This window comes from Agelaius phoeniceus, chromosome 3 (genome assembly GCF_051311805.1).
Source record: "Agelaius phoeniceus isolate bAgePho1 chromosome 3, bAgePho1.hap1, whole genome shotgun sequence".
Lineage (NCBI taxonomy): Eukaryota > Metazoa > Chordata > Aves > Passeriformes > Icteridae > Agelaius > Agelaius phoeniceus.
This window is the reverse complement of record NC_135267.1, coordinates 34964762-35108940: the sequence shown is the minus strand read 5'-3', so window position 1 is coordinate 35108940 and position 144179 is coordinate 34964762. Positions and strand designations below refer to the sequence as shown.

Below are 144179 nucleotides of genomic sequence, written 5' to 3'. Positions count from 1 at the left end.
TCTAAACCAAATTATTCTTTACAAGATCCTGTAAATAAATGATTCCAGTACTAGGAGTCCATTCCTGACTCTATTTTTTTAGCTCTATAGGCAGAATCTGTGAATACAACCATTTTGGAGATTAATTCAAGTAATTTATCTGGGTGGCCAATGGCAAAACTCTTTCTTTCATGATAAAAGTTATCTGGAGAAACATGATGGCAGAATTTGAATTTCTAAAGACAAAGCAGTCTGTTCTGGTTGTTTTTGCACCTTTGCATGGCAATCATCAAAAAGCAAATATTTAAGATAAATATTTCAAAAAACGATATGCATATTTTATTGATAAGTTTTCTTGCACATACACGTGTATGTAGCTGGTGTCACTGTTCTATGCACATTGAGAATATTCTAGCAGAATAAAAGGGTTTTGCAGTGGATATACAAAAAAATATATTACAGATAGCATACTTCAAAAATGCGGCATAATTCAGTGTCTCTCCAGAAGTCATTTGTTCAGAAAGCTTGAAGCAATAAAACCTTATAAAAGTAAAGACTATTGCTACAAATTATCCCAGTGTCTCTTGTTAAGTTTGACATGGTTTCAGGCCAGCTGATTCTGATAATGCCTAACCAGATTTTCTAAGAATTTTATCGCATTTTTCTAGGTTTGCTTTGTTGCTGATGTTTTTCCTTCAGTGACGAGATAGTGCCATGCAAAAGTTCTGGTCATTGAAATGAGAGAAGACCTTCAGATTATTTCAAAATGACATTTCATCCTTATCCAGCATTTTTGTTCAACATTCACAAATATCTCTCCTTTGACCAGAAGTATCCTGCAAGTTCATCTTCTAGACAGCCATGCCAGGTGTAAAAGAAAACCCTAAAGAGCTTTAAATGAGACTTCTGCCTTTATGGAGGATACCTAGATCATGAAACTATATATCCTTTATTAAAACTATTTTCTGTTCCCATAGGGAAGAGCTTGTCTTCTCTGGGCATGGGGGAATGGTGGAGAATTGAACATTTGTTGAGCCATGCTGAAAGCCTGGGTAGCCCTTGGTCTTTCAAAGAATTGTCAACATCTTTGCCCAGAATGGAGAAACAAAATCACACACAAAACCAAAAAACAAACACATAAAAACAAACACCACCACCCCCCCACCCCCAGGCAAAAAACCCAACCAAAGCCAAAACCAACCAACGACAACAAAAAAACCCCTGACAACAAGCCCCCCAAAAAACAAATAAAAAACAGCAACAAAAACCCAAACCAAATAATTAAAAAAAAAATCCAAAAAAACCCCCAAAAATTTAAAACTACACTGCAAAAAAACAAAGCAAGGCAAAATAATCCAAACAAAAAAACCCCAAAAGAAACCAAAACCACACCAAAACCCAACAACCATTGCTTGGAACACAGCTTAATGGATCCTACATGTGGTTAAATAATACATCCTCAAGGCCAATATTCCAACAGGGCTACACAGCAGTGCTCACAGTTTGATGTGCTCTTAGGCCACTTCAGAAATTACTGTGGATCAGGAATTCAGTCAGACATTTCCCTGGCCATCCTGTGGTATATCAGGTCTAGACATTGACAGAGAGGCCAGGTCTGCAGAATAAATTCTGGCTTACCATAGTTAGGTAGGTGTTGTAACGAAGTGTGACTGTCAGAAGTATGGCAGTACAAACTGCTAGCATAGACATGATTTTCTAGCAAAGCTTTTCATGTGCCTAAACAGTGTCTTTAATTTAGAAAAGAGGGCACAAACTCAGCCAGCAAAATCATAGTTTTGCCAGTCTAAAATATATGGCTTCACATTCTTTCTGAGGATATATATCAGGTGGGATGGTAGGAAGCTTTCCAAAAGCAGACCTTTACTTCATTTGTAAACATTTTTATTAGAAAATGAATATGTCTCAAAGATTTGGTTTGTGTCATTTCTCCAAAGTCAGGAAAATTCATTAGATCAACATTTGTTTGAAATTTGACTTTCCACCTCCTTCTACTTCATATATTATCTGTGAAATGTGGATTAGAGTATTCTCCTTCTTGACAGGAGTGTTGTATATATGTTTATTGAAAAAAAGGAGTTTTTCAGGTACCTTAAGCTCACAGAGCTTTTTTTGGAAATAGAAACACTCTTTTTTTTTTTGTTCAAGTTCTATGGGAAAATACACTTTTTTAACAAGTATTTTTCAACTCAGAGGCTTCCAAATTTCCAGCCATTTTAAGACAAGAGAAGGACAGTGGGTTCAGGAATCTAACATGTCAAGATGATGTATAATGTTTTACTTATTATAAACAATGTAGAAAAGAAAAATCTGTTCCAAACTTGGATAAAGATTCAAAGAACACAATGTTACCTTCATTTAGCTACCATCCCAGGGAAAATCTGAAACTCCATTACTTTCTGACTACAGCCTGACTAAATATTAGCAGAAGAAAGTACACCTAGAAGAGTTTGAAAAGTTTCTATAATTTATCAGTAAGACATATCAAAATCAGGAAAACAGATATTTGGAAAGCACAGCACATTAAAAAAGAATGTGCTTGCACCCTAAAATAAGAGAAGAGAAATAGTAAATCAAGGCTTGGTCTTGCCTCTGCCAAACACCAGATTTTCTGAAATCCAGACCAGGTCCTGGGCTTTAGGTGGCTTTAGGTGGTTACACAGGAAGCAGCATCACTATGCTCCTGCCATGCAAAAGGTTGTGCAACTGAGACATTAGAGATGCAGTTGACCACTTAAGTACTTTTCTGAGTCCTGTTTTATTGCTGTTTTAATCTGAAAACACTGAACAGATTAGGTCTTGATAGAGAAACACCCCACCACTAAGCAATGAATACCTTGCCTGCTGCAGGGCAGGTACCAGTCACTGCTGCTCAGCCCCAGCCAGCTGCAGTAGTTATGGCCCATCCCTGAGCCATGGCATTGCTGCAGTGAGTGTTCTCACCCTGACCCTTTTATGGGGCAAAATATGCTTGCTTATTCTTGGTTTAAGCTGTACAAACTGGCCATACTCCAACTCAACTAAAAAGCATATGCAGTAAGATTTAGGGTGACTGAGCTAATCAACATTACTTAGTAAGACACTGAATTTGCTCAGGGACTCATGCTTTATTTCTGTTATATTGGTTTCTGCATTCACAAAATTTCCACCTGGCATTCTGTAGACTGGTGGGTAGGACACTTGTGTTTACTGTGGTTTAAGAGTTAGACACGAGAATACAAAGAAAGAGCCTAAGTCCAGCTAAGGCAATTCTGTTCCCTTCAGAAGCTGTTTTTCATGAACATCTAGAAAGGATAAGACACCAGGGCACGGGCTGAATTATTTATAAGCATTGACATAATATTCAGCATATAAAATTCTCAAGTCAGATTTTCTGTTTCAGACATATTATTTCCTGACCATTATCAGAATGAATTTGTCTCTTTAGGTACTTATTCACATTTTTGGTCTCTTATAGTGTTAAAGTACACAAAAAGGTATTTCCATTTGCATCAATTTAATTTACAGATGTTGCCATATAGCAGCATTTAGTGTCCCTCTTTTGTGTAATATCAAAAATCATGGGGTTTCACACTCAGAGAATCAAGCATTCCTTGTGAATCTAACTTCCCAGTCCTTTCATGAAAATGAAATAGTGAAAATGGTGATTGAGGAGAACAGATTCAAGACCATGTTACAAACTGTCACGTTCTATTTCCTGAACTATGTTTCATTGGATGACCTTCAGGACGATTAGCAAAGTGATTTCAAAAGTTTTCAGATTGCTTTAGTGGATATGCCATTCAACTGATGTTAACATTTTAATATATTGAATTTATTGTGATGTAAACACCCTAGAGTTTTTCTCTCATGAAAAAAACTAAAGAACAGATAATCAAATTATGTTGGCCTGCTGCCACTTTCAGTACCATGACCATGTTATGTCAAGGCATTTGGATGATGGTAGATCTTTTTATGGAAGGTAGCTTTCTGTTTATAGTTACAGTAAAAAATGTGCATTGAGGGAAGAAGGAACAAAGTTCTGTAGCACTTTTGCCAAAGCCAGACCACTGACATTAGTGTGCCTTTGGATATGCTGTGGATTATCCTTGGCTAAGGGCCAAACACCCATCCAGCCTCTCCCTCACTCCCCTTCCTTAGCAGAACAGGAACAAAAATAGGATGAAAAAGCTTATGGTTTGAGATAGTCAGGGACACCCCTTACCCATTATTTTGGTGGACAAAACAAAGCCTTCCATGAGAAATTTATTTTATTTATTACTAACTACAGGTGAATCGGGTAGTAAATAACAAAACCCTCAAAATTTAGAAAACTGCCTTTCCTCCCCCCTTTTCTAGGCTCATCTCTACTTCACTAGTATTTTACTTCCCTTTAATTTTTTTCTATTTGTTATCTTTTCCTTCTGCTTTATTTTTAAATGACATATTTTTCTTTCTTGCTTCTTACCCTACAGTTATTATATTTTTAAATAGACGGCAGTGCAACCTTACTTCAGCAATTGTTTTAGACAAAATTATTTTCTACCATTCTTATTTTCCCTCAGGCATCAAAAATACTATAACAGAGAAAAGAGAAAAGTGTTTGTTCTGTGGAACTTTCTGATGTTATTTCTAGAGCTGCTCTAAAAATAGAAATAATTTTAAGTGAAAAATATTTCTGAACAGTATTCTGCTTTTTAAAGCTTCAAACCCTTCTCCAAAACACCATAAAAGTGATAAAAATAGCAAATAAATTCAATGCAAAATGTAACAGATTAGTGCTGTTAAAATTCAGTGAAACCTCTCTGACATGCAGAAGTAATCTCTGTGAAACACCGCTGTGAAGTACTGCTTCCAAAGCTATTCTGAATGCATTTGATATCTACTGCAGAATTTAAATTGTATCCCCAAAACATTGCTAAGTTCAGCAGGATTGTTCTTATTCCACAGCAATTTCAGTTTCAGTAAAGAATAGATATATGTTTTAGTTTGATGAACTTACCTATGTGAGCTTGCATCACTTGATAATTGATGATATTTAAAAGGAGCTTTGTAACACTATGGACAATTGTCCATAGAAATGGGTTAATTTACTTTTGGAGTATCCTATCAATGGTATATTACAGTGAAAGTTTTATTATCTATAACTTTGCTTCCAAAGTTATGCCAGCTACTTCATTTTTTCCATTGCTACCCTATATCTAGAATTATTTTCTTATATTTAATGGCAAATCCTGCTTTGTTAACCAGTTTTGGGAAATATTTTGAGGTTTTTCTATCACTGCAGTGACACCTGGTGTTGAAAGCAAAGTTGTTAATAGCTCAAAGGTATAGGAGAATCCATTTCATAGCAAGTATTGTCTTAAACCCACCAAAGTCTCTGACTTTTCAGCACCTTCTAACTTGAAAGAGAAGGAAAGGGAGAAGGGGTAGGAGAAGAAAATCAAGGGGGAAGGAAGGAAGGAAGGAAGGAAGGAAGGAAGGAAGGAAGGAAGGAAGGAAGGAAGGAAGGAAGGAAGGAAGGAAGGAAGGAAGGAAGGAAGGAAGGAAGGAAGGAAGGAAGGAAGGAAGGAAGGAAGGAAGGAAGGAAGGAAGGAAGGAAGGAAAGATAACATTTTCACAAGGAATAAAAGATACTTATCAGTTGCTGCACGGATAAGATTTCTCCCCAACAAATGATAAAAAGAATTTGTTTTAACTCTGGTGTCCCTTGGCCATGGTCTAATATAGAAAAATATTGTCAAATAACTCTACTACACTGAAGACTGATTCAGACATTAGCACAGTTGCCAGGGTTAATTTTTCAACCTCACAATAGCAACTTCTCAAATTCACTGGATTTAGAAAAGCCCGAGGTGTCTGTGACAATAAATCAAACAGAGAAGTGAAATATTCCTGTATACATTTTTTTTCTCCTGAGGAGAAACACTGACTTTAAAAAAAAAATTATGGGAAATTAAAGCATTCCTTTACATGCCTGTGTATGTTGTATATACATATGTTTCTGTTTCAACTGAAGAAATGTAGTTCTGCAATTGAATTTAGAGAAAAGCTTCAATAAAGTCTAAGTGGAATATACAATCAATGGATTTAAATCCATATATACAGTTTTCTCTGTAACAGAATTCCTGTGTGCTAGCATACATAAAATATGAGCATCTCTAATAAACAGCAGCTGGAGTATATAGCAAGCTGGATCTTTGTGTGGAATATCTTTAAGGTGTTTTTGGCACAACTTCCAGGACTGTCTTGACCAACACTTTCCCAGATGTGTAGGATTATGGGATATATCTTCTGGAATCTCTCAGGAAAGCACTTTAATTCACAGCCACACCTGGGCTGGATATTGCAATCAGCTCCCATTTTCCACTTACAATTTTCCTTCCTCGTTCATTTTAATTTCTCTGTTTTCTCCCTTATCACTTAATATATTTTCCTCATTATTGGCATCTGGGCTGTGTGTTCTAACACAAACACCGAAAGACCAAATCAAGATTAAAAAAAAAAGAGCAAAAATATTCCCATTTCAGATGGAAGAGCAGATGGAGCTCTTGGCACTTCAGAGGATTCAAATTGACCCTCTGCACCAAGCTCAGGGAAGACAGACTGTCACTGCTGACTGGAAAACACTAAAGAGACCTATTTTCCCATTGAATATACAGTAGCATTTTCTAATTCTTTAGCTCTAAGCTGTGCATGGCCATGAAAGAGCAGCTGAGGGTTTTTTGTTTTTTTTTGTTAGATTAGACTCTTTCACATCTCTTGGATGCTCTCTCTTCATTTTATGTTGAAATGATTGTCCTGAAATTTGAGATAAAAATGCGATTCTACATCTTTTTAACAAGTGCCTGAGAGAGGCTGTGATTTGATTCTACATCTTTTTATCAAGTGCCTGAGAGAGGTGTGGTGACTACACCCTGCTCTTCCCCATCCAAGGATTAAAACATTCTGAACAGAAAGGGCTAAAAACTCAGGTGGTGCAAAAGAATTCAGATCTGCACAGAGCAGTTCACGATCTGCCTGAATTCTCAAAGCTGGCCTATGAACACTCAGGGAATAATTATCTCTTCCAGGTACTACATACTATGATGGTTACCTATTGTCAATATTAACACACTGAGCCTTTAATGAGCTTTTTTGAATACTTTATGCATTGTTTATAGCGATGTTTCATTAGACTGATGCAAAATACTCAGTATAAAATGTAATCATTTATTTCTAAATAATATAACTGCAATTTGAAATTTTTTTCCCCTGAAGAGAAGAACAGAGTTACACTTTGGTTAAATTTTTTCTGAAGAAATAGGGCAGACACATGCAGTATAAATCTTAATGTAATATATATCCACTTAAAAGGCATCGAAGTCTCAGCTAAATTTAGAAGCTGAAAAACAGACACAAATCAGATCCTTGAAAAATGCTCAGGTAACTCAGATTCTGACCGAGCCTGAGACTTCTTGGAGATATATCCTACTTTGGTCTCTTCACCTTATTCCTTATTCCTTATTCTGATCAAATTGGGTCCATTATATCAAAAATGCCTGTACCTGAAGGGAACTTACAGGAAAGATGGGGCAAGACTATTTACAAGGGCATCTAGTGACAAGACAAGGGGGGGATGGCTTCAAACTGAAAGAGAATAGGTTTAGATGAGATACTAGGAAAAAAATTATTTACTGTGAGGATGTGAGACACTGGGACAGGTTGCCCAGGGATGCCCCATCCCTCGAGGAGTTCAAGGCCATGTTGGATGGGGCTCTGAGCAACCTGGGCTAGTGGAAGGTGTCCCAGACCATGGCAAGGGAATTGGAACTAGGTATCTCCATGTTTCCCTTCCAACCCAAGCCATTCTATGATTCTATGATTATTTTTGTGCTGTCACATTCAGGAAAAAAATCTGTCTGAGAAGTAAACAGGTGTTTTGAAATTATTTTTTTATGTGAACAGAATGGTATCTTTGGTGCTTGACCAGCCTGCCTTTGTTTCCCGAAACCAGAGGAATGAGCAGGGGAGTAAGCATTTCTACAAGTTCAGAAAAAGTAACATGTTGTCAATATTTTAGAAAGGGTATTCCATAATTTGAGCTAGATCCTGAACTGGGTGCAAGTTGCTGTATTCAAGATATGTACTTTTCTGAGAAATTTTTATGAACAATTCTAAGGAGAAGGTAGGCTCTGGAAGATATAATAAGGCTCCTCTCCTCTATCCATGGAAGAGAACTCTACCTAGGAGATGCCAAGAATTCTCTTTCCAGACACAGATCATAGAACTTTTCATTTTGTCCACTTTCTTTGTTTTCTGCAATGAAAGTCTAAATAATCACTGAGTTAATTTTAAACAGTACTCTGAGAAAAAGCTACCAACTCCACCCTCTCTGCCATTTTTCCTTAAGCCATTGTGGATGTATTGCAAAGGGGACTTTTTTGTGATGGCAGTACTTCATCTGGCAGGAGCTGCAGAGCCACATCATACAGAGCCTCCACCATGAAAGATGCAGATATAACCTAAAATGTGCTGAGATCTCTCATGATTTATTTAAATCCAAAATTAAAAGTTGGAGCTGTGCAGAAATATTTCTCATCATATTTTGCTGAAACTAGGATAATAAAGAAAAATCCTTCACTCCAGTTTTAGCTGTCCCACTCTACCTCAATTTTTAAATTAATTCATTTTTTTCATGTACCCTTATTTTCTCTATAAAACTGGCAAAAACAGATTAGCTTCAAAAAACATTTCCCTTTTAAATAGTTGTTTTTCATTTTTAAGGGAAAATAGAAGCATCTGAAATTATGAACATCATTCGCCACTCAAATACAGCTTTGTGCCAAATTTTGGTAGAAAGAAAATTTTCAGCTGAGTGACAAACCAATAAATATGTAGGCTTAGAGTAGCTCTTCTGAGAAACTGAACTTCAAATAGTAACTTTATAATACTAACAAAAATGTGCTAATTTTTATGCTTATTTTTCTTACTTAGTTTGTTCCTGATGGTTAGGAAGTTGATTGTTCATTTTTCTGCTGCCATTCACACCAGCTGCTATAAAGCAGCTATAAAAATACTCCCAGTGCAGATCTTGACCGTAGATCACTGTACCTAGACCCAGCTGCAGATGGATGGAGCAGCTGGTCCAGAGAGGTGCTGTTCCTGACTCCCACACACACTTGGTCATGATGCATGAACAGCACAGTTGCTCCCCAGCCACAATTCCCATTCAGTCACAGATTTATGAAGTAATGAGCCGCCTACCAGAAAAAAACAAAACCAGCAGCTCTCCAGCACACTTTAAACAAACACCCAAGAATATTCCATAATTATAAATAACTGCAACTCAGCCATCAGATGAATTGCTGAAACTTTTTTACAAAACTTGTTAAATGGGAAGCAAATAGAGTAGAGCAAGGAAAGAAGGAAATATGCCTATGTTGGGAGATAGCAGCATAAAAATTGGTAATTATTTTTCAGGATACTTTATTTTTTTTAGCATCAGTGTGATGGTTGATGGGGCTGTTTTGCAATGATTTATTAATATTTCATGCAGCCTGCCTATTTAATAAATATAATGTGAATATGCCAGCTTACCCTGACTTGAGCTACAAGAGAAGCAGGAAGAATAGTGTGAGATAAGGTATGGATTCTGTAGTAAATGCCAATATACTGTGAAGGGACAATAGGCAGCCTATATCTTGTGAGGATGCAAAGTCTTGGCTCCAAAGCAATTAACATTGTTTTTCACCAGCTTGGGAATAAGGGGCCATCAAGGATTAGTGGCCAAATAGAAATAGTCTCTCCAGAAGGGAGGTGTTTCTACACGGTCCCTTTCTGTGGCATGTGTGCAAAACAGACCTGTGCAATCCACCGCTGGAGATGATGGAGATTTTGGTAAGGAGGGCATGGAGAGGGCTTGCTGTTCTAAAATTATTTTCCTCTTGCTGTTTTGCTTCCAGTTTTAAACTATTAATTCAAGAAAATTGTTACTGCAGCTGCCAAAGCTGTGAAGTTTTTAAGTTCTCGGGCAGAGTATCTCCCAGCTGTATACTGATACTGAATAAACAAATCATGCTGGTGGAGGATACACTTCTCTCCCCATGCCTAATTCTAGGGTTTCCATGTAAAAAACCTGCAGGAACAGACAGAAGAAACCCAGTGTATAATCTGAGCAACAGTGCTCAGCCTTGACCTGGACACTGCAGTTCCCAGAGGTGTGCTGTGCTGCAGACACTGCTTGCTTTCATCAGCCACCACAGCCTCCAGTAGACAAGAGCTACACTTGCCCATTCACTTTGATCTGATGGATGAGTGCAGAGAATCTGTAGAAAATAACTGTATATTACACATTAGACAAAGACTAGAAATAAGGGCCCAAGAGTTAAAGTTTTAAAGCACTTATTGTAAAAAGAATTATATAACAATTATGTAGCCTGCAGTACACCTTTCAGAAACCTAATATTGCTTGACTTTGCTTAGTATTATTTAGTGCTGCTAAGAAATATACTCACAGCTCTAAAGAACCCCACCTCCTGTATACTATTTGCTCCTGCAGAAGCAATACTGAGCTGTATTATTTATTTTGTTTTCCACCAATTTTTCTTGAAAAAACCACCACTGATCTTAAGGCTTAAAAACAACACAATAACAGTGGCTGATTTTATTTGACATCAATTACCTTTGAAAGGGCAGGTTCGATCCTTTATGTGTCTGTTCTTCAATGAGCATAAGTAATTCAATGACTGGTCCTGTATCAGCAGGGAAATGGCTACATTATCTAATAGTCCTCTTCCATCTCTAACTTGTAAGATCCTATCAATGTCAATAGCTGAAGTATGTAACAAGGCTAATGTATTTACAGAAAACCAATATAGTGGAAATAATAAAATCTAGACTGAGGAACTTTCCAATTTTAATAAGATAATATGTTGATTTTTTTTTTTACCAGGCAAAGATTTTCTTTTTTTCTTCTCAATAGCTCTCCTCTTTGACTTTGTCCTCTTTTTATTTTTTTTTTTTTTTGAGACCTCTTAAATGAATGGAGTCCCAGAAGAAATTAACCATAGCCATATACAAACTGATTAGTTAAGCAATGCATGACAGCAAGGGCTTGTATGCACAGAGACTGAAGGGAATTTGGGACAGAAGTCCAAACTGTGACCTTCCCAGGTACTAACATTTAGGAAATGAGAGTATGCACTACCCTAGAGAAACCTGGAATGAAGTTCTTCTCTGACCTTTGCCTTCTCACACAGAATTAATTGTCCTTGCTCCTTCCATTAACACTTTATTTCACTGAGGTCCAGCCAATGCAGTAGCAGAGGAAACATAAGGGTTTTAAAACTGGGGCTTATAGGCAGCCTGGGCTACCTATACCTAGGCAGAAGACAGCTAATTTCATAAGGTGATTCCATTCTCCAATTTCTCACAATAGAGTTGTAACCAGCACGTTCATTTTAGAAGTAACAGTTGGAAAAGTCTACTTCTTGTAGCACTCATGTTAAGTGTACTCTTTGATATAAAGGAAGTCCCATCAATAATTTAACATGATCATTCAGAACTGTAAAACACAAGCAAATACAGAGATCCCTTCTTTGCTTGCTGGGAAGCCTAATTTTATTTCTAACAAGAATGGTTGCTGAACAAAAAGTGCATTTCTGAAGTCTACTTCCAATATCAAGATGTGAATGAAATCTAAAATATGATCAAAAATTCAGTTTGCTGTCCTGTGGCCTTTCTGTCTCAAGCACAGTGAAACATATCTGTCCACAAACATAACATACTTCATTTGTTTGTTTTCTGAAGTGTTAGCTCAAACTCTGTGACTTTTTCTGTAGTTTTGCGTGCTGCTCTGAGTGCTAAAATGAACCTCAGCATAATTTTCTGTGAAGTTCTTTTGGAGTTTATTTTAGAGGCATGAATTTCAGAGGCATTTATTGCAGAGGCATTTCCTCTGGAGCCATTTGCTCCACAGCTCCCACAGCTCCTGAGCAGTGTGTGTGCTGTGCTTTTTGGGGTGCAGTGTCATTTTCCACTGCCTCTGAAGAATGCCTTTTTGTGCTGTAGTGGCTCACCTGCATAATAATAGGAAATTGCTATACAATCATTAACCGATCAATATCTGGTAAAGTAAACCTGAAATAAGGAAAAACAGATGTTGTTTTCTGTGTTTAATGAAAAAGGCTTATGCATCCTCATGCTGTATTGTCTGATCTTTCTTGGGTTTGGACCTTATGTACCAGACAGAGGTATTTGCCACATAATCCATGTATTTGAATGCTGTTTACAGATTACCCAGAATACCTCTGGAAAAGCAAAACAGCAGCCCCTGGCAAATGTGCTGATGAGCATAACCTTTGAGGAAAGGGAAGCAGGACACCTGAGAGCTGCAGGTCCTAGAATGCAGCTGCTCACATGCCCTGTCATCCCCTGGAGGCATATGAAACCTTCCACCCTTAACAAGAAGCCAGAACATTTCGCTTTTTCAAAATTTCACAACTAGGTGAAGAGGAATAAATATCACCCCATCACCAATGCACTTAAATTATTTCATTCTGCTGTGGGAACAAAAACGCATCATTAAAAGTTTTCCAGACAGAAACAGTTTCTGACACATCCAGAGTGAATGGCAGCTCTTCATGGTTGAATACAGTAAGTACTTAACCCAAAGGGCTGATAGTAAATGTAAAATGGTGGGATGATTTCTGCATAAATGGGGAGCACAAGCTAAAACTTTTTTCACAGAGGGCAAATCACCTTAGAGATAGCATTGACATGACCATAAATCAAGATGCAAAGATATCTTTAGAGGTATTTGACCCCATTTTACTGGTATAACTCAGGTGATTTCCCTCTTAAGGTAGATTTTATAGCCTCATTGAAATAATTCTCCTATGGAAATCAAGGCTTCAACAGGGCCATTATTCTCTGTGTGTGACCCAGTCACCTCTGGAGGGAGAGTATTACCCCAAAGAGGCAGGAATAGCAGCAAGGATAGAAGCTGCCACACCCTGACTTGAGCACTGAGGGTGTTACTCTAGTGCAGGAGGGCACGAGGGACTCAATCCACTGCTATGATTTCCAGTATTAAGCTGCAAAGTCATATAGATATGCTAAAATTAGTGCCTTTGCTATCAGAACTGTATTGAAAACCACACCTCCACCCTCTCCCTTATTGTCCTATAGGAAACCAACACCTTTCCTCTCAGGGGAAGTCTATCTACATGACTTTGACCCTCCTTATGTTGAGTCAGATCAAAGGTTCATCCAGTTTAGTAACTTGACTTACAGTGAGGAGCCATGGATGCTCAGGAAAGAATAAAAGGAAGTCACATGTAGAGGGATCCTTGCCCTGCTATGCCCCTCTAGTTTCTGATAATCTAGATGTATTGACTTTCACTGAATGAAAAACATAACTTCTTTCTGTTGTAATGCAAAGTAATAGTTTTTATTTTCAGCTTTTTGTTCACAGGCTTGTTTTTAATCTGCTGACAGAAAATTTCACTGTTTTCCCTCATTGTTCTTTGTCTTACCATTGTTATATATGATAGAGATAATTCATGCTGTAGAAATAGATACATGTATGTATAAAATATTAGGAGAAAATCAAACCTATGTTTGTAACCACTCTGGCCAGGAACAGCATTCTATTCACATTATAACCAATTCCCGGATGGTGTTAAGATAATATCAAACCTGTTACCCTTTAAGATAATATCAAACCTGTTACTGTATGAATGGGGAAGCCCTGGGCCATGAGCTACGTTTGCAGTCGCTCTGACCGGGAACAGAGTTATGCACATTGTAACTGATTCCCGGACAACACAGAGACAATACCAGATCGGAATAGGACAGACTGGAGCTAGCTGAGGGGTTTCCTCTGGCACCAGCATTTGGAAGATATCATCTGGACCTTCCTGGAGATAATTAATGGAATGTCTCAAGAAGCTCACAAGACCATGCACCTGGACTAATTAAATCTACAGTACTCAAGGAGCTGGCATCACCTACTCCATGTGAATACATCTTCTGCCTGGGTACTCAGACACTTGTCTGGGTCTTGGACACCGTCTTTGTCTGTTTCTGCACATGTATGGATTCAACTTTACATGCAAGGAGACAAAGAAATATGTGGTCATCTCTGCCTCAGGCAGAATAAACTGTATATAAGCTGGCTGTGAAGAGCACTCGGGGTGAACCTCAGGGGGAACGCTGTCACTCTCTCAGCAGGAACCCAAGGTCACCCAGCGCCCGCACCCGGGGCTGACGCTGTCTTGGCTGTGGTGGGATTTCAAAATTCTCTATTTATTTTTTTTTTTTTACGATCTAATAAATCTCTGTTAAATTTTTATAAATTCAGCTACAGATTTGATCATTTATAACACCATGGTCCACAGGTACAAGTGTGACAATTTTCCAACTATGCCAGTTGCTCTAATTAAAGAGACAGTGTCTCTTCCTGGAAAATTTGTTTTGCCGGTGGCTGCTTCCTAGTTCTTTTATTCTAAGATATAATTATTCAATGTATTATGAATATGTATCATTAAAAAATCCATGGTTTTATACACCTTATCATGTTTTCTTCCAACTGCTCTTCTGTGGATGAAGAGTCCAGGTCTAGCCTCAATTGTAATGGAAATAAGAAGGATTTACTGGTATAGCAGCTGAGACTCTTTGTCAAGCTAGTCAAGAACACTTCAACAAAGTACTTATTCTTGGAAAATGTCAGTTTGTAGAAACTTAGTATTTTTCCAGGAACATTCCAGTCTTGAAAAATCTTTAGCAAGGGTTTTCTCTAGTCAGGTAGGTTTTCTGGCCAAACTGAAAGCAGAAATGAGGGAATAACTGCACAACCATTAGTTGCTGAGATGTAATAAGATGGAAATGGAAATGTCATTCAACCTATCTTCAGAACCACAGTGCTTATACAAAGTTAAAGAAATGATCCCTGGATTAAGTAATTTGCAATTAATCCAGGTCAAAGAAGGAACCAGTAGGATGGTATAATGAACCAACAAATTTTCACACTTCTGGTATTACTCCAAGCACTTTGACACAATGCACTCCATTCTCCTTCACCCTACAGCTCTTTTACCAAAACTGGCAACATAAAGAGCCTCAAATTGCAAAGTAAAAATAAATTATTATCCATTTTAATGTAGTTCTACACAAATTGTGTGTTGCTGCCCAAGAAACACAAAATTGCTCTGAAATTATAGCAGAAAAGAAAATCATTCACCAGAATTGTGGAACTTGCCTTTGCCACTGAATAGTGGCTTAAGCTGCATATGGACACCAGGCTCCATCTTTGGTGAAACTTGCTCCAATATTTTGCTTTTAAAGAGGGCAGGGTAGGAACAAATCCATCATTTCTCAATTGGGAAGCTAAAGATGGAGGCATCTAAGGGTCATTTCTGGTGAAAGGCAGTTTTTGGATTGTATACCACAGTTCTCAGATACTCAGCATGTTGCTGCTTGTTTTGCATGAAGTCAACAGTAGTGCTAGTGAGCATCAAGAATGTCATAGCCAGCATTTCATTTCTTGGCTCGGTTAACAATTGCAGAGTAGATGCTGCTGACTGTGAAAAGTAGGGAATGAAGTATTTGTGCATGGAACTCAGTCATGAGTAGATGTTTTACTTAATTTAAAAAAAGTTTAAGATTTTCTTCTTTTGCCAACTTTAATACTGATATTATTTCCAAAGTAACAACCAAGGCTGATCCTTCCAAGTGCTCAATTTCCTCAGCAGCAGCTGAATTCCACATTAAGCTGGTGTGTGCATGTAGTGCCGACCAGAGCAATGCAAAGATACCACCTAGAGTTGTACAGCAATATTAACAGTGCTGCAGTTTCCTAACAGCAAGGCAGGCTGATACATCTCTTTCAGCCCTGGATGTGATGTGGGTAACTCCAGAGCTATAGGCAATTTCTTTAACCCACGAGTCGGAATGTATAGTGAAAAAGAAGTATGTTTGGAAAAGCATCTCTTTTCTTTTTTGGCTCCATGTAGTTCTCTTTCAGATTGGAATAGCTTTCCTTCCCATTCTACTGCTAGAAAGCAAGTGAGCTTTCAGTGAGGCTGAACAAAAGTGGAAAAAAATCAGTGAAGAATCAGTATTCTTTACTATTTAAGCACCATGTATGAATACAGCTCGCAACAAATGTACCTCTGCTGACAGGTGGAAGAGATAGACTTATGCTGATATAGCTGTATGAGAAAGGAGCTAAATTATCACTTTTCCCTACCATTCAGTATCCATGCTGGGAAGAGAGCTTATTATCTCTATGACAATTACTCTCCTGTGCATTGCAATATGGAGAGTAGTTCAGCTAAAGCATGTTGTCTCTGCTGAACTAAAAATGACAAATTTCACAAACTCATATTCAATGTCAGCTTCTCCTTTGTTCTTCAGTGTTTGTGATCCACAAGATTAATCTCCTGGTTAAATCACTTAACAGCTATGGTACTTACAGCTTTATTGTTTTCATATTATCCAGCATATCAAAATCCAAGCCAAAACACAACCACCCAGGCCAAATCTTTGAATGGGTGTGTCTAGGAACAAGTTTTCCTTTGTTAATAAGGAAGCGTTTATATAAGGTTTTGATTAGAGAGAATACTGTATAACCAGTGACAAAAATATTAATTTTGTAGTGATTCTTTGAGCAAAATGTTTCCTGCTCTGTGCTGTATTGTTGACTAAAGTGGGGAAATGTGGTTTGTACTCTTATTTTATCTACACCATGTTTTGGTGTCCATAGTTATTCGTGTTGCAATGAGTTGACAAAAATCCATGGTCAGAGGAAGAAAGCTCCAGAATGATGGATGTTAAAAATATACCCTGAAGAACTGTCAAAGATAAAAAATTAATGATACATACAATAAAAAATCCTAAACCCCCCCAGAAAACAAATGAGGGAACAAGAAAACAAAAAAATGTAAGGAAGGAACTGTGTAAAATTATTTTTTTATCAGAGCTTTGTAAAATATACTTATATCACTAAAAATATTTCTTCAACATGCTGAAAAGACCCCGTTCTTCAAGACCCAGAGATTTAAGGGTTTTTTTGAGGATAATACAACTGATTTTCATTATGACATACATAAACCACTTATAATTCCAGCCTTAATTCAATTTTCTCAATCTAATTAAAAATTTTGTATCTGTATTCTGAAATCAGATGTTTCCATAGAATTAGAGGATTTGCAGAAAACCAGATAGACTCCCCAGATTTTTTTTGTCTCAAAAATCAGATATCTTCTCAAATCAAGTGAACAAGCTAGTACATAAAAATTACCTTAAACTGACTTTTTGTTCAGTTTTTAGTTGCATTTTGCTGCCTTTTCTTTGGAAGTTTGTCCTACAATCTCACTTGCATTTAAGAAATCGGCAGCCCCAGCACTGCCTGCAGCTGCCAGAGGGAGGGAAGTGCTGGCCCAAGCCCTCTCTCTGCCCTGGACTTCTGCAGAGATCTTGCATTATTTTATGTCTGTGACTCCAGTGGTTATCTCTGAAAAGGAGCTGCCCTTCCTTTAAACAAGCTGTGAGGAGATTTCCAGCAGTGGTCAGGGGCACCCTCGAGCTGCCGCCCAGGAATTGCTGGAATTTACATGCACACGCCCAGCCTCTTCCCCATGGGCACCCTGCAGCTTTCCAACACCAGAGCACCAGGCAGCCTTCCTTCTCCTTCCCAGGCATCTTTGTGTGAGTGCTCATGAGGCCCCTACACACACCTAATCGGGTACCAACCCATCTGAGGAAAGTTCTGGATGGCCCCTTGGGAAGGAAACACGGCTGGCAAAAGGTTTCTTCCAGTTCTGCAGAAGAGCAGGCTGATGCCTCCTGATTGCACGCATTGCCTTTGCAAAAGAAGGTAAAATGTGAAATTCAAGGCACTTCTGCGTTAGGAGAGACACAAAAGAAGCAGAAGGAATAAATGTGGCGAATGTAGCTGTAGGGGATAAAGCTATCCTCCTTCCACTAAACATGTCTGCAGAAAAACACTTGAGATAAGCTTCATTATCTTTCTATAGACACCTTGCTAACACAGGTGGGAGGCACTTAGGTAACTAGCAGATGAAGGGTTTGCTCAAGGTCAAGCAGTCTGTCAAAATCACTGTTTAACCCAGTGAAAGAACATATACTGAAAGCTTCCCACAGATAAAAAAGCTCTTTTTCTCTTTTCAAAATGCAAATTTTCTCAGAGAGTGGGTTTTTTTTTTTCTTTTTTGTTCAGTTTTTCCATACAAGTCACCAACAAATGTTTGATTTTTTAATTGTGATTTTTTAAGACCCTGCATTTTTCATGTCTTTCCAGTGTTTTGTGTGGACAATATTGCATCCCTCTTAGCTGTAGTTGGTGCCAGTTGTAGAATCTGGAAGTACTGATTTCCAGACCCTTGCACTTAAATATTCCATTTTATGTTTCAATATTTCAGAAATACTATGGCTAAAAAAAAAATAAAAAAAATAAAGAAAGGAAAGGAAAAAAAGAGAAAAGAAAAGAAAGAAAACTCCCAAAATATAGCTACAAGTGAACTGCATAAAGCAAACAGAAATGTAGATGCTGGATTGTGTCCAGAACTCCTGGTTTCCTGCGACACTTACAAGACAAAAGTTAGGGCAGCATGCTGCAAAAAGATACCACGCTTTTCCAGCACTGATAGGCTTTCCACATCTGCAATGCCACAGCTATAGAATTCATTTTCAGACCAAAATTATCTCTTTTGCAGGCTGTACTGCCTGGGTTTGCAGGGCCATAAATCAAGGCTGTAGTCTGGCAATCGGGAGAGAAAGAGCTTTTGAATAAATATTTTTAAAAATCTATTTATTTTTTTTAAGTAATTCCAATTAACTTTTTGATCTTTCTGATATTTTGTTGATAGTTTGGAGGTTTTTCCCCCCCTTCCCCTATTACTATTTTGTAGCAAGCAGTGAGTTCATTCCATGAGAGCTGCTGGAATAGGGATTATAGGGGAAGGCAAGCATGCCTTCAGAGATGATATTTTTAATTAATAGTTGAGGATAGTCTAGGAACAAAGATAGGCTAGAATGAAAATCTGGATTTAAATCTTGCTGAACTGGGACGAGGTCATGCAAAAACTTCAGGTACAGAACCTTCAGGAGGAAGTCAACCAAAACAGCAGAACTGAATTCAAATCTGGTTTGACACAGGTCAAAAATAAGCAGGTTGATCTTACATCTCATTCTTTGATCCTTGTCTTTCTTATCCCCATGTTAATGGTCAGACAGTATTTCTGCTCTTTTTCTCTGATTTTAAATATTTCTTGTGTAAAAAAATTGAAGGGTTTCTCAGTAGGACAATAAAATATGTGCCTTTTAGGTCAGGGGCTCCTGCTTTTCTGAGGAATCACAGTGAAAAAGAAAATTTTTGTCAGAGTTGGAAACCTGAACATGAATGCCAGCAGGACTGCAGCTGAAGTGCTACAGCACCATCTCCTGGAAGTCAGACATTTCTGAATTTCTAGACCTGATTTAATGTACAGTCACACAGAGAGATGAAATTTACCTTGGGGTTAATTTAATATATTTCTCTTCACAAAAATGTTTTAACAAAATGTGGAGCTAATAAAAATGATTCCCATGACCTATAATATTTTTAGGTAAATTTTTATATATAGGAGTTTTTACTGCCATCAGGCAGTACTTAGTCCTTAAATTCAAACATTTGAGGCTAAATCACGAGAAAAGGGAGTCATAAAATTTGACAGTAAATTTGGTTAGACATCAACTAAAAATTAATAGGTTAGATTCTAGTAATTTATTGAGAGAAAATAATAAAAATATCAACCTAATTCTGCAAAAAATAATAGAAGTATCTAATTCTGGAAAAAACCACTAAAAGTAGTATTTAAAAGTTTGAGAATTTACATTATCAATTTCTGTTGTCCTAGAATCAGCTTTATAACTCAGTAGCATAGTCTTCAAAAAAAAGTGACAGTCAGTATGAAAGTATGTATTTCAAAAAAAAATACAAGTGTTATATCCTTTTGCCATGAGGATTCTTGATGATTTCCTCCTAAATATCTACTGAAATTTTTTAGCTGATCATAGACTGTCTAGGCAAGTTTTCTCCCAAACCCAGAGGTTTTCCTCCATATTAAGAGAGCAATTTCCCAGTCCTGCTGAGGATATGACTCCTGCTTATTCCCTGTTCTGGCCTGGAAGTGTCCCCAGTGTGGATGGCCAGGGGCTTATCCCAGTTTCTGGCCAACACCTCCCTGAGCTCCTGCTGGCTCTAAGGGCCAGGGATGGTGCAGAGCAGAAGCTGCAGTCTAAGGAGCCCTGACTGAGGCAATTCACAAACAGGGTTTGGCAGGTCAGCTCTGTTTTCCAGTTCAGATGTTTTGTGTTGGGGCTAAATCTTCTCTTACCCTGTTTTTGCTCCATATGCATTCTCCTCTGCAGGGGGGTAGACCCCACTTTTAAAAAAGTGATGTCCAGCAATAATAACTCAGCCCTGGAAAGTGGTTTCCTTTGCTACAACTCAGTTCAGCAATGTTGATAAGCATAACAGGCACTCAACAGAGCTCAATGGGCTTCAAGACAATTTGCACCACTCATGCACCACTGCTGAGACATATTTTGGCTTTTTTTACACTGAATTTTTCCCTCTTTTCTGCCTGCTCTCTGCAAGAAGCCGTGTCTTGTTGAGACACATCCAGAAACAGCTTATGTTTTTGCCGTATTCACATTTCTGTTTTAAATTTACAGTGCGAAAAGTCTCAGCCGAGTTTGGCAGCCGGGGCAGCTCCTCCACCCCGCGGAGCTCCGCTCCTGGCAGCAGCGCCTCCGGGCTCCCCGGGGCGGCCCCAGCCCCAGCTCCGGGCACCGCACACGGCACAGAGCCCCCAGCTCCGGGCACCGCACATGGCACAGACCCCAGCTCCGGGCACCGCACACGGCACAGAGTCCCCAGCTCCGGGCACCGCACACGGCACAGAGCCCCCAGCTCCGGGCACCGCACATGGCACAGAGCCCCCAGCGCTGGGCACCGCACATGGCACGGAGCCCCAGTCCCGGGCACCGCACACGGCACAGAGCCCCAGTCCCGGGCACCGCACATGGCACAGAGCCCCAGTCCCGGGCACCGCACATGGCACAGAGCCCCCAGTGCCGGGCACCGCACATGGCACAGAGCCCCCAGCGCTGGGCACCGCACATGGCACAGAGCCGCAGCCTAGAGCACCGCACATGGCACAGAGCCCCCAGCTCCGGGCACCGCACATGGCACAGACCCGCAGCGCTGGGCACCGCACATGGCACAGAGCCGCAGCGGCTGCCAGAGCTGGGACAGCCCGCCCGCTCCTCGGTGCCATCGGCAGCTCGCCTGCACCGCCGCCCGTTCCCGCTGCAGAGCGAGGAGCGCAGCGCCTTCCCTCTCGGAGCGCGTCCTCGCTGCCCTGGCTCGCTTCCTTGTGCCAAATTGCAACATGGTCTGCATGCACCCCCTCGGAACCAGGGAACAGTGCCCTCAATGACGTGAAAGAGACCCCCTCAGGGTGTCTCAGGAGGAAAGGCTTCAAATTCTGCTCCCCTGGGCATCGCAGGTCCCATCTACTATAACCAAGAGAGGAGCTCAAACGGGGAACACAAAAGGATAATGCAACAGTGCTTTCAACATGGAAAGTAAACTCCTGTACAGACAAATCATGAAAAAATCACGTTTAAAGATAGCATGTAATGTTGGGCTTTTCCAAAATTATTTCAGTCATAAGTGAATCATGGCTAAACACTGAACTGGTTCATATTAAAAAAAAATCCAGAACCATAAAAAAAATAGGATTTGAAGGAATTTCAAAACCCTACTGCTGTGAGATCAGTTATACTTTCTAATTATACCCTAACTATGCCTTGAAAGTATAAATATATAATACATATATATATATACTAAATCTCCTAATCATCAATCAACAGGTTCACTAACTTCTACTTTTCTTTTTTTTTTTAAATTCAGTAAGCTTCCACAGTGCCTGAACTGAATGTATCCCTACTGGATGTGAAAAACAGATTATCCTTTTGCTCTCTGCATTAGCTCTTTACATTCTTGAAGCTTTTGTTGTTCTGTCTTCTTTCAGGTTTCTCTTCTTCAGGTTGCCCTGCCCTCCTCTCCCCTTTAGCTATATATGACAGCATTTCCTCATTACTCATACTCTTCAGACCTCTAATTCAGCTTCCAGACTGTCCAGAAGGTGCACTTAATTCTTGCAGTACGGTACTCAGAGCTGTGCTACTCAGCAATAGTTGTAGTGGTCCAAATAAGCCCTTAGCAGCAAGCAGGACACTATGGTTAGCAGTAGTTCTGCCTTGTTTTTTGTGGTTTTGGTTAGGTTTTCTTTTTAGATATAAAGATATCTCCTTCCTTTTATGTTCTTGTGGTATTTTGTCATCAAGCGTAAATTGTATTTTATTAAATTGTTCAAAATTCCAAAATGGATAAAAGCACACCCTCCACTTGGATGTCCAGTCTTTTTTGAATGTGAGCTCTTCAAAGTCAAAATGCTCTCATCCTTGAAACACAGATGGGGGTCATGTCAAATGTACTCAAGATTGACTTGGCCATGAATGTTACGGTCCAACAAGAAGACAGAAACCAAATGGGCTGAGAATTTGGTTCCATTTGGAACAACGGTAAAACACAGTTGGCTTGAGCTTCAATCCATCACACCTGGCTCAGAGGACTTCTAAGCTAAAGAGTCGGCATCAGCTGTAGATTACATTTTTTTTATTATTTTTGTGAAATTCCAGGAGAAAGAATGTTGAAACACTGCATATGTTACATATCAAAACCACCTGGACATATGTTGCTTCAACTACTAACATTACATCATGACAACTGAAAGAGCATTGCATAAATCTCTCTAATGCCCTTCATGAGGGCCATCAATAATTTTTAAGTGTTCACAATCCTAAAGTGTAAGATGGAAAAGATAGTGTTGTTCCTTTGGATGTAGGCATGCATTGCACTTAACCACAGAATTTTTAATAAACTCTCCATAATGAGAAAATACATAGTGGCATGGTGATGGTCTTAATTTATACCTCAGTTACCTCTGACAATTTAAATATCTTATCTTTAAGCAACTTTACTTGTACTGCTTCTCATTCTCTACTTTCTCCCAGTTGTAAAATGGACTTACTTCAAGATACAGTTTGAAAATTGCTTCTGGATCAGAAATATATGAGAAACATGGAAACATATTGCTTTTATTTTCACATCTGTGTAATCAAGATTGCAAAGATTAAAGTCTTCTCTTAAACAAATAGTTTTATGAACTTTACCACCCACTATTTGCCTGTTTCTGAAATAGCAGAAAAGGTATTACAATGTAAATGTAAAAATCTTGCAATTTGAAACAGACTGGTAAAGGGCTTTGGGCTATCTAATAGAAGATACCAGGAAGAATATATCTGTTAGACATGTAGTGAGGAACGATATTAAAATAAAAATTACATATCATTATATTTGTAACTTATTTCCCCTTTCTTCTTTGCCTTGAAATTTAATCTGGGAACTTGTTCCCTCACCAGAGAGGCTTGCTAGCCATGGACAGACCCAAGAGCACCAACAGACCCCAAACTCCAGGTGCCACATGTAGGCCACCACTGTGTCATCTGATTCAGGGTGGGAGAGGCTGGCCCTGCTTTATTCTGTGTGCTGCTGAAGGTTGCTGCACCAAGCAGCAGGGACAGGTATTTCTCCTCAACAGCCAAGTCTCTCTCATGGATTTAAGGGATTGGGAGATGGGAGAAAAGCAAAAAGGATGCTGGAAAAAGAGCACTGCAGCTAATGAGAGGAAAGGTGATGAAAGTCATTGTAAGAGCTGAAAGGAAATATTGTATAGGAGGTAGTGATAGAGTTTGGAAAGAGCCTAAATATCTCAGCTTCCATAAGGCTCCAAAGGGAGCAGAGATATTGGGAAACCCCAATATCACCCCACCTCACTCCACTCCCAACCAGGGAGTGAATGGGAAGTATATGAGATCTGTTCCCAGAGAAATGAAGCAGCAGAATTAGATTGAGGAGGAGGAGGGCAAAGAGCATGTTAGTCACCTTGTGCTGTAGGTGACAGTGAGGAACAGGAGTTTTTATTTATACAGGTGCTAAATCCAGGTTGAATTCACAGGAAGGTCAGCTTTGAGTTACTGGCCCTGCAATTGTACTGGGGTGAGGGGAACAGACTTGACCACTTAGGAAGAAAAAGTAAAACAAGAAAAGGTAAATGGGAAAACTGCACACACAACCAGATGACAGGAAAAGTGTAGGAAAAAACCAACTTGCCTAAAAAAATTATAAATTAGGGGTTACAGTAAATGAAGAAAAACCAGAGGAGGAAAAAACTGTAAAATTCAAAGGAAGGACAGTGCACCCCTTCATTAGGACTGGTGAGAGTTTCAGGGAACCTGAAGAGTATAACGACACAAAGATAACATATTATGTCAAATTAAAGATACATTAAAAATTGCATTAAGCATAGAAGAAGAACAGAAATTTGAAAAAATACAGCCACTGAAACAAGACAGAGACCGGGTAAGGAGCAGTTGCTTTTAAAAGCTGAGATAATGCTGCCATTTTATCAGATTCAGAGAAATCCAGGGAAATTCCTATTCCTTATCTCCTCCTGATTAGAAAGCCAGAAATCTGATAGCCAGGCACAAGAAAAGTGAGGTTGTATCAGAAATTGTACTTAGAATGCACATGTATATGAGAGGAGGAACCAGATTGAGAGTGTGGTAACACTATAAAGTTAAAGAATACCAAAACAGCAACGATTTCTGGAGTTAAAATTCCACTTTTCCCCCTGCTCCCTATGAATAACATTTAGTAACAGCTACTCTGATCCTTTAACCAACTTTATTCTGAGACCACTGATAGCTCTGTGATGACCAAAGATTTTAAAGCCCCTGTCAGACTTAAGCAGAAGAAAATATACTAATTCTCATCACAAGGAAAACATGTGAGCAGGAAAAAAGCCAGGAGAGTGAACTGCATGTTGTTCTGGAAAATCTATCATACCATGGGCATAACTCTGCGTTGCTATAGAAAAATAGTCACACATCAAGCTGGAAAATAAAGTTTGCCACTTTTCTACCCTTTTTTTGCAATCTCTCCACATCTTTCTCTATCATCACATCTCCAGCATTTAGATGATGTATGAAAGACCCATGAGGACTTTTTAGAAACTGAGATTTTAAAAACCTTTTAAAGTACTCTGCTGAGTTTACTGACTGAAATAATAATAGTCCTAATTTTATGCCACATTTTTAGGAATAGTTCTCAGAAGATTTTCTTTAATAGATCTGTTCATTTTTTTTCTATCAACAATTAAGTTACACCTGGTTTACAGGTGGCTCTTCTTTAAAGGACTTTCTTTTTTAAGTATTATATATATTGACATAATATGAAAATACAAGAGCAGCTGACTGACTATCCATTTGCTCTGAATGTAATTGAAATTAGTATAAAATATCCCATTAACTGCAATGGCTTATGCCAGACTCAGTTGCAGATTTCTTTTAGATCCCTTTTCATGTCCCCTGCCAAAAGCTATTGACCTTGGTTTGTTTAGTTTGTGTCAAAAAAGGTGTCAACATAGGGGAGTCCTGGTGTTCCCCTGGAGATGCTGGAGGGTGGAATGCTGCTGAGGTCAGTGGAGAAGTCAGTACCAGAAATAAATGGGGCCCTGGTCAGCCCAGTGTACTTAAGCACAGAGGTTTAATCCAGACTGTTGGTCTGGTCTTAACTTGTGGCTCAGAGGCAGCAGCTGTGAGGGTTAGCTACCATGGAGAAATGCTGATTAGTAAAATGTGGCTAAAAACCTCTTCAGAACATCAGCTGACATTTCGACTCAAATTTCAATTTCATCTTTGAAGTATTAAATCAGGGACTTAATTAGAAGCCCCCTTTCCCATAGAAAGGTTGGGATCACTTAAACAGCAACAGATGGCAGCTAGAGAGAACTTCATAAGGAGATTGGAATAAACCAACAGTTTACATGCTATGGAAAAGAAGGCCATGTGACTTATCCCTGCTAGAGCTCTCTCAGCAGCCAGCTCTTCCTCTACCTGCCCTCAGTGGAGCTATGACCAGACTACGATCCCAACTCGAGATGTTTTTATCTGGGTCACAGTCTGGATTTTCAGGGAATGTGGTTTATAGCAGAATCCAGAAAGCCAGGAAGTGCAATTTCCTAGAAATCAAATGGAAGAACTACAGGAAGAGCGGGTGGGCTGAGAGGTATGAGAGAAAGCAAAAACTTCATAGATGTACTAGACATGGAGACTCCAAGAACAAAGAAGCTGAGGTCTGCAGAAGCCCCAGCAAAAGAAAAGGAACACATTTCTCCACAGGGAGAAAGTTGGCTGTGACCTGCTATTGCTGGCAGATGGAGCTTCAGCCTCAGCTGGCAATCTATTAGGCTTTAAAAAAAAGTAGTAAACTGTCTTGGCAATGAGAGGGAAACCAACTGCATTGCTGAAGGAAGAAAAACCACATGCTCTGACAGCTTAGTAGTTCATGACCCCTGCTCACAAAAGAAACTGAATGGTGGCAGTGGTTGGTGACTCACTCCTCTGCGTAGCAGAGACATCAGTTTGCTGGATTGACCTAATGCTTATGGAGAGGCTTTGCCCAAACCAGAGCTATTGCACAAGTTTGCCAAGGCTCATTCAGCCCTCTGACACCTCCTCCACATGGCTCAGTCACTTCAGAGCTAATGCCACTGCTCTAGGAACAAGCAAGGGAAAACCATAAAAAACAGCAGGGATCCTGAAGCGATGGCGAGAGAATTGGAGCCTCAGCTGGTGTTCTTATCAATCCCATCAGAGAGGGTAAAAGCCCAAGCAAGGACAGACACATCCTGGAGATAAATATATGGCTGTACAGATGGTGAGGCTCAGAGTACTTGGGTTTCCTGAAGGGGGAGGCTGTATTCATAATAGGGTCATAAGAGGGATGAGAAGGAAATGACTGAATCGGTTGTAGATATGTGTAAAGTATTTTGCCTTATATGATGCAGGATGCACATGTTCACTCTGAGATCTGGAGTCTGGAGGGAGACAGACCTGTTAAAATTCCCCAGGGTAATAACAGAAAGAGGAAAGGGCATCTTTGGAAAAAAAAAAAAATAGGATGCAGAGAATGCAAACTAGGGTGTGTTTAAATTTATTTTCATTTTTTCATAGTTAGGTATCGAATTTAAACAGATCATGTAGGCTAGTATCGCAATCAGACCCTTTCACCTGTCCTAGACTGCTATTTTATGATGGGAAGAACTGCCTCTGAAGGAGTTTGAGTCTCTACAAGGACTCTGAATGAAACCTGGAAAACTGAGTGCCTAAGATAGCTAAAAAATCAGAATAAAATATTATCTCTTTCACAGATCTGAGTGGAATCTAAATCTCTTCTTGACTTGAATCTGATCAAAAAGGAAAACATGACTGAAAATAAGGAAGGGCAGGTCAATTAAGGGAGAATGAGGAGTGCAGTGGTAGAATTGATACATCTAGGAAATGGAGGAGAGAACGCTGGAGAAACAGGACAGTGAGCTTCAGGAAAAGAAGTGAACCTAGTGAACTGAACCCATTAGGAAACACAATTATAGGAAAGAGTCTAAGGGAGTTGCAGCTGGCAGTTTCTTAAATAAGACACAAAAATGATGAACAACAATGTATAAAGAAGAGTGGCCAGGGCTTGATTTAATTTTTTTTCAGCAGCATTGGAAATAGAAGTGAAACCTTTCACTACCTCACAAGTCCCTTTCTCCCTTGTCTCTTAGTTTCCCCTTAGCTGTAATGAAAAATATTCCTTATAATTTCCACCTCAGGTTCTCCTTGAAAGAAAATGAATTAATATAATAGTGAGATGCTTTAGCTAACTCTTCAGTATTTCACTCTCAAGAAAGAAATTAATATAAAATAAAAACTGGCCAAATTCTTAATGACAAGCATGACAAATGACATAAATGTGAAGATCCAATGGCAGAAAGAACAGCAAAAAAAAAGAAAATTTCAGTACACTTGTCTTAAAAAAAAAGAGCAACATTAAAGCATTCCACAGTTTTTTAAGCAGTAAGATCTACTCTTCTGCTTAATGGAAAGGGAAGGCTAATGACATGTTGCCAATGGATTTGAAGAGTTTCATGGGTTTTTGGCTTTAGTCTTCACCAGCTGTGATTAGATAGCTAACACAATTAGCATCAATGTCAAAGGAGTGTGAAGTCTCCTGGCATAAAAAAAGAGCATCTTGGAAGCTATCTAAATAAGTTACTTGCTTTCAAATAATTTTATACTCTCTTTAAATTCTGCTCAGAGAAGTTAGGGCACTGTCTAGGGCAATGCCAGAAAATGTAGTCATGGAGGATAGATGGGCTCCAGAAGGCAGAAGAGATAAAACAGAGTGTAATGTGTGTAAGAAGGAGGAAAGGAGTCCTCAGTCATTTACAGACCAGTGGAGCTTCACTTCCACTGTACAATGACCCTGGAATAAATAAATATAAAGAAAAAGGCTCTAAGTATTTGACACATAGATTAGCAAAGAAACACTCTTGAATCCATTGAAAGACCTTAGATGGCAGAATAAAGGGGTATATGGATAGGAAAGAAGAAATAATCAAGTATGACATAGTTGTGTTTCTATAAGGCTTGACTGTCTTCTATCCCAATTCTATAAGCAGGTTAGGAACATATGGTTAAAAAAATAAATGCGACATCAAGATGGGAAGATGCATGAAGATGGGATCTACAAGGTTCTGTGGATGGCCTGGTAGTCTCTAGATGAACATTTAAATTATTTAAACATTAAATAATTTGGACAGGTTAACAGAAATACGTTTTTGAAATCTGAGGCTGTACAATCCTGTAATGGTAAAGGTAGTAGACAGCAAGATTAGAACTCAAAATGACTTTGATAAATTGAATATATTCTTGATGTCAAGAATGACATTGAGATTGAGTAAATGACATGCAATAAAAGGGACACAATTCAACAAGTCTGTGTGCAAAACATGGCACTGTGAGAGATAAACAAAAGTGAAGTACAAATACATAACTAAATCAACTGGCTGCAGGTAAAGCACTTGAAGCTACAGTGAATAACACAACACATAAATTATAAAGTGTGACTTCAGCCAGATCTCGATTCTAAATGTATTTCTGAAAAATAGGACACTTTTGGAGAGGGTCCAGATGTCACTGACAACTCTGATCAAAAATCTGAAACAAAGACCTAGCAAGGAGTCTTGAATTCATTGTGTTGGGATTTTTGTTGGGTTTTTTTTAAGTGCAAAGAGAAGTGAAGGGGAGACTTAAAAGCAGTTTTCAACTGCATCAAACTTTATTGAAAAGGGAGAAGAAAGTTTTTGCATTAGTTGTTTTGAATTTTATTTTCATGCACACTGGAGACAGAACAACTACTACTAAATTGCAACAGTAGAAACTTTCACAAAGTTTTCTCATTGTAAGGAGAAGGTAATTCCAGATTTTTTTTTGTCAAAGATGATTACAGTATCCTCAAGGTCCAAGTTAAGCAAAGAGGTATTACACACAGTAACAAGGGAGGGAGAGAAGGAGGAATTTTGCACTAGGTTTAGGCATTTTGGGTTACTTCTTTTAAGCTTTTTCCTACATACTTTCTTTGAACCTATAATCTTGGAAAATAAAAATTATTCAGAGCAATATTAACCTCTTTTTGGTGCTTCAATCCTGCTGCCAGTTGCTGGAAATTGTATCCATTTTGAGAAAGATAAATGTGGAGAAGAGAATACAACAGTCATGACACTGAAATAACAAACTGCTCTGGAAGGGAGAAAGATCTGTGATGGACATCACTGCTACTCCTTTGGGAAACTTCATCTCACCTGCAGATGAGACTCACTGTACAGCACAAAGGTATCCAAAGGAACTGAGCCACCCATGGCCCTGGATTTAGGGAGTTATTGTTAGATACCTTGGGTTTAGACCACAAAGAATCTCAAATGCTTGGAAGACAAGTTGTCAGACGGATTCATACTTTGGAGTATGGCACAGAATTAGTCCATTTGAAGGGTGAAAAAGACACAAACCATTCCTTATCACTCAGATAGAGCATTATTGTTTATCTTCAGGTTATGTGCTGGTGATAAGAAGAATTTCTGTTGCTTTCTTGATTTAATAAAGGCTAATATCTTGTTCTATGTGAGGAATAAATAAACACAGATGGTCTCCTTTATGATAAAAAAAAATCCCAAAACAACCTGAATTTCCATTCTAATTATCATGAAACTGTCTTATATCTCTATGGTCTTTAATGCATATCTTAATCCTACAGTTTACTGTAGGATAAGTAAACTTAAACTTCCTTAAACCTTACTTTTAAGCCAATTTAAATTTTTCTTATGCATGTATGGGAAGAATTAGTATTCTGTGGATATGTGCTCCAAGAAAAAGATACCTAAAAAAAAAAAAAGTAACACAAAAAACCACCAAGGAGACATTTTATTTTTATAGAGAATCTCTCATTTTATAAAATTCTTTCTAACATCTAGCTGACCTCATCCATTTGTATTTGTTCTCTAGCTGAGGAGGAAAACTCAAATAAAAATAAGCCTTCAGCACCTCTGTTAGGTAGAGGATAATTTTTTTTCTGATTTCATATAAAACATGGGAGTAATAAGCCTTATAGGCCTACTTGGTGAATGATTATTATCAATTCTGCCTAAAGCAAATTGAACATTCAGGAACTAGTGAAAGAGAAAATCGGACCAATTGAAGTCAGAGGATTTTTTTAACATATATTTCATTCTATATTGAAAGTTTAAAGAAACTGATTTTATAAAACTTTTCAGGGGACAAAGATTCTCATATATCTGTCCTATGAAAACACATAAGGCTTAGTCTAGGGTGAGCTGGGAAATGATTGTGTTCATTTTAGAGCTTTTACAATGTCATAAGTAAAATGCTCCAAACAATTGTTGGTCATTGCAGCTGAGAATGTCTTGCTTTTGAGAGTGGTATGTGAGGACCTCTGGTTCACTTAAATATTGTTTCTTCCTCTAGAAGGCTGAAAAAACAGACCTCAGCAACCCTTCTCCCTGGTAAAGATTTTGAGTGTGAATAATCAATGCCAGTAAAACCAAGGCAACAGAACTAGCTAAGCTGAAAATTGATTTTAAAGTTTTCATACTCACAGGACCAGCATAATGGTAAAGACCATGGATTAGTGTGACTGAGTAAACTTTGTGCAGTTTGCTATACAAAGGGACTGGAACTGAAAGGAAAACATGAGGATGATGGAATCTTTATAATATATCTATTGGATAAAGTACTCTGTCCCAAAAGAAAAAAAAAAGACTATTATTGGGCACTTGAGAGAGTGTGTGGAATAATAGGAAAGTCAATGCATTCATTGGTGTTTCTCAGACATTCAATGACCAAAGTCAGTGTTTCTAGAAGTTTTTTCAATGCATTAAACCTGGTTTCTTTGAGATTTCTTGAGCATCTGACCCAAAACCAAGGTAAAATTCTGAGCAAATAAGAAATTCTGGGCACCTCCACCCACAGAATCACAAAATTGTTGAAATTTGAAGGCACCTCTGGAGCTCACCAGTACAACTCCCTGCTCAAAGCAGGGTCAGCTTAGAGCAGGTTTCCCAGGACTGTGTCCTCTCAGGTGTCAGATATTGCCAAGGCTGGAGATGCCACAACCTCTCAGGGCACTCTATTATGGTGTCAAACCAGCCTCACATTAAAAAAAGCTTTTTCCTGATGTTTAAATACAATAATCAGTATTTCAACTTTTGACATTGCCTCTTCTATTCTCACCAGATACCCCTGAGAAGAGTCCAGCTGTATCTTCTGATCAGGTATTTATATACATTGACAAGATTCCCCCTAAGCTTTCTCTTCTCTGGGATGAATCAACCTTTACTCATATGTCAGATGCTCCACTTCCTCCATCATCTTTGTGAGGAATCTGTTTCAGTATGAACATATCTGTCTTGGTCTGGGTGCAGAGTGTACTTGTAGTCTAGAACTGAACAAAGCACTCCAAATTTTCAGAACAAAATTGAGAGGAAAGGTGACTTCCCCTGAGCTGCTGGTAATGCAGCCCCTGATTCAGGCCAGGACATTGTTGATTTTTACTGTGAGGGCATCTTGCTGGCTCATCATGATCAGCTTGGTGTACAAGGGTGCCCCAGGGCTGCCTCTGCAGAGCTGCTTTCCTGCTGGCTGGCCCTGCTGTGTCCTGATGCTCAGGGTCACTCCCCCCAGCTGCAGGACTTGGCATTTCCCTTTGTTGAACTTGATAAGATTCTTGCTGGGCCATTTCTTGAGCTAGCTGAGGTCTCTCATGGCAGGGCAAGCACCTGGTTGTGTCAGTGTGTTAACCCTAACCCTAAACCCACTCCTCACAGTTTTGCAATGACATGGGTACAAGCTGACATCATGAATTTATGCACAGCACTGATGGTTCTTCTTTACACAGACACACACACACACAAACATGCATATAATGCACTGGAATATATAAACAAGTGTGTAGGCATTGGACTAGATGAACATTCTAGCTTTCTTATGAGTGAAATATTCTATTACTCTATTTTATATATAAATGTATTATGTAAGGGTGTGTATATGTATGTATATATATATGTGTCTATATATGTACACTGATGGGTAAACATGAGGTGTACTAGAAAAATTCATGGGGAATGAGTAGCTTTTAGGTAGATGACTGTCATTAAGAGCACATTTTGGAATGTGTCAGTCCCATCCATGAGTCACAGACAATGGAGAATTATGATGGTGCACAGTGAGCCACCCCAAATCTGATCACCAGAATGTGCCAAGCACAGCACAGGGGTGGCACATGCCAACACTCTCCTGGATCTGTCAGTTCTTCAGAAGGGTGGAGATTGTTGTACCTCCGTAATATCAGGGCTCATTGAAGCACACACACCCTGTCTGTCATCCAGCTGAATGAAATATGCCCACCTTGGCAGCAAATCATGGAGAGGATGGCATTAAAATGCCTCTTTGCCTCCACCCAGTGCAGAACTCCTTTTAAAATTTCTCTGTGCTGCAAGAACTGTGTTAACTGTTATATTCAAAATTCAGAAGTTAGTTGCATTTTGATGAGCATTTTAAACAACTTAATTAAATGGTGCCTAAAGGAAAGCTGACATTCTTAAATGGCCTTTAATAGGACATTCCAACCAATGCCAAATCTAGAAAACAAGCTGTATTTAATGTCTTTAACAAAAGGCTTTGGATGTCATAGCCACAGCAGGAAGTAAAACCTGGATTTAGAGAGAAGCAAGCTGATGTTTAGATTGAAATAGATTTAGATAGGAGATTTAGGCAGAGTGGACAGAAAAAGATGTAGATGGGTAGACACAGTGCAGAGATGGAGAGATGAAGAGATAGACAGAGCAGATAGATTCTCATGAAATAGCCTTTCCGTGTTTGGTGTGCAGCTGCATAGCACCTGCCTGACATTTACAGCAGATAGCTTTTATTCATTTCATGGGATATTCATCAAAATGTGGTTGAGAGATGGAGAAAATTCCAAGTATGTGTCATCACTTTACTGGTTTGTGCAGCTGTTTCCTAAAGCACACAATGATGTTGTGTTGTTAAGGAAATACACTGTCACCCTGCTGAACAAATAAAGCATTTAGTTTATTGAGTAACATTACAATAATGATGGGAGATAATAGACTAAAAATACTGTTTATTCAGTAAGAATGGACAAAAACTTTACTGTCCATGAAAGAATCACTTCATGTACAGAAAATAAAAATTGTGTTATTTATTTTAGCTACCTTTTTAACAGTACTGGTGAAAAATACTTCCTGACATAAGCTTTGATCAAGGATAAGAACCAGCAAACATCAGACTAGAGCTCAAACTGCAACCAGACAGGGGACTATATCTACCACATGTAACAGCAAATAATTATGCTAGCAAATACACAAGCCTAAGATAGATGAGGGGTGGGGAGTGGGGTGGGTGCTGTGTTGTTGTTGGGATATTGAATTAATAAATTTCTGATCATAACAAAGGCTCATGTTACCCTTTCCTGGGAATAAGCCTGTCTTGATTTTACAACTCTTTTTATAGGATGCTAAATATTTCTCAAAACCTTATGCTTTCAGAAATATTTATTTAACATATTTCTGATGAGGATGGTATGTCAGCCAAATCGCCTGAGACAGTTACACAGGACTAGGCTGTTAATTGTATGAGACTCTGTTACACAGGCAAATCTAGCCCAAAGTCATAGAATTTTCTTCTGTCCTATTTTGTTTCTTTTGATTTTACAACTGATGCAGGAGAAAAAGGAAAAAAAAAAAGAAAAAAAAAGAAAAAAGAAAAAAGAAGAAAGAAAAAGGGAAAGGGGAAAGAAAAAGAGGAAGAAAGAAGGAAAGAAAAAGAAAAAAAATTAAAGAAAAAAGAAGAAAAAAGAAAAAGGAAAAAAGAAAAAGGAAAAAAAGGAAAAAGGAAAAAGAAATGAAAAAGAAAAAGAAAAAGAAAAAGAAAAAGAAAAGAAAAAGAAAAAGAAAAAAAAAAGACAAAAATAAGTCGGTCATAATATTTCCTTTAGAGAGGAGGTGGGGCCAATTCTACGTGACTGTTTCATTTGTAATAGATTTTTCATGTTTCTTATGTTTGAGCTTATGTTTTGGGGCTCTCACTTGATTTAAGCAAACATTCACAAAAAAGTTCAGGGACAAGATGCAAGTGTTTTGCATGCAAGACTTTCTGTTGGTCTAGACTGGATCAAAATCAGACTTAATTTCAAGCAAGGCCCCTTTCATATGCTTTGCCTGCTTCATCCTGAAGCTGTCACCACCTTCCCACACATTGTCCCCTCTGGGATATTCCCAGAGAACACCTTACCCCCCCTCCCTGCCCCTCAGCAGCTCAGCAGTGCTACTGCAGAGCACAGTGACAAACCCACCCCTGGGCTGGGGAAAGCATTCCCCTGAGGACAGTCCTGGGGTACACACAACCCACCCCATGGCCCTGGGACAAGTGCAAAGGCAACGTTTTGTGGGCCCAGGATCACCCAGCAAACCAGTATGAGCCCCTCTCACACGGCCAGAGGAGATGTGCAAAGACAGGAAGGACACAACACTGTGCTCTGCTAGACCTGTCTGCTGGAGCAAGGGACTGGAATGGTGCTGGGAGCCAGGAGACATAAAAGAGAAAAGCTTCTAAAAATGAGAGAGACTGCGGGAAATAGTATTCAATAGATTTATGGGTCTTTTTACTAATTTAGTGGAAATCTATAAAGAAAAATTCTTCTGTGAACAAGCTGCTGCAGAGGGCTGGATGCTGAGCTACTGACGTAAGCCCTCAGGACAATCCCTGCAATCAGCTGTGGTGACACACAGTTACTGAGCTGGCCCAGGCCATCTGTGGTGGCAGCTGAAGCAGGGAGCTGGGATGCACGGCTGTAATTTATGGAGAAAGCTTCAGAGCTCCCTGACACCCCTCCCTGTTCTAGTGGCAATCCCAACCAGTGCAACCACAAGCTTTTCTGACTTGAGCACTCAGTAGCATCCTCTCAACTAAGAGGAGAGTCGATTCAATTCATAATGCAAACTGTCTCCTGAAGCCTCCTGGAGTTAAATAAGGAACTCACAAGTGTTGGAACATTTTAGGCTTTGTCCTTTAGAGCAAAGTTGTTAAACTACGACCTCATGATGCCTCTATCTTGGCCTAGATCCAATGGCAATTGAAGTCAACTCCTATTGACTTCAGTGGGCTTTGGAACAAGCCCTCTTCCACTTCAGCACAAGGCTATTTTAAATTAATCAAGACAGCCTCGTTGGAATCCGTTTTGGCCTTTAAAAATGGAGTGTACTGTTGCCCCGGAACTGAAGGTCTCATCATGATGCTTGGCTGTGATATCAGGATGGAAGCAGAGATAAAAGCCCTTTTCTTGCATCAAGCTGCTCCTGCTGGAGCTGCTCTTTTCTTGTTTCTTGTTACTAAAATAGCAGTGCTATTGTTTGCGCTATTGGTCTCATCTTTGGAGATTTGGAAATCCCTTCTAGGCGAGGCAACCTGCACACACACATGTCTCCTGACCCCCCTACCAACACAGGCACACACCAGTCATGTGTGCTCATTGCTGCCTGCATTTGTGCAGAGGTGTTTTAACTTCATTGTCTGCAATTCACTGGTTACCTATTCAAAATAATTTATTTTTACTTATGTATAATCCAGGACAGATTTCCCAGAAGAATCCGCTATCATATTGCTATACACAAGCTCTTTTTCCATTTCTTAAATATGCAGCAGAACAACTTAGGTACTATTTTTTGTGCTCAAGGGAAATTTTTTACCTTATGTCCATTATTTTTCATAGCGTGTTGTCCCAACTTAAATAATAAAAAAAAAAATTGTAGTAACATAAACAGGAGACATTGATTTAAAAAAGGAGAAAAAAAAGGGAAAAAATAAGAGATTTCATTTTTTGCTATGCTACTAGACAGCAGGCTCCTCCACAATCTAAAAAAGAAAATAAAATAAAAATGGATTTTCCAGCCATATTACACATTATGATGTATTACAGGCAGTATTAATTTGTATTTTAGACTGTAATTAATGATAGATGTTGATTGTCATATGTACAAAAAAAGAAGATCTCGTTTCATAAGTAAAACATAAAACTGAAGAATGATCTCTTGATATTTCAAAATGTGCATAACTTCTTAGGTTATTATATTTTATAATATTTGTGTCATAAGAAATCAAAGAATTATAGAATATGTTGAGTTGGAAGGGACCCAGAAGAATCATCAAGTCCAACTCCTGGCCCTGCACAGCACCATCCCCAAGAATCACACCATGTGCCTGAGAGCACTGTCCAGTACTTCTTGAGCTCTGTCAGGTTGGTGCTGTGACCACTTCCCTGAGGAGCCTGTTCCAGTGCCCAACCACCCTCTAGGGGAAGAATCTTTCCCTGATATCCAACCCAAACCTCCCCTGACACAGCTTCACAACATTGGATTTTGTAAATGTAAATCAGAATGAGAACAATCTTCAACATGCTACAATTTCTAAGAAAATTAATTACAATTTTAAGCTGCCTCTGAACTATGAGAAGGTCAAAAGACCTGTGTTTCAAGACAAAAGGTTTTTATCTTGCTTGATATTAATAGAACTCATAAAAGGAAATATTACAAGCTTTCACTGAGCTTTGTGGATGTAATTCACCACAGAAATGGAAAGTATTGTTATTAAAAAGAAAAACAGTGATTTCAGGTCCTGAGCCAAAATGAGCCAGGATATGGAAAGAGTCACATCCAAAGCCCTCTGGAGTTAATCAAAGTCTTTCCACTGCTTGCTGTGGAACTTTATTCAAATTGTGAATTTCTCATGGTGACATCTGTGCGTCCTTCAGTGATGGATGTGGTGAAACAGTGCTGGAGACGATCACAGAGAGATGCCATTGCTGCAAAATGACAATTTCCTGGCTTTGTGTAGCATTTCTTCAGTTTTTCGTGCCATTCTTTGGATGTCATCATTCATCTGTTTCCCATGACTCTTTTCTGTTTCCTACTTTGATTTAATTCTCTCCCTTTTTTTTTTTTCCTTTCACAAGGTAAAGTAATAACATATACAATCAGAGGTAAAAAATAATTCTGGAACATGACAAGTTACACTCTATACTTTCTGTTTTACTCTATAGCATTTGAAAAACAATACAATACAGGTTAGGGTGGAAATGAAGTACAGTATTGCATTTGTGACTAACTGAGGAATAACACCATCAGTCCTTTCCCATGTGAGATAAAATTACAACGTTTTCATGCCACTTCTCCATGTGTAACTTTTGATGTCATCTTATATTAAAAATATGCATGAAAAATGAAAGTGCAGTTATTTCCTTGCTTTCCATTTCATAGGAAAACACATTGATATGATTTTGTTCCATTGCTTTGGGACTAGGGGAGAGTTTAGGTCCAGTGTAGGTCTCCCAAACATGTGCAAAGTTATGTGAGTTCAACTTGTGTAAGCCTTGCATGAGTACTACTGAGCAGGACTGCTGCTCCTCAGTGCATGCACTGTCCTGCAATACAATTGTCCAGCTCATAGCTAGCCCAAAGGGTCTAAGAAAACTGTACATTATCAATATGTGGGGATGTTATCTCCACTTTGATCTACACAAACTGGGAGCAAGAGCAACTTGGGTCTGTGCATTGAAGATGTGTAGGTCTAGAAAGGGTCTCTAGATTCCAGAAACACCATGATATTGCAGGCTTTTAAAGATGATTCCACTTCAGTAAAACAGTAAGAAAACAAAGAGAGTAGAGATTTAGCCTACTGACTTCCCAAATAAGTCTGATGAGGTGAACATCACTGCCTGCTATTTCTTTCCCCTCACAAGAAGCTTTTTTTTTCAGCACCGCAGCTGATACCTGCAAAAACCAGCAAGTCTTGTCCCCAACCAAAGTAGTATTTCATTCTATTTTAAATCTAGTCAACCTGGCAGAGCTGGTATGCCAAACTGTCCCACTGTGTGGTGATCAAAAAGAAAATAAGGTTATTGAATATTTCTGCATCACATCTTGCCTTCTGAACAAGCAAACTTGGTTTGACACAGGCTTTTGAAACAAGGCTTTCCTTTACCATTGTTCTTTCCTAAATACCCTTTTCTCTGTCTTTTGTTTCTTGAGCTTTCCTCACTCCAAACTTATGCTGAAACTATTTCAAAGTCAGATATTTTTCCATCTTACTGTCTTTTCTCAAAGCCTCTGTAACACTGACCTCATTGCTCAGGGTGGTCTGTCCTTTCATTTTAGGCTGTTTGAAGGGCAAGCAAAAGCCTCTTGCATTTGTTAAGCAGGACTTCTCCTTTGTTGACAAACAGACACTAAATGGTGACATGGACACCTACATCCTGGTAATCATGTGAAGCAGCAGCTAGGACAAACAACAGGCTGCCCTCTCCATGTGCTGTCGTGAGTACTTGCCTCCAGGGAGTGAGATTTTAGTAGCATTCCTATGTTATAAAATACTTTAGTGACCATGGTGACTTGCCCAAGCACAGGTCTGAACTTTCCTGAAAATTTGGAATAGGTACTCCCTGAATCATTACAGATGACACAAAGTCTCATGGTGGATTTAAAATCATTGAACAGCAGAGCTCAGGTGTTTTGTGAGGTCCCAGTCTATCACCAGAACAATCTTCTTCCTAGGAAATATTTGTCCAATCTCTTATTAAAACTTCTGTCACAGAGAAATCTGAAAATCTTTAGCCTGTTCTTGGTTTTCACTGGTTCTGCAATTAGTGAACTTTTGTTTCACTTCATTGTCCTTTTTTGCAGGCTAAAGCCACTGTTTACCCATCCACCACAGATAGAACATGCTTCAACCATTCAACATCTTGCTCCGAGAAAAGCAAAGCAGCTCAGGTATTGCAGGATAGCCTGACACAGTGGGAAAAGTTGATAGGAAATTATTATAAACCCCTGCCAGAAGAATTTCGAGATAATCTTTGATTTAGCCATCTAAAGTACCTATTTTAAAATTACTCCATAACTATCTATAAATGTCATAAATATCTATAAATATCTATAAATATCTATAAATATCTATAAATATCTATATTTTTCATCATCTGGATTTTAAATGAAATGCCGAAACAGAAGAGGGCTGATGAAATCCCTTCCACTATTCATACAGGCACATATCTTCCCTGTGCAGCCAGGAGCTGGGGTGTATTCCCCAGACATCTCATTTGCTCAACTCAGATTCTGGTGGGGGATGTTGCAGAACCTCTCTCAAATGCTGCATATACTTCAGTAGCCTTGAAGGCCACTAATTATAGAATCCCCAGACCAAGTGACTAACATATAAACTTTTTCATTCTGATACTCAGAACCTTGTCACTTTGAGTTAGGAAGGGACTTAGAGCACAAAATATAAGATTAAAAAAAAAAAATAAAGGTTTCATCCTAGGTCTTACTACTCCAGAAATAATATCATTGGTCATGGCCTTCAGATTTAGGAGATTATGCTTTCAAACAAAAGCAAATATAAGACACAAGCAAAACTTAATTTCAGCCAAAATACATTAAGAGGTAAGACTTGCCAAAAATACGATAATGGTAACAGTAAGGGAATTTAGTTTGACCTGCATTTTTTGAACTTCATTTTCATTATAAAATATTATTTTGGAATATCAAACTGTCCAAAATGCTTAACTTGTATTAAGCAAGTCTTATAGAGTCACACCATACAAAGAATTCTTATTTAGGATTTTTCAATAAGAAAACATCAAAGCATTCATCCTTCATTGCGATTTTTGAAAGTAACACACCCATCTATTTTTAAACTGAGGAATTGCTCTAAAAACAAAGATCAGTCAGAAACAATAAACCAGAGAGGACTATAGACTACATAGAAGTATTCAAAGTGAAGACATATGGCTTCTGGCACCAGTGTTCTGCAGTTCTGCTGGAAGAGAGAAGAGAATGGAAAGAAGGAATATTACCCAAAATTGTATTGATTTAAAACATGAACGTTCTGATATGGATCTTCTAATATGTGGGCTACACCTGGATTTATGAAGTAGTGAACTGCTATGTGGAAAAGGTACAATTGCAAACCTGGTACATACGAACAACTATAAACAGAAGAGTCACCAAGATGGCCCCATGTATTTTAGGTGAGTTTAAGCAAGAGTCCCCCACAGATAACTCAGATGACTGTTTCTAATCACAGTTCAGAACAGGCACAAAATCTTAACTATTTGCATTTTTACTCCTAATCAAATTCACTTTGAATTTCCCATGTGTGTCTGTATCAAGTTCACTGTTTTAATTTCTCCACTATCAGGTACTTCCCTCAGGAATTCAATTGCTGAAATACAGAGCATGTGCAACACGCTGTTTGCATTTCCCCAAGAGATTTCTAAACTTTTTCCCCCCACAGAAATAACACCTGAAAACAGCAAGTCTATCCTGTCAGCTTAGAAACAAAAAACAACCTCTGTAGCAGGCAGCCAGGAACATAACCCTCTAACCAGTTCCACAGAAACAAACATACAGAACTTCTCAGAAACAAATTTATCTCAGCAAGTTTAAGCAGCTAAAACTTATTCATCTCAGAATGCAATTTTACAGTGACTACAGTGATACTTCCAAGGGGCTCCCAAATGTACATGTGGAAAAGTATCCCACAAGCTCTAGTGTTGGTTCTTGGGAAGAAAAAAAACCTCCTGTCAGGCTTGCCTGGGCTGTGGGAAACCACCCCTATGGTTCTTCAACATCAGTGGACTGAGAGAGGGAGCATTTAAACTCATCTCACTTTTCTTAGATACCAACCTAGACACAAGTCTAAAACTTGCATAACTTGTGAGATAAGCCTCTTCTGGAGGGAACTGTTTCTTTCTGTTGGATGTAATAGGAAGCTTTGCTGTGTAGCTCTAAATCACAGACATCCAGTTTGGGTGAGATAAAAAATGAGAATCAGTGTGAGGAACTCAGTTTTGCGCTCCTTATTACAGCTTTGTGAAAGGAATGAATGAATAATTTTGCAGAATTTAGTAAATAAGTCCCCCAAATGTAAATGCTAGAAATTTGCATGTATGCATGTAAAAGGAAGAGAGTAAAAGATTTTGAAGAAATAAGGCTGTCTTGTAAACCTTTATTTCTTTTGGACACATTTTCACTGTTGCTATTTATATCCTAGTCCCTAGACTAAAGTGGGATGGAACATTGCTGTGTTACTGCAAGGTTTTGTTGCATGTTTTGCCACCACTACTAGAGCCATCACTGCTGTTTGATGTAGATTCCTTCACTGTTTTTAAAAAACAGAAGTTTCTTCAAGATACTTAATGATTTGGTTGTTTCATAGAAAAAAAGTAAAAGGAAGAGAAGATACTGAATAATATAAAACAAATGACTTCTGTGTTTACCTTTTGGGTCAATTTCTTGACTGCTTGCAGTATTTGCTCACAATACTCAATACAACAAAATGTTCTTAGAAAGAAAGGATGGGAAAATCAGGGTCAGAAACTTTGCAAATGGGGAATACAAGTGCTTTTCTTTGGAAAGATGTCAGGTACTACCAGTAAGGCCAGCAAAGACTGCCACCTAAATGTCTAGCCTACAAAAGGCAGCAGTTTCCAGCCCTGTCTCCTGAGGGATTTGACCCTTTCATCAGTAGCACATTGTTTGGTTGAGAATGGTGTCTCTGGCTCCCACCAACTTCCTACTAGGATTGCTTAACCTCTAACTTGGGCAGGAAAATACTGACTGGAAAAATACCCTTGAAAGGGTGCCAGTCTCTGATTTCAGTCCACCTTCTGCCAAGGTCAAATTCCTCTCAATTTCCAAACTTTTTTCATTTAGTATTATTCCCTGTGGTTGAGAAGAATTTACCATGGACACCTTTGGAACTGCTTCATCGTTCTTTATAGTAATCTAACTGTCATTAAATGTTAAGCTATAAGAAGCTAAAATTACAGTATTACAAGGTTTGGCCCTTGAATTTGCCCATAGGAAGATGAGAAATGACTCTCTTCAGTGACCCTGGCTGGAGTGCTGAAGGAAGGCAAGTCAGTCTGTGCTCAGCCAGGTGGGAATGCTGCTGCCATCAAGGGAAGTGTCCTGCCAGCAGTCCTGCCTTGAGCAGATTTGCATAGCAGAAGCAAACTAACCCTGATACACACTTTTCTACACAGACAGTTTATTAAACACAGTAGAAATAGTTTTTTACACAGGCATTCTATGAAATAAAGTATTCACGTCTTTTCACATAAATGTTTTACACTTCCTTGATTTGGTGGTTTTTTTTCTCCTTTCAGTTTTATTTGCATGATGGGCTTATGTGGTGGTTTGGCTTTGTTTTTAATTACACTGCGGCGTGTTTCCTTTTTTTTATTAAGTATAGCATCCTCTTGTACTCTGCTGGACAATTCTCCCCTTATACTTTAAGCTTTTGTCCTTGCCCCCACATGAATCTACTTTGCCAAGTTTTCAGCTGACATAACATTGTTCATATCCAGGAAGTTACTGAGCTCCTACTGCTTTCCCACTTCTGTTCAGCTATGGATTAAACAGACAGCTTCTCTTCAGCTGCCTGCAAGGTCTCACTCTTTTGCTAGTTGGGACCACATTTTTCAGAAGTGACAGTTTTGGGAGCATTTTGGGAGAAAGGGTTCACTGGTACACATCAGGACTCTTGATTGCTGCCTGCTTGCCAGTCAGTATGGAACAAAATCTGTGTCTCATTATCGCCATGCATAAAAGAGACAGAGTAATTTAAAACAATATCCAAAATAAATGCCAATAGTAAATTGTGGAACTATCTGAAAACATGCTAGAGCAATTCAGATGTTAGAGATCCTCCAGTATAATCTGTAACCAGTGCTAGCTGCAGGCAGTACAGATTCAAAACACTGAAAGAGAGCCACAAGGAAAGCTCTAGTCCTCAGAGTAACTGTGGTCTAGTAAATCTGGTTATTTCCTTGTCTCTTACCCACTCTCCTTTAACCTCACAAATTTCTCCAGAAACCTGAAACAGAAGTGATATCACATACCAGAATATTTTCATCCTGCATTTTGGGGAAATGTCTACAGCCCCAAATATTTCTGTTGAACTGAGTAATTTTCCGTTTTCAAAAACTATCTATGAGTTCACCTCTATGATGCTCCATATGTGGACCTGAAGAATCAGGAAATGTGCCTGACTTGTCTCTCCCATCTGGTAAGTGGATCAGTTCCTCAGCACTGCATGGAGGACATGTCAAGGCGTTGTTCAGTGCTTGTTGCTACTTTTCCCACATGTTGTTTCTCAGTTGTTGCAATGAGTTAGCTGTTGTTCTGACAGAAATTAGTCACAATATCCAGAGGTTATTTATGCAATACCACTGATCCCTGATGCCAGCCTGGGAAGGCATTAGCTTCTGGAATTTCATCATCTGCACATATTGTACAATAGCTCTAGAAATTGTGTTGAGACCCCATGGGTAAATAAGTGAGGAGAAACTTAGGATCAAACTGTCCTCCAAGTAGCTCTCACTGCATGCAAAGGCTTGAACAACAGCGATGTTCACAAGCTTCAGGACTGCTGAGAGCATTACTTCTGTGGGTAATCAACCCAGTTAAAGATCTCTTTTACTCTTCACTAAGTCAAGAACTAAATGCACTGTGATATCTGAATATAAGTTGTTGGGGGGTTTTTTGCCCCCCCCAGATAGATATAATTTTTCATGCCAATAAAAAAAGCATTTCTCTTTCTCATTAAAAAAAAAAAAAAAGAAATCTCTGTTTAGTCAATGATAGGCTGTTTCTTGGTACCTTATACCTGGAACATTTAAGTCAGACTGATTTGGCATAAAGGAACTAAGCTGCATGCAAAATATTTTGTACAAAACAAAGAATAAAATTCAACCTTGTTGTCTCTATTATTTATTCCAAAATCCTGCTTTTGGAGATTGCGCTATATCTCAGATTATATTTTTTTAGGGGGGATTTTTATAAAACATTGGTTGTGGTGATCATAGCAAATGAAAACATGCAGACATGGATGTTTATCATTCAAAAGACAAAAAAGATGGACATAGATAATCCAGAACTTTCTTTTTCTTTATGATTATTGCCTTTACACCTCCCATGATTTTCCAGAAGCTGCCTCATAAATGGGTCACTCACACATCACATGGGAACTATTTCTGCATTATGCAGAACAGAGGCTGAAGGAATCTGCTTCAGGGTCTCTCAGTCTGCATTTGGTCCTTCACAGGATGCACAGTATGCCTGCAGATGGAAGTGCAAAATAGACTTGCTGGTACAGATTTGCAGGTTTGCCAGAGGTGGCAAACCAGAAATGGCTTTCCAGGTGTAAGAATTCTATCTAATTGTTAAAAATTGAATTTGGTCCTTTCTCTATAAAAACTATATGATACATGACTCTTTAGCAATGCAGAGCAGAAGAGAAAAATTAATTTAGTACTTCAACTTTGAATGAGGAAGTAAAACACTTGTTAGGCTGGAAAGTCTAACTGATTTTTTATTGAGTTCCCTTTGTGTACCATCAAGGTATCTTTCTGGTTAAGGCATCACCATATCAAATGAGGTACTGAACATTTCTCAGATGAAACACATTCTTATATCTGATTAATAAGTCATAAATCAAATCTTTTTAGGGAAATTGATAACAGTAATAGTTGTAGAGCTGTTCCTGTTAAAAAGAGCATGTTTTGTTTTACTCCCTAGAATTTACTAAAGTTTAACAAGATCTGATTCACTTAATCACTTACTACCTCTTCCTGCTTTTCCCTTTGAATATTTTTCATCTCATCTCTCTGTAATAATTCAGTTTTCATTGGCAGCTTGCTACATATTCAAATTATTGACTACAAGATCTTTACCAGACAAAGAAAAATCCGTAGTAGCAAAGAGCACCTCTGATATTGCTTTGTCAAAAATAAATCAGGAGGCCAAGCTAAATCAAACATAATACAAGTAGAGCCCATCTTGCCTGCATTATAATTAATTTTGAATTCCTCCTGTTGCCATGACACCATGCATGAAAAGAAATAAGGCAGGCATTGTGCAGAACTCAAGAGCTTGTGAAATTTTGGGGTTTGCTTCTTATGTTTAAAATAGGAAGAAAATAGTGAAACAAAAGCCAGCAGTAACACAAGAGATGCTTTCCTCTCTGTAAGGTGGGAGAGGGGTACATGTCAGATATCTTTGAAATTTTGCTTGTTGAAGGAAATAATAATGAATTTGAGATATTTGCTTAAATTTCCTGATTCTACTCCTGACAAATCAAGTGATTATCACATTTTCTAATCTTTGTGGACTACCTTCATTTACTATTCCTCTGTGGCCACCCCCTCCCAGCTGCTTCAGGGGCAGCAATTAGCCTGAGCACTGCACACAACCCACACACTCTTCACACAAACCTTATGTTGAGCCTTCAGCAGCTCTTCAGAGAAGCCCGGAGAGAATGAGTTCTTCAGGTGGAAAAACCTATTGAACACAAAGGACATAGAGGATACTCCAAAGAGGAATGAAATTTTTTCTGAACCTCATGTTGTCACTGCTTTTATGGCTTTTAAAGAGATGATGATACTTTCTTGTTAACAGAAAAAGGTTTTCTTCTTTTCTTCTCCCTACCCACATGTTGAGTGCTCCTCGTATCCAGGAGCTTTGTTTGCAGTGCTTCACATGTGGTTCTTGAACACTCAGATACATAAAGCTCTACAAAACCCTTCCATTGGAGCATTGTTAGTTGTTTTATTGGCAAATCCCACCTGACACAGCCTCCTGAGCAAGACTAGTGACTGTTGCTTGAAGAAACACCACAATCATTTCTGTGGGGCTGCTGCCCACCATGCCTGTTTGGAGATCTCTGAGCAGAGACAATCACACCCATTGCTAGGGAGTGCTCCATGGTGCTATGTGCTGCATGGAAAGGGCAGGCAGGTAGCTCTCAGCTGCTTTGCTGGCACTGCATATCAGCTAGAGCTCCTCTGCAAGCTTCATATTTGAGTTGGAGTAAGGAAAGTCATAGTCTATCCAGCTGAGAGCAGTGTTACAACCTTACTGAGCCGTGCTGATAGGCTGCACATCTGAGGCTGCTGTCAAAAACTTTAAAGACTTTAAGTACTGAGTGTCCTGAAGGGTCATTAAGGTACCCTGTGATTCAAAACAAATGATGCTGCAACCTCAAGCATTTCTCAGTTTCATTTCCCTCACAGCCACAGCTTTTCCCTGCAGCTTCTGGCCAGACACTGTGGCTCAGAAGGCATTTTCTCAGGCTTAATGTTAAAAGCTATGAAAGAGAGATGGTTGTACCCAACAGAATTCTTTAAGTTTAAGGAGCCCTAGGTTTAAGGGATGTCTCTAGAAAGAAAAAGGATGTTGCTTGCAGGTGCTGTAGCTTTTCACATTCAGTTTATTTCCACAGCACAATGGCAGAGAAAATAATCTGGGTTAATTCTCTCAGTCTTAGGGCATAGGAGAAGCTGAGTCAGAGGGTCATCTTTCACAAAAGGCACTCACATTTTAACTGAGTCACAACCTTCCTCTGCCTCCTTACCCAGCCTTAGTTGTAAGGAAATGCAAGTACATGACTGCAGAACCTGCAATGCAGCACATCCTGAGAGCACAAGTAAGGAAAGGATAAAAATTGCTGGTAAGGATGATTGCACTGAGCACCAATGTACATTTTAGTCACAGCATAGGTAGAGGTGACAGAGACAAAGGTGCAATTTCTCACATTCTCTCTTCTGCTGTTCCAGATGTCTCTGCTTTCTGATTCCAGTTGTGGGAAACAGCAAGATAGCAAACACCCCCTCCCCCCCAATTTGCATCTTCCAAGGGCTATTCTTCAATACTCTGCACCTAGAAACACTACCCTGCTCCTGGGAAGCCAGGAAAAACTCCAAGGAACACTGAAAGGCTGGAGGCATCCTGCACTCTGAAGATTTTCAGTCTGTAGCCCCCTAATTGATGTTGAAGGCTGGGAAAATTTGCTGAACAAAATGCATGGATATGGTGGAAGGAAAGTGTTAGTGGTCTGGTTAAGAGACACTGTGTTACCCCAATCCTCTAACTGCTCTGCTTCACCTGAGAAAATTTCAAGGATCTGAAAAGGAAAAATAGATTCAGCTCAAAAACATGCTCCAAACACATCCCTAACAGGCTGTAATTGGCATGAATTCCAGGAGACCCTGGAATTCTGTCAGGGAGATGGTGGCAACCAGGACTGCACATTATATCCTTTTTTAAAAAAAGTTAGAGTTTGTGTTAGTATTGGCAGGATCCTGAAACAAACCTCTAGTCCACAAAAAATATGAGAAACCAACTTTTCACTTTGCTCTACTCAGATGTATGTGGTGGCTGGGCAGGGGTAGGAAGGCACATGAAGTTTGGAATGTATATAAATAGAGAGGTAAAGGCAGAAGGACTCACAACTTCCCCGTTGCATCTAGCCTCCCCTGCCAAACACATTGACTGCTGAATGGATGGCTGGAGTTATTGTTTGGACAGTTGCATTGTTTCTGCTGAACATCTGTATTAAAGAACACAGATACAACAGCAGGCGTGGGTAGGAAGAGAGAAAATAATTTGGCTGAGCTACAATATCCGTCCATTATAAAATATAGAGAAGGTGCAGTGTTATTAGCCAAATCTTACTCTGTTTGTAACCAACTGATTTTAGTGCTCCCCCCCTCTTCTCCCAGTGAAATCAGTGGTTTTTTTTAATTTGGCATTTTGAAAGAGACCTCTGGTTTGCACCTCTCATTTTACATTTGTAGACTGCAACATCTCTATATCTGCTTTTGAAAGTTCAACACTTGGTCTTTTTTCCCTGTCAGAAAAGGTTTCTACACCCTCAGAGAACAGGAGCAATAATGTATGTTAATATCAGCGACTAGAACAGCCCCAGCAGTGTCAGCAGGCCCATCATAACATCGTTATTTTTAGCCCTATCTTTACAATTAGCTCTGCGGAGGCTTTGAAACGCAGACTTTACAAGCTCGAGGTAGAGATGCGGCTGCCAGGGATTTCTCCTGCGAGGCGGCCCAGCCGCGCTGCGCTGATCGGCGGCTGCTCCCTGCTGGCCGCCCGCAGCACCGCTCTCTGCCCGGAAAGCCCCTTCCCGGGGCCCTGGAGGAGTCTATCCCTATTCCAACTCAGGAATCCCTCAGTCGGCCTGTGCCCCTCGTAGCAGCTACACGGGACTTCAACAAAATGAGTCCAGGCATGAAAACAAAGAAACGCCGCGCTCTGCTCATCTGCCGAGGCAATTTTAAATGCAATTTTGCACAAGCTCATGCATTTCTCCTGTGGCTAACCCCTAAAATGACAGTGGCATTCTCAAAATACAGTAAGACCTCAGGATTTTGTGGCAGCCCAAGTGTTTCTGCCACCCACCAAAACATCATTTTGAGGGAGCAAAGAGGAAAAATTGAGTGTGTGGTTGTTTGTAATTGTTCTCAAGAACAGCATACAGCAGTGAGATCTCAGGAATGGCTGAGCCAATGTCTTTAATTTAGACTGGTATGAGGAGGTCAGGCCTGATAAATTATTGCATTTCCTACAAAATTATGCAATAGAATTTCTTCTTCCTGTAGTCATATATGAGTACACAGACTAGAAGACACATTTGACATTAAAGGAGATGCTGTGTATAAAGTACACATCAGCTAGACACACATATATAGATCCAGATTTTAGAATACTGCACTGAATTAGGACACCTACAATTTACTCCCAGGGGCTCTCTTTATTTGGCTTATAGTGTTTATTCATTTTTGGCTTTAAAACCCAAACAAAAAAACCAAGGAACATGGGAATAAATTCACAGATAGCACACACAACTTGACATTGTTCTTTCTGTCACACACCACAAAAGAACAGGACTCTAATATTTTAAGTGCATTTCCATGGCTTGCATGTGTGAGTTGGTTTGTATGACTTACAGCATCTAAACATTTTGTATGTGGCACATGTGTTGAGTTATGGTCATCACACACAGAGCCACCTGGAAATACAAAGTAACTTGGTTCTGATTCACACCACCAAGTTCTGCTCTGGTGTCTGAAAGCAGTCCTTGTGATAAGGCACTCTATGACTGTTGTCCTCAGTTTTAGCCATGTAAAAGTTATATGCTTTCTGTCATCAAAGCATATGGGAAAAAAACCCCCACACCTGAGAAGCAGCTTGAGAGGCTAAAAAAAGCTAATTTGTCTAGACAACAACTTTAGTAAAAGCAGGGATAGGAAAGGAGATGTCCCAAAAACTCAGGAGATGTGTCTTTGCATTAACTACCACCAGTTGAGGCCAGACACACATATGTCAAAACACCTCATACTTCAGTGATATCAGATATTAGAGGCTGAATCTTGGTTCCCAGAGCACAGAATCTGGGTAGCAAAGGCTTCCTTGTACCAAACAGCCTTACCTGTCTTTCTCAAAATCAATGAAAGTTTCATTGGTTTCAATATATCCCACATAAAATAACTCTTGATAAAGTGCTGACAGGTCAAGTACCCACAGCACAAAATCTCTTATGAGGAACTTCCCAGCTGATCTTCAATTAAAAAAAAAAAAAAGGTGCTTTGTAGATGCTGTGGATGCACTGTGCTCACAAGTTGGTAGTGGCAATTTCTAGCACTATCCCCCATGCATGTGTGCCTACACAACAGCAATTCCATTAGCACCACTGTAACTAGCAGAATGCTAGAACTAGCACAAGAATTTTGTGCTGTGCAATTCTCTTGTCTCAATCTTTCAATTCTTATAGGACAGTTAATGACATGATTTTGAGCAGAACTCTTCCATTCAATGCCCAAATACACTTCAGGAATTATTCTGGGGCTGTGGTCCCTCCTAACAGAACTTACTGGGTATGGCTGTGGTGCAGCTCTGGCAATTGAATGATCCTGGACACTGTTTACTAGAACATGCATGTGCTATAAGTTTGCCACTTAAATTTTCTAATTTTAGACAGATGACTGTTACTCCACCAAATTTCTGCACTGCTTGTCATTCTCTGATGACAGACTTGCTGTGCAGAAACCCAGTCACACAGCTGAAAGACATAGGTTAGAAAATCCTTCTGTAGCAAGGGAGGCTGAAACTGGTAGAGAAATAGAAGGACTGTCCAGAAGCTAAAGGTCACTAATCTACACAGTTATTGCACACGACTGAAAATAATCCCACTCTCCAAGAGAAAACTGCAACACCAAACATCTGTTCATTGGAAGTAACACAATGTGGGAGCAGCAGAAGCAAGTACAAAGATCATTATTAACAATACCTGCTCCTAGAAGTCGAAACACCTTGTGGCTTTTAGACACTATTTTCTGCCCAATTAATTGAACAAAATATCTAACTAGCTCTTACCTTTATGGAGAAAAATCATTAGGCTCCATGAAAATGGAGCCTAGGCTCCATGAAATTAGTTAATAGCAGCCACTACATGGCTTTTTCTAAAGTTGTCAGGTAGAAAGCACATACATGCACATTCTTTATGCACACCATTTTCTTGAAGAAATTGTGCCTGTTATTTTTTTTACAGGTATAGACAAATTGTATCCTAACAAATGAGAAATAAACTGTGGGAACTAAAGGAAAGTCTACACTGTCAATTACAGTTTAGGCAAAATGCAAAATGCTTGTTGATGGAGTCAAGAACGTGAGAACTCATTACCACTATCAGAGAGTTAAATATGCTCAGTTATTCAGGAGATTGGGCTTTACTTTGTGGAAACCCAGGGCACTGGGAATATGTCCCTGTCTGCTCTGGGGTGCCCTGAACCCCAGGGGAACACTGACTTTGACCCTCATTCATGGAGAAAGTTTCCTAAACTCCAGAATAGACTAGAATCCACTCGAGTGTGAAGTAGATTGTAGAGAGTAGTGTAGATGTATCACTTAGGTGGGAAATTTAGGTTTTAGGATTTTTAGTATGTAGTGGATGGAAGCAAGATGGAGGGCACAGGGTGTCATCCTGGGCTTCTTCCTCATGCTTCTTCTTCCTCCTTCTTCATGCGTTTGGGTGGCATTTTATAATTAGGTGGAAAAGTCCACATTGTGGGCTGTTGGGGATCAGTTATTGGGTTAAAAGGGAAAATAATCTAGGTGTCAGCTCTAAATTGGATAGTTTAGCTTTAAAAGACTTTGTAACAATAGATTGTTTGCCATTTTTGCAGTGCTATTCCAGTGCGCTGAGCCTGGAGTGGACAGTGTGCAGAACTCTAGATAAGATAACAATAAACAACAACCTGAAGACTGAAAAGACCCAGTGTATCTCTCTTTCCTGACACAAGACCACTCCAGGAGGGTCTCCCCAGACAGGGGAGCCCCCTGGGAGAGCCCAGCCAGAGTCCCAGAAGTTGGGGAATCGGCAACAGGTACCCTAACATTTAAGTTTCTCTTCCACACCAGCAGCTGGGAGTACAAGCTGCTCGCAGTCACCTGCACCAGACCCAAACCCATGGTGCAAGAACATACACACACCTCAGAGTGATCCCTGGGGCAGCACATCCACCTGCCCAGAGCATCCATGGAATACAGTGGGAGCTGGATCAAGGACTCACTTAAAAGATGGTCAAATTGAGATAAAAGGCAGTAAGTGACTTGGCCAATGTCACAGGGGAAAACCCAACACTATCACCATTGAAGATGAAGTGGCTGTGCTCCTGATCTCTCTCAGGACTGGCTTCAGCCCATCAAAGATCCAGCTGTGCATCAAATTAGTCCTAGAGATATTCAGATTCCCTCTTCTAGCTAAGCTGGGAGATGGTGAGTTAGAAACCACAATTATGTCCAGAACTGTGGCAGGAGGTCTCCAGGCCACAGGCTGTGCTTTCTCCAGAAGCCTGAGAGGCAGAGAAGCACAGGGAAAAGTCACTATGAAGAATCACAGGAAACACATTCATTTAAAATATCTATTGAAATTACAAATTAAACTCTCCAATATGATTCAAAGTACAAAACACCACATTAAAAGGCATTCAACAGCTCCTTTATACATCACAGTGTTAGTGGCACAAAATGCACTTACATTTCAAATACATCAACAGAACTATTTTTACACTGGTCAAATACATTATTTATACATATGCATGACTCCTTCATGCTTATCCCTATACAAGTTTAAAATACATCATAATAAAATGATCAAGAAAGGTTCAGTTATGTACCATGTACCTGTACCTAATGTTCCTGGAATTCTTGTAAGATATACACAAATCAAAGCAATAATGAAGACCACAGGGCTCTAAACACAAACAGCATGCCTTACTTAGTACAAGTGCATTAGCAATTAAGGGCTGATGCAGGCTTTTTTGATGTCCTTAGTATAACTGTCAGCAACAACTGTAATTTACTTGTTTTCCTCAGGCTTTTAGATTATGTACATGAAATGTACAAACTTTGGTCTTAGAAAAGCAAACCTGCAGAAAGGTTTATGCATGCTGCACCTCACTGGAATGATAATGGCCTGCATTAAAAATATTTATTCCTATACAGTAAAAGGCCTACAGATGAAATGCACAGAACTTCATTCTAATCTTCCTGCCCATAACAATATTCTTTAAAAAAAAAACACTTAGTATTTTCTCACCTATGGATATTTTATCCTGTCAGCTCCATAAATGAGAGCTATTCCCTAATTTTGATTGTTTTCTGCATGTCAGGAGCTCAGCTGTAAACTGAAAGTTGATTCAGTCTACTGTTATTTGGGATTTTGCCTAATTTATGCACCAGAGTATCTGAGGAAAGATCATGCTTCTCAGTATGTTGGGGAAAGTATCCTAAATTCTTGACATGCTAAAGTCAGTAGTAGGAGGCTTCAGGATGAATGCCAACATGAATAAAACTAAAATATTAACACAAAACTACAGTAATCTTATATATATAATTGTTCATCATTCACAAACTTTTGAAGAGCCTCAAAACCAATGACTTTGTCCTCACAGCTCTCCTGAGGTAAACAGTGGTCCATTCACTTTAAAGACGGTCAGACTGAGATAAAAGGCAGTAAGTGACTTGGCCGATGTCACGGGGGAAAAGCCAACACTATCACCAGTGCTCCTGATCTCTCTCAGGACTGGCTTCAGCCCAACTAATGGCAAGGCTGGGGAGATGCACAGCCTCTGGAGTGGGACTCCACACTCCCTAGATGTGACACCACATGACACCCCAGAAGAACATGCAGATGATGTACGAGTACAAACTCCATTAAACAGCATTTATGAACACACCATTTACTCAAGAGCTGGACTTGATCCTTGTGGGTCCCTTCAAATCAGAAAATTCTGATTCTGTGTGAATAAAAACACCCTAAATAATAGCATAACCATAAAAATGCAGCAGAAATCATGCCATGATACTTATTTTTCTGGTGCAAATCCAAAAAGCCATAGCTGTTGCAACAGATTTTCATTTGAAAGACAAAGAAACAAACATTCCCTTTCCCATGGCAGGGGGTTTAAATGTCAGAGTTTAAAATTATGTATTTACAATTGAATTTTGGGGTATTAAATTTCACAGTATCAACATAAGCTGTAACATAAAAGCCTGAACTTAATACATCACCACCAAAATTGCTACTTTGGAACCAAATCAGCATTAATAATAATAACAATAATAATATTAACAACCATAAAAACAAGCAAAAAAATCCCCGAGAATACAGATGGAATGATATTTAACAAAGCTGAAAAGACTGGGTAGGTATTTGGTAAATATATGTAGGCATATAGTCTATTCCAACAGCTAGGATGTGAAACAAGAGCTGTGTCATAAAAATCACCAGTGGCAATTCAAGTATGTTGAGATCAGAGATACACTGACAGAGTTTTCTGATTGCATATAATGTTACCTGTGAGTATCAATTATAAATTATCATTTTAAAATTTCTGTATTTGCAAATTTATCTTCCTTTTTTCTTTTAAATCTGGAAATGCATTAATTCTGACATTGATTATTAACTGGCCGCACAGCACTTGGGAAAAGTCAAGTTCTGCTGTATTTTGGACATAAAATCTCTAAGAAAGGCACAGAGAAAATAAACCTCCTCATACCAGGACACTCAATACTGTTCACAGGCCAGTGAATATTTCCTGTTTACTATGATCCCAGTAGGAGAATTGGTCACCAGTCACAGCCACAATACAGCAAAACCCCTCAGTGCCCCAGCTAGAAAATTAATAATCCATTAAGTCTTTACATCCTATTGTCCAGGGTTTTTTTTCTCCAGTCAAACAGGAGTACAGGGCCAGGGAGGAAAGGCCATAGTTCAAGCTAACCTTCAGGAAGCTGTCCTTTGCAGAAAGGTTTCCACTAATTCTGCACAGTGAAGCTATGACTCAGGACAACTCATGTGCATGGCTTGGGATCCCTCTGGGAAATGGACTGAGCTGATGCCAGAGGGAGAAGCACCTCCCTGCCTGCTGAACTCAGCAGTGCTCCACACACCCCTTGAAGCTGACAAACAGGGATCAAATGCACTACCAGACCTCCCTACAGGTATTTTTGAACAATTAAGCAATTTTTAATAACCAAGATCGCCAAAATACTAAAGATACTCAGATAACAAAAGACCTGAACTGTGCATTGCCATAAACAATCTGAAGATATCATGAGTTCAGATTTGCTGGAAACAAGCTATCCTTTTTATTCACATTACAGAGGCCAAACTCATTAAAATCAAACCAAGTAAGTGAATTGCAATCTCCAGCTCTTAGAGTTAAAATCTATGGTTAGATACAATTTGAATTTGGATAGCACTAAACTTGGAGGATAAGGGAGGAGAATAGTTTTATAAAAAGAAATTGGCCTTTTCAAAACCGCGCCCTACAATATTTTTATTTAACAGATACACAGTGTAAACCAAAAGCCAATAAAGAGTAATTTTTGAGGGTTGAGCTATGAAAACAATTCCCAGCCTGTGACAACAGCCAGAAGCAGATGCATTTAAGGATCTTAAGACATTTTCAGTGTAAAGTTATCCTGGCTTCAAGATTATCTGGCTTCAAGATATTCATCCATGTCAGTACATTGCTAATGGCAGAAATAAATGATGACCAAAAAATGCAGTAAAACTTCAGTCCACAAGCCATTCAAAAGAATGTTTTCCTTCGTATTACAGACATACACATTGTTTCAGGTGCTTCACATTTCATGGCAAGAAGTTATTAGTCAAATTCTTGTTGGCTTTAAAATAGAGCAAAATGGTTTTCAAAAAAATATTTCTAAAGAGAAACCTCAATGATGCAGTATGTTGAATAGCACACTTTACTACCCTGAAAACAGAGTACTGAATCTTCCAAAACTATCAAGTGATTAGTTTTCAAATAAAATCTTATTTTGCCACAGTATTGTTATTAGCACAATACACCACATATCATACAATACTATCTCTGAAAATGGGCTAAGTAGTTTAAATGCAAAGCACAACTTCCACAAATATCCCAGGCATTTTCATATTAACTACAGGGATAACTATGATGTATTTTTATATTTAAAAGGAAAGACTCATTAATAACCCAAAAGTCTGCTAAACAGTAAAGTTAGTCCTGTATTTTTTATTAATTGTTCTAAAGACAGAAGCAAGCTATTCTGAATATCCAAAATAATTCAATAGCACAGCTATTTACACATTTGGTTTAAATAGGATTTTATTTTTATATATATATATATATCTATGTATCTATAAAAAGATTAAGATACCTGGATTAGAAGTTACATAGCCCTATAAGTGTAGCAGAACCCTAAACAATAGCAAAAAAAAAAACAATTCAGAAAAACACTAGTGGTCGAGGGGTAAGCAAAACCATCAATGTATTTTTAAAAGAAACTTGATTAAATAGCAGGTTTGTGTCACCACTCAACCTTACAGCTTCATCAATTAATTTTAAAATGTAGCTTTTAATCAAACAAATTTCTTATAAGACTTTATAAAATTAGTGGAAGGCAGCAGGACTAACTTTGTCCCTCTGATCCTCCCCAAATTTCAAGAAAGGCATAGGATGGCCTATATGCACCTTACTAATTTTGTTACACTTGGAAAAAGTAGGTACTAGAGAGGACATTCTGATGGCTTTAACAAAATCAGAGTTGTAATAAAGTCACATGAATTTGACTATCGGATTCAAATGATAGTCAACTCAAACATATGCAGGAATAAGACACCAAATTTGGAAGCAAACAGATATGCAGAAGTTTGTAGGCTTTTTCAGCTTGTTTTGCTGATGTCATTCAGTACAGTCCCCAGTCCACCAGCAGGGCAGCACCAACCTTTTGCATTATTTTTAGCAGTATCACCTCTTAATTTCAGATAGCTACGCAGGTCTGTGGTCTCCCTTTAGCACCAAACTTGCCTTCTATTACCCTCCTTGTCTGTTATCAAGCAATCTGTACAACAGTAGTAACAACAGTTCCTGGAATCAAGACTGTGTCAACGAAAAGCAGAATGGGGCAAGTAAGGCTACAGCAATGTAAGTGCAAGAGGGAAACATAACAGCAACAGTAAAATCAAAACATGTTGTGATGAGTCCAATCTTCTCTCAGTCTAGGTAGGTAGAGGGTCATCATCTCCTTTATTACATTTGCACTTGCAGCAGAGAACAAATGGTGTAGCTAGTAGAAGGAAAGGGGAGGCCACCAAAAGTAGAAGACCAAATCCTGCAAAAATGCCTACCACCTGTAAGAGAAAGGGATAGCATTGTGTCAGGGATAGTATTGCCTAGATTCTGTGTCTGCTACACCACTGCATCCTCTGTGTCCATCAGAAAGACCTCAGCAAATGCCACTGACCTTATCAGAGCTGGAACTCCCCACGTGTATACTACAGTCAGCTCCTGTGACCAGAAAATGTGTGTGAAAGTAGTGTGAATGTTCATGTCTTAATGGCTCCTGTCAGAACTGTGCCACAGAACTCTGTTTTATCACACAAGGTGATGCACATGGCTATTTGCCTTTTTGAGTTTTCTTATATCTCAAACAACTAATGAAGCAAATCACTACTACTTTTCTTGACCAATCTTAAATACTAAATATTGAAATCAAGGCTACAAAAAAAGACTTCCACTTTCAGGTGCTCCTTTTTTTTCCTGGAGAAATCTTCAAGAAGAATTAGTCAAGGTGTTGGTGGTGTAATCTGGGAAGAATCCCACAATGTACCACCAGCATGCAGTCAAGCTTCAAAATTTCAATCACAGATTACTAACATCATGGATTATAGGAGGACTTTGCATATGCAATGGCTTTTTGCAGTCAGACCTGAGCTCATGCTGCTGCTTCAGGGCACATGATCTAAGTGTATCTTTTTCACTTACATTTATTGACCGCCTCCTTCCCAGCATGAGCAAAGGACCATAGACTTACCTAACTGGTCAGTGTGACAAAGCAGTTAATTTCTACAGAGCTTAAATTTGGAAAATTATTTAAGAAACATTCAAGTTGAGCTTCATCGCCTGAGGAAGTTTCCCATTTGCCACAGGCAACCGTAAGAGTGATGCTGCAATGATATGCTCACAAATTATTTAAGTGAATAATTTAGATTTATTCACATGACAGTGTCTGTGAATAATTTTGAATAATGATGGCAAGAGTGGAATGCTAATGCAATAGCAAAACCTCACAGCAGAAGGCAAAATGAAATTAGAGTGCAGCACTCATTACAGATTCTTCTAGTCAGGGCTAGATACGCCACTTCAATTAGCTGGCAAATATTAAACCAGCCATGGTATAGATGGGACGATGCAGCAGCACTTTTGCTGGCCAAGGATAATCGGGTGTCGATGATCTCGCACAGGGTTGTGGGGCTGTGCTGCCGCGGAGCGCCCGCATCCGCAGGAGATGGCGCTGTGCGACAGCGCTCCGGGCGCGCACCCACGCACCGAGCGGGACCGGCACCGCGGCTGCTGCTGCCGCCCGGCCACCGAGCGGGACCGGCACCGCGGCTGCTGCTGCCGCCCGGCCACCGAGCGGGACCGGCACCGCGGCTGCTGCTGCCGCCCGGCCACCGAGCGGGACCGGCACCGCGGCTGCTGCTGCCCGGCCAGCGAGCGGGACCGGCACCGCGGCTGCTGCTGCCGCCCCGCCACCGAGCGGGACCGGCACCGCGGCTGCTGCTGCCCCGCCACAGGGAGTCCCCGATGCCTCGCCCTACCGTCTTATTTCTTCCCAGCAGCAATTCCTTTTTCAGCTTCAGAGGTGGGCACATTTCATAACCCATTCTCTTTTTTCTGGTGGTGCTGACAATCTGATGCAACTTCTAATCTTCGCATTTATTTCCCAGAAACTAAAGTTAAATTCTCGTCTTTAAAAAACATGAGCTGCAACTACTGCCATGCTGCTCTTTGCAACCCAGGCTCAGTGCACTGGTCAGACAGAGCCAAGCTAGAAGCTGGCAATTTAATGGACCAGACTGACTACTGGTAATTAATACAAAACATCTATTTACACCTACCTTCCTTTAAACCTCAATATGCCATCAAAGAAATCATCAAGTTTCAGTTTCTTTGTTTTGCTGTTTTTGTTTTTTTAGTGTGGTTTTGCGTGTGTGTGGTGGGGGGTGTTGTTTATTTTTAAATAAAACTGCCTGCTGAGTATTACTTACTTTTCCTTGGTTCTTTTTCTTCTGAAGAAATTGCTGCCCTACTAGGCATCAAGCCATTTTCTCTGGCCAAAACAAATATTTTTTTAAACCCACAAACAACAAACCAAAGACTCACCTCAATTTGCTTTGGATAAATCTAAGAAGAACCTTAACAACTTACTCAAAGTTAACATAAGGAAACAATTGCAGTGTTGATTTGGCTTCCGTGGGTTTTTAGCAGAATTACATCCTGACTAGTAGTGAATTATCACTTTCTTTCTCAACAATAAACAGATCATCAAACATTCCATATATCAAACATATTTGCACAAACTGCAGTGGCTTAGAACAGATTCCAAATATTGGATGAATCACCTCATACTACAGGTTTATCAAGTAAACTTCATGTACCCACACACCTCCTGAGATACCACTGGCTAATCCAAGCACAAGCCAGTCCACAGCTCAGACACCCAGTGGTGTGGGTGAAAGGAGAAGGGTGAGATCCTTCTCCTTTTATTTCAGTTTAGCTGTTTATCCAGACTTGATGACTATTCTAGTCAGACTTGGGGTTTATGCTCACATGGAAAGAAATCTGTACTTCAAGAAAAGTACCTCATCTCAAAGGTAGCTTTTTCCAGGCACACAGTTAATTTAAGAAGAGATGACTCAGATACGCAGATGTCCCCCATCTCTGAAGTGAATGTAGAGGCAGTGGATTGGACCGAGTCACACATTAGCATTTTTACTGCATGCATCAAAGTGCTGCAGAGAGCTCTTTTATTACTAGCATTCTTGCTGGGTCTAGCAACACTGAATCTAGACTACATGAGGTATTCCCACACTCTCTGCAATTGTCAGTTTGAATCTGTGTTTGAAACTACAGGGTTTCAAGGATGAACCTTCAGGGTTATTTCTATCCAACCAACAGGAAAGAGTCAGATAGAGACCATAGCAAGATAATGTCTGTATTCAGGTTAATTCCTTTCCAGTTCTGGATCCAGAGCTAAAACTGCCTTGCAGAAAGAGCTTCCTTGTAAATAATACTGACAGTGGCAACCTAGTTCATCCTCCATGTTCAGTGAGAACAATCTGGACTGGCACTGAACTGGCTCTACAAACATACCTTTTCTGGTTCGCAGGGGCATTTTGCCAAGGAGGGCCTTCTCTAGGAGAACTAATTGTTCCACTCTAAGCTACTGCCCTCTTTTTATCTGCTACAAAAATCAGTTACCATTTGGCACAGAATTTATCCTAAGGAGTTAAAATAAGGAACTATGACAGCAGTAGACCTGTAGAGAGCTTTAAAAGATCTGAGCTTTACCTGTGTCCTGTGCCAGATAACAGATGCCCTGGAGTGCCCCAGCTTGTTTCGACAAGGTCCTTTGTCGTAATGTATAAGGAGAAAATCATCCTGCAAATATTAAATGAGAAGGTAGGCAATAAACAGAAGTTCATCAAGTTACAAAACACTATATCCTGACAACTTAAACCCAGGAATCACACAGGAAGATAAAAGCAAGTGGATAAGGCCATGTCCAACCTTTCCAAAGTGCTTTGTTTATAGTTAGGTGTCTTCACAAGCAGGTTTGTTTGGTGTGTGTTATAGATATATAACAAATTCTTCTCCCAAAGGGTCTCAAGCTGCATATTTAAATGCTAGCATGAAGTTTAGCAAGAGAATCCAAGAAGATAAGCTGATCACTGCATGTATTTTACACACATATAGCAAGAGCAAAGGAAAAATCAGTACTTGTGCTGCAGACTTCCCAAAGCTGGCTCCTTTATCTGTCTGAAGAACAGAATGACAAAACAGATTTTTGAGATATTACATCCCTATCAATTCTGTCAGCCTCTTACAAACCAGACAAGATAGTAGGCCTAGTTCTAAGGCAACGCTGCTTTTTTATCTGTGAGAGCATGTGAGAAGCCTGTGACTTCAGGATTGTTAGTAAAGTATTCAAATGGAACAACCACAAGATTTGAATAGTTGGGAGTAGCTCTCAGGAACCTAATTTCCTTTGCTATTGTTAACAAAGTTATAAAGTAAAACTGATGACATGGAAACAGATGTTGTGTATTGTATATATTCTGATCTGTGGGCATGATAACAGGCTGATTTAAAAAAAATATAAACACATGACAGTAGCAGCTTATAGACCAATAAATTCCTGCTGTTGGGGGAACACGGTATTCTTTCTCCTATGGCAGATCTATTTCTTGTCCCACAGAATACAATTAATGGTAAACAAATTAAACTGCTAGTAACATACCACATCTAGTTTGTTAAACATCCTCAGACTAAGAGCATTGCTAGTCTCATACTGTAATGCCTTCAAGAAAGGCAACATTGAAAAGTCAGCACTGAAAAAAAAAAAGCAACACCCTTCCCCATGTAAGGTGCCATGTAAAGATTGTAAATAAATTACTTTCATATGATTTTACTTTTTAATAATTATTTACTGACTCAGACCAAATGCTAAATTCACACAGGTCAGACAAGCAAAACAGAGGATACAAATCCTATCGAATTCCCAGCACCAGCTCTGATGAGCTGTGGCCAGAAGCTAGTGATCTATTTATTTAATTGATTAAAGAGACAGCTGGATGGCAAAGCAATGAACTTCTAAGCTTCTGAGAGCCAAGAGTGCACAGCATGTACTCACATCAAGAGATTCCAGACAGTACCAGCAAAAGGCATGTTTGCAATTCTTACACATCATTTGGGCACAGCCTTCATCCCGTTCAATGTAAACTTTACACTTTGGACAGCGTTTGATTGGAGCATCGTCATCTTCCATTTTGAAAACTGAACTGTGGGAGAGAGTGAGAAATTAGTAAAATGCATGACCATGTCAGTTTAGAAAATAATGTCTAAGAATTGTGTATGAAGGCAAGCCTGCTTTTTTTGCTTAAAAAAAGAGAAATTGCTAGAGATTCAGGAATTCAAGTGGTTTTATTATTCAGATATTGTGCTGTGCACTACTTTTCAACTATATCTTTAGAAATATGCTTAATGACTACAGTGTCTGCATAAAGTTAGGATCTTTTCTTTATCAATTAAAAAACAGCTTTTCTTATGTAGATATTAATAGATATTAAACAGTTTTATCCTGTAATGTACCAGATGAGCAGCAGGTAGCTCACAACTAAATATTTTGTACATCTAGATTATTTTCCTTTTCTCTCCTTTCTTTCCCAGATGAAGAAACAATCCCTTGATTGCACAATAACCCCAGACCACATTCCTTTGGACTGGGGCACCAGGGAGACAGAACTTGTCTGTGCCCTCCTTGAGGACCCTGCCTGAGAGTTTCTCTCCAAATCAAGAACAGTAAGGTTTTGGTGCATGTTGCTGTTTCAGTTAAACTTTGTCTCTGTTGACAGACTCCTAACAAGTCACTGTTCATGAGTTAGGGTCGCCACTGACTGTTACTGCACAAGTGTGCAAAACCACAGATATCCCCTGATATAATGGGCACAACAAAGAGGAATGTTGAAACAGTGGAACAATTTTTATTTCCATTGTGTAGCTTACTGTATGCAGGTTTTATGGTCACTAACAACTAAAATGCACCTTAAATGACAAATCCTGCAGCTACTGCCATTGTGAGATGCAAGAATTACTGATGGAGAATCAACAATTTGCTGCAAAACAGGACTGATGATTGATTTATTTGCCCAATAGCAGGACAAAAGGACACACACTAATTATTAACACTAGGGGTTACTGTACTAGAAAAAAATGCTTTGTATACATAAAATATATATGAAACTCCTAATGCTCCTAACAGGCACATTATGCTCCAGAACAATGAAAAAACAATTTTTACTATTACTTGGTGGAGAAAAAAAATTAAGCATGGAATAAAAACTAAAAGCAACCAAAACACTAAGTAAAAGTAGATAAAGTTTGTTACCTTGCCATGATATTTAGCAACCTTCAGTTCTTGTCATGCACACACAAAAGCATGTGCCAAAGTTAGTGTATTTGATCAGGAACTCATCATGACAGCATCCTAGCTAGTCATCTGTTATAGCAAAGCTTGAAAGAAGACAAGGTATGAGTAACTAAGTCCAAAGCTGGACAGGGCTTTAATGATGCCTTGGAGTGCAACACAATCTTTGAAAAAGCCCAGACATGAAGTGGAACACATACACAATGGTCTTTCTTATTCAGTAGCTGAAGTTTGCCACCAGAGACCACTTGAAACAGAACTTAAAGATCATACAGCAAATGTGCAGCAGAAGGGATGATTGACAGGGTATCATAAAAATCACTGTCTGGCATGATGTTAGCGACTCCCACACTGTCCAGGAGAGCAGCAGTAACGAGATCATCTCTCAAGTGAAGCTGATGAGCTGCCTGGATGTCATATTTTTCCCACTGGGGCAAAAGGCCAAAGGCTCAAGCAGCTATTTTGTGCTTTTCTGGGAATGCTGGCAAAGAGCGAGGCTGCCAAGAGCTGTTCAGTTTTAGAATACAGCATTAAAAGAACAGGAACAACTAAGTGAAGGAAACACTTTAGAACAAAACATCAGGAAAATGCCTCTTTGAGTTTTTGGCTTCTAAATACTTAATCTTTTTCAATATCTTACCTTGTTTCTCCTGGAAGAAAAGAGATTGGCATGCTCTCTTGACAGCCTTGACCTGGATGCCAATTAGATTTGCAAGCAGAGCAGAACTCAATGTCACACACTTTGCACTGGACCAGCTGAGGGTCCTGTGGGCTTGATTCCTGGAGCTGGCAAACTGCCTGGCACGTAGAGGATGGACACCAAGTCCGGCAGGGATCCAAAAGCACTTCTGCAAAGGGACATAAAAGAACCAAATTCAAAGGTGGATACAAGATCAGCCTTCCATAACAATGCATTTCAGCTGAGGTTGACTGGCAGGCCATTTGAAGACACAAATTTTCAAAAGGAGCTTTTTAATTTATGTGACCCACATTGACATAAACCTGGCCTGCTTTGCAAACAGGCACCAAACCAAAGTGAGTTTCATGAGTCTCAATTAATTGCCCACTTTCATTCACTGAACTAAACTTTCTGAGAATGAGATGTATTTTTTTCAGTTGTACTTGACGTTAAATACAGCGTATACTATGCAGTTAAAACCACCAGAAAGTGTTTTTACAATGCCTTGCCCAGTAGGAACCTATTTCAAGTTGACCTCTATCCTAATGCAACCACATGATTAACAAGAGCATAAGATACAGTTTCATCTCTTTCTTGGATGGTCCTTACAGATAACTCATTTCATGTTTCAAAGCCCAGTGAAGGCAGTAAAAATCTACCAATGATTGCAGTGGTTTCTAGGCTGGGTCCTGCCCCCAGCAAAACTTTACTGTAAGTTCTCTATGGTCTCGCCATTCCACATCTCCATGAGCATACAGTCAGCTTATGTTCTTAATGTGTTTGTATCATTACACACATGCTCATTAATTCTGTACTAAATGCTAACCCAGGAGATAATCTTGCCTCTGTGAAAGAGGTCAGTATTCTTCTCCAGCCCCTACAATACTAGTAGTCAACTTAAACAGCAAAGCTCAAAATAGAAGTCACTCCCTCCCTTAGTTATTTAGGAATATAATACATAGCAATTTTCTTTCCTCAGTTTATTCCCAGAGTGCTGCAGTTCTGGGAATCATGCAGGCAAGAACAGAAGCAATTACTTTTTAGGTTTTGGGGTTTTTATTTCTGATGACCAAGCAATTAACGCAGAATGATACTGCAAGAACATATGCAGAGATTCTGATTTATAGGATTGCTCTGGAAAAAACTCATTCTCACAGCCTTCAATGGGTAGTGTTACATGTGTTACCTCTTTCAAACTGTAGCTTCTTATACCTTTGCATGATTTCTGATGCAACCATGCACTCAATCTGTTGGAAAAAGGAAAAGAAAAAAAATTCCAATTAGGAACAGTAATAATCTGTTAAACAAACTGAGTATTTGACCTTTGAAGTATTAATAAAAACATATGTTGTCAACAATGAAGCTGTAACATAAAAACAAGACAGATTTAAACATCCTGTAAGGAAAAGAAAACACCCTCTTTGCAGGAAGAGTGTACCTCATTTTCTTGCAGATGACCTCGCTTTGGGCAGGCAGCATCAGGGCAGCTGATTGCTGTTTCTAGACCTTCTTTGATCAGAAGTTCCACGTACTGTTTTAGGCACTGTAAGAGAGCCAAACACTGAGTTAACTATTCTGCCAAGGTTAAATCCCTCAGTATTTTAACAGCTTTAGTCTGAAAATCTGAAGAACTCAAACTTTGAAAAAAACAGGTACTACTGTGTCTGTTTTACAGCCATGAGCCACATTCATAGCTTTTGCCACAGTTCACCTTTAAGTAGAAAATAGAAAGTTCATTTCCCCATCAAAATTATAGAATCATTTCTGTTGAAAAAAACTTCTAAGACCACTTAAACCAAAATTAACCAAGTAGCCCTTCATCAATTTAAAATATGCAGCAAATTACAAAATAACATGGGAAAGAACAAATCAAAGAGGATGGAGAGGTGGAAAAAACAATAAAACACCTCCATGATACAATTAGATTAACCACACTCCAAAGAAATCTGTGTGACTGGAAGCCACAACACATCTTAGTAAGCAGTAATTCCCCATAGACAGGCATCTGTCAAGCATACTAGAACACAAAGGAAGTTGAGTATCTTGACATCTCTTCTTGGAAAACAACTATCTGAATTTCATGGTTAAAGAAGTAACTTTTCCACAGAAAGGAAAAATGTGAAAATCAGGACTCCCTGAAGAACTATAGTCTCCATGGGGACCAAATAATAAATATTGGTAATACTAATACTTTTCTCCCCTGGCAACCACAGCATTTTACCCAACTCATAACTGTAAATGTAGCCTCTAGCACATCAGTGCACAGCACGGCTGTCAACAAAGCAGAGAAGTTTATATTTTTGACCAAGGGCAAATTAAGATTAAAACTTGTTATTCTTGATGAGCAACAACTCCCCTTCACCTCCATCTTTCCTACATCCAGCTGAGAGCTAATGCATAGGTGTCTACTGGGAAGACAGGAGAGTGATGAAGAGATGCCCTCTGCTGCTACTGTGCAGCTTCTACCAGCCCAGCACTACACAGAAAGAGCAGACGAGACTCTGCTTCCCAGCGGGTGGGGCACCCTGTGATGTTCTCACCCTGCCTGTGTGCTCAGCTGCCATAAGCAAACTGGAGACAATTAAAGAACGAAGTCCCTAACCCTGTTTGCAGATGTGTGAATAAAGAGTGAGGCTAGATCAACAGCAGAGTGAAATGAAGATATAACACCAGCTCAGCATACAGCTGTGTGGGAGGCAAGAAGAATTACACACTCTGCAGCAAACTGGCAAAACAAGGATTTCAGTTACCACTTCCAGACATTTGGCAAAGGTATGCAGCTGCTGACTAACCACCAGCCTAGGAAGGCGAAGGGCTGCATTGATGGTGCCAAGGCTGGTGTGCCTAACTTCAGGTCAGAGCACAAAACTGCTTCTTCCTTCACCCTGTGCAATCAGATGGCCCATCAACAAGCACCTTTCAGCCTAACCCTCAGGCATGGCCTTGTAGCTGTTAAAGTTCAGACTTCAAACCTCTTCTCTTTCTCTTCTGCCTCTCCATTTGTCTATTCAGCTCCTTTCAGATACCTCTATTAAAAAATTGTTCTAGATTCTACCTCTCACAGCTTGATTGTGGCAAAGACTGTACTTCCTGCCCACACAATCTCCGCTGCTCTGGTCCACAGCATTTCTGGTGGCAAGCTGCCACCACCTTGATAACACGACAAAGCATTTTTTTTCTCTTAGAGCTTCCTTTCTCTGTGTCTCCCACACATTAGAGAAAACAGGTCAATTTTTTTGAGAAGAAAAACAGAGATCAGATAATTGATATTTATAAAATTTTTAATTGTGCAAAGAAATCCATGTGTGACAGCCTACACGTAGTCTTTGTCTTCCTCAGTAGGGGTTTAAATGAGGACAACTGTTCATTTAGTAGATGTTGACTCACAGAAGGTTTCCAAGCCCTCACTCAGAGCTCTGCAGGGCAGGTGGTGGAACACTTTAGGAGAACCCATATCACTAAGCACAACAGGCTGAGCTCTGCAAGACCCAGACCCTAGGCTGTGTGCCTCGGCAAGCTGTGATTTCAGCTGTAGTGAGGTATTGGTGCTGCTATAATGACACTGCTGGCTCTTCTCTTTCCTCTCCATTTGCAGATGCCAAATGTGGATTAAAACTAAAATGCATACATTTTTAATGCCAGCACTTAGCACTTATAGAAAGTACTTTTCAAGCTGAATGAGCTTTGCTATCATTAATCATTAATGTGGCTAATTCTCCTCCTCAACCTGTTTAGGACTATTGCCAAAGCCTACTCAATTTGCTTCCCTTTCCTCTCATTTTCCAAGAAACTACACAGTTCATTCCTGTCATGAGCAGTGTCCACAGCCTTTCCCTTCCCCTTGATGGGGCATTGGCTGCTGCCTCCTCAAAATCAGCACAGCCAAGTGCACTTCTCATGCTTCACCTTCTGAGAAATGCCTCAAGGCTACAAAATATTGCTGGAAAATAGGTAGAGGATAAAGCACGTAATCCACTCAAGACTCCCCTGAGACTTCTTGGGTAGAGAGAGAGGAACCCAAATCAGTTGCAAGAGCATCTGATGCACAGGATACCTGTGGCTTCTCTTGAGAGCAGACAAAAGACATTCAACTTGTATAAGATTGGCTACAGTTCCAGAAATGCAGCAGCACGCAAGCAACACAACAAAGCAGGATTAGGTATTCAATCATATACTATGAAAAATTCATTGTAAAACAATTACAAAAAAATGACAAATTTTTGCAAATTTTCTATGCAACTTAATTCAATGCTGGAAGAAATTATTTTCATAGTCCTTCCAATAAGGCAATAAAGTACTCCATAGCATGAACAAAAGATGTGGGAGTGTAGGTCACCCCAAACAACATTCAAAATGAAATCTATTACATAACTTTTCTCAGAGAAAACAGGAGCTAAAATTAGATACCTAAGGCATGAGATTGGAGAAAGGTTACAAGAGTACACTGACGTATATAAAAGCAATATGCTGAGGAACATCTTCATTATTCCTCTAATGTATGTGTGTCAGAAGAGACCAGTTAGTTCCCCTGAGCACTACTCCTGTATTGTTCCCTGTGCATGCATACTCCTTGTGCATCCCTGCTCTGTCCTCCTTCCATCCCTGCTGTCCTTTCTGACACATGCATAACTTTTTCTGTTACCTGGTAACCCATGAATCCTACAGGCATTTGCTGTCCCCATGACAAACGGCAGAAGCACATCCATTTTTAGGAGTTTTGGCCCAGATCCATTCCCTTACAAAGATCAACTGAGACCCCAATTCAGCAGCAGTTTTACTATAAGCTGCCTATATAAATTGGGAACACTTTTTTTTCTGTTGCCTCAGAGACAGATGACTAATAAAGGAATGACTTTCTGAAGCTGCCAAGCACAGTGCAGTATTTAAAGCTCAGTAAGATACATTGCACTTCTAACCTCTATACATCAAGGATTGTGCCACACAGGAAGGTATATGCTCTGACCACTGAAGTGCCATGGCCTTAGAGCTTCATATCTTTTTGTTTAATGTTATAAATATCAACATACCCTATATAGGAATCAAAATGCTTATTTTTTGCCTAATTTCAAAACCACAACACAATCTTGCTCTCCTGCATTTAGCTCTAACAAACCTGCATGGGCCACAGCAAAATTTTTGGATTTTCCTTTTCTTTTAGAAGAATTCCAGGAATAATCATGATTACTTCTGATGTTGGTGCTTTGATTTATTTCTCCTGACATCAAATCCCAAATAAACCCCATCATAATTCCAAAAAAAGGAATCTTAACTTTCACTGTTTACATGGGGGGGGGCAACACTTATCTACCATCTACTTTGACAGAAAAAATCTGTTCACTTGGCGTGTGAGGTCTTTTTTCAATACAAAATGTACGTAATTAAAAACACTTGGAGATGGTTTGGGAAAATTATAACTAATTTATTTTTAAGAACATGTTATTGCTACTATTGCAGCAAGTAAGGAGTAGTTTTCCAAGATGCCACTTTTATTTGAGTTAGGCAGACAAAAAGATTATCCTGCACTGTTTTCTTATCAGCTGATAAGTAGAATTTGTTAAAATGCAGACTTTGACTACACTAATGCTGTGATGCAAGTGCCAAATCATATGGGAAATTTTTAAATCAGTCCATGGATCTGGAAAGGCGAAAAACACATGACAAGAGTGAAAGAGTGAAGTATATCATCACTACATCATTTGATTTATTTCCTAAACCTTCAAATGTATTTTAGTGCTGGCACTAGGCCATAGCCATGACCACATGAAGTGTGCACTACATGCAGAATCATCACATGCTGGTATTGGAAAACAATTTTTAAAAAACCAAAACACATGCACCAATAAAACTGAAAAGGGTGAAAATAAAAATAAGACATCTAGCATTCAACAAGTTCTAAAAAAGAAAGGGAATTAATTTTTTACAATTTATTTAGTAGCAATTAATATTAAAGTTAGGCAAAGGCAGTGCACAAATATTAACCTTGGAGATAACCCTGCACTTTGGGCAGGCAATCACTAGGAGTTTACACTGCACTTCAGAAACACAAGGAAGGGCTGACATGCTTTCTCAACAAGGGAGATTTTTTAAAGCTCAAGCTGAAAATCTTTTCAAAGAGGATAATTATTAACATGTAGACTAAATTGCTGGTCTCAAATTCTATATCATCTGCAAACCAGGATTAGATGAACATCTAAAAATATCATACATAAATATACACACACATATAATTACATAAACTTGCATTCAACCACATGAAGACTCAGGAAAAGCTGGTTGGTATTTTGTGATCCATGTTACAAGTGACATCAGGATATGTACATGCAAAGATACCTTCGGGCATTGCATTCTAGGGTAAGAAGATTCTTCTGTATGAAAAATATGAAAGGATATTGAGTGAGAAGCACTTATTTTGTGTCTTGCAGCTAAACATCTACAGTTTGGTTTATGGGCTGCTTTTATGCTAACAGGACACTAAGGCAAAGCTCAAAATTCTTGTGATGGGGCTACAGAGATGACCAAAACTACTACAGCATCAGCTACATTTGGTAGTATTTTTATGCTCTACATACTGGGAAGTTTTCTTTACATTGCTTTAAAATGAATTCTAAGAAGGTAATATCTTTTCCTTCCATAAGACAGGGCAATACCAAGGTTATTCTGCTGCTCTGTGCAAATTTCCCTAAGCTAATTCTGCAGTCAGTCTGGTGAATAGGTAGAATTTATACTCGTAGACAAACTGCCTGTAAATCTTTTGGGTAACATGATGTAATGTCCTATTTTAGGTTCAGATGAGAACAGTGCAGTGATGTAGTGTGCAATACTCACTGGGACAGGAGACAGCATGTGTGAGAGTGAGTGAATTTCTTTCACTACAAAAAAATCTGAGTGTCTGTGTCTCAGGTAAAGACTAATACTCTTGGAAAGATAGCTCCCTTCCTTTTGTCCAAATAGCAAATTCATTCTGAACATCATTTTCTAGAAATATTTTCCATTTAGACATACCCGAACAATTTCAAGAAGAAAAACTCCCCTAAAACAAGCAGCCTGCATCTGGGGTGTTCTCTGAAAAAGGAAGAATGATACAACAAGGCTAGAGCCTTCCCTATTTCTGAAAGAGATTTTTGTAGCCATATATAACTATCATATGCTACCTTTTTAAATATTTCAGTGCATACTTCTTAAAGTAAAAGGAATGCTTATCTGGTAATAGGACAAATAGGACAGAATCATAGCATAGCTTAGGTTGGGACATACCTTACAGATCCTATAGTTCCAACTCTTTTGCCATAGGCAAGGACACTTTCTACTAGACCAGGTTGCTCAGAGCTCTATCCAAACTGGCCTTGAACACTTCTAGAGATGGGCTACTCACAACTTCTCTGGGTAACCTGTCCAGTGCCTCACCACCATCATAGTAAAGAATTCCATCCTAGTATCTAAACCAACTCTTTTTCAGTTTGAAGCCATTCCCATTTGTCCAATCACTACATGCCTTTACAAATAAATCCCCTCCAATTTTCTTGTACAGCCTCCTAGTTGGACTCCCTATAGGAAACCCCACCATAAAGTTACCTGTCCCTGCCCTCCCTTTAATCCTGACCCATAAGCTTTTGGTCATCTCCTTAGTCCCCAAGTGTAGCTCCACACCCTCCAGCTGGTTACTGACATACAGTGACACCTCCACTTCATTTCTTCTGCCTGCCCTTCCTAAAGAGCCTGTATCCTTCCATTCCAACACTCCAGTCATAAGAGCAATATTATTTAATCTTCGTGTTTTACAGAAAAAGAAAACTACTTTCTGAGAAATTTCCATGGTATACTTACTGCACACAAGAAAATGTGCAAGAAAAGAAAAAGAACAGTAGGCTCCTCAGAGAGGTTTTAAGCTTCTTTCAAATTTACTACATGGCCTTTTTGTGTAAAGCAGTTATAATCCTTCCTCAAATCTATTGTTGTTTAATAACAGGCTCAACTCGAAAGCACTCTTGCACTGCAGCTCCAGTGTGAACAATTCTCCACAGCAGACCTACAGCCTAGCTTTTTAATATCACCCTAATCCTACTTAGTTGACAAGCAACTTACTGGAAAATATCTATGCACACTTAATCACAGAGATCTGTTGGAGGCATATGCCTGACTGTGGGAGTAATTTTTCTTCTTTACTAGATAAACTGTCATCTATACTCACCAAACCTGCAAGCACAAGCTACATTCAACTTCACAAACCACGTAGATCTGAGACAGATGCACATTAGAAGTGTTTAATGTTTGTGGTAATACTTTGAACTTAAATAATTTCCACTTCTAGACATCTTTTCAGAAATAATTATCTACTTGCAAAGAAATCTTCACCATTAGAACTCAAATTTTTATTAACCCTAATTTATCATCTTAAGAATAAATCACAGGAAGAACAAATTCACTTATCTTGACATGCAGTACTCCAAATCTAAAAGCAGTAACAGAGAACTGTCTTACATGTTTATCCTTTATATCCTTTGTTTTGTTACAGAGACAAAAATTCTGCTACACAAACATACAAACCCTTGACTCCAAGAGAAGCACCTGCAAGGCACTCCAGAGCTCTGCAACTGGGAAATACCTAAAGCCTTATGCTGTGAACAAGAAGGTACACACTGAGAGACTTTGGCCAGGACCAGGGAGAGATAACATCACAGCTCATACATGTGTTTCCCAAAGTGGCAAGCAATTTGGAAGACCCCTGTTTGACAGGTTTCCTGCCTCTATCCTCCTGATACTTGGCCTATTTAAAGATACTTTTGTTTGAAATTGCCATGGGTAAATGCCTCTTTTTCCCACCATGCTGTCAATGTTTAAAGACTCCCTCAGCTGTTCTGTAGCCCTGTTACAGACTATATTGCCAGTCTAAACACAATCACATAATCTTCCCTGTGGATGATGGCCAAACAGGATGAGGGCTGGGAAAGATAAACACAACCCATGTGCTTCCATGTCTGAAGACAAACCATCTGAGCATTCTTCCCTGACCTGTAAGCATTATTGTTGTCCAAGAACCCTTGTGCTCCCAGCAGCTGGTGTAATCTTAGTATGGGGACTGACCACATTCTGGCAGGAGCAGGAACTCACCCATTGCAAATTCTGCTGTAGTTAGATTCCTCCTGTGGACAGCAGAGTAGACTTTGCTGCATTGGTTCTACCTCTGTCCAAATGCCTTCTGACAGTACACCCAAATATCAGAGCAGTCCCTGGTACATGCTTCTTAATGAATGCAAACAACAACTCACAGACAAGATGTTTACATCACCCCTTTGAGTCCAGCCTCCAAATCCTCCACATGAGACTGCACCAGCTTGAATACAGGGAACAGCACCATTAGGCCATCAGTCAACAAATGATGAAGTAAGACAAGAAGAAATGTATTATCAAGAAAGCAGAAAGAAGAGCTTTGATGACTAGTTCAGGTTGAGAAATGTCAGGACATGGCAAATAGCCTTTGAGACACCACAATCAATGGCTGCAGAAATCACAAGCAAAACCAAGCAAACAAAACTAAAAGCACTGGAAAAACAACTGCCTTTCTCCAGCTGAGTATCTTGAAAGAGAAAGCAACAAAGACTAACAGCTGCCCAGCCTTTGAAGTGGTGGGCTTGTTTATGCTTTTTTATATACACTTTTATGGCTGTGTACTGTAAAATTTATAAAGTTGAACAATTTTTCTTCAGAGGAATCAATCACAGCAGCAGACAGCAAAAAATGGCCAAATGACACAAGGATAATACCTTGTGATACCTCTTCATCTTTAAATAGGTATTTCGAGTGGATGTACACGTAAACTTTTTTCATTATGAATTTTTATCCCTCCATTACCTTGCACAAACTTTTTGTTCTCACCTATTTAGGGCTGAAATTGGTAAAAACACACAGCAAACTTTACAAAAATTAATTTATATTCAAATGCCAACATATGTGGGATGAAAATCAAATATTCTGAAGAAAAAAAACACCACAAAAATTCAGTCTTATATGCTTGAGAAAAGTTTATTCTATTTCAGAACCGAAATAGCAATTCTGAGTGGGAGGAAAATACACCTGCAGCAAACAAAGGCCCTTCCCTTTTCACATGCAAAACCCTATGCAAACCAAAATGAGCTAGTTTTCCCAACAGCCTGATGAAGAGAGATAACAATCAAGTTTAGTGACATCACACAGGAGAGGAGAGCTGAAGCCTCTGGATCAATTTTAGTTTTGACCCAGGGTTCTGTGGTACCTACTTATTAAAGCAGGGAGCTCTGCCATTCCACCACCTACAAGACAAGTGAGAATGCAGCCAGCCATGTGAACTGCTATGCAAACACACAGTGACCTCTAACCATGAAGCCTCTATGACACATCACGTGTCAAGATTAGTATCAGTTCCCTGCTAAGGTTGGGGTATATGAGCACAAGCAGCAAGCTCTAAGCTTTGGTGGTGGGAAACAGAAACATTATAGCTGCTAAGCAGGACCTTGAACTCCATAAAACCTCACAAGCCATTAGTTTCCCTCCTGTCTCCAAGCAAGTGAGGCATTTCCTTTGATTAGAGGTGAGGAAGAGCCTGGTGTCAGCAGAGTGCTGCCCTGCTAAGGTAGGCTTCTTTTGGCAAGCAGAGACAAGCTACACAGGAACAGGAAGGCAGCCAAGCCCACCTGTTTCATCCACATTGCTCTTGGTGTCTGCCTTGCCCTGGGGGAAGGAGAGGCTGATGCTGCCTCTGCCTCATTTGGAGTGAGGGATAACACTAAGTAAATCACTTTTTTCTGTCCTCCTACTCAGAGAAGCTCCATGCGCTTCTGGTCAAGCATGACAATGAGAAAAAAAAAGGGATGCCTGGTACCAGTTATAGGCAGGATAATTGCCTTGCTGATCATCAACCTAAAAGGAAGCTCAAATAGCAGAATGATTAAAATTAGGAAGATCTGTAAAACCAGTCACAATTAGGCAAATTCAGTAATCCTGTTTAAAAAGGACTAGTGATAACAGAAGTCTGTCACTAACCTACTTGGGACAGAATACAAACTTAGAGGGACACCTAAAGGTCCAGGTAAGATTAACCAGCTGGCTCAAGTGCTTCAGGTAGAGCTTAGGGCAAGAATCAGCATACGAGTATCTACGAAGGAGTGTTAGTTTCAAACACCAAAGTTGATCCACATGTGCTATCTGACCAAAAAGAAAGTACAAACATGAAGCAGAAAGCAGGTCTTAAGCTTAGTTTTGTTATTTTCTAACTGTTGGTGGCTCTCTCCTTCATGTACCTGGAAACAAGGTAGACTACTTGAGGAGTAATCAAATTTTTTCATCAAAGACAAGTTTTCTGTCATGCTTCATATGTCTTCTAGACATTTGCTTGCTTGGACTGCCTACTTGACAGACTTTGGTTTTAAATTTGAGTAAAGTAAGCAATGAATCCACTGGTACCAGAATGATCAGTAGTGCATATCATCCTGAAGGGAACTGAATAATCTCATGTGAGGTCAAAAGGAGCTTAGCCTGTCTTGAGTAATAGTGGCATCAATGCACTTGAGTGCAGTGATAGTGGCATTATCACTGAGCAATAGTGGCATCACTGCACTTGGAACACGTTGACACATCTATGTGTGTGTTTTATATATATGTATAAATTATACATATTTATGCACACAGATGTACTTGTAAATCCTGAACCAGAAAACATTCAAGCAACTAAGTGCTTGACTTCCCTGCAAGAATATCAACTTCAAAAAACCTGTTGCAACTTCAGCACATATACAATTGGTAACACATCAAAGAAACATCCCGCTCATGAAGATGCATGCTAATTTCATCACAGATTACAAAATAATCTGAGTTTCAGACAGGAATTGGATAAAATTGCTCCCTGTTTATCTCCTGAAATTCCCTTGAAAAAGCAAAGGCTAAGTAGTAACTGCAAAAATTTAGTGCAGCAAGTAATAAAAAAAAAAAGAAGTGGTGTTCTCTGCTTTACTCTCTTTTTTCTTCTCTAAGTGCAAAGCTTTCTGAAGAAAACATGTAAAACTAATTACTTCTGAGGCAAGCAATTGCTAAGTGATTATCTATGTAAGATTATTAGCTATGTACTGTATGCTATTTAAGTGGGGAAATATTTAAAAAAAAAAGATATTTAGGTGTTTTGATCCAAACTTACACAAGCACACTTAAGATTCGTCCTATTGTTAACACGACTCTACTTGTTTGCCCCTTGATAATACTCAGAAAAACAATGAAAAAACTAACAGCAGGTTAGCTTGTTTTTCTCTCTGTTTTTTAGACTTCTGTTTCTCTGGTACCTCAAGCAATCCAACAATGGATTTGCTTGATGTACCAGAGAAAATACATTTTCATAACATTCCTAATGGATGAGATATACAAAACTTGAGAGCTCACAGCATTGTCTAGGCATTAGTGATCACAATGATAAAAACAATAATGGAGTATTGTACTAACTGGCAAAATAATACTATGGGAAATTGTAATGCCTGTGCCTTATCAGCAGAGGAGTGGCAGTCTGCTCTATTTAATCCATGCACAGCTCTGCCAGAAAGCAAATGGAAACAGTGTCCCCATTCTATCTTTCTGAATGGAAATGCTCTGCTACTGTACAAGTGTCAGGAAGAGACAATCCTTCATGGTATCTTTACTACAGCACTTCTGTGATTATAAAGAGTCAAGACTTGCAGACAGAAATATAGGATTGAGAGACCTGTACATTGATCCAAATGCTGCCAACATAGCAGTAGTACTACACTTGAAAGATCTCTTTGTAGTACATACTCATGTTGTTTCAGCTGGCTGTGATTTAGACAGAAGGGCTAGAGCTAGTGGTAAAAGCTGTAGTAAAAGTAGTCCTCATACTTCTATGGACATTCCTTTTTCTTTTTGCTCATATTCCTGGAAAGACCACTGTTAATGTTCAGAAAAAAAGAAGCCTGAAGAAAACTACATATTGGTCAAACAAGAACACAGCAGAGATGAACTGGATCTACCGTACATAAACTCCATGCAAAATCTTGAGTCAAAAGCCTACTCTTTTTGATTGTTTGGCCATTTACAAAGCACAGTTCATACAAAGGGTCCCTGGTGTTTCTGGGAATCATTGCTGAAGGAACACCAGTGGAGGATTCTGCATACATCTGTCGCACTCTTCCTTAACGACTGTCAATAGGCCAAACAATCTTGCTAGACTCATGGGAGTATTTTCTTTAGCAATTTATCAACTTTCAGGCTGGCCCAAAGGTAGAGATGAAGGCCTTGGGTTTCAGGTGAAGGCCTGGGCTGTAACAGGTTTATAGCTGTTGCCTCTTGCATTTATTGGGATTGATTCTTAATACTTCCCTCACCATCATCAAGGAAAGCAAGGGTAATACTATCTATTAATTCATGAGAAAGTTTTAGGACAAAAAATTTTTTCAGGGCACTGAAATGTCACTATATAAAGCTTATTAGTGGCAAACAAGAGGCAGACAAACTACAAAAATTTCTTTAAACAGGACAAAACTATTCAAGTTTTGAACAAACTATTCAAGTCAATCAAATACTAGTAAAAACTGGGTTATGATTCCACCTGAACAGAGTTCAAAATGCAAACTCCATGTCATCAGTCAGATTACTATATCAGCTGCTAAGAACAGGTTATCGGTGAAGGTTACATATCTGATGTCTGTAACTGCTTATACCTTTCAAAACAGCTGTAAGAGTCAGTAATCACATTCTAACCAAAAATCAGAAGATTGGGGATGACAGTAAACATTGAAGGGAGCAAATTGAAGATGAAAAAAATGTATTTGGTAGCCCAATCCTTCTGCTGCCACGGAAATGTTACTGAAAACTGGCATTTAAACATTATCTGCATTCAAGCACCAGGGAGAAACACAACACTCATCTATAAGCACTTGAAGAGAAGAGTTTTCATAAAGCCTTTTATTTTATATGCTTTTGCATGCTTGAGCAACATTTCTTTCACAGTAGATCTACCTGTTCCATTGGCTGCCTCCTAGATCTTCAATAACCATCAGGAAAAATGAAATCTACTATTAAAAAATAGTACTATTTCCATGAAGAAAAAAATGAAACAAACTAAAATCTTTGATCTTAAGTATTAAAAACACACAACAAAAAACTTTTCTGGGAAGGACTTTTTAAATTAATTAAAAAAAAAAGTCACCCAATCCCATGTCTGAGTCTATAATACCATATCAAACTCTTGGGAAATTAAAGTCTGAGCATCATGTATTCCACAAGTTATATGCTTACTGATAATACTCAATTTTTTCCTCTGCTGAACCATCATTACAAGGTTTTTGGTGTAAAATTGCACCCATTGCAATATTTAATGAACTAAAATTTTAATTTAAATTCAGTATTATGGATGAAAACTGACTAGGTAGTTTCCTCTGTTCCTAAACTAGCAATATTCATTAACTGTGATGATGATGTTCTTTGTCAAATACTACACGTTTCCCAGTGTTTTGTATTTAACTGACAAGATTTTTGTTATTCTGGGTAGGCATTTGTACAATATGGTAATGGAAGCCTGTTTTGTGACTGTAATTATGATCCAGTGAGATTAGAATCTGTAATACATTAAATACTTCCCTAGTTACAAGCGTGTGCATGGCTATGCTGGTACTATTGAAAGGCATTTAAAGAACAATGCAATCATCAGCACCATCAACATAAGATCAAAAAGAGAGACTGTGTAACTAATTTGATAACCTTCTATGACAAGGTCATCTGCCTGGAATTAAGGATTAGGCAGTGGATGCACTTTCTCTGGATTTTAGTAAAGCTTTTCAAAGTAGTAAATACTGTCCCCTCTCAGCACTCTTCTGCACAAGCTGTCCAGCTGCGAGATGAGCTGAGTGTAAAACTGGGCTCCAAAGGTTGTAGTGAATGGAACTACATTTGCTTGGCACCAGCACTGCTCCTCAGAGCTCAGCTCTAGTGTCAGTTGTGTTCAATGTTTTGGACCCAAGAATCAAATGTACCATTAGCACATTTGATGATGATACAAAACTGGAAACTGCTGCTGATTCTGTTGAGGGGCAAGATGCCTTGCAGAAGGATCTAGATAAATAGGAGCAGGGAAATTATTAATGGCATGAAATTTAACAAGTTGAATTGTCAGTTTCTGCACCTGGTATGGAATAATGCTAGGCACAAGTATGAATCAGGAGAGGAGTGGCTGGAGAGCAGCCCTTCAGAAAGGCATCTGGGGTGCTGGGTGACAGCAGCTCCATGTGAGTCAGCAGCCAGGAGGGCAAAGCCCATCCTGGGATCACCAAACCCAGCATTGCCCACTGGTCAAAAGAGGTGATTGTCCCACTGTGTTCAGAGTTCAGCTCCACCTTCAGCACTGGGTGGAGTTCTGGGCCCCACCACTTAAGGATGTGAAGATCCTTGGATGTATCTCCAGAGGACATCACAGCTGGTAAAAGGGCTGGAAGAAGTGTCCTGTGAGAAGCAGCTGAGAACCTGAGGTTTGTCTAGCTTGGAGAGAATGAGACTGAGGGGTGACCTCATTGCTCTCTAAAGCTTCTTGAGGAAGGAAAGTAGAAAGGGAGGTGCTGAGGTGTCAATGGATACGAGGGAGGCTCTTCTCCCTCGTATCCATTGACAAGACACATGGGAATGGTTCAAAGCTGCACCAGGCAAGGTTCAGACTGGACATAAGGAAGCATTTCTTTACAGAGAGGGTGACCAAACATTGGAACAGGCTTCCTAGAGCAGCATTTATGAGTTATTTGGACAATGCCTTTTAACACCATGTTTTAGCTTTTGATGAGCCATTAAAGTGGCCAGGCAGTTGGACCACAGATCATGGTTGAAGTGATCCCTTTCAACTGAAAGACTATTCTCTTCTAAAGTTAAAAAAAAGAAATTAAAACAAAGACCTCAGCACCCAACAAAAACCCAATCAATCACAAAACTACCACCAGTAGTCTTTGATATTCAATTAAATGTGGGCATGACTCCACCAAGGTCTCTAATATTTCTGAAAGAAAGTGAAGATTTTGTCAGCCCTCTTATTCAGTCCAACTAACTAGAAGATGTTTTTTATAAGGTACATAAGGAGCACCAAAACCACCCCCAGATCCAAGCCACTGACAGATAAAAGGGAAAGTGTGAATAACCTTGGTAAGCAGATAACTATACAGTATACTAAAGTGCTGAATAATTTATTTATTTTTTATTGCAGGCAACCAAAGGTTTACTTCCTAGCTTTTGTGTCAAGTACACAGCAACAGTATTTATTTCCACCACACAATCAATACTTCAGGGTGAGTCCCCACCAGCAGAAACACCCTATTTCTGCAGTTAAACCTATGTCATGTTTTTTTATGTCTAATAAAGAGCACAAACTCACCAGGGTACAGAAGATGCATTGGCATTGTGCTATTGTTGTCATCTGCTCCACGGGGTATTCACCAAGGCAGAGCTTACAGGACACTAATGGGTCAAGTACCAAGTCCCAGGTAGGCCTGTATCTTGCTGTAGTCATTGCAGAGCAGTCTGAAGAAAAGTAAAGATACTCCATTATTTCCTTATATTGATAGTCAGTACATCTCTGCCATCGAAAATCACATTGTCAGATATTGCCTGTTGAGCTTGTTTTTTCCAACAACCAACTTAATATAAAACTATCCAGCAATAGTTAACTTGACAGTGCCAGCACTTGCATTCCCTTGTATATCCCCTGCCTGATAGAATTGGCACATAGAAAGCAGGAAAAATAACCCCACACACAATGCACTAAACATATGAAGCAAACAGAATACCCTCAGGCCACAGGCTTTTATCACACATTACAAACACAAAAATCCCATTTCCAATTCCTGTGATTTTCATCACTAGCTACAAGCTTTCTCTCACAAATGTTAAAATTTTCTCATGACGTTCCTTAACCTCAGCTACCCAGGCAAGACTCAAAAGGTCTTTCATAAGCCAGGCATTTATTATGCCCTTTTCCAGCACGATGATATTTCAACTCACAGAGCCAGATATTTTTGTTCCCAGGAGCATGACAGATCAATCAGTTTGCTGTTAATTTTAGCAAGAACAATAAATATTTTGAGTACACTGCAAGTTTTAGCCTGCAATTTCCTACAACCCTTTCAATATGCTGAGAGCACAACTTTGTTGTAGCCACAACCATCTGGGGCAAATAAGAGCATAAAGTGAGCTATAAGAAGAGGCTAAAATAACTTATATATCACCCTCAAGACAGTGATAGGATAGGATCATGCAGAGCATCTTTATCCTAGGCTTCAGGGCCCAGATGGTGTGTTGTCAACTGACTAAGCAGAAAGAAAATCTCACACGTAAGAAATGTATTCCCAAAGAGAAAAGCTAATTTATGAATTTTACATGAAGAAAAACAAAACAAAAACCCACACACTCCCCCAAAACATCTACGGTAACTTATGGAGTACATCACATTTTAACAACATATTTACTAGTAATGTTTTATCACTGTGACATTGACCTCCTGAATATAGAAAATTCACATCCCAAGCTGCTGAAAGGTTCACATTATCATGCCTTCCTCCTTCCCAAAATTAGGTGGTTCCTTATCATTGTTACACCAGCAGTTATGTTACTCAAATCATGGTTACAGTTTTTTTGGGGTTTGTTTTCTTTTTTTTCCTCCTTTTTTCCCCTCTGCCACCACAACTCCTTGCAGGAACTGCTAATTTCTAAGTCATATCTGTGAACTTTGCAAACCTCCAGAACTGCAACAAACTAATGCTTACTAGACTAAATTTAGGCAAATGTTTAAGAAAAGCGTGCTTTTTGTCCCCCAAGAAATCACATGCAGACTTCATAAACATTTCTTTGAAGTCCAAGTCTTTGATATTTAATTAATGGTAGGCATGACTCCACCAAGGTCCCTAACATTTCTGAAAGAAAGTGAAGATTTTGTCAGCCCTCCCATTCAGTCCAATTCATTAGAAGATGTCTTTTATGATGTACATAAGTACCACCCAAGGATTTTTTTTCCTAGTGCAGTCAACAGGGAGAAGAAGGGGCAAGAGAATAAGGGTTAAGTAACCCCATTTCCAGGGCTGCTCTAGAGCACTTCCTCTGAAAGCCCACACACAAACTCAACACTGTTTCAAAGCAAAAACATGGAACAGCCCTACAGACCAGCACATGAATGATGGCTCCACCTCACAAAATACAACTTGTGCTGAGCAGTCTTTTCTGAGACCTCCACATGAAAATCTGACATGGTGATATGAATAAAACCCCATGATTTCTAAGGCTACTAGACTGCTTCTGTACTTCACCACTACTTTTTCATTTCACTCACAAATTACTAGCAAAACCAATTGCCTTCTTCCAAACTTTGGTTTATCAGACATACACAGATTCAGGAGGTATTTGAGAAGCAGTGACCAAACACATCTGAACTGTCTGCTATTAGTTATTTGCTTGTCCTGCCTAGTCTATTGCATATCTGATGCTTATGGTTCCAAGTAGATGAAACCAGGAAATGAACAACAAAGGACAGATTACCTTAAGGATGCACTTGCATACATCAGGCAGCCCAAAGTCACAGCAAATTTTATAGTTAAGATGTAGAATCTGACACAATTCAGACTAAAGCTCACAGAATATATGGCATGGTTCAATTCAGAAAAAAAAAAAATACATATTCAGTGCGGGTCAATAAGTGACAACAAAGGGAAAATATCAAGCTTCCAGCCCCAAGGCTTAGACTCCTTTTCTAGGATATTCAGTAGAGGTTTACTGGTATCACTGTGCTAATTCCACTTTTGCAGAACAGCTATACTGCAATAACACCTCACTGGAAAATATTTCTCCTCTTTCTCTTTTGCAAAGCAAGAACCAATCAAATTAAAATGCCATTCAAGTTGGCTTTCAATAGACCAGCAGAAATCAGCTGCCCCATACAGCTGGCATGTATTCCATGCTGAATTCAGCCATGGTGATAACTGAGCAAAATCCGAATTCAGCTTCAAATGGTAGCAGAGCCATTCCTGCTCTCCCCTCCTTGCCAAACACTTTCTTTGAATAAAGAAATTTTACATTCACTATGGGGCAAGGAGAGGACACAATGTCACTGATGCCATTAAAGCAAGGACCAAGAAATTTGCCACCTAGTCTAAAAAGGCTTGCACAAAAAACCTCCACATCCCACTGGATCATCTCTCCTGGGTACCCCTGTAAAGGAACAGAGAATGAAGCTTTTCAATGCATGGACTAGCTCTTGTTTCATGATCATCCAGCACACTGCTGCAACTAAATACTAAGCTTCTCTGTTTACATCACAACATTTAAAAAAGCTTAAAAAAAATAAAGCATAAAACCAAGCCACAAACTTGTAAGAGAAAAGTAGAAAAAAGACCTTCTTTCAAAACCAGATTAAAATTCCTACTGTTCCACAACTGTGGCCTCTTATGGCTTCAGATTGCATTCTCATGCTTTCTAGGGATGTGCAACATCTCAGGGAGAATGCTAAGTAATTGCAAGAAAGACAAGGTAACAGGATTTACAGAAAAGGATTTCTAGAGGAACAAGATATTGAAAAACATCTTGGTGTGTCATTGTGTTGATTGACAGCACTAGTTACACAAACAGCCAGTACAAAATTCTGCCCCATGGTTTGGCTGTTTACTAGGAGGTCCCAAGAAATAATGCTAGTGAAGGTACAGCTCAACAGCACACTAAATACGTAGTTCACTGGAGATTGTGCTGCTTGCCAAACTCAGTCCAAACATCAATATTGACAGCAGATACACCAAATCAGACTTAGAGGCACAGAAAATCAGAACAGAAGTTGGTCATCAGTTCAAACTCCCAATTCTACTGCAGTCAAGGTCAATCCCATTTATGTATTTTTGCTGACTGTGGTCCGCATCTGGAAATATTGAATTTGTAAGATATATGGTAAGATAGCATGTGATTTTCTGGGAAAGCATCCCAAAGCAAACTGGAAGTCAGAAGCATAGGAAATAGCTTTAGTAAGAGTTTGTTCAGAGCAGTCTTGTCATAAATAATTAACAACCTGACTAATGACTGTTTAATTCTTCAATCATGTGCATGTCTACACTGAAAGGAAACCTCTGTGTAAAGAGAGAGAAGGGACTGAAGTCTTCTTACTGTAATAACAAAATATATATGAATGTGACTCTTAGGCACTCCTGGAGATGTGCATGGAATGAAAAGGAAACTTTCATTATTTCTGAAGAATTAATCAATTAAGTGAATATGAACTATTTCTGAACAGTAATGCCTCGGCTTTTGGTCCGCCTACACAGACTACATTTTCTAGTGAGAACAAGTGGCTGATAACATCTGAATAGAACAATTCTTTTTAGGCCTCAAAGAGTTGCAGAAAACAGTGAAGCAGAAATACTGTGAAAACTTCTATGGAAGCAGAAAATAATGCAACTTTCTTCATAAAAGTCATTCAAGAAATCATAAAACAATATGATTTTTTATTGTACACTAGTCAAGTATTTCACAGCATTGTACATTTAAACTGCAATTGCATCATCAACACTTAGGATGCATGACTGCCTATGTGAGAAAAGTGACTAGAAAATAGGGATAAATAGAAGTCATATGCAGCACACTTGCTGGTGGGTCTTTTCCACCAAGCAAGACCCAAAATAGAGATTTCAGCAGAATCTCAGTTTCAGCTTTAGGTCAGGGATGAGTTTAATTTCTAAATTAAGGGCCTCAGTTCCCACTCCTACCAAACAGATAGTTAATCAGGTACACTTAAGTCATCTGCCTTAAGGAGTTAACTTAATCTGAATTTATTGAAATGATGAAAAGCATGAAAATAGAAATCAAAGGAAGGGACTTAAATGGGATTTAAAATTTGGTCTCAATCTTCTTGTCCTTCTTTATCAAAATAACTCCAATTAAAGTAATACAGGCTGCTAGATGAAATCAGACATCTGCTATAGTACGGTTTTAGTATTGTGAATAAATATTTATAGATTAAAATAGTATATAATATAGACTGCATTTCCTCCGATATAAAGTCATCTGTTTGTACAATTGTATGGATTTTTAATGTATGAAGTATGTTTCTACACTATACATTTATCCCACTAATATTTATAAAAATATAAAACTGTACAAAAACCGACGTAATTTTACTTATGTGGAAGAAGCCCACAGATGTCTGAAGTGCAGTCATCTGTAGAAAGGCTACTACAGTGCACTCTGGAACTGACACTGCCTACCACTTCTTTTAAGTCAGTCTTTTTTACTTTGAGCCTTCCTCTGCAGCCACAGCTATGGCTCATCACACATGATCCCACAGCTATGGGCCGTACCCTCAGGGCAGCAGGGACTACCCCCCATGATCCAGGTGGCTGAGGGCATTCAGCAACAGTCCTGGGGCTTGCATTATTTGCTACCCCTCTGTCAGAGCTACAACTTGATGCCATTTTTCATTGCTCCTTGGCTTTTCCAAAGATCTTCAGAAGGATCACATGAAAGAAGCCTACATGACATAATTGACCACTTTGCAAATGTTTTGTGTTGGTGGCACCAGTTTTTATTATGCAACTATATCACAGATAAGGTCATTTTAAAGTCACTTTATATAGCAAATTAATTACTACATCCACCCACCAGGTAGATTTTACAATAACAAACTGGCAGGCAGACTCCCTATCTCTCACTTATCAGTCACAGTTAATTACTGGCATCTATCACTGCAGTAGCTGTGTCTCCAAGTCTTCATCTTTGCAGAACTGCCTGGTAAAGCAGAATTGCTCTTCCTGATAGGTGTCAGTCACACTAACACAGGACTGATTTACTGATTTAGGGATTACTAACTTCAGAGTTTCGATGCCTGCCTTCCTTACATTCTTAAATCCTGTCAACCTGTCAAATGCCTACCTAAGTCTCCAAACTCATTCAAAAATCTGATCCACAATCAACTGCACAAGTCCAGCAGATAGGTATCATCTTTTGAATTCCAGACAATCCCACTAAAGCCAAATTCTTTATTCCAGCAGTTTAATAGGCTGCTGTTTATAGGCTTAACTTTTCTACATATATGAAACTTCAACTTAGAGTAGTGCAGAAAGTCATGTCAGCTTTATCTACTGTAAGCTCTTCAGACCTAGCCTTTAAGTCCCTACACAGACTAACCACCAACTTCAACCTCTCCAGGTTCTCATCTTCAAGCTATTCCAAGGCCCAAGCCCAGAAGAGATAAAAGACCATGTATAAAAGCTTTAGAACACTGTCAGCAACTGCAGTCTCCCAGACAATAAAGCACATGGGAAACAAAATCTTACTTTGAGTTGAAACAATTATTCCAGGGACTTTAGTCCACTCATGAGTAGCCACTTTGTTTCTTTGCTTTACCTCCCTGACTGATAAAATCCTGTATTTTAAATATTTATATATGTATTATACACACACACACATATGTATATGTATATATGTGTACAGATATAGGTGTATAAATATATAAATGTATAAAGATTACATTGAAACATTCCAATGCCAAGAAAAAAAGGAAGAATGTGTCTTTTCACTGATAAATGGTATCTGAACAGTAACATTGAGTGCAAAACAGAATACATCTAGTGGATTGCTTCAGGGACAAATCGCTTTTAGGGCATGCTAAAAGAAGAAAAAAACTTAACACCAATTTCTTTGCTACCTACCTGGGTAAATTTTTTCTTGTTTGCTTTCTAGAGAAATTAGAATATTATATACAGCAACCACCCCTGCCAAAACCTTAGACAATGGGGTTTCATAACTGCACAAACCATAAAAGATTTTCAAGATTAGAAAAGCAATGGACAGTTTCTAGATCTATGGATATGAGAATACTGCCTATCAAATACATGGGTGGGTAGAGAGGAAAAGATATTGTGACAAATACAGAAAACAAGAGATTGTTAAAACTCCTCCTCCAAAAGAATACTACAAATAGACATGCCATAAGTTGTCCATGCAGAAGTGCCCCAGAGAGCTAGATCCTTGCACATATTCCAAAAAATACAATCAGTGAATGTGACAGAGCCAAAGACTTTCCTGACCTTGCATTTTCCTATGTTTGTCACCAGCACTGGTGCCACTGTGGCTTCTTGTAGCACTGCCAAACAGCAGCAACCTGAAATAAACTGGGTGAGGCTCTTATTCAGATCCTGTAGGCAAGGGTGAAAACATTGCAAAGAAAAAAAGAAAATAACTTAATTTCATCTGAAAGAAACTGTAAATGTGAAAAGCAAACAGGCAGAAAGGAAAGAATTGGAAGAGTCAAAGGTAAGAAAAAATAAATATAATAAAAAGAAAAATGGTGTACTAAGTAAAATAGTTGAAAACATAGGAAAGACCGGAGAAATCTCGAGAAAATAGCTGAAATAGATCAACTTCCCAGCTCATCTCAGAAGTAGTGTACTTCTATACAGAGTAAAATAACAATTGAAATGGAATACCACTGCAATATGACCCAAACATTCAATATTCCCAAAAGATGACATGAACAAAAGGACAGGTGTGTAACTACTAAAGAACATTGCTCAGAATTCATGTGTCTAATCAATGTTTGCTATCTAAGAGATGATAAAAGCACTGGAGCAGCAGATGACCTCAGGCAAAAGCTGGGAAGCCCTTGCACTATGCCATTTCCCAGTACTGGAGTCCTAGATCCTCTGCACACCTCAGAGCCCTCTCAGCAGCCAGAGGCACAAGGCTTAAGATAATTTGAAACAGTGAGGTCAAGATGATATGCATTTTAAAAGCCTCCTCATCTCTGCTGGATGGGAAAACTCCATCCTACACAATATGGAGAGAAAAACCTGGACACTGTAGAACTGGTTTTGCAACTGGATCTAAAACTGGCACGAGTGCAACACATTTTGGTCTGGAGAGAACAAGCCTGCCTGTCTCATTTTCTTGCTTTAAGAGTCATCAACCTATTAGATCCATATCAGAGACTTCCATAAACTTTACTGCAGTTAACCACTGCCTTTGAATACTGGGGCCAATACCAAGGCACCATATGTGAATTACTGTACAGCTATAGGTGTATAATATAATATAAAAATATATACAGAGGTGAGGGAGATCACAGGTTAAATCACTAACAGTCAAAATGTTTAAGCTCTGAGTATATTACAGAAGGGAACATTAGCTGCACACAGAACAGGTCTTAAAGTGAGCCAAGATGAAGCCAACCTAAAGCAGACTGATCTTAAAGTCAGTTGTAACCTAAGCACAGCTGCAAAAAACCCTCAATGTAATCGGGCAGTCAGAAGTGACTTGAGACCAAATAGTGTCCTAGCTTGTAAAGGCCACAGTAATAAGAAGGGCACAGACAATTCCACTGCTTTCTAGGGAAGCACTTTATTATTTTCCAGAAATTCCTAGACTACCCACTCAAAATCAATTGCTTTGCTATGTCTTTCCTCCCATCCCTTATATTTCCCCATGTTTTTATTTTCTCTTCCCCAACTCTTTTCCCCTCTACCCCTTTCTTGTTTCCTCCAATTCTTTCCCTCCTCTCTGCTTACAAGAATTGATGAATTAATGCACTCTGGGCTGTCTCTACACAAGCAATAAATCAGTAAGGAGCAGTTTGAAGCTCTGACATACCACAAGCTTTTTCCTTCTCCACAGCTGACTCTCCCAGAAAAGTAAACCCATGTTTACACAAAGTCCAAATAACACCAAGTTTGAGCTCTGTAAGAGCTTTCTTCCTGGGGGAAAGAGAAAAGCCTTAGAGGCTTCAAGCCAGAAACCACATTTAAAGCTATGCAAAGTTACTGTGAAACTGAAAATATGAGCAAGGGGAATGGAACCCTAGTTCTGACTGACACTTGGACCACCTCTCAAAAGGAAATCAAAACTGTTCTTTTACTTGCAACTATGACAAAATGCATGCTTAAGGCATGCTGTATCTCCATTGTACTTCACAAGTCTCAGGTGAGTACATGGGATTGAAAAACCCACCACAAACCCTCCCACTTGCATATTAACAGTGGAGCTCAGGTTTGAACAACAGCTCCTGCACTAGCTCTAAAACAGCACATACCCAAGCACCATCCCTTCCTATGCTAGATCTGAAATGCAAAGCATATGCTGCTGGCTGAAAGCAGCAGAGTGAGGTGAAGTATGGTTAACTTCCCTGTAAGTCTTTGTTCCTTTGCCTCAGTAACAACCACAAAATTCCAGGTAGGTAGGTATTGGTAAGAGACAGCATCTTCCACAGTATGGACAAGTTCCTGGTCTCATGTCCCACACCTACCCCTCAGACATTAAAGGTTTCCCTTGCTCTGAAGAGTTATCTTCCACAAACAGTATTAAGAGGGAGAAGAGCCAAGAGAGCACATTTAATCAATAGGAGTAGAAAGAGTGTATTGCCAAAACACAGGAAAAGAGAAAGATTCTTCATAGAGTAAATTTTTATAGATCTGTTTTGTGCACTCATTACAACCACATGGAAAGTTACTTTTACTTTTTCCAAAACTACTCCTAAAACCAGCAACTCTAGTGAGAAGTCAGACAGCTTCTCTTCCAAACCATCAGCTTGTGTCATACTGTTTCACCCTGTGAATTAGATGACATAATATACACACTCATTCACCATGCTGGTGTGACAGACAGGACTAAGCATAAGGAAAAACTTAGGATGGGATTTAGACTGCCCAAGATAGTTATGCTGCTGCTGGTGCCTAAAAAAGCAGATTTTCAGATAACTGCCTACACTACTTATTCAGAGAGAGGAAGGAAAGTAAGTGATTTTGAAGACCTTCAGTGGAAGACAGTGTTTCTAGTACCAGGCACCTCAGTCAAGGGGAAAAAAACCCACACAAACAGGAAAAAAAAAAACCAAAACCAAACCACCACACATGTTTCTGTAAGAATTCTGTTCCCTAATAATAAACCAAATGGCTTGAGCTATGCGGTGGTCTGAATTATATTTCAGTACATATACCCCTCCCCCTGCCCCAACACTGAATAAACTGATATAGCCTGCTCAGTACATCCTGCAGACAGGATTTAGTCTGATCAACACTAGCTGCTACTCACTGTTTTTCTTACTTAGTCCTAAATTTAAAAATAGATAAGAGAACAAAATATTTTTATCATTATTCATATAATCTGATGCTTTACATGACAAAAATTACAACTATCAGCTAGGACACTTTACAACAAATCTCTGGCCTGACACACTTGATGCCTCTGGATTCAAATCTCTCTTTTTGCACAGCATCCCCCTAGAAGTTTTGTCTTTTTATCCCCTGTTCTAATTTCCTCCTGCTCGAAGGAGCCTGCCCTCTTCCCACCATATCATCTGTAGCACAATCCAGTTCTTCACCCTCACTGTCCTACTAGGCAACTGGCTGCTCCTTTCCTCTCTGGCAATGGGGCATTTTGCCTCTAAGCACAGTGCTACAAAATTTAATTATATTTTGGTCTATGTTAATATCTCAGCCATGCTACCTTGATGAATAAAGTGGTGTTTAGTTCCAAGTTTCATCTCTCACATCCAGAATTCCATGTTCCAACTACGTGTCTCCATGTCTTTGTATGACAGCAAGCACATGCCTGTGAACAGATATGTCACTCACACGGGCCAGGGAACTTAAAGACAGATGTTTAATATACAACAGTGCTTGGATTAGGGACAGGTGCTTTGTTTCTCTCTCTTCTAAGTGATGGTCTGGTCAAGTCATTTAGCAAAGGCCTTGCAAGACCCTCAACAAACACATTCAAGGGAGAGTTCTGTCAGTGTGAACCACTAAGTTTGCATGCACAAAAAAAAAAAAAAATCTGATGATTAGAACACAAGATTTATAAGGAATAACTGATAACCTCTTCTGTCCCAAACTTACTGCATAACTGAACAGCTCATGCAGCTTAGTCACACAGACACTTCAGATGGCACCTACCACACCACATGGGCTGCTGAGCAGAGGATGGAGGGATGAGCAGTGCATTAGCTGCCTGAGTACATGTTTTCCTGCACTCATCCCTCTGCAGAGAATCAGCATGTAACAGTACTCTCGGGGGGATAATATATTAGCCTCAACATCAGCCCCAGCTCTAATTCTTCACAGTAATATTACTGTTGCACAGTAATGCTTCCAGCTCCTCCCTCCCTATCTTAAAACAACATTTGCAGTACAATACACATATATAGCCCTCATTTACTGCAGAAAGCAGCAGCACATGGCAGAGACTGAGCCTAGTGCCTCTGCAGCCACAGAGGCAGAGATACCAAAACCAAAGGCTGAACTACTGAGGGCACATAGAGATAACTGAAAGCATAATGGGGAAGAAAAAAAGAGCACAGAATCACCACAGTGATGGAAATACTCCCTTCAGGGCTCCCCTTGTCTAGATAACAGATAGAGTAAGTTAAAGACCTCTTGATTTTGGAAACACATGCAGAGAAATTCTATTGTGATTTCCTCTGTAACACTTTCTACACTTGAGGACAGCTCAAAAGTCAACAGGTGTTGGTCTCCAGTTTATTACTTATAGTTTTCTCCTTTTACTAATGAATAATTGTAGCAAATTAAGATCAAAAATTAAATTTTGGCACTTGAACTATAGTTTCCTTCCTCATTTACAACAAAATGTTAAGAATAAGCTTCTGAAGGTTCTACAGTGGCAAATCACTTCACTAAATAAATTAATCAGTAGGGAAAGATAAGAGGCAGTAGGCAGAAACTGATGCACAGAAGGTTCCACCTGAATATGAGGAAGAACTTCTTTGCTGTGAAGGCAACTGCACAGGAACAGGTTTCCCAGAGAAACCTGGAGAAATTCAATAACTGTCTGAACACAAACCTGTGGCCTGCAGGATGACCCTGTTTGAGCAGGGAGGTTGGACTGGATGATCTACTGCGGTTCCTTCCAGCCTGACCCACTCTTACTTCCATCTTTGGGATTTTAAACCTTTACTATTATGGATGAGACTTGGCTTTTGAGTTACACAAACAGAAAAGATGTCAAAAGTTATTCTAGGAATATACCAATAGAATCAGCTATCAAAAAATCATTTAAATAAAGCTTTTCTAACATCGAGTTAGCAAAATCAATTTGAATTGCAATAAAAATATAAATGAAAAAGGATGCTACCTTAGCATGGCATCTGTGTATTAGTGTAGCCTAGCACTACATAGCACTGTATTGCTATGAAGAGAAAGCTGAAGGTACTTAAGTCAATCCCTTACATCTTCTACATACTCCCATAATTCATCCTGTTAAAGAGGGAGCACCTCAGGTACCAATGGTGCAGGCATTAATACCTAGTACACCAGAGTACTTTGCTGTAGATTTGGTATGCAGTGAATGTGACAGCCTGCTCAAGAGAGGAATTGCCTGCGTTATCCTTTTTTTTTTTGCATCATCTCCTAGCACCCCTAGACCATATTAACCCCTTCTCCAAATTAACACAGATGTTGCAGCTGATAGCCAGTCCTGGTGTTCAGGATACACCCCAAGCTGAACATCCACTGGAACACTTTTGGGGAGCACTTTTGGGTTTTGTATCTGTACAAACCACCCGCATCCTGCTCAATCTGTAACTTTTATGTGCTCGTGCACATGGGCAAGAAGGATGCTCAAACACAGTCCTCACTGCACATCTTGTGGGTCATAGTGCTGACCTGCTTACTAGCAGAAAGCACACTGGGCACACAGATGGAAAACACCTACTTACTCTTCAGTTTCCCAGCAGAGAGATCTGGTTTGCTGCATAAAGCAACTGAAATTTGCATAGACTTATTCTGGCAAGGACAAAAGCATTTTTAGGACAGCTTAAGCTTGTGGCTATTATTCTAGGGGTTTATAAAAAAAAAGCTTTAAAAACAAAAAGTCAAACAAAGAGCTTTTTCAGTGAGTCCTAATGGTTTTTAGAAGAAGTGAAATTATCAGAATTAAGTAATCTTATTTCCTCAGGAAATAAAATAAAGCAGTGATACTTATATTTAAAGCATTTACATGCACAATATTTTCCCTAAGTCACTTCATAAAATGAGCTCCTTCCATAGGTAAAAATGATCAGTTTACGTCGATTATCAAAAAGGTAACTAAAAAGGTAACTAAAGCTTATCCCACAAAAACAAAATCCAGGAAAAGGCTAAGAGTTCTTTGAAAACATGCTTCCCCTTATGTAAAATAACTATGTCAATCCTTTTACCTTGGACATGGGTTAAGTCTGCAAAAAACCTTTTCAGGACCTTGACATATATTCATATGGGTGCAGAACAGTCCCAAACAGTTTATTAACGGAAATCAACTGCAAATTCCTCTGTGGGGAAAAGATTCTCTTATGTTTGCATGGTGCACACTGCAGTGGGCCAGAGGTTACAGAAGTTTACATCAATACAAACAAGCTGTAAGACAATTGAATTAATAGCAATAGCCTTGGTACTAAATTCTCTGCCTCTGAAAACATGAGTAGCTGAATTTAGTGAGCAACCATTTTCTGCAGAGCTGTTTGGGCATCAGGAAGTATTCTGATACAGTATTTGTCCGAGCAGTTCTGATCCCTGTAGCTTCCATCCCTTTGTATGCAGCCCAAAAAAAGTAGACCAATCAAGTCAAGTAAACACTGAAATAAGGAATAAAGAAAAAAAAACCACATTTTTTTCTTAAAAAAGTTATGATTAAAAGACTGAATTTTAAAGTGGTAGGCAAAGATACTCTACACTTCCCAGAGGTCAAGTGTACATTTCAGATAGTAGGAAACTTTCCAAGTTCAACTCATGCTTTCCCAAACCAAACAAGACACAAACCACAGAAGCCTGCCCTCTTTCCAGCTGCTGGGAAGATCACAGATGAGGTTGTTCATTATGGTCCCAACCAAGTAACATGGCACACACACCACCACCCACCTCTTCAAACATACCTCTCTATTATCCACTGTACTAAAAAAAAAATATATTTTTTTTAAGTTCTTTAGTTGTTACTTTTTCCTATTTACTTTAATGGTCAAAGTGTTTTATGTTCAGGACATTGTGAAAAAACATCCAGAGGTCTGACATATTGGTTTAAAACAGACATTTAGGGAGGAATTGCTGAAGGGGTTCTAAACCAAATAGCATGGATTACAATCCACTGTTTAAAATTAGGTTTTGTGGTTGGTTTTTAGATATTCCTAGTAACAAACTCAATCTGACTGCTCTTTCTTGGCTGAAGTTATTGCACCTAGCAATCTAGGAGGCCAATAATAGAAATTTCATTTTAAATATGGCTATTAATGTTCCTAAATATAGTCTACCACATGACTGACCTGTGTAACAGGCCTTAAGTCATTCTCTAGGTTTTGTTGGGGTTTGGTTTTTTTTGACCAAAGACAGTAAATGCTTGACTAGGACTTAAAAATTTGACATGTTATTGGGATTAAATAGTTTGTCAATATTAAAACTATGCATTAAAAAAAAAGGCTTTCAGGAAGGAACTAAACCTGGAACATGTTGCATGTTTAATGACAAGAGCCCACGACCAAAGAACAACTGTTCTTTGAACAGAACAACTGTTAAACCATCAAAGGTATCCCACATTTCTTTTCTGAAATGCTTGGGTAAGTCCTACATTGTCTACTAACAGAGTATTTTGTCCTAGTTAATTGGCAAAGGCAGCCCTTGAGTTTCTTTCCAGCAGGAAACCAATTAAATAGATGCAAGAGCAAAGCAGTGCTACTTTAAAAAACAAACAAGAGAGAAGAGCACAGGAGCTGGCTGCTGCTTCTCCAAAAGAGTTGGAACAAGCCATTCCTTTAAAAAGAGGAGACACAAAGCAGTGTATATCCCTTATGCTGGTGAGCACAGATGGGAGCAAGAGCATCTCCACTTGAACCAAGGTGCTTGGGGGCCTTCAGAACTCACTGCACTGGGAAAGGCCAGAGCAGAGCAGTGCAGGAAGAGCCTATAATGCAACAGAATAAATGCAGGGTTGTTTTCAGCCACACCAAACTCTGTTCTAGATAGAGAATAGGGAGGATTTAGCATCAGACATAGGGGATCAGCTGTAAACCAAGGCAGTGCTACATAAACTCTAAACCAATGAAGTCTAATAGCTGAAGTCATGCAGTTGAGTTAATGGGGAATATGACTGACAAAACAACTAGGTCAGTAACTACCAGCACATTCAAAATCTATCTGTACTTGAAAAGAACAAAAAACCCCAAACCCCCACTAAAAAAGGCTCATGGGAGACAGTGAAAATGAGGATATGTAGACCAGGAGTCATCCAAATATTAGATTTAAAACATTTTAAGCAAAAGCTGAACACATGGGGCTTCTAACCATGTGGTTGTTAGAAATTAATAAAAGTAACCAACCATTTGTAAAAATAGCTAATAAAGAAGTATAAAAAAATTGAAGCACTATAAAAGGAACAAATATGGACACAGATAAATGGCACTAGAGTAAGAATTCATTGTGCTGGGCAGAGACCCCTTCACCCAGGTACTGAACAGCAATACAGGCTCTCATACTTGGGCACAACACTTTTAATACTGGGCAACAAACTGAGCTTAACTTCTAACCACAGATCTGAATCACCTGAGCTGGTTTGAAGAGGATGCTACAATACCTGCTAGTGACCTGAAATAACCAGGAGGTCTGGCTTCTTGCAAAGAGAGCAGTGGTTAGAGAGTTAGCAGATGGAAAAAGCAGGCAAAGTGGTATGTAGTGCATAAGACAATATAATTATCCTGTGACACAGACAGTTTGTGCTCTCCCCTGCCTTCCCTACTAACACTGAAAATGAAATGTTTTCTTCTGTGGAGACTGGCTTTTGCTGTTTGGTTAAAGAAAGCGGTGTTGAAAAGTAGCTGTTGGGCTTGGAACAGAAAATGCTGAGGTTTGAGAGGGCTCCCAAGTGCTTGGAGAAGTTCTTTCCATACCCCCTGAGAAAACCAGCTTGCTTGTGCAGCTTATGCCTGACAGAGCAGCCACCAACCTGCTTCCTCCCCAGCCCTGAACTCAAGGCTTGACACAAATGGCAACCAGCACCTCAGTTTATAACAGAAACATTAAAAGGACTGCTGAATAATATGGCAAGCTGTAAATCAGCCTTTTACCATGACAGAAAAAGAAAGGGATGAAGTGGGCAGTTTCCTTCTCTGAGATCCAGATCTCTCTAGCAGTTTCATTCCCATTGGCAGTTCTTATTCTGCAGTGTTACTTCAAGCCAACCAGCAAATTTTACAGAAAAGTGAAACTGGATTGAGATGCAAGCCAAAATGCAAGCCAGAAGAAAGCAGGAAGAGCTGAATTTGTAACTGCTAGGGATGGGAGGAAGATTTAGTAATACTGACATGATATGAACACCAGAAAGAGCTATCAATTCTTGTTAGGATCAATAATACCTTACCAGGAGAATGGAAAACTGATCAGAGAAAATTAGAGGCTCCACTGTAATGTCTGAATCTAGGGACAAGAAAATTTCTCAAGTACTTCTGTAATGGCATTTTGTACATGGCATTCAAAAATAATGGAAGTGGAAGAAAGCTTGTGAACGCTTAGGAACTCACTGTTATGCAGCAACGAGATTCTTTTGCATAAGACAAAATTGCTGCAAGGTGTGCAGTGGTTACTTAACTTTATAAAGGTCAAAATACACAACAGCAGACGAGTGTCTTGACTTGTGCCTCTTTCCCTGCTTCATGCATTGCCAGTACATTCCAGCACATTTAATACTCTGTACATCTGCAGTAGTCAGTGTCCTCTATTTCCTTTCTCATACACTGAGCTGGGGAAAATTAACCATCCCCAACTCTTGCAATTAAAATTAAACCATCCACTAACTCTTGCAATCCCTTCTTAACAGAAAGGTGATCAGTTTTACAGAACCTGGAAGAAACTACAAAAAGCCAATGTCACATATACATAGCATCCATACAAAAAAGTAAACACTCACAGCCAGACTCAGTTCTGCAAACTTTGGTGGCTGACATCACAGAATAAGTTTGTCACCTCCACAATGTAATTCTTTCTTTATTTCACAGGCTGAAAAAACACTTTGACTTTTGTAGACAGATATTTACATCTTTATCAAATTTTATTTTAGTTACCAGTTTCCTATGTTGGACTGAGCCAAGTTGTCTCTTTGGCTACTGCTATAAGACATAAAATAATGATGATGATTATGATAGGAATTCAAATTATTACTGTATGAGTAGATCTTGATCACCCACTTGTCACTAAACTATGGTACAATGATAAAGTTTATATAGGTCTCAACTGCCATTAAGGTTACAATCAGGTACTTAGAAAACATCTTTATCTGAAGCAAAGACAAAATATTGTGATTGTTTCCTTCCACAGTGAAATGAAACATTAGAACTATTTTAAGGTTATAAACAATGGAACAGAAATTATCAACTCTAATAGAAAATCTGACAATTTCAAGCCAACACTAGATCATTAGAGAAGAATTTTGCATTTTACTGGCAAACTGACTTTCCCCATCTGCTCCCTTCCCTCCCTATTAGTGAGCAGGAGCAAGCTATGAAAGCAGGTCTAAAGAAGATGACAAGAGCACAAGCCTCTTTAAATGCTTAGGAAAGATCAATGAGCTGTCCCCCTGTGTTCACTATCACACAGACAGGAGTGGCAGGATCTTGCCTGCCAGACGAGGAAAATCAGAGGGCAATGCTTCTCTGCTTTGTATTAATCATCTGAGCTATGTATGGTATGTTCTTGTTCTTTACACAAATACCTCATGATCATCTGTATGCCACAAATATTTTCCAATACAGATCTCTGCCAGGACATGCTCCATTTCAGTAATCCCTTAGAGCCATTTCAGTGAAATAGGTTTGCAAGGCAGCAGAAAGATTCAAGAACCCAAAGCACATTTTAACCGTGTATGCTCACAAGATCTCAGAGCTGCCCTCACACTGATCAAAGGCCAGGAAAGATCATACAGGTTCACAGTTGTTTGACTTTTGCTGGAACATACTCAACTTTGGTTCCCACTTGTTTGAGAAAATGAAAAAAAGACTGACCAGTTATGCATGCTTTTCCAAGACAATGGACACAGCTCCTGACAGTACATGACACCTGTTTTTTCCCTCATGTTTTGAAAAATGGGATATGGTGCCTGGAGAAGTTTGAGGATCTTTAGAGGCACCTCAGCAGAAAACTAAACAAACAGCAAGGTGAGAACAGAACAAGCTGCACTGCTGAAAGAGCAAAGTGGTGAATGGGTGCAGAGGCAGATGACTATGATGGGACTCTTCAGGAGAGGGATGGAGAGCTGAAGGAAGGGAGAGAGGCTCAGGGACCTTGGCTCATTTAGCTTCCCACAAGGAGACCAAGAAGAGCTGTGGTCACTCCCTGAATACCCATGCTGCAGGGTGAAGTACATCACTAAATGGGAGAGGAACTATTTCAAGAAATCATTGACCCCAAGTACAGACATGTATAAACTTGCCATTTCCCACTTCTTATAAGGATTTTCTTCAAGTTTCTAAGTATCAGGAATTAATGATATATTTCTAGCATAGTTTTCTAAAAGTAGGAAAAATGCTGATTACTTGTAAGCTGAAAGTTTATAAAAGTAACTATAGAACTATGAGGGACAAAAAAAACCTCTTTCTGCTTCTTTGTATTTAAATTTTAAATCAACTAGTTAAATTAAAGAAGAAAACAATAAAACTGTAGATTTAGTTTTTTTAACCTCAACTTTTTTTTAAGCAAGGGATATGAAAGACAGTATCAGACATTTTGGCTTCAAAATAAATGTTATCTCTCTTCTTCCCCCCTCCCATTTAGATTTTCTGCTTGTAAAAAAGATGTGAAAATACAGACCTTTCCACTTAGTACTAAATAATGGAGCAGAAAAAAAAAGACGAAAATATTTAAACTAGCTATATAATTAACAAACACTGCTTTATATTAAGATATGTTACTCAAGCAGAGCATACAGATTGTTACATTAAATCTTCAATACTTAAATATAAGCCAATGAGGGTATGATTATGTTTTCACAAGAGGTTTTTCCAGTAGTCAAAATCAGTCAAGTAAGAACACCATTACACTTTGATAACTGAGCCAAGAACATCATTTTCAAAGAAAAGAAGGGAAAAATATGGTACAATCTGCTAGTCTGTAAGTATGACTTTTTAGTACTATTTCCAGAATATCAATGTGAGCAAAAGTAGCATTGCTTGAAAAATGGAAAGCTACTAACAGCAGGTCACGAGCTCAAGCAAATAAAAAATCTAAAAATGCCATTACTTCTGCATATAGCCATATATCAGAGCAAGGATAATGCAGAACTTGTGACTGTAGTGAAATTTGCAGGATGACCTTCTCCAAACCACAGAGAAACAGATAGGTTTTCGTTATTTAAACACAAGTTCTGCCGCCTTCTAAAAGATCTGAAACTAAATATGTGCTATGTGTTTTGTTTGACTGGAGATACAGTTACCAATATATTATAGCAATAATTATATATTATATATAACCAATATATTATATCAATAATTAGCTATCAAGTACATATAGAACTGTAGCTATCTCAAAAAGGAAATAATTTTATTACCTCTCTCCCTTATTTGGAGTATGAAGTCTGTGGGACATATGGAGTACACAGGAAATGGAACTATTAAATCAAAAACCATATATGAAAGCACAACAGGCTCTGTTATAGAGATGCAGATATATTTTTATGCATTTTATACATGTGTGTATATATACACACATACATATGCTATGTAGAGATTTAAAAATTAAAGCCTGTTGAGCCCATTTTAGGTGGTACCATTAAACTATGCTTTGAGGATTGCTATCAAACAAGTCTCTGTGACTTGGATTTCGCTAGGAAGCTAATTAGAATGCAGATTTGGTTGTTTTCCTATATTTCTTTGGTAAATGAACCAACCCTTTTCATGGTAGAACTCCATAATTAAAAGCAAACTTTGACAAATTTCCTCCTCTTACACTACCCCAGGCTATGTGGATTCCACTTTTATGGGGAACCACAAGATAAATTCCAAAGACTGTAAAACCCATCTCTCAGGCGTATTTTTCCCCTCCCACAGCTTCTGTTGGCATAAGAGTCCTATGAAAGTGTGACTGCATTGAAAATTGCATCTGTCTGTGCCCCAGCCAAGTGTTACCAAGACAGTCAAGGCAAACACCTACCACAACAATCTCTCCTTTGTCAGTCACAGGGATCCCATGAAAAAGCACCAACCAGTCCACGATTTTGGTAGTGTTAGACAAGCCTGGAATACAAAAGATAAGGGTCACACTTAATTTCAACTGACCATATAAAACCAGAACTGAGAGCTCCATTTTGCCATGCAGCTTTTAAAATTGTGTGACAGTACAGTCCTAGCAGACAAAATTTTGCAGTGGACTTGGCACTGCTGGGATAATAGTTGGACTCGATGATCTTAGAGGTCTTTTTCAACGAAACAGTTGCATGATTCTATGAATTCAGAAAACAGCAACTGGCAGGAGTCCTACTTTCACTGCAAGCTATTTCCCATTTTTCAGATTTATCCAATAGTGTTTTTTTCTCAGAAATAAACTATTAGCTGAGTTCCTTTCCAACAAATACTCATAAAACTTATTTACTTAAACTGAGTATGTAGATTTTAAACATTAAAACCTGTCTTTTGTCATCAAATATTAAAAAAAATGCAGCTTGGAATAAGTTTATAGCCAAACACAGAAAATTCCCATCTTCCTTATTCATCTTAAGTTTTAGACAACATGCTATTTAAAAATATTTGTAATTATTGAAGTATGCCTTAACATTTAAACCTCCTAAAAATAAGTATTTTTACATTCTCATTCTGCAACATTCTCATCCTCCACTGATTTCCATGTAGAGGGAGATGTGATAGGGAAAAATATCTACCGTACTTCTAGAAAAACAGTAAATTACTGTTACTCAGGCAACCAAAGCTCAAAAAAAGCTCAGATACATGTACTCCAAAATTCTAGGCTACTGATCAGTTATTCAGCCAACAGCTCTGTCACCAAAACAAGGTTCCCCTCCTCACTTCTTCTACATCCTCCGCACTTCAACATTCCCCTCCTACTTCTTTAAAACAAATCTTGCTTGAAAATTAGGAAAACTGACAAAAATTGTTATTGCCCTTTTCCTAAATTATCCTGACATTTCAGGAGGAAAATAAAAATTTATTTTCATTATGGTCTATCTACTTGTAAAATAAGAAAACAGTTTCCTGTACCTTGGGGTCAGAAGGTCCATGGGATGTATTAGATTGTTAAATTGAACACCACAGATTATTACACATTTTCCAAGTACCCTGACAGCAAGATTAGTAGCTTTTACATGGATAACAAATACTGCCTAGGCATACAACCTGCCTTGGGCTGGAAACCTGGAGAGATTCACCACTTTCTCTAATGGCAGGAAGGGCAATTTACTGGTTTGAAGAGCTGCAGCTATTCGCCTTTCCATGTAGCTCTTCAGACAGTGCTTCTAGTTATGTTTATCACTCTCTAAATAGGAGGAGGAAAATTAATTTAAAAAGAAAAGAACTTAGTACAACACACGTTCTTGTCAATTCAGTCTCTTGTACAGTCAGGGTATGGTTAGTGCTTAAGTTGCTTTCAAACTCATTTCCTAAAGCTCTAGCACAGATGTTCTTCTTCTCTTCTGCCAGCTCTCTTTCTTTTTAGCACACAACTTGTCCTGGGCAAACACTCTCAGTCATTGCATCAGCTTCATCTGACTTGTGCATCTCCTAATCTCTTTCTTCCTCTGAAAACCTTGCCCTTGCCAGCACCTCACTAACCGCTCTACCAGCACTGCCTTCCTGGGGCCCTCTGTCCCACCTGTATCTCACAAAGGCAGGAGGCATCCTGAGGAAACAAATAGTTCTTATCAGCAGTGTTTGTCACTCCTCCTGTTTGCTCCTGGGCAATCTCTTCCAACCACAAAAATTCAGTTTACCCTCTCTACAGAAGGACCTCACAGATTGACCTCCTACTCCAAATCTCTCTCTCTCTCCTTATCCAAACTGGAAATTACAACCCTTCTCTCTGACATTTCCTAGGAGTTATGCAGCTATTTGGTTAAGCTCTACACAGATGGACAAATCAATTATCTCCCCTCCTTCCCAAGAGTCTCTTCTTAAAAAGCCAGCATCCTGCAAGTCCCCCAGCCTGCAGGCTGATCATAATATTCAACAAGAAGCTGTATGTCTAAATCCTGTAGAAAGAACATGCATATAATGTACATAAAATGCAGTCTTTTTTCTGATCTCTTTGACAAATAAAATGGTTATCCTGGTTTATAAAATGGTATCCTTTTATCCTGAAAGATCTTCCTACTTTTCTCAGGCTTCATCCAAATGAATCCAACCTCAAGAATTTCTTAAAGGACAATGGTCATCTCCTGCACATGCCACTGGGCTATTTTAACTCTTTTATTGTTATTTAATTCATGTAAACTGCCCCCCCCCCAAATGCTTTTCCCATAGTTTTAATAACCTTGTCTATCTTCTCAGCCTTTTCTCTTGATCATTTTTTACTGATGTTTTATCCTGCATCAGCAACTAAATTTATCTCACAAAAATGACCTGACTATCAACATTCAACAATTTTTAGACATTTATCTTTGGATGACATGAAGTCTGTTTAAAATTATCTGGACAGGAATCCAGTAACTACCAATAAAAATGCAGGTGGAAAAAAAAGCAGTTGCTCACACTCCACCCTTTCCATATTACATAATTTCCAGGAATTTTTTTCACCACTAATAACTATTGTGGCTCTTTCTATCCACCTGAAGGTTTTCAAAAGACCTTTTAAAGATGTACAAACTAGGATCAGATACAGAATTTGAGTGTTATTGTCATTAGTAACACCTCTATCATGCCAGGAGAAAAATGTTTATTCTAAGAATCCCATCATCCAAGGATTAAATTAGTCCTATCTTCCCTTCCTATAAAGTGCACTGATATCCAGCTTGATCCCAACACTTTTGCAGAGTTGCTGTTCTCCACAATGCAGCCCCTCATGCTTCATGTCTGGAAAACTTTTCACCAAGAAACCTGAACAGCTACAGCCAGTATACATACCTTTGATTTTACTCATCAAAAATAAATAAATCATTCTTTGTGGCTGCTTACTTATTATTGCAATCTGGTAAACAGCATAACTGCTGTTTATGAATGCCTTTTTTATTTTTTCAAGCTTCTGTCTTAGAAATGAAAATGTTAAATGGCATCTTGCCTAGGCCCAGTCCTGGAACATTGTGATTCACAGTTTATTTCAAACAGATACCTATCTACTTGTTTATATTTTACAGCTGGCTGCTGCTCCATTCACCTGGCAGGCTTTTGCTGATGTGCTGTAATGGTTTCCAACGAGAAAACTGTATTGTACAGAGGCACAAGCTGACAGGCAGAAGAATTAAAAACCTGTGTCAGCCTCAGCAGAGGACCAGTGGCAGATGTGGAAAGAAAGGCTGTGGGATCTACTCTATATTTGTGTGACAGCCCATGGGTCATCTGTTTCTTTGTGTCAGCCAAGAGTAGCCCGGAGGCACAAATGGCCGTGAACTCATCTCTCTGCACTTCATCCTGTCAGAGCTTATGATGCAGCTCACAGCCTGGCAGCCACAGGGTCCAAGGACAAACGCTAAAGGGCACGCAGGAAAGAGGATGAGGTTTGACAGGTTATATGCACAAGAAGGAATTTCAGCTTTGGATTCTCACTTTACTTGCAGTGGTGACAACTTGTGATTATGCAAAACATATCCTCAGCAGCCTCCTTAGCTTTGTCAGGAGACAGCATTTCATATAGTCCTACACTGTCAGCCCTAGTCACAGGGGGAAGGGAGGGAAAGATGAGATCCCTCAGCAGCCCCAGCTCCCACAGCAGCCAGGGACACAACACAGTTTTCAAAGGGAAATTCTGCTGTGCAAGAACAGGCCACAAACAAATTGAAGCCCTGTGCAAAGGAGACACAGAGCTACATCCTGGAAACTTAAGCAAAATTTAAGCATATAGCTTAGAGTAGAGAGAAGCCCTTATGAACTCTGGTTAAAGCTCTTTGCTGCACAGTGCCAGCTGAAGTATGCAGTTACACAAGTCAGGAGATGAAACCCCCATGGATTCCCTGAAGCAGAGTAGGAAGCTACCCACCTGCCACAGTCCCTCCCCTCCTTCCTTCTGGTTTACATATCCCACACCATTTTCTCTTGGCAAGAAATATTCAGGTTACCACAGCTGATCAGCTATTTGACTGGCTGGTTCCCAGCAGTGAGGTGCTTTTCATCAGATCACATGTGGGAAGCTCTTTAAAGGCTTTTTAGAGAAAGCAGCTACATGATTTCATGAAGACAGAAAAGCTCAAAGCACAGTGATAAAAGGCATTTTAATAGATCCATTCATACTAATACAGGAGATACAGTGTGCTGAAAACAGCGAAATTTAAGACATTTCTAGCATGATAGGCCAGAAGATTTAATTGCTAGCTTTGCTTTGAACTTGACAGCTATTACTACTCTACTAACTCTTGGATGCACTTCTAAAGAAGCTTTGCCATTTTTGATTTTTTTTAAAAAAAGAGATGGTTGGATTTAACTATCAGGTTTATTATAATATATATAATAGAAAAGCACACAGAACTGAGCCTTTGTGAAAAGACAATTCCCCACCACATACACACTTGCTTATTAAAAAGCTGGAATGAAAAATGTCTTCCCTGTATGTATTTCTCCCTCCAGTGAAGAACAAACAATCAAAACCTATGGTTAAAATAATGAAATCGCAATTACCTATTCATTTTACTGGATAAGCCTTTCTAAGCCTTCCAGAAGATCCCCAAATGCAGTAATGTTGACTAAATATTGTATGTTTTCCTATAAAAAGGTAGACTAGGCATATCACGCCACTTCAAAAAATAATGTAATTTTTTGGGAAAAAGAAATGCTTTTTCCACATGGCTAGTCTAATTTCCTAGGGAAAAATATTAAAATAATTTGACCATAATTGGGATCTGAATGAGGTGTAAGAACAGTTTAAATTCTGCAACTTTCTCACAATTGTGTGAGAAAATAAACCCAATTTTAATTCCCTCATTAGCAAATATTTTTAAAGTTATTGTTCACCTACAAGTACTAGAGAGAAATTAAACTAAAAAAGGGTCTAAGGTTTAGTCTGACCTAGAAATCAACACAGACTTAACCTGACCTCATTTTGTCAGTCAATCACAAATGGACCAAAGAAGTTGCCTGTAATCTCAGATACATTGAAACACACAAGGTATTTGACTGAAAAAAAAAAGGAAGTGCTCTCATTTTGAAGACTGTAGATTCACATTCCTTCCCTCTTGAAACTTGACCACACAGGAGATGTACTGGGTGAAGAGAAACACACCGGGCAATTCCTTTCAGGCTACCAAGTGGCCCCACAGCACAGGAAGAGGCACAGATGTGAGCTGAGGTACAGCTGCATTTTGCATTGGCTAAGCCAGATGGACTGACTTGGCAATGGCTCCATCACTGTGACTGGCAATGAGCTGCACAGCCAAAATAGAGGCAAAACACGAGGCAAGACGAAATTGATATGATGGCATTAACCCAAAGCATGTATTCCCTGTAACCCTGGAACTTTTAGGGATAGTCTCCCCATGCCTGTTGGATGACAGCTGTTCCAAGGTGACTGTCAGTACTCTTCTATACCTTGTGCTATATCAGACATTTCCCAAAGGCACTCTATCAGTTAAGAGAGGACTGTGGTTCTTGGATGGAAAAGGGAATTATATATGCAAATTATCTTCAGTTTTCTGCCTCAAGTTTCCCATAGAATCTCAAAACTAAGTCAACTAACCAACATCTCTCTCCTAAAACACACAGGAGAACACAGGGACAGAGTGAAAAGAGGGAAAAGATGCAAATAGGAATTATCTTAAAAGAAAATACAGCTCCACATACAGATTAACCAGCCCCTTCTCTGTGTGCTCATTTATGCCAGGGCATGCAATGCTGCAATTCACAACACCACAGTAGCCAAAGGCCCACTCAACCTGGCTGTCTTCATGGCTAGCACCAGACAACCCTCTGAGATTCTGGAATAACTCACATCTTTCCCATCACACAGCACTGCTCATTCATTGGCAGGCACATCAAGCCTTCACACATTAAGAGTTCATACAGTTTAAGCTGTACCATCAGATGCCCAACATTTGGTCATTTTGGGACACACTGCCCCAAAGCCACTCTTTGCATCTGCATACTTTGCATTTGTGGTACTTTCCAGGAATAGATGGTATCTACAAAAGCATACTGCATTGAGAGGAAAACCACTGTATTTACATTATTGTTTTCTAAGGAATTCATATCTTTTTTAATTTGACAGTTTCATTATACTCAACTGTTAACATCCAAAGAAAACGTCAACATTCAAATCCTCCAAATATTTTTGGAAATAATTTATGCAAAGTATCCCTATTTCAAAATATTCTCATTTCCTTATTTCCATGTACTGAATGGCTGCTGAGTAGGAAGAAGAATATGGAGGAGAAGAAACTGGAGAGGGCTTTTTGTATTATTATGAAAAGTAACTTGTTTTAAAGAAATATGGACACAGTATATTCAGGAAAATACTCTCTCTGCTAAATGAGGGAATCTTTTCTGATCCCTGCACTTTCCAACACTGTAGATGTGTAATAGTTTTAAATGTCAGGAGCCACCTCAATTAAGGAGAAAGTCAATTTGGCACTTAGACTCCTGAAGAACATAATGATGCAAATCACAGAAGGTTCTCTTACAAAGCCTTTTTGAGCATTCAATAAATGCATGAAAACATGATGTGCTTTACCTGATGCACATATTCAAAATTTAAGTGTCTGTATAAAATAGGAACACAAGTCTTTAAAATTATTCTTTATTTTCTTTTTACAGCATTTACTGTTTTCAGGTAGTGGAGTTCTACATATTTTCACTGAATGAAAAAAAAATCAAAGCCTGACAAATGCCTGGGTACAATCTCATTGAGTATCCTCCAATTTTCTCCCACTCAAGCACTGAAACATCTGGACAGCAAACACAAAGACTTGAGCTAATGTGAAATACCTAAACTCAGGTATATAGCTCCCACAAAGAGCATTTTCTACTCTAAGAACTACTAAGAACTATTGTTTCACCCTCAACAAAACATTTCTAGGAAGATCTAATTGCTAAGGGACAGATACTAACCTTCTGCAGCCTTTCAGCAATTTCCAAGAACTTGGATACTGTCTTTCATTTAAGCCTGCTTGTTTTAAGTTTCTTTGACTGTAAAGATTTTTTTTTTCCATTTAAGAGAATGATCTCCTCTCTTTCCTATAAAGCTCCAGATACTGAAAATTCTTCATAACCAGTAGGGCTGAATGAGTTCCACATTAAGGCAATCACATGGAAACTCCCTTGGTATTGAGAAAACAAATGGATTTTCCCATTAGTTTAGGTGATTTTGATAGGACATCCTTATGTGCACATATTGTTTTACCCTGGAACTCTCCAGGTTATAGTTTTAGTAACATCCTGTCCAGCGCAGCACAAAAACTGTTTTGTTTTGCAGGGTTTTTTGTGGGTTTTTTTTTTTCTCCTCCAAAAATATCACCATCTTTGCCCTTCCACAGTTCAAGATCAGAAGTGGTTGATAGCAGAGTGAAAATACACTGTCATTTCAATGAAAATGGGCTCAGTGTCATGGAGTGAGAAATGAAGCTGCATGAGAAAAGATCCTAAGGCAAAAGGGAAAAAGCAGAGATCCTCACTGCCCTTGCAGCAATCCCTTCTGAAGCTGCCACTAACAGCAGTGTTGCCAGCCAGCAAAAAGGTACATCACTATTATTAGCACAATGAAGGGGCACAATGTTTTGACTCTTCCTTATACTGGCAGCTGTGGTGAATCATCCCATCCAAAAGCAACTATTCCTATTAATAAAAGTTACAAGGACATGCCTGTGTTGGTCTGAAGACCAATACAGCAGAATCATGGAGGACAGGAGACAAAATCAAACCAAAGAAACCCCCAAAAAACCCCATGCAGACCTTTCAGAGAAGACAGAGCAAAACTTTCCAAAAAGAGCAGCCCCTGAAAACACATTCATCTGTAACTATAAGAAAGCTTCACAGCAGTAATCTAAATTGAAAAGCAGGGAACACAGCCAAACATTATATTTCATTCAAATCTGTGAAGTTCACCTTTCTAAGGAGCTAGTGGAAATGTAAAGTGACTGATTCAAATATTTAGCACTGACAGTTTGCCAAAAAGATATCACATTCTTTGGATTTATGAGTTGTCTATGAATTTGTCATACTTTGATTTTTGACTAAATATGTAACATGAACTGAAATAAGAACTACCCTGTTGCTCCCACTGAAGTGAGATTTTAAGACAATGACAAGCTAGAACAAAAGAGAACAGAAGACAGAGAAATGGCTTATCACACTCCCAGTGACTCTACAGATGCAAAGGGGTTAAGACAGTAAAAGTACTAAGAACTATTGTTTCACCCTCAACAAAAGCCAGTGGTAAAACCTTTAAGAATGGATTTTCAGACATAAATCCATGCAAAATAAATGGCCAATGCTGCTGCCCCAGTGAGACATCATGCAAGAAAGGAGAGAGGTGACTTGACATTACATATTCTGAACACCACCACAGCTGATGCCCAGTGACAGCAGCAGTTTGATGGAGCCAAGCTGTTTGCTTCAACAGGCAGGAGAGGTGAAAAGCTACAGTGGAGAGAAGGATGAACTCACACTGCAGAGAATGACTCCCTCAGAGCCACAAGGATCCGAAGCACAGAGCACAACTAAACACAGAGTGGAGCCACCCACAGCATGGAGAGGTGGCGGGGTCAGCAGCACTGCTTTGAGCAAGCTGCACACAGCACCAATTCTTACAGCACAACCTTCCCCAAGGCCAGGGACTGCCACATCACATGGTAAAGAGAAAAAAACAAGGCTGTAGCCTTGAGATAAACTTACATCCTGCAGGTGAGTATGAATGGATGAGCATCCACAAACTTTGAAGGTCTTTAAGTGCTTACCATCAGAACTACAGACAGTACATAGTGCACCCTTAGGGAGCAACTGCCTTCTACTCCTGTAGCAACTACGAGGTTCACCACCTCGTAGTGGTGTGCTTAACCTGTATCAGTTTCACTTCTCAGTGATTAACAGAAAGAGAGAACAGCTCTGTTTTACCTGAGGCACAAAGCTTATGAGGTCAGCTCAGTGTTTGGAGCAAGCCAGAGCCCAGCAGGCTCCAAGTGTGGTCCAGAGGATCAATGAGACCAAACAACAAGATGCAATAAACATCAACAGCCCGTTTGAGCTGGCACATGCATCCTACAGCTTTCCAGCAACAGTGAAACCTAATGAATACTGTCATATCTTTGCTAGAAAGCTAGACACACACACAACAAAGAAACAGTAACTGACACCAGAAAACCTGATGATTTAAAGAAGAGAGAAATCATCAAAAAACCTTTCAAAATACAAGTTGCCAATTAATATCAGAAGTACAAAGAAAAATAAATAGGAAGCTCTAATAAAAGTTGGGGCTTAGTTTGGTTGGTTTTATTTGAATATGGTCTCCCTTTCCACAAATCTAACATACGTTGTACACCCTCAACATGTATCTTTTGGTCAGCATTTTTTCCATTAAAGTAAGAATAGACAGTACACATCAAAGGTAAAAGTAATGCATAATTAATCTAAGAAAGTAGGTGTAGGTGTCTTCTCTAGGCTCCAACTGCATGACAGGAAATACATTATTCATGAAGGAAGATGATGGTACAACATTAATCAAGTCAGCGTGACAAGACAAACAAAGACCACAAGATGTATTCAACAGATAGCAGTGTGCAAAAGTGATCAGCTAACTGAAAGGTTCACACAGAGTCTGTTTACAGAAAACAAACACAGAGGAGAAATACAGAAATAAGACTGAACTGTTTCAGTTTGCATCCTATTAAGTCTTGTTACATTTGGGGAACAATCTTTATATGATACAGCTAAAAGAAAGTTTCTGGGTGTCTAAAGAGCTGCTATTACAAAGTAAAATTAAAAAAGAAAAGAATTCAAATAATTATTTTAACAAACAGGAATTCACATAAGCAGGGCATGTATGAAGAACAATAATAAAATCTTTTTAAAACCAGGACTCTTTCCTTTCTCATCATGCACTTTTTGTCATATTATAAAAGCTACTTGGGGCTAAAGACTAAACACTTGCTCTTCTTCATATTCAAAACTGTTGCAAAAATACTCAGTAACGAAAAAAAAGTATAATTTGAAACAGTGTCAAAAAATAGGAACACAATGTAAGCGGATTTGTAAGCAAAGGGGGCAGTAAAACTCAGTTTCCTAGGAATATGTGTCAAAGTTGCAGAAGAGTTCAGATTTCAATCTGTCCTTCAACAGGCATCTTTCCATCTGCTGAGGCTACCTACTGCCAGAAAAGGTGTAGGTTTATCGGCCATAAGCTACCACCCTCTCACAAATGCAACTGGAATTGCTCAAAAGGTTTAGAAATTAAGAGCAACAATGAAAGTCAGACATTCACAGAGAGTTGCATGCAATCTCTATTTTCTCAGAAAACCAGGCTAGAAATATATATATATATACTGACTGCACGTAGCTTGGTGTTGAACTTGAAGTTGCTGTTACCAGACTGCACTGGAGACAAGAGCCTGACCACACAAGTCACAGTGCATTGCTCTCATTCTGTCGGAATGGATGTATTTCTTAATAGGGAATAAAGAGATGAAGGGAAAACCATAGTAATAGAAGGAAACCCAGACTTAAAAAACATTCATTTTCCTCCTAAGAGGACAAACTATCTGAAGCATCAGCCCCAGAAAAATACAGCTGCTTTACAGAATGCAGCAAGACCCCTCCTGTCACCCCAGGGAGGGGACATTTCAGCAAGGAACAGACTCTGCTCACCCATACCACCACAACCATCCTGTGTGGCCATTGCAGGGAGGCAGCCCTGACTGAAAACATTGTGTACGAAGACAGCAGGCAACCACTTCTGATGCTTCTGTCAGACCTGCCCCCATCAGAGAAATGAAAAGTAAGAGAGATATATTTATATACATACATTGCGTAAAACGTTCTATATAGCATATATTTCATATACATACACACAAAAAAGTATATATAGAAGGAAGTTAATAGCTGTGAGATTATAAAACACATAGATCCTCATCAATGATCAAACACGAAGCAAATCAACCGCTGAACAGCAGCAGAAATAATAAGCATAGGAAGAAGCTGATCACATGCCTGATTATCAAGGGCTAATAACAGATTTTTGCCTCAATATATTTTCCTAATTCATTTTCATATTCCTTGTATTTAGTTTTCCTAGCTAAATATAAGAGTTGTCTGCAAGGACTGGATATATAGAACAGTATACAATTGTTATGCTCTATATGATCTATTTAGTAGAGAGTAAAGTTGAGACAAAGGCTGGTCAGCTGAAACTGTCTCAAGAACCACAGTGGTAGCTTTCATAGCCTGTAGTTCATACTGGAGTTTTATGGTTACAGGAAATAACCCAAATACTCCAGAAATAGAACAGTCAGTAAAATTTCCAAGTGAAATTCAAGAATAAAGACTCCAAAACTATGGAATCTGCCTGCTCACAAGCAAAGCAGTGATCAGTGCAAATAAAGCTGAACATTTGTAAGTAATGAAAAAATTACACCTGAACCTGGTAAGTTAGAACTTTATTTTCCAGACAACCTGCAAGACCTGCCCACGTTATGAAGTATTTCAGATGATCCATTGGACATCATGAAGAAGAAAAAGTTTCTATTCAATAAGCTTTAGTGCATTTTTTTCAATCACAAGTCATTTCCATTCAATATAAACAGGATGAAGCTGTATTAAACTGTCATAGTGATACCTGGAGGATAACAGCAAGGTGTTTCAATGCAACATGCTACCACTGACTTGATAGTCTATGAAAGAAAAGGTGAGAATCTTGCTGTAATAAGGAAGTAACAGTCATGCCAAGACTAGAACAATCTGATAAGATAGTCTGTCTTCACAGTAAATAAAAAGTTACCAGACATACTGATTCACTTTCTCTGTTCCTCTTTTTCTCCAACCTTTTAGAAAAGACACTTAATGGTACTACCACTATAAGCAGCACTATCAACAACCAACCAACCTATTTGAAAATCCATTTTATACTATTTTTGCCAGCTCCAGAATTTGCTGACTGCATATGCAGAAACACTGTAAGCATTTCTGATCCCAGTTGATTAGGAAACACAAAAAACATAACACTTTGCAGCAAGCAGCCAGAAGAGCAAGTCTATTTTCAACAGCTTCTTCCTCCCAGCCATCAGAAGTGAAAAACAGACATTATCATTATGATCTTTTTGTCTGATCTCCTTCAAAATGAATTTTATGAGCTTGTTTCCACAAAGGAATACAGAAAAGGATTATGCCTTATAAAAAGAACAGCTGACCACAGCCTAAGTTAGACACAGCAGAATCACTACACCACTCAAAACGAGTGGTAGGTTAGTTTGTAATTGTTTTCCATTTCCTTTTTGTAACACAAGATGTAAAAAGGAGCACAATGAAAAGCAAGTCTTCTAATCAATCCACAGGCTACTAAATCAATTGCATAACTATTGATACTAACCCACAGGAAATATGGTGGTAAGTATAACAGGTTCCAGTTCCCCTGCTACATCAGGTCTCTGAGAGAGAGAGAAAAGGTCTGCACTCGCTGACCAGACTGCAGGATGATCAGAGCCATTATTTTTCCCTGAATCAGCACTGGGAGGGCAAATACGAGTTTTCTGCCAGCCTATGAGAGCATTCTTGTAAATACAGCAGATACACTGAAGCCATTCATACCCACTGTATGACACTGCAGCCAAAACTCATGTTTAAGACAGCAGCTTTGTCCCTTGGCTTAGCTGAAAGAAAAGTTGTCAGAAGTTATAAAAAAACCCCACATGAAATCTGACAAATACTTGGAATATAGTATTGGTTGAAAAAAAAAAAAAACAAACAAACCCACACTTAAAATCAAAGGACTTAAGCAACTATATAGTCTTTTTTTCCCTACAAATTATTGCCTGAAAATACTGAAACAGGTAAAAAAACCCCCAGATTGTAAGTGTTACTGCTAATAGTGTAAAAGTGTAACTTTCAAAACAGTACTTCAAGGGCAAAAATCTACAATAACAACAGACAACAAACACATGATTTGATCTAGCAGCTCCTAGAATATGAATCATAGTGATTTAGATATGAGGGGAAATCAACCCTCTGTTTTATATAAAGGATGGCTTATTCAAAGTAGCTATATCAAATTGAAACACCTAGTATTATTTCAATCACAAATAGTTTTCCCCCTCATAATACACAGATTGCACAAGAGGATAATGAGACATGATGGTCAGGGAAAGGGGGGGAGTAAAAAAATGAAACTTCATCCCAGGGGATGAAGATAGCCATGGGGAAAAGCCTGTCTTTTTCAAGACACCCCTAGACAAAAGGAACTGTTTTTCCCTCCTGCCACTACTCTTCTCACTTGATCTTGCTTCTCTTGGGTATTTAACAAGCTTCATGTTGGGACACCTTGATACCTCGTTGCCAGGAAAAAATGTTCTAAGTTTTCCCACACTGTAAAAGTCCCATTAAAGTATAAACTAACCATTTTCATTAAAATGCACAAATCCCCCCCTCACTGTACTACAACCCTACACACTCTTTTACCCCCCCACTCATCCCCTCAGTAGCCTCTGAAGCCTGTGAGAGAAGCACACACAAGCAGACAGGCCAGCCACCAGAAGTTTACACTACTGATGTAATCTCTCCAGTAGCACTCTGCCCAAGAACATGTAACTTCAGCTTAGCCACTCCTGGGCCAGCACTGATAAGCTGATGTGAAATGAAGCAATCCGTTTCCCAATGTAAACAGTTGTTCGGCTACACAGGGGACAATATAAACAAATGGATCTATTTATAAATCATCATTTATGCTTGTTATAGAACAGGAATATTATGTTCCAGGGCAGAAGTGACAGTATTTCCAAGAACACAGTAAAAATTCAAAGAGCTGGTATCTTCTTCCATCAGCCTGCCCTGCTGACACTCCCTGTTCCAGTACTACCCAAGCAATAAACACAAGATGCAGGACCTGATCTGTTTAGGAACAAGATATCCTTGATCCGGCGGGTGGGAAGACACCTCGTTATTGTACCTAGGGGCTCTTCCAACAGCTCAAAAAAAGGCTACGGTAACATCCCTTCACCTCCGGGAAGGAAAGCCCGAGCCTTACTCCCGCTTCTTCAACCCTGCAACCCAAACGATCCGGGTTCTCCCCAGGCTGCACACTCCGCTTGCACTAAGAGCACGGATGGGGGTGGCACTCCACAGACCCCTGCGCTCATTATTTTCCCCTCCCGACGAATGGCTACCGCACTCCAGGGCACTGGCTGGGCTCTTTCCAGACATTTTCGTTCGTTTATGGAAACCCCACGACAGAGCACACGCGGGGCTGAGCTGCCGCTGTCATTACGCCCCCGACGCGGCGCTCCGCCGGCGGCCGCGCTTCCCGCCGGCAGCCTGGCCCCGCCGTGCCCGCCCCGCAGCCGGCACCGCTCCGGGCACAGCGCCCTGCTGCCGGGGGCTACCGGCGGGCGGCAGCGGCAGGGACACGGCCGCCGCCGGCACCGCCGCCACAGCCCTTCACGTAGAGGGGTCGAGGGTGCCCGTGCGCTCCGGCGCCGCCTCCCGCTGCCCCAGCGCCCCGGGAGGCGCCCCCGCTCCCGCCGCCCCGGGCGCCTTACCGTGCCGCTGCAGCCCCTGCCGGCGCGGGGCGGCCCGCGGGCGGTGCGCGGCGCTGTCCCGCGCTATCCCGCGGAGCCGCGGCAGGACGACGCCGCCGCCCCAACCATGGTCTCCACCCCCCGCGGAGCCGGAGTGTGCGCGGCGGGCGCCGCTCCCGGTCTTTTCTCCGGCGGGGGAGGAGGAGGGTGGGGTGAGGGCGGGCGGGGGCGGGCGCGCCCGCGGCGGGCGGGCGCCATTAACGGCCGCGCTCGCGCCACCGCCCACTTTGAAGCGGCCGCGCCGCGCCAGGCACAGCGGCGCCCCCTGGCGGCGGCGGGAGGCGCCTCCCGGGCGCGGGGATCCCGGGATTTCCCGCTTGGCAGCGCCGCCGGCCCGGGCGTGCCGAGCCGAGCCGCCGCTTGCACCGAGAGGCTTTTCATCTGCTTGAAGCAATAGCACTTGGGGTTGTCTGAGCGTGATGGGCCGGGCCCAGCAGGTCCGTCAGCGGCAGAGAGAACAACGGGGCTGGCTGTGCCGAGGAGGCGGGGGGTTTGTCCTGCCTGCCGGGGAAGGAAGGAGAGGAAAACACGGGAACCATGACGGGCACGGCTGTTCTGCGGGAGCTGTCCGAGCCTCCCTGCTGTCGGTGTGGGTGCGGAGCAAGGCCCGGTGCTCCTGCGGCAGGCAGGAGGCACGGCAGGAGCCGCACGGGAGCTGTGTGGCGGAGTCATGGGGCACAGCCCAGCACGGCAGCCCCGGGCCCGGGGCACACCGCAGCTCACTGCGGCACGGCTGCTGGGCCCCTCACGGCGCCGCAGTGCGCGGGGCAATGGCAAAGCGGGGTAAAAGGGCAAGCATCCTCTCACACACAGCCAAATACTGTGAAAAGCTCAATTTGAGGTTCTCTAGTAGAAGAGTTTACACCGAGCCTGAAGATGGAGGGTGAGCTTGAGAAGCTGCTTGTCTTCAGTCTTCTAAATAGACTGGCTTTTCTCTCTTATTTACCATAACAGAAGATAATCTTATTTTTGTCCTCGGATATTTATGGATAGCTGTGCCTTTCGCACATCTGAACAGCACAAGGTATTTGAACTGTCTTCTCCCAGCACAGCCCAGTCCACTCAGCCTTGTAACAAGTGCCTTTCATCACGAGGAGAATCACCACCATTGTTCTCCATTTCGGCCTCCATGCTGCCCTTGGCACCGTGCAAGCAGCCCCCCCGCTAAATACAGACCAAATGCACCCAGAATTACAGATCTCTTGCGAATGCAGCCACACGTTCTGCTACTACGGCTTGTATTACAGAAAAAAAAAATAAAATTAGAGACAAACTTAAGAAAATAGAAACATTTATTGAAAGGTGCAACACACTCATGAAATACTTAGCACTAATTATTTGACACTATTAGTCCAAAATTGATAATTGGTAACATTCAAATATATCAGCATCCTTCATACTGAAAAATAGGGCATCCTAAAGTGCATCTTAAGTGACAATTTTACTTGTTACCCAAGGTATAGTCACAATTTTATCAGAAGTCATCCTTCCAAACACTCATTCTCTACATTTGTTTTACAAATAGAAACAATTGTATAATGTTAGTGGAATGCAGTGCCAGTTCTTTCCCAATTCAGCATCTTTAGCAAGTGCTTAGCTGCAATACTATGATATTATACACAAAGCTACAATTAAGCATATCTGTGCTTATAAGGCTTAAATTTAATCCTGACTTTTCAGGATCACAATGTAGCTGTAATCACTTAGCCTGCGAGTAACCATGTTGAATTCTATTTTATTCTAGTCCCATACTGAAAGGTAGCCCCTACTACATCATGAAAGGCCAAAGTCCACTTTTGGTCCAATATGAACTGTGTTTATAATTTTATTAACATAAACTACACTCATCAACTGTAGCAAATTTTTTTTTTTGTTTTACACAACAATAGATTTTGCAAATAAAAATGCTAATAGCTGTTCGTTAACTGAAATTACTCTCAAACTGTATTGTGAGATTCTTAATTTCCAATGTACACAATTCATATTTCCTTTGAAAAGGAGTATCACAGAAACCTTTTACTAATTATGCAGGTGAAATCCCCAACATTTTAAGCACATAGAACCTTCTAGCAAAAGTCATCTTAAATGTCTGTACATTCTTTACTGGATTTTGACATTTTCATCTCCTTCTTGTTTCTCCTGCAGTTTCCTCTGTAGGCACAGAGGAAGCAAAAGGATAGCCATTTACAGGATAAAATGCAAAGCAAAAAATGGCAGGATTTCTGGACCTGAACAGGAGTTTGTGTACCTCATATCTGTGTGCTGTGCTACAGCTGGCATTTTTTGCAGAAGCTGCAGGGTGGTAGATTTTTTGGTACATTGATGCACTAAATCTTTCCCCATCCTGGGACTGAGACAGCAACAAAGAAAAATGCTTCTTTTCTATTAGTGTGGTGTAGGTACTGAGGAAGAGACTAGATTTAATATTTGGGCAGGGGAAGTCAAACCCCAGTTACATAAATTTGCACTGCTCATAGAGCCAGGGAGATCTCCAGCCAAGGTCAGTGAAATAGCTGCCAAAAGACTGTGGGGTTACTGTGTGTGGGCCACATTTTAAATGTCACTTAGTGTTAATACAAGAAAAAAAAAAATACTGAAATGTCTGTGTCTAGGAAATGTTGTGACTGCAAAATGCAAAATAGAAAGAGACAAAAGAGCACCACTGAGTATAGTTACAGTTAGGATCGTAAAAATAGAAACTGAAGGAATTATAAATGGAAACGTTTTCACTGAGTATTCAGAGTACTTTCCTTTACACAGAAGTACCAGCTCCTACTTAAGCATTTTCCCCCTTCAACTTTGAAGGTGCACTAGGTGAATGCAAAACATTTGTTTCATGCAAAAATGAAAAAAACTTCTTTAAAAAAATCAACTATCATTTCCAAAAAAAAATTGAATAAGGTGTCATTTTCTCTATGTGGTATATTTAATGCATGCTGGCTTCCAGCTTCTGCAAATATTTAAATGTGTGAGACAGTCCAGGCATTGAGTTCAGGGACAGGATTAATGAGTAGTGCCATCTCACTTCTGCTCTGTGCAGTGCCTATCCCTGTACCCTTCAGGCAGAGGGAGGATGGGACTAGTTAAATTTGAAAACCTGCCATTATAAAGACATAACCATTGCCAGAAAACCAAGAGTGAGGGCAGTATATTAGATTATTTTTCATGTTTTGAGGATTTTTCTTTTAGTTTTTGTATTTTATATTGATGCTACCTGCTTTTAAAATCAAAGGTAGCTCTCACAAAACCAAATTAGTTTCATTTAAAATCTGCAGGTTTATAACCAGCAAGCTAATTAGTTGCTGAGATAAGCAGCCTTTAAAACAGGGTTGTTTGATTTATGAACTTTGTTGTGTGTAGTTCCATAGCTTAGCAAAATAAAAAGCTAGTATTCAACAGAAGATATATGTTAGGTTGTTCTACATGGTATTAATTAGTTTAAGAAAGAATATTCATCAGAACTATATGCCCACAGTTCAAAAATAGTTTAAAATAATAAATCAATATTTGCAGATGAAAGGAAAATTGAGATACTAATAAAATAAAAACAATGTTTCCCCGTAAATATTTGTTAGAACAAATATTTGAAGGACATTTCCAATGTGAAATATGATGTTGTTTATCATTAGATAAAATGTACCTCTAGGTTTTAGGATGAATGAATATAATATTTTTTCATGACTAAAAATATGTTTTCACAGAAAATTACATGCCTCAACATTTTTGCAAATATCGTGTTTATAGAGAGGAGAGGGAGAAGATTCTGTTACAATTAAGTCTTAAAGAATAAAAACTGCCAATTTTTTCTCCTTAATTTTCTTTTAAATACGTTATTACTTAATGATTCCCGGATTCTGACCCTCTATTACTGCCGAAAAAAGCAGAAGTTGCTTCCAGAGGCCTGCCAGCTGGCCCTCCAGCGATCTACCCAGGAACTGCAATCCATGTTGCCCTGAGAAACAGGCAGAATGTGTTCCCTGATAAGAATTTTCACTTCTCCGTCATTACAGCTATTTAGAATGAATTAGAGTTTGGGATGGTTTCTTGCTTCTTATCTGGCATGAACACTCATGGAGTATTTTATAGAAACAGTTTGCCTTTTAGTCCTTGGTGCAATGGACTACAAAGTTTATTCCAGAGATCTGTTCATGTAAAAGCTCTGAAAGTATTTGGTCATGCTCAAGAAAGTATAGACAATGTAATCTGCATTTTAAAAGCATGTAACATATTCACATGTACAGTTATACTGAACATCAGTCTGTGTAAAATACCAGGTGTAATTAAAAGCATTATATGCAAGTATACACTCACCTATAAGATACACCTATTTTCACAGAATGCACTGCCCTAACTCAGTGTCCTGAATCACCAGTCCAGTTTCATATCTGCTTTACTCCACACATACTTTCCTCCTCTTTTTAGGAACATCTTCTCATCAAATCCGCTGAATTTTATAGCTGCTTCTACACCAACATCCAGGATGGACTTGGAAGGTTCTTTCCGCCCATTTCTACAGTTTAGAAAACGCATCTGGAATGTAAGATAGGTAAGATGTTAAGATGTTAGAAAGTCAATTTGTAAAAGCTTCATTTTTCTACAGACTTAAGCAAGTTGCACTGCAATTCCACCAAAGCCTATGTAAGTGCATGAAGAGGTTCACTCTAGTCCTCAGAAGGCTCAGAAACTCATGGTTAGACATGTGACAAATCTTAGCAGGAACAAAGCAATATCATAATTCTTGAAGATTAAAGCTGTAACTTCAGTTACATGTAAGCTAAGTTGGCACTCTGAAACTTAACTTTCAAGGCAAGTTCTGCATTTTTATATTAAAGAAAAAAAGCAAAGATGTCCTGCAAAACTAGACATCTACACCTTAAGATTTGTGATGCAAGGATTATGTGTGCAGGCTGATGGCAGCGCCTCCTTAGGTCATGCTATATTGTAGTTCACAACATGTCTGATGGGCATAAATCACATCTGTTCCTTGTACTACATGGCAAAATTATTTTATAGAATGCAGAGTAAATTAACTGGTTATCAATGTTGTATACATACATACATTAGCATACAAATACCATGTATCAAAAAAAGACTTACATATTCATCCAGAATGAGGTATGAATCCCTCATCTGTAATAGATCAAAAGAAAATACTAAATTAATGTACAAATCAAAATTCCATTCCACTGAAAAAGGAGGGACAAAACAAGCAACTATTCATTCAAGGTCTGATACAAATCTTTGAAACAGTCACTGTATCACCACTGTTTCAGTGACTTTGGATGAAATTTATAGAAATAAATGACAGAATTACTAGAAAAACTTTATGTATGAATAAATTAGTAATTCCTGGAATATTACCTCTCCAGTGTCTAAGTGAAATGTGGGTGCCCAACTGGGCAAAGGTATTTTAAATAATATCCAAGTTTTCTATTAACTTCTACACCAGAAGAACTTAAAGTTTTGCATGCTGGAATGATTATGCCATTTTCCAAACAAATGACATGACCATTTTAACTGGAATGTTTAATTATAACCCCACCAACAAAGGTATTCTGCTGGCTCAAAGGCTAAAAAGCTCTCAGGTCTCCACAAAGAAATATGCCAACAGCTGAAATAAGACATGTTTGCTTAGCTAAGTGGGCATCTCCTAAGTCCTTCTTAAAATTCTCTGGGTAGCTGAGGCTTGCTGCTGTATAGAACAGGGAATCTGATCAATTTGGTGTTCATCTTTCACACAGGTTTACCAGAAATCAGAAACAGTTTTCTGGAACGAAACCTACCATGGGAAGCCTTTTTTGTAGGACTTCTATTATAAAAAAAAAAAAAAAAAAAAGAAAAAGTAGAAACAGTTCTGGGTTCTCATCTTAACCCTTTCTCTGATGAGTGCTCCCTCTCACCAAATACCTCAAATGCTAACTGCACAGCCCCACTTTTAGATCTTACATAGCAAAGACAACCCAGTCTGCTCGCTTAACCTCTACATACATTAAGAATTAAACTGTAAATGGAGTCCTTATCTGTGGAAAGGAAAAGGAACACAAGATGGGAGATTTAATGCATTCCTGAACTTGGTTCAACTTGCTATTTCTTCACTTAGTTCATAAACTTTCCTAACACTGAGTCTTCTAACTCTCCTCATCCCATCTTTAGGGTCTGTAGTCATTTAAAAATGGCCTGAGCTGCACCTTAGGCACCTAAGTCCTTTAGTGTGGTTACTGTAAGCTGGATGGCAGCTGATCAAGTTAACTGGTAGGCTTTGCAGGAGCACAAGGAGTCTTCTCCTGATTAAAGAGCCTGAGTGTGCAAACCAAAGGAGTTCAGACAGAAAATGTTAAAAATGCAACTTTATTGTGAGAGGGATTACCCAAAAGTATTATTAGTTGGGTACTGTTCCTCAGTACCCAATACAGTGCTGGTTGGGATGCTGTCTTAGTCACGTAGGTTGATGGCATTGGCATAATATGACATCACAGTCAATCTCTATTAGGAAACTAGACTTAGACTATAAAGGGTGTTTACAATAACTCTGAAATTTTCAGGATCTTGTGCCCAAGTCAGGAAGAGTATCCACAGGACTGGGAACAATGGGTTTTTCCTCTTCCTAATAACTTTGTTGTCAATGAAAAGCCTTAAGAAAAATTTAAAATCTTGGCTTCCACTATAACAAAAGCAGTTGCTGATAAAGTTGTACTGAACCTCTTCTAAGCCACTATTAACAGGGAAAGTATTAATTGCCATGAAAATTTTTTGTTCCTTTCAAATATTCTAGCATTATTTAAAAATAAATTTACAAAGGGACAATTTCATTTTTACCTTCTGATTAGATTCAGGTACCAAGCAGGAGACATCTTTGTGGCGATCCAGGAATCGATCAAAGTCTTCATCACTGATAACAAATTTTTCTGCTTCTCTTAGAGCATCCTCACCACTGTTCTCCCCTTCGATAATCAGGCACTGGAATACCTGGACAAAGAAAGCACCCAGGTAAGACTTTATGTTTTCACTTGCCTTGAGGGTAAGAGACTTCAGTCTCAGTAGCAATGTCTAATTTTTCTGTCAGTGGAGACAAAATGACACAATTTGTCATAACTGAATACTCCACAAAGGGCATGGTGCAGATTTACTTTTTGTAAATTAAGATTAGATAGCTCTAAATGTTATAAATTATTATTTTCCTTACTGTCTGAGATTTCATTTAGAATGGTTTTTGGGCCTTGTTTTTTTTCTGAGAAATTCTGTGTCTATAACAATATTCATGAGGCAAATAATGAGAAATTACTCCACATGTTCTCCCATATTTATGCCACATTATATCTACCCATTTTCAAACTTATTTCTAGTAAAAAAATAATAATATGTGTACACTCACCTCTGATACTCTGTAAGAGAAAATTAATATACACTTATGTGGATGCTATAGGACAGAGAGAGAGAAACGGCAAGCATTTCTCACAGTGGCTTGTGAGAAGTTTTAGGGAGCTGGAAAGATGTGACAACTTGTTGACTATAAACAATTTGCATGTGGTGGTTTTTCTACTTTATTTTTCTGTTCCTCTCAAGGACAGTGCATGAGAAAGATGTTTCTGTTAGCCAATAGAATAGAATCTATCGTACCACTCTATAAAAATCGTGACGTTCTTTTGAATAAAGCCTTCTTTGCCTTTTCTATGATCCTGCCTCTCGCCTGTTCCTGCCCCGACCCCAGCACACGAGTGACACACTTATATCTTGCTAACAAGATATTGACTTTAGTGTGCCATTGTTCAGTAATTTTTCCTAATTTTCTCTACGCCATAACATATTTTCACATGTTAAAGGCTTTCTGTGCTAATTTTAATATATTAAAACAACCTAGATCTACACACACCAAAACAGTAATTTTCTGTACATGACACAACCAAAAAAAGATTCTTGACATACTGGGCTCCATTTAAGTGCTGAATGAGATAGAACCTATCTCAGCACCATGCAGCATTGACAAGAAGGCTCCTAAGACCAGCCCAGGCTGGAGCTGGAGGTAAGACTCAGGTCAATAGAGGTTCAGACAACTCCAGGACTTCATTATTACTTTTGTTGAACAGGAAACATGTGGTATATACTACTTTCTTACCTTCCAGCGCACCGGGTTCAGTGCCTTGATCTGCTCATTCATATCTTCCTCAACATTAAATCTGTTGATGACTGAATTTATTTTAAAAGCAACTGCGTACTCTCGACACCACTGCCTCAGTTTATGGAGATTTTCCACATGGTTCTTCTTTCCTTGACGACGGCCAATTAAAATGTTGACATCCTCATTAAAACTATCACATGAAATTGCCAGAATATCTAAATATTCACCTGAAAAGAAGTTTTAAAAATTGATTAATATCCAGTCCCTCAGCTAAAAGCTGTCAGGACTCTAGTCACTTTCACTTCCTTGTCATCTGTCACAAAATGCCACGTAAATGCAGTTCTGTGGAGTCATTGCATCAACCACAAAAGCCACAGCAACAGCAGCATAGAAACACATAGTTTGTGTGTGTATGTGTCCCCAGCATTATGGAAACAGGTGGAACATACAGAAACATTTGGTATAATGGTGTAATAATTGTTTTGTTACATCATTATACCAAAAAGTTTTTGTGGTATAATGCCTACCTTTACAGGATATAATCAACACTGTTTCACTGGCATTTACATTTGATTTGCATTTACTAAAACTTAAGCACTAAGAAACCATCTCCGACTTGCCCCCAAGCCCATCCATGGGTGAGGCTGCCCCACGGAGGCTCCCCAGTCCTGCCAGTGCAGCTGTGCCCAGTGCTCCCTCCTTACCGTACTTCTCGAACCATTGCTTTCTGATCAGGCTGCCATTGCTGACAATGCTGACACTTGGGAGCTCCAACTCCTGCTTGCAAAACTGGACCAGTTTGCCTACAAATTCGCCTCTGTCCTGAAGAAATGGTTCTCCTCCCGAGAAATTGATTTTCTCCATTCCTAGAGAAGGACCAAAGAAAGATGCTATGAACAACCTCTGCTGCCCATCACCTGCTCCTGTTCAATGTTATCAATGCCCCACGGCAGCGGGACAAGGGACATCCCCGGGATAACTTTTTCCACGGCACTTGGTCCTGCGGAGTCCCCCTTCCCCGGTTCCCTCCGGACCCACCTCCCCTGGACTCACCTCCTTCCTTGAGCATCGCCAGCCCTCGCTTGGCCTCCTCCAGGGGCAGCACGAAGGAGGTCTTGGCCGTGTGGAAGCAGAAGCCGCACTTGTAGTTGCACTGCCGGGTGAAGTGGTAATTGACGCTGGTGGGCGTCGGGGCCGCGTCGTCCCCTTCCTGCTCCCGCTGCGGCCGGGGAGACGAGTCCCGCCAGCCGGGCAGGGACAGGGACAGGGGAGCCAGGCTCCAGCACAGCGCGCCCAGGCGCCCTCGCAGCGCCGCCAGCACCGCCCGCCCGACAGACAGCAGCCGGGCCAGCAGGACCAGCTGCATGGCTCGGCTCGGCTCGGCCCCGGCGAGATGCGCTGCTGTTTCGGACCCTCCTGGGCACGGTTCGACTGGACTTGATTCGGCTGGGGTCGGTTTGGCTGGTCTCGGTTCAGCTCAATCCGACCCGGCTCGGCTCGGACTCGGCGAGATGCGCTGCTGTTTCGGACCCTCCTGGGCACGGTTCGACTGGACTTGATTCGGCTGGGGTTGGTTTGGCTGGTCTTGGTTCACTTCAATCCGACCCGGCTCGGCTCAGCTCGGCTCGGCTCGGCTCGCAGGCTGCAGAGAGGTGTCCGGCGCTCCGCACTTAAATGTGCGGTGACCGCCTCCCCTCCCCGCCCGTCCCGCCCCGCCGTGCAGGACGGCGGGGAACAGCTCGGTTTCGTTTTCCCTTCTCCCAGAAGCGAAACTTGGCACCGAGACGCGATGTTTTCCTTCTCCCGCCTGCCCCACCCGTGACTGCAGAGTCCCCACGCTCCAGAGCCGCTTCTCGGCCCCGGCCACCGCAGATGCCGCCGACTGCCCGGGGCTGGGAGCAGGTTTGAGCACCTCTGGGTTTGAGCGGGTCTAGAACCTGGGACACGTCTTGGTGTGTGAGGTCTCAGTGACTTTGGCTCCTGTCGTTAAACTCGTGTAGCAGGGGGAAAACTGAGCTTGTATAACTGCACTGCACCTTTGTCAGGCATTCAAGAGCTCCTGTAAGTTTAAACAGTTTTGCATGGAAAAGCAACCCAAGTGAGGAAGCCTGATTACTTCAGATACATGAAAAGAAAGTAATTGCAGGTTCTTTGATTCTTGGTCTCAATGATGCTCCTCAAGCAAAGCTGCTGCACCAAGTTGAGCACATGGTCAGCCTTAACAGCAGGAACAGTTGGCAGCCTGAGGTGAGACATTGGTGGCTGCCCACTCGTGGTAACACCAGGAGAGACCAGGACAAAGCTGCCAGTTACCATATTCCTCAGTTCCTTGGTGGTACAACAGGTACTGCTGGAGAAGGAGCTCCTCCATGGTAATACCAGTTGCTATCTTGAGTCTTCCAGTGTGTTCAGACACACCAACAAGATTGTCACAAATTTTCAGCCTTACTTTGTCTTCACTCAGCCTGTCCTCACTCTTGCGTGGGCTGTTTAACGTTGCCACTACTGCCAAGGTACAGAGTCATACTCAAATCTTAACACCTTCCACCTGCATGTTGTCAAGGGCCTAAAATGGAGCTTCCCTCACTTCCATTGACCAGCCCAGCCAGAACTGCTGGTGTAGCCAAGCAGTCTTGCCCTCATCTTCCCTTCTTTTTATTTCCCTTTTTTCCCCCTTCGAAAAAAAGGGGTAGAACTATCTTCATCCTGTGCAATTTTCATGGGAAACAAAACCTGCTTGTGAATAAGAAATGTTAATTGGGCTTGTCATTGCCTATTGTCCAATTCCCGTCATCTTTCCTTCACTTTCCTGGAGGTGATCTACTGGCTGAATAATGTCTGGATCAGCAAAAACCATTCTGAGCAGTTTTTATTGTTTGAAGGGTTTTTATTATTGTTTCTATCAGCTGTTTCTTGCTGGCACAGGTTCATACTACTAGGGCAGGATGAGAAACTTCTTGCTGTGTCTGGCTCCAGTAATGCCCCCTCACATGCTGCAGCATGATGTGAAACATCTCACTTCTGAGGCTTTCCAAAATGGTCTGAGAGGCTGTCAGCAGAGATTATTCCAGCAGGAGTTAACTATGTGCTCTTCCAGTTCCTTGAGCTTTATGTAAGATACAAGATTAAGGATAAAAGCAGTATATTCTAATAAATAAAGAGTTTGTTGATCACAAATTTGAAAATATGATTGGGAAGGGAGGTGGACAAGACAATGCAAATTTAAACTGAAATCTGATCTTGGAGTTGCTAATTGGTAGCTTCAATGTTTCAATAATTTGGAGAATTCTGATATGCCCTCTTTCTTCCTCACTCCATAATCCCTTCTGTTGCATGGTAGGAATCCTATTTCATGTGTTACTTTCTCTGGCCCCAATTCAAATTCCCTTCTGTCCTCACTCATATCCCTTGTTCATGTCAAGGTAGGCCAGTGCAGGTGTAGGAACTACAGTCTTTCTCTCTTCTTTGAGATGGAAGGCTCATGACTAGCCCTGAGCTTGTTGCCTAGTACCTCAGCTGGCCAGAAAAATTAGGTTCAAAATACTTAATTTCCACAGTCGGTAAAGAACCCTTGATGATTACCAATTTCTCTCGACACAAGAATTACATTTGATATCCAAACATTCCAAAAACATGTCAGAAAAATATTGCTCAATAAATCAGAAAATGAAAACATTAGCATTTTTGGACTGTTTTTCTTTGAAAACACAGATCTCCATTTCAAGGAACAAAACATGCAGAGAACTTTGCACCCAAGCATACTCAAGGCTTCTTCTTTGTAATCCTATCAGTGCTTTCTTAGAAAAATGGAAATTATAGTTCCTTTTACTTTTTGCCTCAACTAAGTATGTTTTCAGATTACACTCTCTGCTTTACTGTAAAGCCTCTCAAAGTAAACTCAGACCAGGATGTGGCCCCTTCCTATATACAAGACCCAGCAGCATCAAGGACACTCACATTTTACATCCCAAACTTTCTTAGCACACAGGCTCTATGGTAAGGCCTTCAAGAAAACACGGATGTGCATTTTTATGCACAAGCTTTGAATCTACAAGAAATATTGCAAGCTAGAACTCTACTGAAATTTTCTGTCCTGATGCCTTCAGGAAGAACCTCAGAAAAGCAAGAATAAATATTCTCTGAAATTTGTAGGAAGTATGATTCTTTCCTCTAGCTTTCTACAGAAGCCATCTTACAGTGGCACGATGGAGTCACAGTAATAAAAATGTTTCTGTATTCCAAATCTGTATCTAAAAACCCTTTAAAGATTAATATATTTTTTCAAAAATTATTGAATAATGTTTTTAATAGTGCACTAGATAATAAATAAGTACACAACTAGCATGGAAGAATCCAAAGCGATAAACATAGATAATGCTCTTGTGCCTATATAATATTCTAGATAAAATCTATATAATATTTATCAAATTAATGTAATTTTATATTTGAAATAAATTTATTGCTTTCTCCAGAGTGGCCATTTGGCAGTTCCAGTCAAACAGTATTTTGTTAGGCAAACCAAACTACTGATACAAACATAAAAAAGGTTAAAAGAGGAGTCATATCACATCACCTGGGAGGACCAGAAACCATCCAAGGACAACCAGACAACTCATGCAAATAATGCAATGGCAGATGCAATTTTAGTGTTTGGTAAATGTATTACTTCTTGCTCTAGTCTCATCTGGAAACTACCTCTTTCTCATTGCATCTGCAGCACTATAAATGCAAATCTGTCAAGGACCTTGGACTTAGAGTGACTCAGCTCTCCTTGGGATGAAAAAATCCAAGGGGAAATTACCAAACAGAAAGCTCAAACCCACATGCAATTAAGTTATGAAAGACATATGAAACACACAGTATGACTATAGATACAGATTAGGCACATTTGAAAGAAGTCCACCATGGACCCTTAATAGTGTAGATGTGATTTCCCATTCAGGAAGTATTAAAAGGATGATTTCTATGATCTAGGAAAAGATCATAGACTTTTAGAATGATAGAATACCAGGTTGGGAGGGACCTCAAGGATCAACAGATCCTTTCTTGACAAAAGTATGTTGAGAGAAGATTTTTCTGTATCCTTTCCATAACCTCCCCCAAATATCTGGCAGTGGCCACTGTCATGGGCAGAAGAGGAATCTCTCTTGGCCTGACACTGTACTGCCTTCTGTGTTCTTATGGTCTTATCCCCAGATCTTTTTCTTTACTGGAAGGCCATTTATTGATATTCTTTAAAGTTTATTTTGCATTAAAAGAGCAGTTTTATTTGTGTGTATTCCATGTACCTACCCATTTTATGTGCCTTTGACTTAAGTTTTTCCTGCCTATGTATCAGACAGCTGTTTCCAGGACTGTACACTTAGATATATTCTTAAGTTACAGGCTAATCAATTTCCATGCTTTGGTTTTGATTTTTTTTTTCTCTTTTTCCATTTTGTGTGGATCAAAATTTTTTGAATATTCAAATGGTCTCTTGTCACTGTATCTCATCCCCATGGCTCTATGTAAGCACAGTGGACACTCAAAGATGTAAAAATGCTCCTAAGCAGTGTTTTGTACATAATTAGCACATTTGTTCTTCAACATTGCTTCATATTATACAGAGGACAAAATTATAAAGGTCCTTGTAGAGAGGCTGAAAAAGTCATACTGTCTCCACTGATTTTAAATACAACAAAGCATCTTGGGCATAAAAAGACAACTCTCTTTTCCTATATTTTTACTTGAATCCTGAAAGAGGCTACTTTAAAGTAATTAGGCAGGAGAACAGGCATCACATGCCTATTATGAATGATCTCATAAGCATTTTATAAATGAAGGAGTCACCACCAGCTTGTAATTAGGTTATATCAAGGCAGTGAGATGGGAAAAGGAAAAAGAGAAAATGAAAGTAAGCGCTTTCCATTTGTTCAGCAGAGAGGGGAAAGGCAACAGTAGCATTGGAGATAAAACAAACATAATAGGCCAACAAAAAAAAAAAAAAAAAGCTGAGAGGTCAGTGAGGGAAATCGCCAGCTTTACAAGCACTTTTGAAATGAAACTTGGCTGCAAGTCAAGTTGGACCTCAAGCAAACAAATGAACAGAAAAGTGGCAGGTAAGTTTCAGTATAGATAAAGGTGAGGCAGTGCAGATCCAAAAGAGTCATTGAAACCTTGTGTACCTGATGCTGAGCTCAGCAGTGGCACTTGTGCTCAGGAAGGACATCTTAGTCACTGTGGCTTCTCCTCTGAAATCAATGGCTCTGTGGGAGGAAGCAGAGAAAAAAAGTCAGCTTAAAGCTTAGTGTCACCCAGAAACAAGGTAGATTGCATTACTCTCCTGGTCTGTGAAACTTTGGTAAGTGTAACCAAAGTAACTGACTACTGGTCCAGTTCAGGTCTCCACATCTTAGCAGGACCTTACAGTTAAACTTATCCTTGTTTCTAACTGATCAAGGGGATGAAGCAGCTGCCTTACAAAGGGATAGAGGCTGTCATTTCTGACATGAAAAAGCTGAAGGGGAAATCTTAGTGATCTTTTAAAAATCCTGTATGTAATAAATAAACTGAATGTTGAACTGTTATTCACCAAAACCAGTAACATTATTAGAAGGGGCACTCGTTGAAATAAAGATGTGTGCTAAAAACTTACAAAATTTTTATGCAACAGTAGGATTGCTGGGATTGGAGACCACAGGGGTTTGTGGAGGTAGATTGTATCACATTTAGCCAACTCCACGAGCAAGGGTCCACAACAGGTGCTGAAAGATGAGGATATACTGTTTAACATTCCTGATTCAGTGACCGTGGAGGTTGGAAGAGCACAAGGACTAGGAGAAGGGACATGAATAAGCCAGGCATGAACAGCATGTCATTCTGCCAGACAAAATATTGGCTGACAAGAGCCCCTACTCTTAATCAGTGTGTATTATTATGGTCTTAAAACTATCTATTGGCTTCCTGTATAATGAACTATGTTTTACCCTGTGTCTTCTGGTATACACACCCAGATGCCATAGCCATGTGTTTGAGTGATGTGGAATGGTGCTGGAGTTCTCAGGTATGAAACAGCCTTAAAAAGAACCAAATGAATTTTGGTACATGATGCTGGGACTGTATTGAAGGGCTTCCAAGGCTATGTTCCCAGCTGTGGCTCTGGCCCAGACTTCCATCAGCTTCTTTGGGATGAGCAGTTTCCAACTAGTACAGATGATCTGCAACTGGTACTGCCAACCAGCTGCTCCCCTCTCCCTGCAGTTACACTAAGTAAAAGGTACTTGTGCAGGCGTTTGAGATGACCAGAGGAAGACAGGTTTCCAAGGATTTTCTTGCACAGTCTATTAGTTAAAAAAACACATCAGAAGTTTAACTTTAGATATCTCTAAGTGGCAGTTCTCCAACTATTGTAAAAGAGAAGTTTTCTAAAGAGATGCAGGTTCTGCAACATTTTAAGTTACATCTTCTGAAAACTCAAAAACTACGTTTTAGGCAGTGTTACTCATAGCAGCTGTCACAAGACTAAGTCTGTGCCACTGCTATTTGCAGTGTTCCTGGTTCCTACATCTGAGCTGATGAAAGCTGAAATTGGCCATTGCAAAATTGCTTGGGAAATGACAACAGGCTTCTAAAAGTCCAGTTTACCCCCAAAATTATTTGTGTCTGTGGGTCCTGATATCAAGGCACTGAATTACCAAATAATGGGGTCAAGTTACTGATATGCCTGACAGCCCAGGGCTGCTTCGGCACTGCAACTCAATAAACTAGTTCGGTTTGGGTTAGAACTTTTCATTTTGGGCCAGTCGTAAGCAGCGGAATATATCTGCACTTCTAATATTTTTTAATTTTTTTTTTTTTTTTAGAAGATCGCCAGGATTCAGCCACTAGAGCCCGTGGGAATGTGATCCTTTGCTGCTGGCGGGCCGGATCCCGAGGCTGGGACCTTACATCCCGTGATTGCTGGCGCCCGTCCGCGCACAGACCCATTCCCCGCGGGACCGAGCCCGTTCAACCCGGTGCTAGCGAGGCGGGGCGGGGAAGGCAGAAGGGCGTTCCGAGGAGCTGCCCCTTGCTCCGAGGAGCTGCTTCCCGCAGACCGGCGCTTTCCCGGCCGGCGGGGCCAGTTTCGTTTCCCGCTGGCTCCTCCTCCGCCTCCGCCCGTCCCCTTCGCTGTGCCGCAGGTCCGGATCGCCGCTCTCAGCTCCCGGCTCTCAGCTCCCGGCTCTCAGCTCCCGGCGATGCTGGGGCGCTGTGCCCCGGGCTCACCGGGCCCCCGGTCCGCGGCCCGCGCCCTGCCGCCCTCCGCCAGCGCCCTCCGCCAGCGCCTGCGCCAGGTCAGCACCACGGGCGCGGAGCCCGAGTTCGGCTCTCCAGAGCAGTGGGGCGGGAGGGTGCCGGGGCAACGAGGGGTAATCGTTTTAAACAGAGGGAGGGCAGGTTCTGACCATATGTAAGGAAGACGTTTTTTACGATGAGGGTGGTGAAACACTGGAATAGGTTGCCCGGAGGGGTGATGGATGTTCCATCTCTTGAAACATTCCAGGTGAGGTTGGACAGGGCTCTAAGAGACCTGATCTAGTTTAGGATGGCCCAGTGCACTGCATGGGGGTTGGACTAGATGGTCTTTACAGGTCCCTTCCGACCCAACACATGCTGTGCTCTCTCCTTGCAGTGTGCAGAACGGATCCCAGAGGCTGAAGCAGTACTCGACCTGATGGAGAAATGCCCAGAGCACCAAAAAAAGGGATCTTTTCCTGTCATAGTTTTTGAGGGGCTGGATGCCACAGGTAAGAGCAATGTTTGGTTGAAGAACCACAGATGAGAAATTGTTGAAAGGAGCAACTGCTATGTTTTTTATTAGACATCAGGCTTTAAAATAAAATTTAAAAAATCTCGAAAACCTGTGACAGATATGGAATTAATAATTACAAATGCCAATCTGTCTTCTCTTACTTGTAAAAGATTAGTGTATGCTAATTTACATCCAGTGGTTTAATTCCTTACCTATGGAAATGAAAGAATACAAAGTGGAGTACTGAAAATTAAATTTTTTGTGCAGATGATGAAACACTTTTACTGGAGAGTTTTCAAATAAATGAACTAAACTAGTGGTAGTCTAGGTAACTGCCAGCAGTTTGTCTAAGAGAGAAATATTACTTGCTTCTGACTAACTTTGTTTTCTGACTTGTCAGTTAAAGAGAACTGAAAATCCTCCTAAAAAGAAGGAACTGGATGACCAGCATGGCAACATTCACATAAATTTCCACCCAGAAAAATATTATAAACTAATAGATAGGGAAATTGCCATGAATATATAGAGAAATTGCCATGCACCTAATGCATTTAAGGAAGTGAAAACTGAAAGCTGGCTAAAGGAAGGGCTGGAAGGCCCAGAGAACAGGAAGAGGAGTAATAATTCCTGCAACCAGACTCAGAATCATTTTCCACTGGAAACCTTATGACAAGATGCTCAGGTTACATATTCAGATGTCAGAACCTGTACTCTACATGAACAGACAGGAGCGTTTTTCAGTTTTTAAAACTCAAGTGTATCTTTTAAATAATATAATTAATGTTTCCTTCTGTAAATGAAATGCAGGCAAAACCACAGTGACCCAGGCTGTTAAGGACAACCTGAACGGCATCCTGCTACGGTCCCCACCAGCCTGCATCAGCCAGTGGAGGACTGTATTTGATGATGAGCAAACACCCATTAAAAGAGCATATTATGCTGCAGGCAACTACATTCTGGCTTCAGAGATAGCGAAAGCATCCACTCAGGCACCTGTGATCATAGACAGGTTTGTGTATTTAAGAAGCCTTCTTATATCAGTGCCATCATACAGTTAGTTGTTCAGTGTTGCAAGCAGTCAGTGATTGTCTCTGTGTTTCTTCAGGGGTTGTGTTTTGGGTTTTTTCGTAGTTTGTTTAGGGTTTTTTTGGAAGCACTCTGCAGGGAGTCAGATAAATATTATATCTTTTAAAGAGTAACACTTGTGAAAACAGTAAAATAGGGAACTTCAATCAGTGTAATACTCATAACTAGCTTTAGGACACATGAAAATTGTTACATCTTCAGTTAGGAATAGTGAAGGCACAGATTGTGCATCCTGAGCTAAACCAGGGTTTTGCGCAAACCAGAGGAGACTGTGGGCTGCTGATCATGGCTGTCTCTAAGATGTGTCTCAGATATGGGTGGATTGGAATGACTGAGTGTTAGGTAGACTTACTCTTTGTGAATTCAAACACAGATATATACTTCCTACTTTTTTTGGGTTTGTTTGTGTTATTTCTGGTTTTCACTAACTGTGTAGGCAGCTTACAATATTACTGTTCATAAAAAGTCTAGATGTACTTTGAACCCTTTAGCTTATTTCAGTAGGTGTACTGTAACCTCCTGCTACAAAACACACACGCACACATACATTATTTGCATGTGAGTGCTGTTTTCAACCAGCCCCAAATCCACTGAAATCCATCAAACACAGTGTCTTATAGTAAGGAGAATATTAAATACAAGTGAAATTAGTAGCATTAGTAATGCCTGTGTTCATTCACATGTTTGTGAAGACTGCATGCTCTCTCCCAAGTCTATTGCATTAAGTAGGATGGGAACCACAAAAAAAGGGGACTCAGAGTAAAGGAATTTGAGATATATTATAAATCTTCTTTGACCTGTCTCAATATATGAGGAGACTTTCTTTTCATAGGAGAATCTGAAACAGTCTCTACATAATGTTTTAATTAATAGTTCACATTAACTCTGAATAGTGCACTATTACCATTGTTAAGAAATAACGGATAGCACAGAACTGTTATTTGTATTTCCCTTCAAAGCCATGGTGTCACCTATCTCATCATTATTGACTTGTTATAATGCCAACTGTCTCCTATATTACTGAAGAATTAATGTTTTCTTTAAAATTTCTCTCCCTCCATTTTGTATTTTCCTGACAGATACTGGCACAGCACAGCTGCCTATGCAATTGCCACTGAAACAAGTGGAGAAATCCACAATCTTCCACCAGCTCAAGATGAGGTGTATCAGTGGCCTGAAGATCTGCTTAAACCTGATCTTGTTCTTCTCCTGACTGTTGACCCTGAAGAAAGAGTCCGGAGACTTCAGCATCGGGGGCTGGAGAAAACAAAGGAGGAAGCTGAGTTGGAATCTAACAGCTTGTTTCGCCAAAGGTAATTCCTTTAATGGGGAATAAGAGGCTGGAGGCCCATCCCAGCCCCTTAACATTCCATGATTCTGTGATTGCTTAATTTTCCCAGAAACTCTGTGTGGACACACAGCTCATGTAGTGGGACCTGCAGAGGGATGAGTTAGCTAGGGAACATACTGGCATTTAAGCATCTTTTAATCCTGTTACTGCATATTCACGTTAGAAAGCTTTTAGTTATTTCTACCTGTTCATTATGTCAATTTGAATATGAGAACATCCAGAATCTTCCTTGATTTGTCTTGTGACTTCTATCCTGAATGGCATTATGGGAACAAAGACAATAATCACATCCCCATTCACACCCTCAAAGACACAATGTGGGAGGGTTCTGCATTATGCTTATTGCCTAAATGAGGAGGTTTTCATCCTGTATTTTATCCTGTTATTCATCTGGTTAGTTGATCAGAGGAAGGAGTTGAATGATATGTCAACTCTGTGATCTAGTGAGTTAAAGCTGAGATCAGTCAATGAGCACAACTACACAATGCAATGCCATATAGTTCAGAGCTACCTTAGCAGAAAATGAAAAAAATTAATTCAGGTGCTAGAAGCAAACTGTCCACTCTACTGCTATACCAAACTATATCCAGTGACAAGCTGTAAAGAAAGAAATACTTTATGCCATGTCTTGTTAATAGGGCTGGAGCTCTGGGGATCAATGTCAAGGAAATTATGTGGTTTGATATTTACATTGTAACAGTTCCTAATGGTTTATTGCTCTTTGCTGGAGGTTTCATTCTTAGCTTCATATTAGATTTTCTATCCTCGGTCTCCGCAGTGCGAGCACTGTCTTCTGAGACTGATGACTAATTTCATTTCATATCCCTGCATTTTGAAGTTTAATTTCTCTTGTTTTGTTTTTTAGAGTTGAAGAGTCATACAGAAGGATGGTGAATCCTGCATGCCAAGAGGTTGATGCCAGCCCCTCCAAAGAAGAGGTTCTCAAGACTGTTCTACAACTAATTAAGAAACACTGTGCTTTTTGAAAGCAATTTTTGTGTAGTAGCACTTAAAAGATACTTTTTATTGCCCCACTGTTTTGGTATCTGAAAATATACTGTGATTTGTTTTGTCTCACAGAAATACTGAATACAGTTTTATTCTGTCAACAGTAATCTGTGCAGGTTATCTGTTTTTGGTTGCTACTCTACTTTTCTGTATAAGGCAAAATGCTACTCACATCATTCAGCATTCTTTGTAAAGAAACAAGCATACTGCAGTCATGCATGAAGAGCCTCAGAGTGCTCTCTGACACCAGGACATTTTGAGATCCTATCATGTTGCATCTTCTTCACCAGGAGAACCTATTCCCCAAATCATTGTGTACCAAAATTTGCTGCACTGCATCAGGAGCATTAGATGCCCAAGAAGAGGCTGAAATATCATAAGCACTACAACTATAAAATGATTATAACATTTAGGAACAGAAAATCCAGTGTTGAGGGGTTTTTTTTTGGGATAGAGGATGTGCAGCTGTTGCTATGATGGGCATCCTGGCAAAAAAACATGTTGTAAATGAGTGCCAGTAAACACCAAGGGCTCTAAGTAATAAAGTCCAAGTCTGTTTATATATTCACATGAAATATCAGTTATTTTCAGAGGGAACCCAGACAATGCCAGCAAATGAGAAACAGAGACCTGAGGAGAACCCAAAAGTAAAAACTTATAAATGATCACCAAAATAGATTTTACAAAATTTTTCTTTATTCTATTAATATTTGTTAATGAGTACTAATATTCTTTTGAGAGAATGTGAAATGAAAAACCCCAGAGATTCTGAGCAATGGGAATGATTGCACCTTTTCAGTTCATCTTTCTTGTGTGGGTGTTTGAACAGGTTGAATGTGAACGCAGGGTACATCAAGACTTCAGGTCTGCAAAAGCTTATTTTTATGTACATTAGTTTAACTATTGTTACTCCTAAGTGTGTATCTAAACATATGGATAAGCCTTTGTGAGGTCAGAAATAAAGCTGCAGTTCCAGAAAAAAAATCTCAAAATGTAAATTTGATTTAAAACACTTTACTTACTTTCCTGTTTTAAGCAAGTGCAATTATCAATGAATCTATCTTCTAAATAATAATATACTCAGTACTGTAGTTCCTATGTCTAGTCTGTATATACAAGGTGATAGAAAGAAAAAGTTCTAAAAATACATTTTATTCATGCACTGTTTAATGGTTTTGAGTATGTTATTAATATATTATATAATTTATACATTCTATAAATTTATAAATTCTATAAATGGATGCTGTTTTGTTTTGTGTATTATTTGTATTTCAGCAGCCTTTGGATTTGCCATACATGCAGACTGAAAAGGCATACTTGTAGATGCTCCAATTATTTTAGAAATTATAAAGGATTCAGGTACTCAGTCCTAGACAGAGCAAATTCTTATATAGAAGACACTACTGCATATGAATGATCAGGGTGCAAATATGTGCCTGTCCCAAATATTGTGTAGCCTTAGCTTGTGCAGGTAAAAGATCACTCATCCTGAGAAATTCCACTTGCCCTTTGTCCTTGAGCAGACTTGCACATGAAGCCAGACTTTCTGGGTTTTGATGCTGGGTTCCTAGAAGCATAGGTTGATATATTAATTGCACCACTTCAAATATATCTGCAAAAATTTACATCAGATGTTCTCATTTACACACATGCAGAATATATTCATAGTCTAAATTTTTCTATAACCCAAAGCTACTGATACAGACCCAGAGAACAGCAAAGCAAGGCAGACAAACATTCCCTTTCTCAAATTTTTGTTAGAATTAAAGGTCTGCAAGTAGCTCTGTGCCACCTGCAGGATGTTAATGTGCAGACTCACCCCTATGCTTCTCATTTCTGTGGCATTTCTGCCAGATTTCTGTCCACAGTGTCTAAAAAGATTGCACTTTATTTACATTTAGGACAAATCACAGAATAAAAAAAAAAAAAAGGCTTAGGTCAGAAGGGACCTTAAGGGTCATCTATTTCCAAACCCCTGCTGTGGGCTGGGATATCACCCATGAGATCAGGTTTCTCAGGGGCCCATTAAATTTGGACTTGAACACATCCAGGAATGAGGCATCCTCAACTTCTCTGGACATTCTTTTTCAGTACCTCAACAGTCTCACAGTAAAGAATTTATTCCAATTATCTAATCTAAATCTCCCCTCTTTTAGGTTAAAACTATTTTGCCTCATCCTGTCACTATGTGCCCATGTGAAAAGTCACTCTCCCTCTTGTTTATAAGACCCTTTTATGTTATTATATTACAAAGGTTCTATGGTCATTACATTGCAAGGGTTCCATATTGATAGAGTTTTGTACCTCCTTGATGTTTCTTGTAGGTAGCTCCTCCAGGCACTGACTCTCCCTTATCCTCACAGCAGGCACTGACTCCAGTTCCCCTTAACCAACCAATCCACTCTTTTATAACACTCTTCTGATTGGCTACAGCTGTGGCCTGTTAACATCAGGCCTGCTCCTAATCCTTAATAATTGGCTCAGCTGCAACTCTTAAGGGGGTAAGATCACTTTCTATACTACCTTTATTTACTTGCATTCTATCCCCCTACACTTTTAGGTACTGGAGGCTGTTTTAAGGTCTCCCCAAAGCATTCCCTTCTCCAGGCTGAACAGCCCCAGCTTTCCCATCCTGCCTTTGTAGGAGAGGTGCTCCAGCCCTTTGATATTATTTGTAGCCTCCTCTGGACCCACAGAGATGTTCAAATGTGAGGTTTGTCAATGACTCCTGGCACTCAGGCAGGTCTGGGAGCAGGAATATACAAATGGCCATCCTGCACCCAGCAAGAGCATCACCTGGGTTAGAAACTGACAGAAGCTTTTGCTGGACAGTTTGATGGCCACAAGAGGTCAGGATTTTAATGTTTAAGTGTTCGAAAGACCTGTAATCTCCCAAGTATTTCCATGCAGATTCAGAAGTCGTTTCCTGGGCATGTGAATGTTCTTCTGCAGCTTTGGAGGGTGCTCGCTGTGTAATACATCCTGTGTGAGGGAGGTTCAGCCATGACACAGCGCTGGCCCATGGCCACCAGCCTCTGCCAGGCAGTCCTGGCTGTGGTCAGCCCAGAGCATCCCTGCTTACCTGCAGCCAGCCCATGCTGGACACCGGGAGTTTGCTAGTAACAGAGAAGGGCTGCTCTCTGTCAGTCACCCTCAGGACAGGAAACATGCCAAAGCCTGTTTCATTTATTACTATTATTACATTTATTACTATTACTATTAGTCGTTTAATAATTTATTGATTTCCTAGCTTTAGGATATGGTCCTGCAAAGACTCTGATGCTACAGTTCTCAAATCTGGGGAATTAGGCCAGTAAATAACACAAACAGAAACTGAATCTCAAGCTTTGCAATTATTCTGTTCAATTCAGTGAATTCAGCCCTTACTGAACAACAAATACAATTTGTAAAATTCGGCTGTTTCTTGAAGGACAAAACAATACTTCTACAATACCGCTTTTGTTGTCAGATTAAGATTTTTATACTTTTTAGATTATTAAAAATAGAGTTTTAATGAATTTTTCAAGAAATTCTATTTTTATTATTTTATTTATTCTATATTGTGTATTTTACTCCATAAAACACACCATAGTATTTCAAGCATCTGCATTCTCATTTTTAATCTCATTTGCTTCATTTTTTTTGGTCTAGAGGGGAATAGATGCTAAAATAAAATGGTATTCAGTTGTCTAAACATAGACATCCACAGCAGTTAGTCTCCCTGAGGTATCTGAGATGTCTGCGTGGGGCTGCCAGATATGACACGAGACATTTGGTTGAGCTGTTGATCTGCAGAGTGGCAGCTGGAGGCCTGCAGGGATACCATATGGTGCCTAAAATGGCACTATTCACCCATTTAAACAGTGAGAGGGTCAGAAAGCAGCAGTGCAGCCTCTTTAGGTTGAGTCTACATTAGCAGGTGGCCTGGAACAAGTAGGGATGATCTGTAGCAGAGAGGAGCTGGCACAGGGGACCAGTGTGTGTGCTCTGTGTACTTCAGAGATTTATTTTAGACCAGCTCTAATCTGGTCACATTGACTGGCCTCATGTTAGCAGCTGTAGTGCAGTAAGTGCACTCATACACCAGATTTTTTTGTGTAGCTTTGTCTGGATGGAGTCCAGTTGATAGATGCCAGGACTGTTTCAGCAGGTGAAGCAAAGCATGGTAAGGAGGGGTGGTCAGGAGGAAAGCTGGACAGCACTCTCCTGATCCAAACTGAAGTGCTAATATGGATGTATTGTATAGAAGAGATGTAGAAGCAACACAGATCTCTGGGAAAGGTTTCCTTGGAGTCACAACAGACTTTGGGGCCAGTTTCATCAGTGTCCTAACTGAGGGCTAAGTTGGAACATGCTGCAGTTCCTTTTGGTCCATGTTCCTGGGCTGCCTGCCAGATATAACCTATGGACAGGCACAAAGAGTCAATTTTGGTGCGTGTTTGACCCCATCCTGCTATAGCATGGGGTGTAGCCATGGGCTGACCCAGTGTAGCAGTAGTGAGGGTGCTGTCAGTCTGGGAGGTGAGGAAGCTACCTGCAAGCAAATACCAAGCTTCAGGAGTGAAATGTAAGGCAGGCACTTAGCCATTCCTCTCCCAAAAATTAATTTGCAAGACAATTTCCCCAAAGTCAGATGCTAGGAGGTGACAGGGAGGCTCTCTCAGAAGGCATGAAATATCTATCTCCACTACAGCTACAGTTTCAAACTCATGATTTTTATCATTATTTTCTGTAGAGTTACCATGCAATTTTATATACAAACTGATATTTTATCAAGTAGGACCTCACTAGCACCTGGAACTAGCACATGGAAGCTAGAGAGGCCAGTTCTTTGCTACATTTTCTTCACTGTACTGTGCCTTTTCCCTACAGCATTACCAGCTTCTAAAAATTTGTCTAAAACTGTGCATGCTGCATCAATTCCTTCCTTCTGCTATCAATTCCTGCCTTCTCAGAAGCAGGAGAGTCAGGACACTCAATGGGACTTTGATGAAAGGAAAAATGTTTCTCTCAAAGTTCATGATAAACAAAGCCCCCAAGGAGTTTTTATTTTTATTTTCCTTTTTTCTTTTTCCTGCTTTTTCAGTCCCAGTTACCGTATTTCATTAATTCGAATAGTTGAAGAAACTTTTAAGTTGTTGCTGCAGGGGGCTGCACTGACTTTGATCTTTTAAATAGAAAGCTTTGTTCAATAAAATTAAATCAGCTCTTTTGTAAAGACAAAGATCATCACCCTCTGGCTTAACTTAACTAAACAGATGTAGGGTTTATGTAAATATGCAGTCAGTGCAATTTTCTGAAATAAAAGCTGGAATACCTTGCCATTAGTGTAAAAGTGCATTTTGTGTTACCAGCTGGCCAGTCATGACCTTTTATTCAACCATAAAGACAGTGCATGTCATGCACTCCCAAGCAGGGGAAATATGATGAAAAATGCTATGTCTGCAACCTCATTGCTTATGAAAATACCCAGACAGAAAAGCTGCACTTTAAGCATGTGGCAAGTACAGAATGAATTCCAGCAGGGTAATTTACTTTTCCTGCTGCTCTCCCCCTCACTGGAGCCAGCTACACTGGTGAAAACTTAGTGCAGGCTGCAGAATTGCTTGGGCTTTCAGTTTTATTTCATGAAAGATGTTGTTAGCAAGTAGGCATTGCTTTCGCTGAGAAGACAAAGACACAACTTTTGCAGATGTTTCAGGCCACATCCCACAACTGTGTCTTCTGAGCCAGTGCTTAGGCTTTTGTTGGTGATACAAGTGCCACACCTTGAGTACTGTGCTCGAGAGACCCTCACTACAAGAAAGGCATTGAGGTGCCAGAGGATGTCCAAAGAAGAACAACAAAGTTGGTGAATGGTTCGGACCACAGATGCTGTGGGGAGTGGTTGAGGGAGCTGGGGGCATTTAGCCTGGAGAAAAGGAGGCTTGGTGGATATCTTATCACTATCTACAACTACCAGAGAGGAGGTTGTAGTGAGGTGGGGGTTGGTCTTTTCTTCCAGATAATAAAGCAACAGGACAAGAGAAAATGCCTTAAAGTTGTGCAAGGAAAGGTTTAGATTTGATATCAGAAAAAAATTCTTAATGGAAAGGTTTGTCTGGCATTGTAACAGGTTGCTCAGGGAAGTGGTGGCCCTCCCTGGAGGTATTTAAAAATTGTGTAGATGGGGTATTTGGTGGTGGGCTTGGCAGTGTTGGGTTAACAGCTGGACTCAATGATCTTAGAGGGCTTTTCCAACCTAAACAGCCCTATGATTCTATGATGCTTTGACCATTTCCAAGTAAGTCTTCCTTGACTCTCGTGTTGGTCAGACTTGGAGGAGGTTGGAGTAATGCACCAGGTTAAGGAGAGAGCCTCATCTGCTGATGGAAGCAGATTTCATACTATTGACACACAGACAATATTGTGCTGCTGCTGTCTCTGAAGTTTGGTCTGTATCCAGCTGCACATATTCCTTGTTCCCAGCCAGCAAATTTTTGGGGTGAATACTACAGTTGAGGATTGCAGCTACCAGAAACTCTGTTAGGTTGGTAAAAATATCTCTGCACTAATATTTTAATTTGAAAAATTCATTCACTCTACAACAATATTTTACTAAAGTGGATTACCTAAGTGTCAAATAAGCTATATAGACATTTCTTTGTAATGTAGTTTGTGTATCATGTTTATGTACTATGTATGTATATTGCCCAAACAATATGGGTTTTGCTCTGCTTTTCCAATTTCCACATGAGATTTATTTTGGTCAATGGAACATAGGTTATTTTAGTAAAGGAAGAGTACTTACAGTTAGCTTTAATTTAGCAGTTCACAGCTTCTGAACTGGTGTCAGGTTGAACTGTGATATTTAAGATCAGAAGCCTTGAAGTGGGCATGACTCTGCTTCCCCATGGCAGTGCAGCTCAGCCCCAAGCAGCATTCCCATATAACTCTGGTAACACAGCAAAGAGTTCAGATCTAGAGTTAATCTCCTTTACAGCTGCCTCCTCAGAGGATGCATCATCTGTGCAACAACTGCTCTCAAAGTACCATGAAAAGCCTCTCCTTTTTCTGAGTGGGAGTTTCACTGAGAAGACAGCTCCTAAATGATCTAAATGTGGGCTCTTCATAGGAAATTAGGACTTAGTTATCTGCAGCTGCAATTCAAAGGAAGCACCTATATGTAGCTTTGCCAGCAATCCCCCAAAATAGTTTCACTTTCTCAGAGTCATTGACCTTAGGAAGAAATCTCTTGATTTTTTTACAAACGTTTTCCTATAAATCTAATTCTGTTGAGAGAAAACATGTTGGTTTTGTAAGTCTCCAGAACCACTGACTCTAGAATGTGGATTTTCAGGACAATTTCACAATTATGAGAAGAGACAGATCTTGTTATCCTCATTTTTTCAGGGCAAAACAAGAGGGCAGCTGTAGAATTGTCCCAGAGAATGAAGCAGAATGGTCTGTAGCCAGTTGTACACACAAATTCACCAGCCTGCCCACAGGCACTGGGACACTGCCTTAAAAACCAAATAAAACATGATTGCAAGGGGCTGCAGAAGCCCCTTGAGGAGGACAAAGGCAAACAGGAAAAGTATCTCAACAGAAATGAAACAATCTGGGACCTGTTCCAAGTTTGCAGCCCACCAGGCAGAGGGGAAATCTGAGTTACAGGGGAACCAGCAAGTGCTGTGCTCAGCCCATGCCATTACAAAGAATTTATTGCTATTATTACATTTATTACTATTAGTAATTTAATAATTTATTGTTTTTCTAGCTTTAGGATGTGGTCCTGCAAAGACTCTGATGCTACAGTCCTCAAAGCATCTGGGGAATTAGGCCAGAAACTGAACCTCAAGCTTTGCAAGAATTCTGTTCAATTCTGTGAATTCAGCCCTTACTGAACAATAAATGCAATTTCTAAAATTCAGCTGTTTCTTGAAGGAGAAAACAAGATGCAAGGCTGAACTGAATGCACACCATCCTGAACTGTGCACGTGTACCTGTGTGTGGGTGTGTGTGTGCACACATGTGCTGTCGGAAGGCATAAGGAATTACATCTGTCTCCAACACACGGCTTTGTTACATTATGGGCATTTTGTTTCAGGTGTCTCCTGCCTGGAATTTTAATTTACATCCCTAAGAAATGGCAACTGTAGGTCAGTGGATTCCAGACATTTCCCTGGGCTGTGTTCCCCTGTAGAGCTCACCCGTGGGGTGAGATGGTCCTAGCATAACCTGATTTGTGCAAGGGATGCTCCAGTGGGTGCAATGATCTGCATAGATAGTTTTGGCTCTCTAGCCCTCAATGCCATGTAGCAAACTTCTAAAACCACTGCATGTCATCCTCAGAAAGCACTGTGATCCCTCAGTAAAGCATGATTTCTTTCTCATACCAAAGACAAGGCTTGTGATTTCCTAATCTTTTCCCCACAGGGTTACAAGAGCCAAAACTCTCTTATTCCCACAGCAATTTCAGCCTGACTTTTACCAGGGAAAAGAGACAAGGGATTGCACCTTTGAAGGCAGAGTAAGGGACTGACCTGTGGTTTATGTCTTATTGGAGTGTATTGTGTCAATCTGTTGTAAACAGAAAAGGCATTTCTGTCCCTGTTCCTTCAAGATAGGTGGGTGAGCCCTAGACAGGCTTTTCACTTGAAAGGTAACACCAAAGTAAGGTTGTGCTTCTGGGAAGATGTGAGTGGTGCATCTGATGACAAGGTGGATCTAATAAGGGCTTTCTTCTCAGTCTTTCCACTTTGATATTTTTGGAGACCTTTAAGCTGTGCATAATTTCTGTAATGAGTTCCTTGATCAAAATCTACACTTTGCAAGTAAAATGTAGATACCTATTCAGATTTCTGACATCATCTTTGGAAGACAATAAAAAAAAGATGTGTTGATTAGTTTTTAGAGATTAGTATTAATTAGTATTGATTAGTATTTAGTAATAGGCATGGGAGACGTATTCTGGAAAAAATCAAAACTCTTAAAACAAAATTGTAGCCCAAGAAACTGATCAAGAAGCTTCTGAAGCTAAACTTCTCTCATATCTCTCCTTGCCTTCACCCAAGACTATAAATGCTGAAGCAGTAAGATATCCTGCTCACAGAGGGATATGTATCAATAAAAACACAGCAGGCTTGAAAGCTTTGCAGGAGGCTTGTTCTCACCATTGTTTCACCTCTCTGTTTGAGGGTTTGTTTTTGTTTTGATCTTTTCCTCACAGCTGTACTTACTGAGAAAGACACGAATATATTGTAGATAGTGTTGATTCATATCCTGCAGGAAAAATTGAAGAGGTGAGTGATTTTAGCAATTCCTAC

The 144179-nt window shown here is 39.8% G+C and overlaps 3 protein-coding genes and 1 long non-coding RNA gene across 8 annotated transcripts; 2 read left to right on the top strand and 2 right to left on the bottom strand.

The window, feature by feature from the left end:
• Window positions 1-35206: 35206 nt before the first annotated feature.
• On the bottom strand, window positions 35207-114743 carry RNF144A (ring finger protein 144A). 5 transcript variants are annotated; one of them, XM_054629184.2, is made up of 10 exons: window positions 114502-114743; window positions 99834-99916; window positions 80078-80223; window positions 65135-65239; window positions 64883-64943; window positions 63658-63865; window positions 61725-61872; window positions 60383-60472; window positions 45899-45965; window positions 35207-40437 (listed from the first exon to the last, which is right to left on the bottom strand). In XM_054629184.2, exons 3-9 carry the CDS (start codon window positions 80210-80212, stop codon window positions 45924-45926), a joined length of 789 nt encoding a protein of 262 aa, XP_054485159.1. In that variant the 5' UTR covers window positions 80213-80223; window positions 99834-99916; window positions 114502-114743; the 3' UTR covers window positions 35207-40437; window positions 45899-45923. The 5 variants fall into 5 exon arrangements, with proteins under 5 accessions (XP_054485159.1, XP_054485160.1, XP_054485156.1 ...); XM_054629185.2 differs by having other exon boundaries at window positions 35207-40434; XM_054629181.2 differs by lacking the exons at window positions 35207-40437; window positions 45899-45965; window positions 114502-114743 and adding exons at window positions 52386-57159; window positions 110624-110729; window positions 112341-112475.
• LOC143693533 (uncharacterized) lies at window positions 58375-75800 on the top strand. Its single transcript, XR_013181292.1, has 3 exons — window positions 58375-58673; window positions 62261-62392; window positions 72209-75800. It is a non-coding gene; the product is annotated as an uncharacterized LOC143693533 (long non-coding RNA).
• A 1071-nt stretch (window positions 114744-115814) lies between the features above and the next one.
• RSAD2 (radical S-adenosyl methionine domain containing 2) lies at window positions 115815-124365 on the bottom strand. Its single transcript, XM_054629179.2, has 6 exons — window positions 123710-124365; window positions 123361-123522; window positions 122654-122883; window positions 121357-121506; window positions 119638-119670; window positions 115815-119070 (listed from the first exon to the last, which is right to left on the bottom strand). The coding sequence occupies exons 1-6, from the start codon at window positions 124020-124022 to the stop codon at window positions 118906-118908; spliced, it is 1053 nt and encodes a 350-aa protein (XP_054485154.2). The 5' UTR covers window positions 124023-124365; the 3' UTR covers window positions 115815-118905.
• Window positions 124366-130212: 5847 nt separating this feature from the next.
• CMPK2 (cytidine/uridine monophosphate kinase 2) lies at window positions 130213-136112 on the top strand. Its single transcript, XM_054629664.2, has 5 exons — window positions 130213-130968; window positions 131307-131421; window positions 132234-132435; window positions 133592-133825; window positions 134729-136112. The coding sequence occupies exons 1-5, from the start codon at window positions 130873-130875 to the stop codon at window positions 134847-134849; spliced, it is 768 nt and encodes a 255-aa protein (XP_054485639.2). The 5' UTR covers window positions 130213-130872; the 3' UTR covers window positions 134850-136112.
• The last annotated feature ends 8067 nt before the right edge of the window (window positions 136113-144179 follow it).

What these genes read in the sequence shown, in the direction of transcription:
- RSAD2 (XM_054629179.2), bottom strand. Translation starts at nt 124,022, where the DNA reads ATGCAGCTGGTCCTGCTGGCCCGGCTGCTGTCTGTCGGGCGGGCGGTG. An exon ending in GCAATGGTTCGAGAAGTACG is followed by an intron (nt 122,884 to 123,360) that starts GTAAGGAGGGAG and finishes ACTTCTTTTCAG; the next exon opens with GTGAATATTTAGATATTCTG. An exon ending in TACCTGAATCTAATCAGAAG is followed by an intron (nt 119,671 to 121,356) that starts GTAAAAATGAAA and finishes GATCTATTACAG; the next exon opens with ATGAGGGATTCATACCTCAT.
- RNF144A (XM_077175052.1), bottom strand. Translation starts at nt 80,212, where the DNA reads ATGACTACAGCAAGATACAGGCCTACCTGGGACTTGGTACTTGACCCA. An exon ending in GTCATCTGCAAGAAAATGAG is followed by an intron (nt 64,944 to 65,134) that starts GTACACTCTTCC and finishes TTTTTCCAACAG; the next exon opens with ATTGAGTGCATGGTTGCATC. An exon ending in GAAGCTACAGTTTGAAAGAG is followed by an intron (nt 63,866 to 64,882) that starts GTAACACATGTA and finishes GTCCCTTTGCAG; the next exon opens with AAGTGCTTTTGGATCCCTGC.
- CMPK2 (XM_054629664.2), top strand. Translation starts at nt 130,873, where the DNA reads ATGCTGGGGCGCTGTGCCCCGGGCTCACCGGGCCCCCGGTCCGCGGCC. An exon ending in TCCGCCAGCGCCTGCGCCAG is followed by an intron (nt 130,969 to 131,306) that starts GTCAGCACCACG and finishes CTCTCCTTGCAG; the next exon opens with TGTGCAGAACGGATCCCAGA. An exon ending in TGAGGGGCTGGATGCCACAG is followed by an intron (nt 131,422 to 132,233) that starts GTAAGAGCAATG and finishes AATGAAATGCAG; the next exon opens with GCAAAACCACAGTGACCCAG.